The sequence below is a fragment of the Crinia signifera genome, chromosome 8, assembly GCF_055691185.1.
Source record: "Crinia signifera chromosome 8, ASM5569118v1, whole genome shotgun sequence".
Lineage (NCBI taxonomy): Eukaryota > Metazoa > Chordata > Amphibia > Anura > Myobatrachidae > Crinia > Crinia signifera.
Genome location: NC_139224.1, coordinates 132,097,459 through 132,241,637, shown reverse-complemented (window position 1 = coordinate 132,241,637; position 144,179 = coordinate 132,097,459). Strand labels below are relative to the sequence as shown.

General features: G+C 44.8%; 2 protein-coding genes across 2 annotated transcripts in view; one reads left to right on the top strand and one right to left on the bottom strand.

The window, feature by feature from the left end:
• The first annotated feature begins 25,990 nt into the window (after positions 1 to 25,990).
• Positions 25,991 to 122,759, top strand: ACBD6 (acyl-CoA binding domain containing 6). Its single transcript, XM_083157176.1, has 8 exons — positions 25,991 to 26,441; positions 29,283 to 29,347; positions 47,634 to 47,730; positions 85,464 to 85,549; positions 90,072 to 90,177; positions 93,118 to 93,207; positions 120,528 to 120,558; positions 122,550 to 122,759. The coding sequence occupies exons 1-8, from the start codon at positions 26,238 to 26,240 to the stop codon at positions 122,738 to 122,740; spliced, it is 870 nt and encodes a 289-aa protein (XP_083013302.1). The 5' UTR covers positions 25,991 to 26,237; the 3' UTR covers positions 122,741 to 122,759.
• Positions 122,760 to 134,404: 11,645 nt separating this feature from the next.
• Positions 134,405 to 144,179, bottom strand: part of LHX4 (LIM homeobox 4) — a 68,960-nt gene continuing 59,185 nt past the window's right edge. The window contains exons 4-6 of the mRNA XM_083157175.1: positions 143,856 to 144,010; positions 141,689 to 141,857; positions 134,405 to 136,640 (exon numbers count right to left, since the gene is read on the bottom strand). Coding sequence (XP_083013301.1) covers positions 136,279 to 136,640; positions 141,689 to 141,857; positions 143,856 to 144,010 — 686 coding nt within the window. The 3' untranslated portion in view covers positions 134,405 to 136,278. The remainder of the gene's footprint in view (positions 136,641 to 141,688; positions 141,858 to 143,855; positions 144,011 to 144,179) is intronic.

Sequence of the window (144,179 nt, the reverse complement as noted above, 5' to 3'; positions counted from 1 at the left end):
CTAAAGATAGTTGACCGTGTCTAGAACATCAGTAAAGGAAGTTTGACGCCAGCGTTAGAGCTCGGGCGTGTGGGCGATGGTCACAGTAGTCTAAACATGAGTTTTTCACATTTTTTGGGTGCAGAATGTCACAGGTCAACTTGGTCCATACTTTACTACCCAAGTGGACATAGAGTGAGATTATAATAGTACCTGAAGCATGGCGAGTGCAGCGAGCCATGCGAGGGGACACGGTCACATATACCGTGTCCCTTACCACAAAATGCAACCCAGAAATGATGTATAAACACAAATTATGTTATTTATTTATTTGTTTCTAATGTGTCAATAAGAAACGTTTGGCTTAGGGTGCCTTGAAAAAAATTCTGATTCTCTAGGGTGCCGTGATTCACAAAAGTTTGGGAACCACTGGTTTAGAGTATTCTAGACCAAATTAGCCAGTTTTAGAATTTTAGTCTACTCGTCGGTTTCAGGTTAACTCAGTAAGGGCCAGATGCACTAAGCTTCAAAAGTGATAAAATGGAGAGTGATAAACAGCTGGCCAATCAGCTCCTACCTGCCATGTTACAGTATGGGTTTGAAAAATGTCAGACAGGAGCTGACAGGTTCTCTATCACTCTCCATTATATCACTTTTGAAGCTTATTACATATGACCCAAACTGGTTTTATAAAAAGTAATCCATTAGGGAAAAGGATAGGTTGTATATCATCATGCTAGCGGCGCTCATGCGAGGCCACGCCCCATTTTCTGACGCTGTGGGGACATGGCCAGCCGCTCTGTGAGCTGGCCAAGGGCCTAGCCCTCTGTCTCCGGGAATAGACGCTGTGCGCATGCATGGTCTTCACTCTATTAGGGAAATCCATTAGGGAAAAGGATAGGTTGTATATCATCATGCCCTTATTACGGGAGGAAACCAGTAAACAAAACCTAATTGTGCACAGGGCCACGTGGCATATTTGCCTAATCTCCCATCTCCTGGGGTGGACACACGATTTTCGGGTAGTTAAGACACTGGGAAAAGTGATCACCGCTCCTGCTTCCTAGTGAGCGGTAAGAGGCATGGGTCAGTGTGGTGAGGGTGGGGCCCGGTGATGTTATTCTATTGTAATTGCAACATTTTAGTCACACCCCTATACAATTATGCACAATTTGAAACATTATTATTATTTGTAATGATTATTATTACATTATTTATAAGACGCCGCACACGTGTCACAGGGCCGGACAGCATGCATACAATAGAACAGCACAGGGAGGCAGAACTTAACATCACAGTAAATGAATAGTAAATACTGAGTACAGGTAACAAAGAGTATCACAATACAATAATACACACTACAGCCTAGATGTAAGTAGCGAGGCAGTAATCAGCCTACTACTAGGGGCTGGTGGGCATAGATAGAGATGAGCCTTTACCAGCGGTAGAGTGTGTGGGCAGAGATGGTCCCTGAGGAGGAGAGAGCTGTAAGTGAAATGTGAGGAGAAGGCTATGATGACAAAAGGGAGGAGGGCCCTGCTCTGAGAGCTAGCAACCTAGCAGGAAGCTAGTGGGTGCCCAGTGCTACATGACTAGGGTGGCCAATCCCGGGATCGGGATCGGCGGGATCCCGGGATTTGGCCCCCAAAACGCCGGGATTTCAATCCCGGGATTGTAATTTCCAATCCCGGGATTTCGGGATTAAACTGCGCATGCGCAGTTTAATGCCGGGCAGCGTCTGAGCACTCAGACGCTGCCCGGCTTCCCCATACCCCGCAGTGCGCAGCGTGACGAGGTCATGCTGCGAGGTCACGCTGCGCAGGGCACACGGCACAGCCGCACATCCACGGCTGCCCGCCCGCCCAGCGCTGACGGCCACTCTCCCGCCCACCCAGCCGGCCACCCACCCAGCGCTGACGGCCGGCCACCCGCCCTCCCACCCAGCACTCACGGCCGGCCACCCGCCCGCCCACCCAGCGCTCACGGGCACCCAGCGCTCCCTACCAACCACCCACCCAGCGGTCCCTGACAACCACCCACCCCCCCCACCCACCCAGCGGTCCCTGACAACCACCCACCCACCCAGCGGTCCCTGACAACCACCCGCCCACCCACCCAGCGGTCCCTGACACCCGCCCACCCACCCAGCGCTCGGGTGGCCAGGGTGTTTTTTATTATTAGGGAAGCCAATCCCGGGATCCCGGGAATCCCGGGATTGAGCATTTTTCAATCCCGAATCCCGGGATTGAAAAAATGCCCCGGGATTGGCATCCCTATACATGACCTCAAGGAAAGGGCTGATCGAAGGTGCAGCAGCCCCTACCAATTTCATTTTGTTATTTGATTGGGCCCCTATAATAGTCACTTACAAACATCTTGAAAACATAATTGCAGCAGAAGCGACTTCAACGCGGACGAAGCTGTGGGCAACAGTAACTTATAGAATATAGTTGTAATATTTTAATTTCTCCAGCTGTCAGGATTTGCTAGAACTTGGACAATCAGCTGATCTATTGCATTGGCTGTCAGCGGTACCGTTAGATTGAAATGATATCCGATGAATAGGTAACACATCTATATAGTTTGAGGTATCACAGAGGGGACACAGAGATGCTCCCACAGATGTGCCTAGATCAGAAAAGCACTAGGCTGCCCCCTGTACCCTACCCCCACCCCATATGCTGTAGAAAATAGGTGATACCTTCCCAACTGCTAGGCAGACACACCCGTTGGCCCAGGAGGCTCCTGAAAATCATGTAGTATTACCGGATGTCTGAAGCAGAAGGCAAATCTCCCAGTGCCACCCTTCCAATGTGGAGTGGGATGTCCATGTTCCCGATGACACAATTTACGCTGATTCATGTCATTGTGGCCTAACCACCACTTCACAGTAACACAATCACACCACAGCAGGGCCGTAACTATATGTGGGTGAGTAGTGCGCCATAAGGAGCATGGAGGCTCCTTGGCTACACCGGCGCCCGCCACACTACCTGTATCCTGGCTTGCAGGGCGCATAGAACAGCACTCTACAAGCCGGTAGCACGGCAGTAGTGCCCCCCACAGCAGCCCAGACTTGATTTATTATTATTTATTTATTTACAGTTTCTCATATAGTGCAGCAGATTCCGTTGCTCTTTACAATTGTACTTTGGAGACTGCTGTGGTTTCTGGTGTGCCGGTGACCCCGCCCCTGTGCATTATGTGACATGCAAAGGGGACCAGCAAACTGAGCACAGGGTGCAAGTTTCAGTGCTGCAGCCCAGCACCTCAGCTACCCACTTATGGAGCACAAGTGGACCGAGGGGAACCTGACGACGCAATTTGCATTGGCACTCTTTTCAATACTTCAAGAATAGACCCTGAACGCAGAATGGTGCGATAGACAGATGACTGGTTATGGTTTTCCTTATAAACTTTAGGCAATTGTTCTGCGTGCAGCACTATGGGAAACCTTCTGAGGGGGTGACTGGTCACCTCAGGGCAGGGCTCAGTGTATGATAGCTGGAACTAGCTCTACAATCAGACAGAGCCGCTGCTTGCACCCTGGAATGTATTTCCTTCTCTGTCTGGCTACTTGCAATGCAAAATCTGCAGCTGACTGTATGTGGACCCTTAATTGAGCTAAAAAGGGAACACCTGTAGTTCCTAATTACCGCTAAAATCTTTACATCCCAGGATCCATTTATATGCAGCTATTACTGTGATTTCTGATTCTGACTCTGTGAGTGAGGGATGTCTGCTGCTCTCTTTCTTTGTCTGACAAAAGACACAATTGTATATAAATTACATGCAGAAGAGGGAATGGAGCGGAATAAAATGACAGGAATCGGAATGAATTTCTTCAGTGCAGTTAAGAGAATACAAGAGCTCCCTCTGGTGGTCATTTATGATGAATGCACAAAAGACCATTTACGAATAACAAAGGGGTAAATTTACTAAAATTAGAGTTCTTTTGTAATTAGGATCATAGCAACCAATCAGATTTCACTTATTATTTTTTAAGCACCTCTAAAAGATAACAGATAGAATCTGATTGGTTGCTATGGGCAACATCCATCTTCAATAGATCTGTAAACAATGGGAGTGACCGAATAGGTTTGCCCAATAGAAGCAGCTGCTTGTAAATATGAGGGTAGGCAATCCTCATGAAGAAACAGAAAAATAAATCATATGCAAAAGTGTAATTACAATTACATATAAAGCAGCGCTTAGTCAGAATTAGTAAATTGCACCAATTTATTCATTAAAAAAAAAAACATACCATTAATTAAGAACATATATAAAACATGAATGGCAAATTGATAAAGTTGTTAGATATGCTGCCTAGGATGATGTTAAAACACTTGTTCCTATTATGCCTGGAAACAGATGGTATTTTTGCATACAGTTGTTGGATAGATATGGAGGAGAAAGAAAGGAAATGGGTGGTCTCCGGAGGTTTAATAATTACCTACTGGTCGCCATATTGTAAAGAGAAGCAGTGTATCCCTCGCGTTTCCCTGCCTAAGTGGCAGCTTTATCACTCACTATGACTAAGCGCTGCTTTAAATGTAATAGTGTTACACTTTTGCATATGATTTATTTTTCCATCTTCAATAGAACTACCATCTGAAGGCCCCCATACACTATGCGGGCCGGATTTTCCAGATTCTGACGGATAGGGCCAAAAAATCTAGTGAAATCAGCCCAAATCGCATGTGTCTGACATCAGATCTGATCGGATGCGCGGTCCTGTGAGCATCGGGTCACATTTGGAGGTCGGACATGCAAGATGTAAGATGAGTCACTGGCACACACCTTGCTGCATGTCCAACCTCTGGGCAGCGGGTGCTAAACGGCAGCGGGCGGTGATCAGCAGGACGGGGATGCCGGGTGGGTATTAGAATGTGTCAAATGACTAGCCGGCCTCTGATTGGCTGAGAGAGTGGGCGGCCAAGTGTGCCTGTCCTGCTGATCACCGTCAACTGTCGCTCAGCACCCGCCGCTCGCCCCACTGCTCCTCATCGCCTGCTGCAGCTCCCCGGGTACATGTGATAAATCGCATGCGATGTAAAAAATGGCACATCAAGTGCCAAATCGTGTGTGAGCCTCCTGGGGAGTTGCCGGACGGCTCACATAAAATCAAGTAGATTGAGTTTATATATTCAGTTATGTGTTAAAGGGCAGGATTTGCTTCATATTTTATGATTGGCAGCCACCAGCACTGGTTTTGTCCATAAATAATAGATCATAAATAATTCAAATTGATCCTGGACCAGCAACCCATGGCACCCCTGCAAGTGTCCCGAGGCACCCCAGGCGCCTAATGTATGGAGGCTTTTTGTAAATTTACCCCAAAATGTCAGCTGTACAGTAAGTGGCATAACCAGAAATGTTGCGCCCCCCCCCCCCCCACCCCAGCCAAAAAAAAAGTCTCTGGTGCAGACTTTGTTTGTAGTTACGCCACTGGTGCAAATAAATGTGTACGGCTAGCGAAGACTTTGCAGCCTAGATGCCAAAATCTATTTGTTAGATGCTCACACCTTGGCCCTTATTCTGATCTCGGCGGTACGGCCCGCGTGCGGCCGTACCGCCGATGTTTTCACTCTGCACATGCGCAGAGGTCACTCTGCGCATGTGCAGGCGAAATCGCCGCACAAAAATTTTATACGCCGCAAAGGGGGCGTATAGGGGCGTGAGGGGCTTAATAGCCTCATTTCCCTATGCATACGCCCCGCGTTTCATGGGCGTTCCCATGCAAACGCGGGGCGTATGCATGGTAATGAGGCTATGACGCCAGTGATGGGGGCGGAAAGCTGACATCGCCGGATGTCAGCTCTCCGCCCCCATACAAGCTTTCACACGGACGATTGTCCGTGTGGTCTAAGCTTGCGGGAGCTGGTGGAGCGTGCGGCCCTGCCTTCGATGGTCGTCGACCATCGAATGCAGGGGGCAGCTCCCACCATGGTGGAGGCGTACGCCCCACCATTTTCATGCGGATCGCCAGCCGTCCGCGTACGGACGGCCGTGGCGATCCGTCTTGTAGGCGGGGATTGGTTTGTGCGGCCGGAGCAACGTATGCGGCTCCGGCCGCACAGATCAGAATAAGGGCCCTAATGATTTTCCACTTCTAGCTCGGACTAGCCAGGGACTTGCTCAGAAGCTGTGATGAATACAGGCTTATTCGGGCTTGGGCTGACGTCACACACCCTCCTCTAAAATTCTTGGTCACGCCTGTATTTTCCTAGGCCTAGCATTTTGTATGGCACCTAGCATTTTTCTTAGCACTCCCACTAAACGGCCTGTTACTGTTTGTACACATATTTTATGATTGGCAGCCACCAGCACTGTTTTTTTTTCCATAAATAATTTAAATTTATCCTGGACCAGCAACCCGTGGCACCCCTGCAAGTGTCCTGAGGCACCCCAGAGAGCCACGGCACACAGTTTGGGAACCACTGGCCTAATGTATGGGGGCCTTTAGGAAATTTTCCCCAAAATGTCAGCAGTACAGTCAGTGGCGTAATTAGAAATTTTGCGCCCCCCCCAGCCAAAAAAAAGCCTCTGGTACGCTGCCCCCCTTCCCCCCCACCCCTCAGTTTGTTATCTATTTGGACTCCTAGGTCCTTTTCAAGTTCTGAATAACAGAATGCCTTCCCGCTTAGGTTATAACTAGCACATTGGTTATGTTTACCAAGATGCATAACCTTACATTTATCTACATTGAACCTCATTTTCCACTTTTTAGCCCACTCATCTAATTTATTAAGATCACTCTGAAGCACGGAGACATCCTCAGTTGATCTAATTACTCTGCTCAGTTTTGTGTCATCAGCAAAGATGGAAACATTGCTGAGTATACCCACCCCAATATCATTAATAAATATATAGCACCGACCCCTATGGCACTACTCTTAGTACTGGTATCATATTTGATACTGCTTCATTTACAACCACTCTCTGTTCTCTATTTCGCAGCCAGTTCCTTACCCATCTACAAATTCTTACCCCTAGTCCCAGATCTTCCATTTTATTTATCAACCTCTTGTGTGGAACCGTGTCAAAAGACTTATCAAAATCTAGGAAGACCACGTCTACAGCGTTTCCATTATCAAGGTTGTTGCTGACATCCTCATAAAAGCCTAGTAAATTTGTTTGGCATGATCGATTCTTCAGAAACCTATGTTGGTTAATACGGATTAGACTGTGAAGCTCTAAATATTTTTGGATACCATCCCTTAAAAATCCCTCAAATAATTTACCCACTATTGATGTTAAGCTCACAGGTCTGTAATTAGCTGGGTCATCTCTTTTTCCTTTTTTGAATATTGGTACTACCTCCGCTATTCTCCATTCTTTTGGTACCTTACCAGATGAAAAAGAATTCTTGAAAATGTAATACAGAGGGGTTGCTAATTCCTCCCTTAATTCCATTAGTACCCTAGGATGAATTCCATCAGGTCCTGGGGATTTGTTTGTTTTGATTTTGCTGAGCTGCAATTTTATCTCGTCTGTCGTGAAAGTGATTTTAAGATCTGGCTTAATTGTCCCATTTGTGGTACCTGTATGCTCCACTGTCTGTTCTTCCCGAGTAAACACTGATGAGAAAAACCCATTTAACAATTCTGCTTTTCCCTTATCCTCTGTGAAGCTATTACCGTTTATATTGGTTAATGGGCCTATGTTCTCTTTAATTATTCATTTACTATTGATGTATTTTAAAAATTTATTGGGATTGTTTTTTCTCTCAGTGGCTATGCGCTCTGCATTTTCCCTTTTAGCTATTTTGATTACCCCTTTCCAAATTTTGTTTGATTCTTTGTACTTAATGAACTCCTCCTCATTCCCATTAACCTTGTAAAATTGAAATGCTCTTAACCTATTTGTTAATCGCTCTCCTTACTTTTTTGTCCAACCATGATGGCTTTTTCTTATTGAATTTGCCCTTATTGCCTTTAGGAATATATTTAATAGTTAATGATTCCAGCAAATTTTTCAGTGTTTCCCACATTTCCTCTGCATTCTTCCCCTCAGATAACACTTCCCACTCTATTTCTTTTAAAAAAGTCCCTGAATAAATCGATTGTATTTCACAAGTCTTGCTCCAGACTATCTCAGCAACTCCAATGTTATTCATACAGGCAATGAGGACAAGCTACCCCTCAATGCCATACGACTGTCCGAGTGACTTGTTAGCCAGCGCACAAATACCGGTCAGATGAATATATGCTCTTGTATGTCTATTCAACTTTCTACCTCCTTACAGGAGTCTATATTTTATGTGGGCCAAAAATATGTTTCCCTACAATTTTCCTTTGCTATAAAGCAATAAGTTCTAACATGTCCACATTTATATGACTATGACTGTCGACATTAGATCATGCCCCAAACTTACAACTAGATGTGGGCATATTTAATGCCTAGTAATACCGTGTAGCCTTTGTAGCGCTTAGGCCAACTTCCAACATTTCATGTTTACTGAGTACCTGGAAATTTATGGTTAGCTATTTAGGTGGCATCAGGAACTATTCCAGTGAGTTAAGGTGCGTACACACAGGGGCGATTTTGTGCAAAATCGCGGGAAATATGGTCGCTGAGCGACCTGCCCGCAATGGGAGTGTGCACCGGCGATATATCGCCGGGTGCGCGCTCCCGTTTTTGCCCCTGTGGTGATCGCTGGTCGCAGGAACATGCTCCTGCGACCAGCTGATTACCACTGCCGGGCTCCCCTCGGCAGTTTCTTTTTCATCAGCGACCATCTCTGGTCGCTGATGAAAAAGAAACTGCCGGGGGGAGCCCGGCAGTGGTAATCAGCTGGTCGCAGGAGCATGTTCCTGCGACCAGCGATCACCACAGGGGCAAAAATGGGAGCCATATATGGCTGAGCAATATATCTCCCCCGTGTGTACACAGCATTACAGACACACAGCACTAATTGTTTTAGCAAACATTTGTCAACATCATCTGTATGCCACGTTAGAAGAATGATAATCCCAGGTAATAGGTACCCAGAACAATCTAATTAACCCTGAAAAGCCATCCGTGCTGTGGCTTATCAGGATATTGTTGTGCCTGCTTCAGGCAGGTAAAGCAAAATCCCTGAAAACAGCCCTATTTTCTAGTTTTCAATTTTAAACCTGTGTTCTGAACTCATGCTATTTATCGTGCGTTCTAATAATATCAACCGATAAAAAACATTGGTAAAACATTGGTAAAACATCTGGAAAAAGTTATAGGGCATAATAAGATATCCCTGGTAAAGTCTGGCCTAATGGTTCCTAAACTGTGGGGTAGATGTATGATGCAGTGATAAGGGAGAAATGGCCCATGGCAACCAATCAGCAGTTCTGTATAATTTTATATTAAACAAATTACAGATGTTAGTTCAGTGCTGATTGGTTGTCATGGGCCACTTCTATTCTGGCTCAATTCTCATCCCTTATCACGGCTTCATACATCTGCCCGTGTGCTTAGGCACCCTAGGGTGGCTCAGGGCACTTGCAGTTGTGCTTTGGATTGGTGGTCAAGCACCAAATCAGATTATTTATGGTTAAAGTGATAGACAAAGCCAGTGCTAGTGGCTGCCAGTTCTAAACCATGTGGAAAATCAAAAATACAGTATCTGCCCACTACCGCATAACTGACCCTAAGGGGGGTATTCAATCCTGGGTTCAGAATGTTGGGATGTCCCAACAGTCGTAATCCGGGACATTTTTCATTCTTTCTGACAGGAACTTCACAATAGGTATTCAATGTACTGACTGTCGAGTGTCGGAAAGTCTGCAAATTAGCGAAAACTGTTGAAAAACAGCTGTGAATTCCACAATCTGTGGCTGCTTCCAACAAACCAGATCCAATTTGTATTAAAGACAGATCTGTTTTGTCAGAAACTGCCTTCAATGCTGTCAGTAATAGCAGTATGGAATATTTGACGGCTGCTATTTCCACCAGCAGAAATAGTGGGCAGGTTTTAATACTGGTGTGACATGAAGGTACAATTTACTTCATTTCCTAGTTTTCATCGTGAGTCAAGAAAGTTTGGGAACTACTGGTCTTCAATTCAAATGGATCCATCCCAGGCCATAGAAAAGTGGTTGGAGCCAAGGTTGTAATGAGGGGTCTGCAAGTGGTGCCTCACGGCCCTTGATTCTAGCTAGTAGAAGCCAGAGCCGCTGCTATAGTGCAGGTTCCAGGAAGGACACTCCAGGCAGGCACTGCGCACATTCTGAGTAATGTAAGGTGACAGGGTAGATATTTTGGTACTATGGAGTAATGCAGGATGCTGAGATAGAGACCTTTCTCTGGTAGGCTCAGCCTATTGCTGCCATGGATCACCTGTCATGTTTTCCTTTGACAGCTAGTCCCTCCGTGACCATCCACCAATGTCCTGCAGCCAGAATGCGCCAATTACCTTCCCTCGCTGGGACCACGCCCCTTCTGTATCTCTGTCCATCTATTCTTCTCTTCCTCTAACCTTTCTCTGTACTTCTCCTCCCACAGTCCCTGCCACCTTCCTCTCCTGTGGAACTTGGCTCAGCAGTTAAAGGAGGTGATTCTGGTTGATTTGTAAAAGCAAACTCCGGTACTTGTGTATTATCACGGCGCCCATCGCATTGCATCGCATACCACTAAATAGGGTATGCGATGGTATGCGATGCGATTTTCGCGTGAAAAATCCAGAATGTACAATTAAATATTGCATCGCATGCCAGCAAATGGCATGCGATGCAATGCGATGCTTTGCGATTTTTAATTGTTCAAGTACCCTGATGGGTGCTTACAATGTTCAATGCCCCCCCCCCATTGTCAACGCGACCCCCACTATCAACGGCAACCAGAAGCGTGGTGAGTGCAGCGAGCCCGCGAGGGGCTGCGGTACGTGTCCTCCGACCTTTTTATACCCCCACTATCCACATTGGTGTGGAGTTGACTTTAGATAGAGTGGCGAGCCCGAAGCGTGGCGAGCGGATGCGGAATACATGTAAGGTAATTCGCGGCCCCTCGCGGGGCTCGCTGCGCTCACCACGCTTTAGACTCGGTGGCTCGCTGCTCTCGCCACACTATCTAAAATCAACTCCACGCGGACGTGGATAGTGGGGGAATGAAAAGTTCGGAGGACGCATACCGCTGCGCTCGTCACGCTTGGGTTGCCGTTGATACTGGGGGTGGCGTTGACAATGGGGGTGCATTTAACATTGTAACAATTGTAACAATTTAATTGTAACAATTAAAAATCGCATCTGATCACATCCCATGCATCGTATGCCGCTATATTGCATGCGATGTGATCAGATGCAGTAAGATCCACATTGTGCGTTATAATACACAAGTACCCAAACTCCTGCATTAATGGACAAAACCATGTGCACTGCAGGTGCAGAGAGAGTTACATTAGTACAAATATAACTCTCTCTGCACATGTTACATCTGCCCCACCTGCAGTGCACTTGGTGTTAGCCATTAAAGAAGGAGTTTGCTTTTACAAACCAACCAGAATCACCCCAAAGTATGCAGAGAACGTCTGATATTCATTTGTGGGCTAAAATCATTTGATGTGTTATCCAATTTGGACAGCCAAGCATTTTCAACTGAAAACACACAGTTTCAGTGAAACCTGTGGGTTTACATTTTAAAAATACCTGTTTTCCAATGAATAAATTGGTTATAAGCCAAAGAGAAAGAATGAAAGACTTCATTTAGAGAACAGGGGGGGGAGGGGGGGCGTAACCAGTGGCGGCTCGTACTTTTTGGCAGGAGGGGGCTGCTTCTGGCCACGATGCATGCACACACACACACCCCGCCGCAGCCGCGGCTCCTCCTGGTCCATGCCTCAGGCACTGCGTTCCCGGCACCTGTACTATGATGACAGGTGCTGGAATTGGTGCCTCTGTAACAGCCCATAGAATGGCAATCACGGTCCCGGCACCTATAAAATACAGATGACAGGCACAGGGACTGGTGCGTGCGCAGTACCGATGTAGGTACTGCGCATGCGCAATCCCCAGGTTTTAGGGGTTTACACTCGGCAGCCCGTAGAGAGGCGTCCCGGACCAATGCCAAGCACATTGAAGCCAGTGCAGTCTCACTACAGTGGCGGATTTTACCTGGGGAGCTGCAGCCATTGCACCGTCCATGCTGCCCAGTGCCCGAGTTCTTTTTCTGAACCATAACAGTTAATTAATCATCATTCTTCTCTATATTACATTGTATTTCCACTGGTCGGCTGTCTGTACACATTGGGCCTGATTCTGGTTGACTCTGTAAGCTGCAAGGATCACAGAGTGCTCGCCCCGCTTAAATCCCGCCCCCCTGCCATTGCATACCCCCACAATCACGCGAGGGATGTGAAATCGCATACCCTCGCATTTGCCTGAAGCAGGCGAAATCCTTTGATAGTCTGCAACCATCAAATGATTTCCCCTGGGGTCGCAAATATAAGTCAGTGGAGAATGACTTAGGATTGTGGATGCCGGGACGAAGACAGGGCGGCAGCTGACATCATATGACATATGAACCAGAATCTTCCCCATTATGCCATACAATGTCCCCAGTTCCTATTATGCCACAGTTGGGTAAATGTATGAAGCTTGGAGAAGTGCTGGTATCTATCCCCCTACAGAACATTGGGGCAGATGTATTAAGCCTGGAGAAGAGATAAACTGGAGATAAAGTGAAAGGAGATAAAGTACCAGCCAATGAAATGACAGTTAGGAGTTGGCTGTTGCTTTATCTCCTTTCATTTTATCTCCAGTTTATCTGTTCTCCAAGCGTAATACATCTTCCCCATTATGTGCAAGGTTATAATGCACCAGCCAATCAGCCCCAATATGCAAATTGACAGTTAGGAGCTGAAAACCTTATCTGCCAATCTCCAGGGAGGGGGTGGGGCTAAAAGTGTCATAATCGCGACATTTAGCTCCGCCCCCTCTACGGAGATCGGCAAATTTGGTCACTTTCCTTAATGCGGGTGGGGTTTAATGACGTCACACTTAAGCCCCGCCCCAAACTCCTGCTGCAAGTCTCCTCTCCGGGCTTCTCCTGGAGAGGAGCTTTCAAAAGTCGGCAACCCTGTATTAATAGTGTCCTCCACATTACAATGAGCACATGAGATCATGTCTATAGATTGTAAGCTTGCGAGCAGGGCCCTCCTACATTTTGACTGTCTGTAAATACCATGTTTGTTGTATCACTGTCTCCTTTGTAAAGCGCAACGGAATATGCTGCGCTATATAAGGAACTGTTAATAAATAAATAAATAAATGACATATTAAAGCACCCTCTAGTGAACATTACGCCACATTACAGTTCCCCCTTACCATTATAGAATCCACAACACACTCCTTTACACTGAAAATGTAATGTCACATAATTCAGACTAAGGAATGAATCAGGCCCAATTGCCTATCAGGCAAATTGGGGAAATTGGAATGCAACATTGTTACCTGGGTCCAGGCCCTAAACTTCTGGGTCCCATAGATCTACAGCAAGTATTCATCCTCTGACTGAGACTTTGGGTGGCATGTAAAAAATGGCAGAATCTGCACATTTAAAAAAAATTGCATTGTAATAGTGTGTGAATTGATATTTAATTTGCACATTTAGCAGTAAAAATATCACATTTTGTTATGTGCAAAATAAAAGCACATTACAACTTTGCATCCAGATGTTTTCTCATTATAAATACAACTCGCAAATGTAATTGGGTGCGATTTTTGGTAAACGTTACCAAAAAACGCAAAACAAATACACCAGGTTCAGGCTCGCGAATTTGACAAAACCATGCACAGATCAATGAGGTAAAAAAAATTATTTTTAAAAAACCACATTGGGCCTTATTCTAGTTCACTCTTAGAGGCAAATTCCTTCTCAAATGGACAAAACCATGTGCACTGCAGGTGGGGCAGATATAACAGGTGCAGATAGAATTAGATTTGGGTGGGGTTTTTCCAGTGAGATTTATATTGCAGTGTAAAAATAAAGCAGTCAGTATTTTCCCTGCACAGAAACAAAATAACTCACCAAAATCTAATTCTATCTGCACCTGTTACATCTGCCCCCCTGCAGTGCACATGGTTTTGTCCATCTGAGAAGGAATTTGCCTCTAAGAGTGAACTAGAATAAGGCCCATTGTTTGTTTTATACAGGAGAACTACAAGAACCAGCATGGGGGCCTTCATGTACCTGCTGGGTCTCGTATATTACCTGTGAAATGAATGTGTAAATAAGGAGACACACATCCAGAAATGTATACGTTTATTAAACACTCCATTTACACTTTAAATTCATTCACCCATACTTACCTGGTCCAGCTCTGTCTTCTCTCTCCCACTGCTCACTCAGCAGTGACAGCCGCCGAGTGAGCAGGCTGTTCTATAGCGGAGACATTGACCCTGTGACCCCTCAGACGGTTACCACCCCCAAACATCGGCTTCATCTCAATCACCTTGCGAACAGCCAGCGATGAAAAGAAGTAATAGGAGTTGATTGCACAGAGGCCCGTACTCATGCACAGTCTATAGATCATAGCCATGCGATCAGGTCCGAATCAGGCCCTCTGTGCGAGGTACTGCTGTGGACTCTTGCTCTAAGGAAGAGCCAGGGTGCATGAGTTGTTAGGGCATAGTTGCCTACCCTTCCGCTTTTAGCTGGAGTTTCCAGCTTTTTAAATCTTTCTCCCAGTCCCACGGAAAGTCCCGGCATCCTCCCGGTTTTTCAGCATTGTTGATGAAAAATTTGACTGCACACACGCGAGTCCCAAAGTGCCGGGGGCAGGTGGTAGCGACCAGCGCGGTCATGACACACCCGGCGTCATGGCATCGCTGTCCTGTTAAATGGGCCGCCGCGACACAGGTAGAGAAGATCATGAGTGACAGTGGTGGGAGCAGTTGCAGTGGATTCAGTATGAAATCCCGGCGGTCGGGATCCCGGCGTTAAAAATCCCGACGCCGGAATCCCGACCGCAGAAATCCCGACAAGGGGGGGACGTGGATCGCTGCCCCTTGCGGGCTCGCTGCGCTCGCCACGCAGCGGGCCCAGTGCCTCGCTACGCTCGGCACACTCATTTATTCTCCCTCCAGGGGTGTCGTGGACACCCACGGAGGGAGAAAGTGTCGGGATTTCGGCGGTCGGGATTTCGGCGGTCGGGATTCCAGCGTCGGGATTCTGAACGCCGGCATCCCGTTGCAGTGAGTGACGTGCCACCGCAGGGGGACTGTCAGCACAGAGAGGAGAGTGGGGGCGGCTGGAGCGACAGCGGTGAGCATTATTTGGTTAGTCCCACCCATACATCCACCCCCTTTTTGTGCCATGCCCGCCGGCCCCGCCACCCCTACTTGATGGAGCTGGCTGCCCTCTCCTGGAGAGGGCAGCTGAAAAGTCGGCAACCCTGTGTTAGGGTCCAGCATTCTAGGCCTGTAGTAGTATCTTCTTTTCCTGTGCCACCATCTTGCCAATTCTGAGCATCTAACCAGTGTATCCTGTGTAGCTGGTACTGCTCCGCAATTCAGCATCTAACCTGTGTATCCTGTGTAGGTGGTACTGCTCTGAAATTCAGCATTTAACCTGTGTATCCTGTGTAGGTGGTACTGCTCTGAAATTCAGCATCTAACCTGTGTATCCTGTGTAGGTGGTACTGCTCTGAAATTCAGCATTTAATCTGTGTATCCTGTGTAGGTGGTACTGCTCTGAAATTCAGCATCTAACCTGTGTATCCTGTGTAGGTGGTACTGCTCTGAAATTCAGCATTTAACCTGTGTATCCTGTGTAGGTGGTACGGCTCTGAAATTCAGCATCTAACCTGTGTATCCTGTGTAGGTGGTACTGCTCTGCAACCCAGCATCTAACCTATGTAGCCTGTGTAGCTGGTACTGCTCTGCAATTCAGCATCTAACCTGTGTATCCTGTATTGGTGGTACTGCTCTGCATCCTAGCATCTAACCTGTGTATCCTGTGCAGGGCCGGCGCTACCCGCTCAGCAGGTCCTGCAAAGCAGGGAGGCGCCGTGCTTACAATAGGCGCACTCCCTGCTCTGCCAAAGCTGCTGTGCCACCGCCAAAGCAGCGGGCAGCATGAAGAGCTGGTCCGTGCTGCACTGTGCACCGAGTCCAGCCCTCTCTTCCTCAGTGGAAGGACCCTTATGTCACGTGCCTCGCTGTCAGCTGTCATATGACAGGCAGCGGCACTGTAAACAAAAAAGAGTGGTGCCCGTTTCCCAAAGTCCTCCATGCACCCTGCGCCGTGCGCTTCATATTTTTTTCTTTTGTGGCTCCCGGCTTCCGCAGCCTGTCAGACATATGACAGGCAGCGAGTGGCACTAACAGCATTAAGGTCCTGAGAATGTGCCTGGCCGTCAGGGACCGCCCCCTACCCATTCCTCCCTTCTCCAGTCCTATCTTCTGCGCCTGTCAATCTTCTCTGTCTATGAGGACAGTGCTGTCCTCAACACTCCGCCCACCTCTATCTCCTCCCCTCTTCTTTCATCTCCTCCTTAGTTCACTCCCCTCCTGTCCTTTCCCCGGGCCAGCCTTCAGACAGGAGTGTAATGGTGTCCTATCAAAGAGGAGCCTACATAGATAGAGGAGGGACATCAAGAGAAGGCCTGGAGAGTATTAGGTGCAGAAGAACTGTAAGTGTATTTTTATAAATGTTTATCATATATCTTTTTAATCATCATCATTTTTTTAAATATTAATTGAGATACTTTTCACAAATAATGGGGTGGTGTGAGATGGGGTAGGTTTATGCATAGATACTGGGCCAGATTCAGCTTGTAACCCTGAAGTGTGGAAATCACAAAAGTATTTGGCAACTTCCACATTTCTGCACATACTGGTGTGGGCATATGTATAGGCAGCTCTACTACTGTCAGCAACTGGTGTGGGCATATGTGTAGGCAGCACTACTACTGTCGGCAACTGGTGTGGGCGTTATGTATAGCCAGCGTTACTACTGTCAGCAACTGGTGTGGGCGTTACGTATAAGCAGCGCTACTGCTGTCAGCCACTGGTGTGGGCGTTACTTCTGCCGGCAACTGGTGTTGGCATTGCGTATAAATAGATCTACTACTGTCAGTTACTGTTGGCATTATGTATTAACAGCAAGCACTACTACTACTGTCGGTAAGTATAAGCAGCGTTAATACTGTGGGCATATGCAGGAGTACTCAGGGCATTACATTTAGCATAATGTGTGTCATAATGTCTTACGGGCATCAGGGTGTGTGGCATATGGTGTAAGGGGCATCATGATGTGTGGTATAATGTATAATGGTTATTACTGTGTGTGGTATAATGTGTCATGGGCATTAGTGTGTAGCATAATGTGTAATGGGCATTACATTGTGCTGCATATTGTGTAAGGGGCATCAAGATGTCTCACATAATGTATAATGGGCATTACTGAGTGTGGTATTATATATATATTGGGCATTACTGTGTGTGGTATAATGTGCTATGAGCAGTATGATGTTATTGGTACTTTTATGTGGCCACACCCCTTCCTCATGAAGCCACACTCTTAAATTTTTGCAGCGCGCCTTCGGCGCGCACTCTCTCTGTTTTTCCAATTCCCTTTTTGGCACAGAATATATATAGTGTTCTAATGTAGCCAAAGGGAAGCGGGCATGTAGGAAGGGGGAGTGCTCTCTGGCTGTCTGTGTCCTCACACAGACAGTCAGCGAGCGCGACCCCTTCCACCATGCCCGCTGCCCTTGGGCTACATTAGAACACTATGAACCTGCGCCCCAGTGGTGCCTGCTCCTCCCCGCCACCGCCGGGGCTGCGGAGCCCAAGTTACGCCACTGATCTAATCTGTGTAGCTGGCAGGGCCGTTTTTACAGGGGGACGAGCCGTGCATCTGCCCGGGGCGCCACACGGCTCGTCCCCGCTTTTTAAATGCTGCCAGGACAGTCTGCTGTCCTGTAGTAGGCGCCTGTATGCTGCCTCTGGCTGTAGCTGTAGTTGTAGAGCAGGGCGCCAGGCAGCGGCTACAAGCCTGCCTGCGAACAGTGTGTTATTACGTGCGGTGCCCCGCTCGGCGCTCACACAGCCACAGCCGCCTGTCACTCAATGACAATGTGTAGACTGACAGGCGGCTGTGACTGTCTGTGAGCGCCGAGCGGCGACTGGTCTGGGCGGCTGAAGGAGCGGAGGCGGGCATAGAGGGAGCCTCAGCCGGGGAGACCACTCAGAGCAGAGTGGACCCGGCGGTGGAGGCGGAGCCTTGTCACTGTGTCACCGAGTGGTGACTGCCGGCAATGGCGTAACAATCCCCTGCACCCTGTCAATTCTTTAAATTAGCGCTGTTGTCCCGTGCCCCCAGTGACTGTCCTTTCCGCACAGAAATAGAATGAAGGCAGCGTAACTGAGATGCAGCGCAGCGCTGGGGGAGGCGGTCCAGCTACTCCTGCCTCTCTCCTGTGGCTCAACGTCACTCTCACAAGCCAGACAGCGCGAAATACAAGAGTGTGCTGCTGTCTGACCTGTCCTGCTTCCGGGGCTGATGACAGGAGACCCGGCGCGGCAGTGTGTGTGTGTGTGCGCAATGGAAATCCGGAGCAGCGGTGTGAAAAACCAGAAGTGTGTTGCGGGGACCTGGCCATGCGGTGCAGAGATCCAGTGGTAACCTGGCACTGGTGAGTGGAACCCAGTACTGCCGAGGTACAGTGCCACTTTTCCTCTTGGAGGGGGAGGGGAGTGGGGGAAATGGGGAGGTACACGGATGCACACCGCGCCATCTATACTGGGGGGGGGGCTCTCCTGCTCTCTTTCCCCCTGCCACTGCTCCTTCTCTCGACCCAATCTCCCACTCCACTCTCACCTCTTTATCTCCCTCTCTTTATCTCTCTCTCTGCCCATAGACTTTATCCTCTCTTCTCCCCACTTCTTTTCCCATGCTCCCCCTCTCTCTCTCTTTCCTCCCTCTCTCTGACAGACTCCATCCCCTCTCTTTACCTGTACTCTCAAACCCCCACCACACACCCTCTCTATAGCCCCATCTCTCCCCGATACCCTCTCCGATGGTCTCACCCCCACCCCTCTACCTGGCACAGTCTCATACTCTCTCCTTGACGCCCATTCTATCTTTAGCCCCGTTTGACATTCTCTTCCTCTCCCTCTGTCTCTTGCTGACCCCCTCTCTTTCTCTCACTGATATTCTCTCTCCCCCCATCTCCCGCTAACACTCTCACTCCTACTTGCCTCCTCCCTTTCCCTCTTGCTCTTCTCTCTTTCCCTCTCATTCTCTCTCTCTCCCCCTCATTTTCCATAAAGCCCTCTCCCCCTTTCTCTCTCCCCTACACCCGCTGTCTCTTAGTCTATCACTCTTCCCCCCCCCCCCCCCACACCCCCACAATGGGCAAAGTAGTGACAATTGGGGGAGGGGGCCCTTCCAAGATTTTGCTATGGGGCCCATATCCTTCTTGTTACGCCCCTGACTGCCGGGTAGTGCCTCCCCCTTCCTCTGTCCAGATTAGCCAAGCAGGGGACAGAGGAGGGAGGTACTCGCGCGCTTATGCGCAGGCAGGCTGTCACTGCAGTGCGGAGGGACACAGTCAGCAGCCAGCAGACACACTCCACACGCTGACTAAATGTATGTAAGTAACTAATTATGATGAATATGTGCTTCTGCTTCTGCTGTGGCCTTGGGGAGAGGGGGTAGGGGTAGGGGAGGGAGAGGGGGTAGGGGAGGGGGAGGGATTTTGTCTTTTCGCCGGCGCCTCAAAGGGCTTTTTTTTGTCTTTTCTTTGTTTTCTGTTTGTAGTGCCCTAATAAAATGATTATTATTGTGCACTGTGTAAGTGAATGCTCTTGACTTTTTTCTTTTAATTTCAATTGCTTTATTTCAAATATATTTATTAACCCAAAAAGATGCTACAGGAATTCCTTAGAACCTAGCACTGGACCTCTATAATTATCTTAGACCCAGAACTCCCAAACTAGGTCAATTGATGTATGGACACATTGGCCCTTATTCAGATCTGATCGCAGTACAAATTTGTTCTCAAAATGGGTAAAACCATGTGCACTGCAGGTGGGGCAGATGTAACATGTGCAGAGAGAGTTAGATTTGGGTGGGGTGTTGAAACTGAAATCTAACGTGCAGTTAAAAAATAATGCAGCCAGTATTTACCCTGCACAGAAACAAAATAAATAACACAAATCTAACTTTCTCTATACATGTTACATCTGCCCCACCTGCAGTGCACATGGTTTTGCACATTTCCCCCCAAAAATTGTACTGCGATCAGATCAGAATAGGGGCCATTGGGTGAAAATTAATAGGATGAGAGATTCAGAAAGTGAGAGATTTGGTAAGAAATCTCCATTGTTTTTAACGCGGCAATCATTTATACTGCAAAACCAGTTTGATTTTGTAGTGTAAATGATTGCCGCTATAAAAAAAACTAGAGATTTCTTACCAAATCTCTCACTTTCTGAATCTCTCATTTTCACCCATAGTATATGATGGCATCGATATCATACTGTGAAGCATAATGTATCATGGGCATAATGGTATGTGCCTTAAGGTATTAGTGGTATTTTTGAGGAAACATAAATAATTTAAGGGGCATGAATCAGAACATATTTTTTCATTTGGTGACCAATGTCTGTGCGAAACTGGGGTGTAAAGTAGTTTTTTTCCGCAAAGCCACACCACCTTCCAAAGTTCACGCCCCTTTCTAAGAGGCCACACCCCCTTTTTTTTGGGGGGGGGGGGGGGGGGGGCGCAATTTTGAACTTCGCCCTGGGCACCAAATAGTCTAGAAACGGCCCTGGTAGCTGGTACTGCTTTACAATCCAGCATCTAACTAGTGTATCCTGCATAGCGGTACTGCTTCGCAACCAGTGGCGTAACTAGAAATTTTGCGCCCCCCTGCCAAAAAAATTCTAGCGCCCCCCCCCCCCCCCCCCCCCCTGCCAAAAAAAATTCTAGCGCCCCCCTCCCCCCCATACATGATGCTGACACATAGACATATAGCCACTGGTGCACACATGAAAGCTGACACAAATGCTGGCACTAGCACACGGACGTTGATAAGCAAACAGATGTTGACACAGACACAGATGCTGACACTTGGACATTGCTACATGGACAGATGCTGATGACACACGTACAGACAGATACTAACACACTGGCAGACGCTGGTACAGAGTGAAACACGGTTTCTGACACACAGAATGACACAGACACATGGAAGCTGACACAAATGCTGACGCAGACAGATACTGATGTAGACAGATGGGTGCTGACACAAATGTGGACACAGACACAAAGACAGATGCTGACCCATAGACACTGACAGATGCTGATACATACAAACACACAGACAGTTGATGACACATGGAAAGATGTTGACACACTGATGCAGACATTCAGTGACACACAGACACATGCTGACACATGGACAAACACTGCCACTTACCATTTTGCATGTACACAGGCTGGCCAAAGCTGACAGAAATATCATTGACAGATGAGAAGAATGCAGGGCCCAGGGGGTCCCTGCGCTTGTGGGAAGACAGTCGCCGGGTGCCTCAGCAAGGGGGGGGGGGGAATCACCACCGTCAGGTGCCAGAGCGGTGGGTGTTGGGCAGGGAGCGCAGGCACTGGATGTATGTGCGCGCGGGGGGCTGCCTGCAGTTTGGTATAAAAACAGCAGCCGGCAAACGGAGCAGGACGGACTCAGGGGAGGGTAATGACAGGCGGCAGCCTGAATGAGGCTGGAGGAGCACAGCCACGAAGGGGTGGGAGTCGGGAGTTGAGGGAGCGGCATCTCAAGACTGCAGGTACACTAAGTGCAAAACAGCAGTACCTACAGGAGTAGTAGTTATTAGCACGTGGCGCGTGGGAAGCAGCAGAGGTCCAGGACAGCACTAGGGACAGGCAAGCGGCCGGGCCCCTCCCACACTCCCAGTAATGCACTGCAGGCGGGCGGGCATCGGCATGTGGCATCAGGGGGTATGTGCAGGGGAACAATGCGGCAGCTTAAGAGCGGCCGGAGAGCAGGCACAGCCCCCACAGGTCACAGCACAAGGACCCTGCGCCCCCGTGGCACCGGCTCCCCCCCGCCACCGCTGGGGCTGCGGAGCGGTAGCTACGCCACTGTTCGCAACCCAGCATCTAACCAGTTGTTCTTAAGGATTCCCACCACTGCTGAGGATTCCCGCCACTGCCTTTTCACCAATACACTGACATGTATAAAAAAGGAACTAATGGGCCCGTTTAAGACCTGATCGCTGGGCTGCGATTGAATTTAATGCCTAGGCGGCTGTTAATATATCGCCCCGGTCGCTAAATACTGGGGTGCATTGCAGGGGACAGCCCTGGCGAGCGTTACGCGGCGGGCTGTCTCTAGCGCACGTTAGGTGAGCTGTTCATACATTTTAAAAAACATAATCCCCACCACTTAACCAGCGTTAAATGCAGAAATGCTGGTTAATACTGGAAAAAAGGGAGAAGAAAGTACTCTCTGTTTTTTGGGGGCACTACTTTTGAAAAATTGTTTAAAACTTAGCTTTTAATTTTAATCTAAATATTTCAAAGCATAAAATGGACATACTGGGGGAAATTTACTAATATAAATTTGTAAAAAATAGGTGTATTCGTAGGCAGAAATACACCTATTTTTTACACATTTGTATTTTCGGGATTTACAATCCCAAAAATACAGCAATTCGTATTCCTAAAGATGGCACATTCATATTTGTATTTACAAATACGAATGTCTACACCATCGATAGAATACGACAGGAATCACCATTCAAAAGAATGGTGGTTCCTGATGTACTAAGCAGCCGTATTGATAATACGGCTGCTAATTGGTGTAAAACAGGCACGAAAATACGAAAGGAAAATACACCTTGATTGTCCTGTCGTATTTGCTTTAAGCCTGCACGGATCAGTCAGATCCGTGCAGGCTTTAGTGTAAAAAAAATAGATAATTAAATAATAAAAAACATTGTGGGCCCCCCACAGCTGTAACCAGCACCAGGCTGAAAGAGCCGGGGCCGGTAATTAAAAATCAGGGAACCCGACAAATAGGGGTTCCCCGATTTTTAACAACCAGCCCCAGGCTCCAGGTCTGGTTCCCAAAATACGGGGGACAAAATGACTAGGGGTCCCCCGTATTTTAAGAACCAGCCCCAAGCCAAACCAGCCAGCAGGGTAATGCCACAGCCGGGGGGAGACTTTTTATACAAGTCCCCCCCGGCCAAAGCATTAACCCTCTGACCAGTCAGCCTGGCCAGGGGCCCTGGGGGAGTGGGGACCCCCCCAATAAAGGGGTCCCCCCCCTCCAGGACTTACCTGACCAGGCTGAAGCCTGGTGATGTCCCCGATTGCCCTGTGTGGTGGCCACCGGGCTGATACTGGTGTAAAAATAGATGAATAAACTATTGTTTTAAACTTTGGAACTATGAGTCCCAGCAAGCCTCCCCCGCAAGCTGGGACTTGGAGAACCACAAGTCCCAGCCTGCGGGGCATTAAAGGGCCCGCTGGGTCTTGTAGTTCCACAGTAAAAAAAATAGATCAATAAATACACACTGACACATGAAAAATAAAAGTTTAATACATACATTACACACACACTGATACTTACCTATCTTGATCCCGTAGATAGGTCCCAGAGTCTTGATCCGGTGCCTTGTCCTGGTTCCGGATCCATGTCGCCATTCTTCAGCATGTCGATTTCCATGTCGGCGTCTGGTCCGGGGTCCGAAGAAATCCATGGTGGACCTGTGGAAGGAAATCCTACTCACCCAGGTCCTCCATGGAAGTCCTTCAGTCTTCATCCGATGTAGTCCAGGTTTTCTTTCAGGTTCTTCAAGCTGCCGGCGACTCCGGCAAGCTCCCCGCTGCGGACTGTCAGTGGCGCAGAGATCCTTCCTCATCTGCGCCTCTACTCAGAATGAATTCTGGCCAATCAAGAGCCGACTTTCTTGGCTCCTGATTGCCCACTAGACGGCCTTCTATTGGCCACCTAGCGGCCAATCAGGAGCCGAGAAAGTCTGACTGATCCATGCAGGCTTAAAGCAAATACGACAGGAAAATGTTTGCCATATGTTTTTCCACTTTCCAGAGACAGGCTTGTCCTCTGAATATAAAGTAACAACGCTGAACTTTTGGTTGTTTTTGAGATTACCAATGGCAACAGATGCAAGATATTTCTTTTACAAGTATTCTGAAGTTTAGGCAATTGGCTGTTATTATTTACAAAAAGAACACAGTCAATGGGATAATCCCTCAGTAATCTTATAATTCACAATCAAGCAGCTCTTATAGTACACCACCTCAATTTATTAAGAATTGTATATACAGCAATGTTCAGTTTTTGGATATAACAATCAAGATCATTTGTTGCACAAAGAATAGAAATTTCTTGCTGAATGATGTGGAGTCGTATAAAGTTAAATGTTTACAATAAATAGTTACTTTTTGTGTCTTTTACTAGATGTTGCAAAACATTGTAACAGTGTAGTGATTGTGAAGAGAGTACTTTCTTCTCCCTTTTTTCCAGTACTGTATTTACTCTCAGGGGAGCACCTCCACCAGCTATTGTGTTTACACCTCCACCAGCTATTGTGTTTATATCGAATAAACAGCACCCAATTGTCAATATTGTGGAACCATACATCTGTTATACCTATTTCTGTCTCTAATTATGTAAGTTACCTGTGCACCGGTACCCTCCCAGAACCCCCCTCCCCCACAAAATAAAAATAAAAAAAATGCTGGTTAATATATCTGCCCCTAAGTTTCTTATTGTGTACTTTAGAAAAAATATATTAAAGTGCTGTAACTAAAATGTGTTTATATGTCATCCTTACGTTCAGTTATGTGAACGACCAGATTTGCTTCTGTTTGTACACAAAAATTATGATTGGAAGCCACAAGCACTGGTTTTGCCTATTACATTGACCATAAATAAAGCACAGAGTTTGGGATCCACTGATATAGCTAGAAATGTCTGCCAACAATGGTGGAGGACCACATCGATGGTGCAGTGTGCTCCCCTGGGTTTTTTTCTTTTGTACATAATGCCTGGACACAGTTACCCCACTGTGGGTCATTCTTGCTGTCATATTGTATACATGGGCCAGGTATCGCTTCACCGCATGCGCAGTAGGGAAGGCCATCGACCATCGATGAATTATATTAATTAATGGTTTATGGTTGATGTATAATAGTTTTTCCATCGACCAGGGGAGAACCAGACGGTTCATTGATGGCACGGCATAACCAAAAAAATTTTTTCCCCCCAAAGGTGCAGTGACACGGAGCATAGCTCTGCCCCTGACAACTGTGAAGCAAAGCATCCATGTTCTGATTGGCTCATGGGCCAGTCAGTCAAAGAAAATAGATGACCACTCACAGTCAAAAACATTGATGGTCATCCATTAGATAGTATGCTGCCATCAATGAGTTTGTACTATCACTATTGATTGCAACCATTGATGGTGACCACTGACCACAACAATGACCATCCCTTGTACGCAGTGTCTCTGGAGTAGGGATGGCCATCAACCATCATTGATTCAGAATCTCATTGATGGTTTCTGACCGATGTAGAATAGTTGTGCTATCAATGGTGGAGAACCAGATGGTTCCCCACCATCGATAGCAAAGCATAACTGAATAGTTTTTTTTCCCCTTACCCAAGAAGCTGAGAGACACAGAGCATACGTCCGTAAAGTGCCGCCACCATGTTCTGATTGGCCCATGATCCAGTCTGTCAAATAAAAGGGATGGCAATTGCTAGCTAAAACGATCGATGGTCATATATCATATAACCATCGATGATCATTTACTATCGATGTTAACCATCGATGGCAATAGCGTCGATGGCCAGCCCTCTCTGGAGAGCCGGTCGGTTGGACAGAGGATGACGCATGCGCAATGTCTTTGCTGGAAGCCGGTAGGAGATGGTGACGCATGCGTAGTATCTGCTGGAAGCCCATTGGAGTGATGGAAGCGCATGCGCAAAGTCTCTGGAGAGGTGGTTGGGGGGATCGCGGCACATGCGCTGTGTTTTCCTATAGGCAGATGAAGAGATGGCGGCGCATGTGCGGTGTCTCTGCTGGAAGCCTGTTGGAGAGATGGCGGCGCATGCGCACTGCTCATTGACTGTTTAGGCATCAGGACGTCATCTACCAGCATCTGAAGTACTGTTGTGTGTGTGAGGATAAATCACCCCGCTCTCACACAGCGGCGGCGACCGCCTGTCAGATTCCCGGGTCTCGGTGCTGAGTATGCCGAGCGTGTCTCCGTGATTCTAAGGCATGGCGACCCCTGGGGTGCTGGAGGAGTCCAGCTCAGGAGAGGCCTGCTCGGGGGGCTGCGGAGACCTCGGGGACTTCCTGCTGGAGGACCGGGCTGAGGAGCAGCTATGCTGTCACTTTGAGCAGGCGGCTCAGCACGCCCAGAAACTGGCCCATGTGGCGAGCACCGAGCAGCTTCTTTACCTGTACGCCAGGTACAAGCAGGTAATTAGCCTGGGGGTCCGGCCTGCCCCTCTAACCCCCTCTCCTTACTAATCACCGGCCCTGCGTGGGGAACAACCTGCTACTGGTGCCCCATGCATGCTGAAAAGGGGTGTAGAGCTTAGCTGCTGTGGAACTACAAGTCACAGATTGGCATTTGTTAAATCATTGCTGCATGAGATATTGCCTACATTTACCAGTAATAGGAAAAGTCTTCTGTAATGGGATATCGTCACAGGTCGACACCTGAAATAGGTTGAGTCAAAAGGTTGACATGTGCCATGTTAACTATGTCCTAATTCAGGACAACTTTTTTGGGTTGCGAAACTCATGTTGACCTTTTGACTGTCAACCTTGCCATTATTGACCTTCCAACCCTGTGGACCTTCAGTGGTCGACCCAATGACCTATACCCTCTGTAATACAGGGGCAGACTTCTTAAACCCAGTAAAGTTGATAATCTGGCTGGTATTTAATCACCCTCCAATCAGCTCCGAACTGTCAAGTTACAGGCTGGATGTAAAAAATTACAGTTAAGAGCTGATTAGCCAGTGATAAAGTACCAGCCACATTTTCACTTCTCCGGGCTTAATAAATTTGCAGCACAGTTACATATGTCTGTGGGACACCGTTACTGGAAGGACATACTACTGTGAATAAGCCCTGTTACGTGAGGTTTGAATATGGGTGTGAATCATTAGGTCACTATAATGTTGGTCGACATGGGTTAGGTTGACAGGGTCAGGTCAACAGGCAAAAAGTCGACATGGGGTTTTTCACAATTTTTTTGTCCTGAATGTCAACACAGTCGACATGGACACTGAAACTTAGCAGCGTGTCCCCTCGCATACACTACGCTCGCACACTATTTTATTTTCCCACCACGCCCTAGTGAATGAAATACCCCCTGTCGGATCAAAAAACTGTAAAAATAAATTAAAAAAAAACACACGGTCGACCTTTCTGATTGTTGACCAACAAGTTGGTGACCCAATGACCCACTGGCACAGGGGAATCCTGGAAACACACTTGGATAGAATGGAGATTGGCATTGTATTGTGGGGCTATAATACCATTGTGCCACCCGGTTTGCCCTGCTTCTTGTCCACTGTGCTGCTTCTCACAGAAGCATATATACTAACGACCTCTTGGCTCCTAGCTGTCATTTTTCTAACATTGCCGGTAAAGGTGGCCATACACCTGAAGGCTCAATACTCCTGCACTTCCGTTTCACCGACTGGATACCCCAATCAGCAGCCAGTGAAGATCGGCAATCTGTCGGGGGGATCAGGGATATTAGGCTTGTTAAAAAGTAAAGATCCTGCGATCGCCAGTACACCGCTAGTGTATGGGCACTGTTATATGGTAGAGGACCAGGGGCGATGAAAAGTTGTCACCACATCCATAGGAATATGTAAAAAAAATGTTAACAATGTGTTAAGTTGGGCCTTAAGAGTCTGAGGGTGTTTATACACAAAAACAGGGAGAAGGGTCTCCAGAGGGGTACCCGTACTCACGCTCAGAAACGAGGATGGTGCTCATAAAGGTTTCTTTAGCATCTATAAGGGATTTCACCACAAGTGAATCCTTCGGATGTGGTGACAACTTTTCATCGCCCCTGGTCCTCTTCTCTACAAACTGTACCAATACGGGGTTGAGTGGTGACCCCTCTTTTCGGAATTGGCAGAAGAAAAGCAACTGCGCCTTGGGACTGATACATTTGTTTGTTTTTGCACTGTTAAATGGTAGATAGGAGCTGATTGAACACTGAACAATCCACAGGGTGATGTCACGGGGACCTCTGCTGAACATGCAGCCACTGACAATATCATCAGATTTGACTGCATATTCAGACAATGGGGGTTATTGTTAATGATCCGTGGGAGTGGGTACACATGGAACGATAATGCCTGATGATATCGGTAATGCAAATTGTATAGTGTGTATCCATTGTTATTTTCCTCTCTATACTATCAGCTGCCACATACAATGTATACTCCCATACTATACTAGTTTAGTCAAAGTGTATTTCTAGGTGAAGACCGATAATAGTAGATGTGTCTCATTCCCAACCTATATCTAAGGGTCAACATTGAAGGTTCCTGTTCTAATAGTAGTGCTTGTCCAAAAATAGACACCCATAATGACTATTTTTAGATTTAGTCTGAACATATATTTGTAAGTAATAGTCCTCTGAAAAGCCAGTATAAAGCATTGACACAAAGGTCTACACCAGGCATGTCCAAACTATGGCCCGCCAGCTGTTGTGAAACTACAAGTCCCATCATGCCTTGCCACAGTTTTGCTAATAGGGAATGCTAAAACTATGGCAAGGCATGCTGGGTTGTGTAGTTTCGCAACAGCTGGCGCGCAACAGTTTGGACATGCCTGGTCTACAACATCTGTTTCCAAGAAGTTCTAGGGCTCACACATCGGGAAGCTTTAGGACAATTCCACATTCTTCCAATGCCTTGCCATGTTGGAAATCCTCGATTTCGCTGGTTCTGACCCGATAAAACGATTAGAATTTATTAGTTGGGCAGTTTTAACATGCAATGTTTTACTGATTCCCGTACGGATCATCGATATCCACGGTTTGGGCGTTTTTGATCAGCATTGGCAGAACAGGGAAAGAGGTCATTTACCTGCATAGTGTCACAAGGACAGTTGACCCATTTCCTCATGGTTTGGTAGATGTACTGGTGATGTACAGCTGCACAGGCAAAGGGACTGCTACTGGGAAGTTTTTGTAGCCTGTGAGCATATTAGCAGCTAACAGCTTATTTTCATCAGTTCCATTATTGTATGCTGTTCACCAGCTAAATGTACGTTATTTCTTGACAGGTGAAGGTTGGAAAATGCACCACTTCCAAACCAGGGTTCTTTGATTATGAAGGCAAACAAAAATGGTAAGATGAAAGACCTCATCAGTGCATGCTGCCCGGTGAAGAATGATTTATGCCTGCATCACATATAGTTGCTAGAAAAACAGGGCTGTAGAAGGCAAAACCTCTGACTCCTCCCTGTTATTGCTGTCTGTCTCCGATGTCTTCATAGATGGCAAATGTATATTTTTAGCCCCCATACACTCTAGTATTGGCAGTGCTGCTGGTGAATCGATATTAAACACCCTGAACTATATTGTTAAATGGTGACATAACCAGTACCTGCCTAACATGCTGGTCGTTGGCTATCTAGCCCAAGAAGACCTGCATGCTCAGCAGACTGGGGTGGGGGTTGTTAATGATGTGCCAGAGCGAGTTTCGTTAATGCTACTGAGCATACACACTAGACTTTTTTTTTTTTTCTTTTTTATTATTATTATTTTTTTTAAATATTGCTGAGAAGGGCCATTCTGAGTGATCTCTTAGGGGGGTATTCAATCCCGGGTCCCGACTGTCGGGACCCTGGCCCATTTTCCTGCCACTCGCCAGTTTAGCAGCAGGCGGATTAAGTGCCCCGCCTGCTGATCGGCGAAAAGGGGATGTGTCTTTGAAAACGGCCGTGATCTTGACAATCCATGGCCGTTTTCGGCAAAACAAGTCCGACGTATTCGGTATGAAATCCCGAATGGGACAAAATCCCGACATTTAAAATCCCGACAGGGTCAAAATCCCGACATATAGAATGTACAGGTGAAACAGTCTACATGACTTTCGGTCGACAGGTGCGAGGTCGACGTGTTTTTTCACAGTTTTTTGAGCCGAGTGTCGACACAATCGACATGGACATAGTTGCAAGTGAACCGCAGCCCCTCGCTTCGCTCGCAATGCTTCGAGCACGGTGCCTCGCTGCGCTTGGCACACTATTTTATTCTCCCACCACGCCGTAGTGGATGGTAGGGCATGAATACCGCCTGTCGGCACATGTCGGTGAAAAAACCCATTTCGACCTCTCACCTGTCGACCAAAAGTCATGTAGACTGTTTCACCTGTACATTCTATATGTCGGGATTTTGACCGTCGGGATTTGCATCCCAGTCCGACTGCTTTTAATTTCTCATCTAGTGCGTATGGGGCTTTTAAAGCATTCTACCTAGACTACAATTTTTAAAACTTAGTGTAAGTAAATGTGCGCAATACATGATTTCATTAAGGTCCCGATACTGGTTTAGAACATAAGAAAGTAGAAGAATCCATGTAATGACAATGTGATTGGTTACTTACATCATCAGTGTAATGTGCGAATGCTGCATGTGGTAACTGGGAATTATTGCAGCAGTGGTTGGCGGCATCATTTACTATATTACCATACTTTTCTTTAACTTAAATTGTCCTTTATTAGACCATTTAGTTCTTCCAAAACAAATATAGATGGGCGTTTTCTGCAGGAAAGTACAGAATATCACATTATGGTCATTTAAATAAATTCACTATATGATGTCACGGCCATGTATGTCCAGTAACGAATGCACAGGGCTGCTAATCTACACCCCTACTGAAGGGCATTTGCAGAGATGAAGTGACCCTCCACTTACCTGTACTGATGGGAACCTTGGCTGGTTGTGCCTGTGTGGCTGCTCTCCCCTCTATTATACCTTACAGTGGCATGCATTTTGTAAAGGGACTGATGTGTAAGAGAGTAAGAGGTGGTGCCAACTTGCCAAATACATCGCCAGAAAGAAGCCTGTGTTACTGTGAGCTTGAAACAGGCAGGGGTCAACTGCACGGACATCATCAAACTTCTCATGGACCCATGGACCCCTTATAGATATGTCAGTGCTGTGTCATCATTACTCCCCCTTCAATATTGTTGGTTTTTTATGAGTGTCTCTTGGCTTACGCTGACATAGATCAGTCTGGTCACAGGGCAATCTTCACAGTGCTGCTTTTTTTTTTATGATTTTAACAAAACTTTATTGCTTTCGAAACAGAGAACAACAATGAAACTTTTTGTATAATATATATAAAACAAGGTTTTTGTTCTGAAACTTGAGTCTGCCCAGCCCTGCATGAAACCTGATTTTCATGTTTTCCACAGGATCATTTATTTGCATGCATATGGGATACTTAAAATGGACTTTGATCCGTTTTCAATTGATCTTAAACCACGTTTACTTGGAAACATGCTTTTCGATTACAGTTGGCTTTATGTATTTTAAATCTAAATTGGTAAAGATGTGTCCTCCTGAAGGTGCCCATACATGTTGCGATAAACAGCGTACAATGCGACAGGTTATCGGGCGGATCGCATCGATGCAATGCTATGTGCAGCACATACTTTTTGTACTAAGCGATGCCCGCGGGAGCGCACATCGCAACGCACGCAGATAACACGCTGCATTGTATGCTGTTTATAGCAACGTGTATGGGCACCTTTAGTGCTACTATAGTGTACTGGGTATTGGGATTAATATGGTTTATTCACAAAGGGGTCAATTCAATTCCAAGCGGTGTCAGTAGCGACATGAAAGAGGTTCTGGTGCTTTTCACTTGTCCACATCGCAGCTCAGGGAATGCTAGTTCTCTCTCCTTTAAACCTGGTGTTTTAGTCCCGAGAACCAGCAGCTTTCTCCTACTTTAGTTTGTGTTGCGCTAAAGGCAGAAAACAGCATCACAGCACTGATTTAGGGCCTGATTCTGGTTTACTCGCAAAAGCAAATTTTCTCTATTGGACAAAACCATGTGCACTACAGGGGGGCAGATGTAACATGTGCAGAGAGAGTGAGATTTGGGTGGTGTCCGTACTCAAACTGATATCTGTATTGCAGTGTAAAAATAAAGTAGCCAGTATTTACCCTGCACAGAAACAAAATAACACCCAAATCTAACTCTCTCTGCACATGTTACATCTGCCCCCCTGCAGTGCACATGGTTTTGTCCATTAGAGAGAGCATTTGCTTTTGAGAGTGAACCAGAATCAGGCCCTTAGAGGTCTGCAGGCACCTGATAATGGTAAAAGAAAAAAAGATTCTTAGGGGGGTATTTAATCCAGGATCACGGGTGTCGCTCCCGACAGCCGTGATCCTGGCCTGTTAGCATTTTGATCGACAGCCGAACGACTGGTGAGATTCAATGTCCCGCCTGCCGATCATCGAAAGGGCGCGAAAACTGCCGTGGATTGTCGATCTGCGTCTGGGATCGCGACAATCAGGCAGACCGGGTCCGACAGCTTCTAAAGTCAGGCCCCTTCTGCCATGATCTCGCTTCAATGCTGTTGCTAAAGACCGCATTGAATAGGGAGCCGCCGCTATTTCCCCCGTCGGGAATAGCAGAGGTACATTGAATACCCCCCTAAATAATGTAATTTTGACCATAAGCGAATAGTTAACAACTTTAATTAAAGTCACCATAATATTAGAATAATAATGATGGTTTGCCTAGAGCAGTGGTGTCAAACTCATGGCCCTCCATCTGTTGTGGTACTACACATCCCAGCATGCCCTGCCACATATTTTATATAATGGATTGCTAAAACAGGGCATGCTGGGATGTGTAGTTCCACAACAGATGTTTGACACTACTGGTCTAGAGAAACAACATAAAACATCATCTATACACAGAAAATAGTAAAAAAAAATATTCTAAAATGAAGATGTACTAGAGAATTTCCAGGAATGTTCCTTCCAATGTACTGTCCCTAAAGGATCCCCGCAGCCAATTACAGAGAGCTGAATAGCCCCCTTAAACTGTACTGGGATGATCAATGATCTTGTTAACCTCCATAAATTGCACATTCCACAAATCACAATGTAACTGTTGGCAAAAAAACAACCCTTTTGCCTGTTATTTACTCTGTATCTGTAGAGGATGGATACCTGAGAGTATCTGTAGAAGATGGTTACTTGAGAGTATCTGTAGAGGATGGGTACTTGTGTGTAGATGGTGAAGATTTGTATCTAATTTACTCCCAGTCACAATTATTTCTTAGGGGTAACACCAGATGGCCCTGTTAACACAGCGGTACTCTTTACCTAGCACGGCACCCACGATTTTGATCGTGGGCATCGCAGGTAAAAAAATCGCGGGCATTGAATGCACTAAAAATCAGGTGCGACGCGATGCCCACGATTTCCCATAGGGAACAATGTTAAATTTCTCAATTGACCCGATTTTACTGTTCAATGCCTCAATTGACCCGATTTTTCCATAGGAAACAATGTTAAATGGCCCACAGAGGCCAAATAGCCACCCTGAAGTGTGAAATGGCCCCCACAATTGTTAACGCCACCCCACGATCAACGTGAACCCGAAGCGTGGCGAGCGCAGCGGTACGCGTCCTACGACCTTTTCATACCCCCACTATCCACGTCGGCGTGGAGTTGAGAACAGAATAGTGTGGCGAGCGCAGCGAGCCACCGAGCCCGAAGCGTGGCGAGCGGACGCGGATACCTTCACAGGTAAACGCGTCCCTTCGCGGGCTTTACAGGTATCCGCGTCCCCTCGCGGGGCTCGCTGCACTCGCCACCCTATTCTATTCTCAACTCCATGCCGACGTGGATAGTGGGGATATGAAAAGGTCGCTGCGCTCGCCACGCTTTGGGTTCACGTTGATCGTGGGGTGGCGTTAACAATTGTGGGGGCCATTTCACACTTTAGGGTGCCTATTTGGCCTCTGTGGGCCATTTAACATTGTTTCCTATGGAAAAATCGGGTCAATTGAGGCATTGAACAGAAAAATCGGGTCAATTGAGACATTTAACATTGTTCCCTATGGGGCATCGCGTCGGTTGCGTCGCACCCGATTTTTTTTTTTAGTGCATTCAATGCCCGCGATGGGCGCCATGCTAGGTAAAGAGTACCAACACAGCATTCTGTATCGGTTTCAGTTGACTCAACAACTCCAGAAAAAAACAGTAGTGCTTTCCTTTGTAACATATATAATAGGTGATTACGCTGTGTCTAAAGCTGAGTACACAATAGATGATCTTTTCTACTGTTTACCTTCTGTCGCTGACCAGGCACACTCTGTAGTCAGCGACATCTTCCATTGTTGGCGAGTGCCATGCTGCCGAATGCAGCTTGGGCCTCAGATGCTGCCCACGTTGCAGGTGGGTGTGCACCTGCTGGTGCTGGGCCCCGTCACTGCCAATGTTGGGATGGGTACACATGGTAACGTAGCATTGTAGTGCCATCTGATCCCCCGTGAGCCACGCGGGTCCTTCACATACGATGCTTTCACATGTGATGTATTGCATGCGACCCCTGTTCCCTGCCGCAGGGAGGGGGGGTCAGAGTAGGAGGTCGGACCTGCATGCAGATGGCACATCAAAGGCATCTGGTTTTGGCCAATTTCTCATCCTGATCCATCAAAAACAGGTGAAATCTGCCCAAATTGCTGTAGTGTATGGGGGCCTAAAGAGTGGGAACAGATAAAATAACGGCTGCATAATCATTTGACATTAGATGTAAGGGAAATGTGGGTGTCCACATAGAGTGTCCAGGATGCTGAAATACTGATGGTACACCACTATTGGTCACACCACTGGCATTTGCATCTGCCCTACAGATGGAGCGCCTCACAACCAGAATGCCCCCACTGGCGATCACTGGCAGAGAGGCGCGCAAGCGCTTTACACGCACGAGCGTCCCAGTTTCTGCTTCAGGGAGACATGGGGGGGGGGGTGCGGGTAGGCAGGGGGGACCGACGCGGAGCACTGTCTGAAAGGGAGCGCACAAGCACATCCCCTTCCGGTGGCTGGCGATCTGCTCACCAGACCCCCGCTGAATGACATTGGCTCCATCTGTATATTCAGTGCAGATTTCCAACTGTCGCATGATGTCACGTATGTATTGAAAATGTGCTGGGCGGTGATTGGGAGGTTTCTATACTGATGATGGCAATGGAATGTCTTATGTGTGAATTATAGGAGTTTTGTATGAAGTAATGGCTCTGCAAGAGTCCCTATGATGCTTTCTCACTTGGCGGTGCTCCGCTGTCCCTAGTCAGCCACTGGTTCTCCTCACGTGTCTAGATCAGGGTTGGGATCATTGGTCGACATGCGTTAAGGTCGACATGACTGAAGATCAATATGGGTTAGGTCAAGACAAGCATTAGGTCGGCATGGTTGCTCACATTTTCTTTGTCCTGAATTTTGTCACAGTTGACATGGACACTGAAACGTAGCACTGCGTCCCCTTGCATGGCTTGCTGCATTCGCCAAGCTTCGGGCACAGTGCTTCACTACGATCGGCACAGGATTTTATTCTCCCACCCTGCCCTGTTGGATGATAGGGCGTGAAATACCATATGTAGGCTAATTTTTATTTATTTTTTTTTTTAACTCCATGTCGACCTAATGCTTGTGTCGACCTAATGCTTGTAGACCTAGAGACCGTATCCCCTAGTATAGCGGATCACCACTGATGTGACCTTCACTGTACGTTAATGGGATTGTGATTTTACGTAATTGTTTCAACAGAGTCTGTTTAGCAGAGGATACATCTCAGATGGGGGGGGGGGGGTGTATATTAGAGCCCAGGCTTTCCAGCGATATGTACACGTGATCGGCATTATATAGATCCCGGTAACCAGTAGTTTAAACAGTCACCCAATATCACAGATCTAGTGGTGACATTCGACATAATATTGTGGAATATGGAGATAATATCTCATATTATACTGTGCGTGTTTGATATAATCCAGACATCACTCACATCATTTGTTTTCATGTATCTGTCTGTTGTCATATATGTGTTGTAAGTGTTTGTTATTCTTCATTATCGAAAAATTAAAAGTTATGTTTTAAATAAGACATAAACAAAACTAAACAAGTTGTGCCCCCAAAACCAGAGAGTACTTTCTCTTTCTTGTTTTGCATTGTTCCATTTTACTCTCAGGGGAGCAGTCTATTCTTAGTTGTATTTCAGCAGATTATCATTCTATCAATACCGATATAAATATAACCTGATGGACAATAAGTGAAGTGCGCAGTTTACGTACTATGTCCGTAAACTAATACCTTTTACTCCTAGCTACGTGCGAACAAAGCTAGACTGATACCTATAATTTGGTATCCCTTCGCAGTACTTAGTACCCAAACTGTGTACACCTTTTAAGGACAGTGTCCGTATTACACCTTTGTCGCTATATGCGAATAAGAGTCAAGGCAAGGGATTAACTCAAAGTAAGGAGATAGTCTCCAAATAATGTATTTAGGGGGTTATTCTGGTTCACTCCTTCAGGCAAATTCCTTCTCAAGTGGACAAACCCATGTGCACTGAAGGTGGGGTAGATGTTACTTGTGCAGAAATAATTAAATTTGGGTGGGGTTTTACTTTAAAGTGAGATCTATATTGCAGTGTAAAAATAAAGCAGTCAGTATTTTCCCTGCACAGAAACAAAAAAACTCACCAAAATCTAATTCTCTCTGCACCTGTTACATCTGCCCCACCTGCAGTGCACATGTTTTTGTGCATTTGAGAAGGAATTTGCCAGAAGGAGTGGACCAGAATAATCCCCTTAGTCCCTAGCAGACAGCAGTGGGGTACAGAAAGAAGAACACAGTATAACAAACGATAACAGTTGAATTAACAATACTAAATATGCTTTACACTACTAGTGGAAAAGAAACCGATACATAATATAATCAGCCATAACTACATACAGGAATACAAATGTTACCGTCATATCAATAGCGCAGCGCGGTCCGGTCAAGCTCACTAGGTTCAAATAGAACTTAGTCCGGTCAGGATGGAGGGGGGGAAAAAGCAGTGATGAAGTGACCGAGCCAGCCAGGGATCGCTACTTTTATAGTGTCCACACAAAGAGAGGTCAAAGGTAGTTTTCATTGGTCCAAGAGTTCAAATGTCAGGTCCTCGTGGATTGGAGCAAAGGGGATGTGCTCCTGTGTCCTTTGTTAGCTGGCATCGTCATAGGGGGGTCGTAAATCAACCACAAGAACTGGGTACAACCTGATCCTTTGTCTTCCTCAGTTCACATGGAAAAATTACATAGATTATGGATTTTGTCCGTAATTATCAGACATTAGGACTTGCGAACTTTTCGCTACGACCGAAGTGCTGTGCATAAGACACGGAACATAAAGATACTAAACATGTACAGAGACAATCATGTATTATTGTTTAAACTATGTGCTGTGAACTAAACCTTCATTTAACTATATTTTATTTTGTGTAAGTGTGGGATATGAATTTATGTGTATTAGTATGGCTGCGCTCTAGGCTCGCTTCGCTACACAGAACTTGGGTATTATACTTTATTTGCGCAACTCTGCGAACCAAAATGGCGGCCATACCAATCTAAAATGTCGTGTATGTAATTCGACTTAAACAATTCGTATTGTGGATATATATTTTGTGTTCATACAAAATTGCATATATTAAAGTGTCATTAGCTTGTGCATCGGTACCCGCCGCCCACCTCCCCACCCCTTTGTTCAGACAATTTTATATAGGTCACATCTGAAAAAGGCATTCATATTGTTCCTGTATATAAAACTGCACACAATAAAATATTGCAAATAAAATAAAAAATAAAAAGTGGCGCCTCACACAGTGAAAGGCAATAAAGGGTCCAATCCGTTCCTATGTATGCCTCAGGTAGTATAGTCAATGGAAAATGTAATTACCATCCACCTTAATGGGCCAGGGGATCCATGAATCTCCCAAGGATCCATGAATCTCCCAAAGGTTTTAAAAGCGGAGCATAAACTGCTTGGGATGTCATCCAAAGTGAGGGAGTTTTGGTCCACAACTGGAGTTAGGCAGGGTGGCGGAATGTCCAAAGTTCAAGTGGATGCAGATGAGACGGTGAAACGTGTCAGAGGTAGCTGCCCACACTTTTATTGGACCTAGCCGAACCAGCCTCAGATGCCATTGCCTTGCTCCATCTGCATCAACTTGAACTTTGGACATTCCGCCACCCTGCCTAACTCCAGTTGTGGACCAAAACTCCCTCACTTTGGATGACATCCCAGCACTTTATGCTCCACTTTTAAAAACTTTGGGAGATTCATGGATCCTTGGGAGATTCATGGATCCCCTAGCGGCCTAGCCCATTAAGGTGGATGGTAATTACATTTTCCATTGACTATACTACCTAAAGCATGCATAGGAACGGATGGTCCCTTTATTGCCTTTCACTGTGTGAGGCGCCACTTTTTTTATTTTTCATTTTATTTGCAATATTTTATTGTGTGCACTTTTATATACCAGGAACGATACGAATACCTTTTTCGAATGTGACATATATAATGCCCCTTTCAGACCGCACTTTAAAAACGGTATATTGCCGTTTTTTTACCGTTTTAAAACGGTAATGTGTGCGGTCTGAAAGGTGCAGGACCACTTAACCGGTTAGAAAAAAACGTTTTTTCTAACCGGTTAAAATGCAGGGTCCTACCCGTTTCAGAACCGGTATTTTAGGCTCAAAATCGGTTCTGAAACGGTATTTAGGACCCAGCCAATGAGCTGGGTCCTAAATTCAGCACAGCGCTCATTAAGTATTCACAGCACTGGAGCCCCACCCCCGCGCGTGTCGACACCCCCCGCGCGCGTGTCGACACCCCCCGCGCGCGTGTCGACGCCCCCCCCGCGTGTCGGCGCCCCCCCGTGTCGACTTACCCCGTGCCGGTATCTCCGTTGTGGTTCCCGGCACTGCAGCTCAGTATGCTCGGAAAGCACTTATGAAAAAAGTGTCTTTCAGAAAATGGCTGCCCCCATACGAAAACAGGGTTTCCTATGGGGCAGCCATTTTCTGGAAGACACTTTTTTCATAAGTGCTTTCCGAGCATACTGAGCTGCAGTGCCGAGATCCACAACGGAGGTACCGGCACGGGGTAAGTCGACACGGGGGGGGCGCCGACACGCGGGGGTGGGTGGGGTGGGGGCGTCGACATGCGCGGGGGGCGTCGACATGCGCGGGGGGCATCGACATGCGCGGGGGGCATCGACATGCTCTCGGTCAACACGCGCGAGGGGGGGGGAGCTGCACGGAGGGGAGGGCTGAAGGCTGCACTGGCTTTGACCCTGTATTTGGAAAGTTTCCAAAAACGGGTCTGCCAGTGTCAAAAAATCGGCACTTAAACGGTAATATACCGTTTAAGTGCTGCGGTGTGAAAGGGGTTTTATCTGGCAGACCCGTTTTTGGAAACGTTTCCAAATACAGGGTCAAAGCCAGTTATGCGGTCTGAAAGCAGCATTATTGGATTTTATTGTAAAATCAATCCAATCTTCCATTTTTAATTTCATTGACCAATTTTCAAATAAGTTAAGGAATTTCCTTTTCCCTGATTTAAAGAGACAGTGCTGCTATCGCTACCATTTCTTCTGTGCATCCATTTCAGGTCTAACCAACCTGACCCCAGCAGCTGCTAAGCGAAACACCCCAGGTCAAGCGCCACCTTTTTCCAAGGGGAATACTCATTTTTGTCAGCTCTGGCTTTCCAATATACCCCTGTTTAGACTATCATTGTCTCTGCTGCCTGCCTCATTTTTCTCCTACCACAGTGTTCTGATCCTACACACTGCCAGATGTTCCCAATTCTAACCTCTCTTTTTGTGGGGCCGATTCAGACCCATTCGTACGGCTTCAAATTTGCCCTTGTTTTCGATGGTGAGGGGGTCTGCATCTGTGCATATATTTGCATGTGCAGAGACCCTCCCTGAGAACTCCTTTGGCGACTATCGCTGCTGCACAGGGCGGGCAGCTGACATCACATGACATTAGAGCCCGCCCCCTTTTCAGCCATCTCAGTCTGGGGCACACTTTCCTCTGTATTCTCTGTTTATATACGTAAGGTTTTGTACTTTATATATCCAAATTGTTGTATGTTCCTCTTTAAGGTACAGTGCGACAGAACAATTCTGGGGCTATATACATGAATGAGAGCACTTCTAATCCTGGTAATACGCTGAATGAATTCAGAATAGAATTAGTTGAATTCAAACAGTTTTTTACAATATTTTGGTTTAACTGAATCCGGTTATCTTGAATTAATTATTTCATAGCTGATAAGATTTTTTTATGTCAGTCAAGATATTTGGTTCACATTTTATATTAAAGATTCTATTTAACCTAGTCTTTTGTAAACCCAATTCAGTATTTCAAGAAATTATAACATTTAGTTTTTGAACAACCCTAGGATAAATGATGCCTAGTACCAGTTCACATTGTTACTCAGATTGTGTGTTGCTCATTCAATATAAAAGCCCATTACAGGACCTAGACAAGAAAAAACAAACCAATTCCCCCAGCACTCCATAATTAATTTACCAGAAAAAGACTTGCCAGGGAATTCATTTAGCCACAGTAATTTACAGCGGGCTGATTGATCCCCGGGGAGTGTTCAGTTAGTCCCAAATACAGCCTGCTGCAGTTAAATGGGGATTTCGTTTTAGGTCTGAGCAAATCTGAAAAAAAAATAATCTGTGACATTGCCTGTTATCACATCAGTCATGTTGTGCCGGCATCCTTTAGCTATGCCTGTGAGCAGTGTGCTTAGCAGAAGCCTGCAAAGTGCAGTGTTTTTATCCCTGACCCACTGGCCATAATCTTTACATTTACACACAGGAAAGCACTGCACAGATCACACTGACCTGTGCATGCTTCTCCAAACACGCTCCTTACTAGAGTCCTTAAGTCTATTTGAAAAGTGTAATTTGGTCCGAATGTGCTCAGTGTTTATAAACACACTTTCTCTGACATGCAGCAGGGACCACTGTAATCACATCGGGTATTAGAGCTGGGAATGCTGGGAGCTAGGCACTTCTTAATATTAATTAGGGGATACTGGCTCCTCCCCTCTAAGACCCACAATCCCCCAGTGAGAAAATTGTGCCAGGGAGTTAGGTCACAATTTTTCTGCTCCTGCACTTTTTTCAAGCTTTTTGCTAGATATATTTTTTTACAAGTACTTTTTACTTGGTAGTAGTTGTGAATCCCTTCCCCACCTATTGAAAGGTGTGGGTCCGGGTATTCAGCGCCCCTGGAGATCCAGGTCGTCAGTCAGGACCTCGCTAAAGGTGCCTGCCTGCACGAGTTCCGTGCTCCTGCCGCCCCTCCAGCAAAGGGGACGCCAGTCACGACGTGGAAGCCTCCGGTGGTGAGTAGGCGCTGAGCGCTCTTTCCACACGCCGTCCCCTGCTCCCCGTCTGCCGCGCTGTGCGCGGTTCCCTGCAGCGCTGTGAGGCGCCGCCATCTTGACGGCGCGTCCTCGTGTACAGGTCTCACGCGGCAGATCTAAGTGCCGGTGCCGTTACACGGAGGAGCACTACCAAGCGGGTGGCTCTGGGCGCTGTCAGGTCTGCACACGCTGGCTAGGTAAAAGGGAGAGGGGACACGCTTGAGGCGGGCATGGCGCGGCCATTACGCAGATACACAGTAAGGCTGACTCTTTCCTGTTCACAGGTGACTGCAGCTTAGAAGGCTCTGAAAGAGGTTTATCACTGACACAGCGTGTTGCGCTGTATTGGTCTTGGTGTAACAGGGCTCATTCTCCTCCAGGTCTCACGGAACCCTGAGGTTTTTGGCTTGTGAGAGGTGTATCTGTACTCAGTGTGTGTGTGTAAGATTCTGTATCGCACGCTGTATTGGACCGGGCGAGCAGGGATCATGACGGGCAAGTCCAAAGCCTCTCAGAAGGTTTTCGCTTGTACTGTTTGCACAGCAACGTTTTCTCAATACACAGCTGAGGGTAATGCCACTGTTTGTCAGTCATGTTCAGGTGCTGAATCTGCATCACTGGCGGGGTCTCAGGCGCCCCAGTGGGCCTCAACCTTAGTGGGAACTATGTCAAAACTCACTTCTGAGTTGGCGCTGGCTCGCAGAGCTGAGCCTTCATGGGCTACAGCCCTAGCAAGGTCTGTGGAGGGGTTAGCTAGCTCCATGAACAGACCAGAGAGGCCTTCCAAATCCAGCAATAAGCGACCTTATCAGGCTATTATTGTGGAGGATGATTTAGAGGAGGAACAGGATCCATTTCACGAAATGGAGGATGGTGAATGGGAAGAGGTTCAGGATGTCATTCCTGAGGGAGAACCTACTCCTTTAGGGATAGAGGCTCTTATTATGGCGGTAAAGGAGGTTCTTCGTTTACCGGAGGATCCCAGACCAGAGCCGCAGGAATTTGATCTGTTTGGTGGGGTTCAGAAAGCATCAGTAGTCTTTCCCTGCCCAAATCAGGATCAGCTTGTGGCAGCATGGAGGAACCCGGACAAACGGTTCCAGATTCCCAGACGTTTTATTTCTCTGTATCCCTTTGAGCCAGCCGCCCTAAGCAAGTGGGAGACTCCGCCTCCGGTGGACACCTCAGTTTCCCGGCTGTCCAAGAAGACGACACTGCCAGTCCCGGGGGCTTCGGCCTTGAAGGATCCCTCTGATAGAAAGATGGAGGCTACTCTCAAGGCCATTTATGTAGCAGCAGGGACTCAGCTCAGACCGGCAATAGTTTCGGCCTGGGTAAATAGGGCAAATGTCAAATGGGCGGAGTTAATCATCGAGGGATTGGAGGCAGGTATGCCTATGGATGAGATACGCTGCTTAGCAGAACACATTAGGGAGTCTGCTATGTTTTTAGGAGAGGCGGCTAAGGATGTATCCTTGATCTCTTCTAGAATCTCAGCAAGCGCCATTTCTGCGCGGCGAGCCCTCTGGCTTCGCTCTTGGCAGGCGGACGCGGAATCTAAGAGGGCTGTGGAGGGTCTTCCCTTTTCTGGGGACATCCTCTTCGGCCCTGAATTAGATAAATGGATCTCACAAGCGACGGGGGGGGAAGTCGGCTTTCCTACCGTCTGCAGCTCCTCCCCCTCCTAGACGACAGTTCGCAGGTCCGTCTTTTCAGTCCTTTCGGACTCAGCGCCCCTTCCGGGGCAGAGGTAGAGGCTTCCAGTCATCCAGAGGTTCCAGAGCCAGAGCCCGTCCTCAGGCTGCTCCAAGAGTCCAGGAACCTAAGCCCCAGCAGAAGCCGGTGGCATGACGGTTTACCAGCTTCCGTCAGCAGTTTACCGGTAGGTGCCCGTCTGTTGGCCTTCGGAACCCAATGGTTCTCCCTTTCGGAGGATCCTTGGGTTCGCAGGGTAGTTTCAGAGGGGTACCGTATTCAGTTCGAGGCCACTCCTCCGGTACGGCTCTTCACAACGGCTCTACCAACATCTCAGGAAAAGAGAACGAGCCTGCTAGAGGCCATTCGGATCTTGCTGGAGGCTCAGGTAATCATGCCAGTCCCAGCAGCTCAGAGGAACACAGGGTACTACTCAACCCTCTTTGTAGTTCCCAAGCCGGATGGGTCAGTCAGGCCCATTCTCAACCTAAAGCCTTTGAATCTGTTAGTCTCATATCAACCATTCAAGATATCCTTGGATATCAAGGATGCTTACCTACACATCCCGATTTGGATCTCTCACCAGGCCTTTCTCCGTTTTGCCATAGGTCGGGATCATTTTCAGTTCAGGGCTCTGCCCTTCGGATTATCGTCAGCTCCCAGAGTATTCACAAAGACTCTATCAGTAGCCATTGCATACCTCAGATGTCAGGGGGTGACAATCATCCCCTATTTGGACGATCTCCTAATCAAGGCTCCAACGAGGGAGCTACTGGAGAGGTATGCAAGGTTAACTACTCAGACGCTCACCAGCCTGGGGTGGATAATGAATTTCAAGAAATCCTCTCTAGTCCCATCCAGGAGGATCTTGTTCCTAGGTCTTTGGCTAGACACAGAGGCTCTGAGGGTCTTCCTGCCGGAAGACAAGGTCCAGGCGATTTTGCTCCTAGTTCAGAGGATCTTACTTCCACAGAAGATCAGCCTCCATCTGTGCACGCAACTTCTGGGGAAGATGGTGGCAGCCTTCCCAGCTCTGACGTGGGGACGTTTCCACTCAAGACCGTTTCAGTGGGATCTTCTCAGAAAGGGTGCGAGCTCGCACCTGAATCTTCACAGAAGGATCCACTTGTCGGCCGAGGCGAGACATTCACTACTGTTGTGGCGACACAGAAAGAACTTGATAGAGGGTCGTCGGTTTGCAGTCCAGGACTGGATTGTCTTTACGACGGACGCAAGCCTCCGCGGCTGGGGTGCCGTAGTGCTTCACCTCTGTCTCCAGGGCAGGTGGGACCTGCAGGAGAGTCGCTTGTCCATCAATGTGTTGGAGATCAGAGCCATATACAATGCTCTGCTGGAGGTTTAGGAGTTTCTTCAGGGTCAACACATAAAGATAAGGTCGGACAATGCCACGGCAGTCGCCTATGTGAACAGGCAGGGTGGCACGAGAAGCAGCATGGCCATGAAGGAAGTAAGGAAGATTCTTCAGTGGGCGGAACGGTCAGGAGTAATTCTGCTGGCGGTATTCCTTTCAGGCCGGGAAAATCTAGAGGCCGATTTCCTCAGCAGGGAGGACCTACACCCAGGCGAGTGGTCTCTCAACCCCGGGGTGTTTCGGGAGCTCACCGACAGGTGGGGAGTTCCCGAGGTGAACCTGATGGCGTCTCAGAAGAACCACCAGCTACCAGCATACGTGGCACGTACAAGAGACCCTCAGGCCATAGCGGCAGACGCTCTGTCAGCTCCGTGGGAGTTCAGTTTCGTCTACCTGTTCCCTCCACTTCCACTTCTGGGCCAGGTACTGAAGAGACTCAAGAGGGAACCAGTGCAGGCTATTCTCATAGCGCCCTGGTGGCCTCGCAGAACGTGGTTCTCAGACATCCAGAGGTTACTGGCAGACGAGCCAGTTCGATTGCCCCTCAGACCGGATCTGCTCCTTCAAGGACCCTTCTTTCATCAGAATCTGCCACAGCTACATTTGACGGCGTGGCTGTTGAGACCGAGGTCTTGCGGGAGAGGGGAATTCCAAGAGCGGTAATCCCAACGATGTTAAGGGCCCGAAAGCCGGCCTCAGCAACGCATTATCACAGAATATGGCGCTCATATGCGGGCTGGTGCGAGTCCAAGGGCTGGCCATTCCGAGTCTTCAAGTTGTCCCGCCTTCTATTGTTCTTACAGAGAGGGTTGGACGGGGGTCTGAGACTGGGTTCTCTTAAGGTCCAGGTCTCAGCCTTGTCTGTCCTTTTTCAGAAGAGATTAGCCCTCATGCCTGAGGTACAGACATTTTTTCAGGGGGTTCTTCAAGTCCAGCCTCCCTTCGTACCTCCCACAGCTCCTTGGGATCTGGATTTGGTACTAGCCTTCTTGAGGTCTGAGACCTTTGAGCCACTGAACAGAGTGGAACTGAAGTTCTTGTGCTGGAAAACAGTAGTTTTGCTAGCCCTTGCCTCAGCTCGCCGGGTTTCGGAGCTGAGTGCTCTGTCCTGTAAGCCTCCTTATTTAATTTTCCACGAGGACAGAGCAGAACTGCGTACTCAGGCCGGGTTCCTTCCGAAGGTGGTATCTTCATACCACATTAACCAGCCTATTGTGGTTCCGGCCTTCCAGGGAGATTCTCCGGAACAATCCTCTTTGGATGTGGTCAGGGCTCTTCGGATTTACGTCAAAAGAACCAGGTCTATATGCAAATCAGATTCCTTATTTGTACTCTATGACGCTTTCCGCAGGGGGTGGCCTGCGTCAAAACAGACAATTGCACGATGGATCAAGTGGACGATCCGTAGTGCTTATCTTCATACGGGACAGGTGCCTCCTGTCTCCTTGACGGCGCACTCTACCAGATCAGTGAGTACGTCGTGGGCCGCTGAGAGAGGGGCTTCTATCTCTCAGCTTTGCAGAGCGGCCACTTGGTCGTCTCAGAACACGTTTGTAAGATTTTACCAGTTCGATACCTTTGCAGCTTCGGCTTCAACTTTTGGTCGTCTGGTTCTACAGAATCCTCAGCACTCTCCCTCCCGGGGCTTGGTCTTTGGAACCTCCCCGATGTGATTCCAGTGGTCCCTGCTGCATGTCAGAGAAAAGAGGATTTTGGTACTTACCAGTAAATCCTTTTCTCTGAGATCAGCAGGGACCACTGGACACCCGCCCGGCTGTTGGATTCTGCCTGTTGTGGTTGCTGTTGCGGCCCGGTCCGGTACCCGCGTGTTGTATGTATGGTTATGTTGTTTATGGTTTTCTGTAACCCTTTCCTCTGGTGGGCCAATTTCCTCACTGGGGGATTGTGGGTCTTAGAGGGGAGGAGCCAGTATCCCCTAATTAATATTAAGAAGTGCCTAGCTCCCAGCATTCCCAGCTCTAATACCCGATGTGATTCCAGTGGTCCCTGCTGATCTCAGAGAAATGGATTTACCGGTAAGTACCAAAATCCTCTTTTTTCTTTGCTGTATAATTTGGTACTTGTGTAGTTTCACGGCGGCAGTTACGTAGTCAGCATAGTATCCCTGTCAGAATTAGCGTAGTGTTCCCGCGGCCAGCATAGTCGGCTTGTGTCTGCGACTGTGTACGTTCACGCCTAACCGGAGCTTACACAGTTAGCGTAGTTAGCACTTATTACGTTGTTTGGTAACCATTGACAATTTTTCACCTGCCTGACATGATGGGTGTAATGTGTTCCTGAAACACCCCCACTATCCACATCAGCCCGAAGCGTGGGACGACGTACGCGTACTCCCGACCGGTTCGGAACCCCACTATCCACGTTGGCGTGGAGTTGGTTTTACAAAGTGTGGCGAGTGGAGGCGTAAAACGAGCCCGACGCGTGACGAGCGCAGCGTATTACGACATGTATTCCGCGTCCCCTCGCATTTTGAAATGGAGGCATTTGACAGTATGTAATATGGAGCACTGGTGAATGCATCCTTTATTGTGCATGAGACGCACTTGTGCACTGCACCCGCCTTTGTGCAAGAGACGCACACGCTTCCGAACCCTTAATCCTGGCCCTCTCCCTGAATCAGACACGGCAGGGTTGCCGTACCCTGCCGCACGGATTACTGAGGCGCAAAATCGTATGAGACGCTCATGAGTCTCAGGGAAATGGAGCGCCTCTCTGCCGGCGCCTGCATGATCCCCTACACCGGCATCCACCAGCGCAGGGGATCTGGTGGTTACCGACGCTGTTTGAGAGGCGCTCACTAGGCTTGGCGGGGACAGAGCTGCAGCTCACGGGGACAGTATAGTGTCTGACTGGGACACTACGCTGACTACGCAGGGCTGCCACTAGGACACTCTGCTAACTAAACTAGGCTGCCGTTGGGCTACGCTGACAGCGTAACGTAGCCTGCCACCATGAAACTACACAAGTACTTATTATTATTATTATTATTATCATTATTATTTGGGAGGGGGGTTCTGTTTTAAAATGGAAATTCAATGCATTCATGATATTTTCTAAATGGTGTTTTACTTTATTTCTGCAGGGAGGCCTGGAAGTCTCTGGGTGATTACAGCCGCCAGCAGGCAATGCAAGATTATGTTGATACTGTGAAAAAACTTGACCCAGACTGGAGCCCAAAGGTACAGTATCGTATAAAGTTTTAAATACTGTTCCATGTATACACAAGTCAGAAACAAGGAATTTGGTACTTACCGATAATTCCCTTTCTCCAAGGCAGCAGGGGACACTGCAGTACTGACGTATGAGATAGAGTGGGTGCGTAGGAGGAGTCGGCACTTAAGTGAAATTTTGTCTGTGGCTGGCTCCTCCCCCCTCTATCTCCCTCCAGACCCCAGTCTTAAAAAACGTGACAGAGAGAGGAAGGGGACAGGCAAAGCGGAACCACAGACTGGAAAACAAAGAATAATGAGTAACACCTCAACCAACAGTCATGCATTCTTCAAACCAACCAACAGATAAATAATACAATCTGCAAAAATACAGAATTAGCAGAACCCCCAAACAATCATGGCAGGAGCGGGACTGCTAAACGGAACCAAAGCGCTGGGAGGGCGTGCAGTGTCCCCTGCTGCCTCGGAGAAAGGGAATTATCGGTAAGTACCAAATTCCTTGTTTCTCCTACCGCAGCAGGGGACACTGCAGTACTGACGTATGAGATGATACCAAAGCCACTACACCCGGGAGGGTGAGCGCTGAGGATCCTGTAAGACAGCTCTGCCAAAGGAAGATTCTTCCCTGGCAAACCTATCAAACTTGTAAAACTTAGCGAAGGTGTTGGAGCCTACCCACGTGGCAGCTCTACAAACCTGAGTCAATGACACTCCCCTGGCAGCCGCCCAGGAAGTACTGACCGATCTAGTAGAATGGGCAGAGACATTTGGAGGAACCTGAACGTGGGCTTTTGCATACGCTTCCTTAATAGTAAGGCACAACCACCTGGCCAGAGTCTGCTTTGATGCTGGCCATCCCTTCCTTTCTGCCCCAAACAAAACAAACAAAGATTCTGTCTTCCGAAAAGAAGCAGTCCTATCCACATAGATGCGTAATGCTCTTACGACATCCAAATTCCCTGAAGACCCAGACAGGGCCGGAACCACGATCGGTTGGTTCATGTGGAAGGAAGAGACCACCTTGGGAAGAAATTTAGGATGAGTCCTTAGTTCTGCACGGTCTCTGTGAAAAACCAAGAAAGGAGGGCGACAAAGCAGAGCCCCCAGCTCTGAAACCCTCCTGGCCGAAGCCAACGCCAAGAGCATCAGAGTCTTCCATGTTAACCATTTCAAGCCCACTGAATCCAGTGGTTCAAAAGACTCAGATTTGAGAAACTCCAGCAGGAGTCCCAAATCCCAAGGTTCAGTCGGTGGAACAAACGGAGACTGCAACTGTAACGCTCCTTTAAGAAAAGTTTGCACTTCCGAAATAAATGCCAATTTTCTGTTGAAAAATACAGACAAGGCGTAAATTTGGACCTTAATAGATCCCAACCGAATGCCTTTGTCCAGACCTGCCTGAAGAAATTCCAAAAGGCGGGGCAGCTGAAAAACCGCTCTCTCCACCTTCTTCCTCTGACACCATGCCACATAAGACTTCCAAATACGATGATAATGCTTCGAAGTTACCTCCTTCCTAGCCCTGAGCATGGTGGGGATTACTGCCACTGGAACACCCCGCCTTTTTAACAAATCGGCTTCAACAGCCACGCCGTCAAATAAAAACCTAGTCTCCCTGAGGAGACCTTGCCGAGGAGACCGACTCCTCCGGCACTTTTTTAAGACTGGGGTCTGGAGGGAGATAGAGGGGGGAGGAGCCAGCCACAGACAAAATTTCACTTAAGTGCCGACTCCTCCTACGCACCCACTCTATCTCATACGTCAGTACTGCAGTGTCCCCTGCTGCGGTAGGAGAAATTAAGTTTTCAGAGCCTTTAAAAATATCTGCTCCATTGCTGCCAGGAGTTCCTACTGCTCCTTCACCTGTTACTGTTCTACCTATATGGACTGATCACTTGGCTTTATTTAAGCCTGTTACTCTGTCCTTGTTCCTGGGAGGCTTTCCTCACTTTTAGTGGTGCAACCCAGGAGTCCATCTACAGAAATGTAATGGGCAACTTTCAAGCCAAGTCATCCTATTTGTAGGCCATACTATTTTGTATGCGTAAATGAAGAAATCTAGCAGCACTCATTACCGTATGCAAATAATGAACAATGCAGATTGTACAAAGGCACTGCCTAATTTCCAATTACAATATGATTAGAAATCTGCATCCAGATGTCTGTTGCAAACTCTTTATTCAGCCATTCGTAAAGGCTAAGGCTCAGTCACAAACTCGGTCAGTCCATAATCCTACAGTGTCATGATCATATATTACAAATAATTGGAATTGATGAGTGTACACCTACTACTAAATGAATTCCTGTTACTCATAGTTTGTTTTAAATATTCTATTTAATTGCGTAACATGTTGCTACAGATGTGTCCTCAAACATTATTGCTACAGTCGAGCCCCTCTTGGCGCGCCAGGTCCCACGAGGCTCAGCTAGTGTTGGATGTCTTTTTTTGCTGAAAATGCATGCTATACATAACGCAATGTGGATAATATGTACCCAGAGACTGCTGATTCATTTGTATGCGACTCCTGTGTATCTGTCTGACTGAGTCTTTGAATCTGCACAAGTGTTAGAATGCAGCTGCTGTGGCTTTTTTTCTATACCAAGTTCTGTTGTGCTTCATATATAGGCTCTGTCACTCACAGATATACAAGTGTTCAATATCCTATCAGAACAGTCTCCTGGTGGGTTCTAGCTGCATGCCCGATGCTATTGGAGTTGCACAGACCTGTCAGTTCAACTGACATCCAGCATCTCCTGGTGTGTGGCGTATTGAGGTTAGATGTATAAGGACACATCTGTATATAGGTCTAATATATATATATATATATATATATATATATATATATATATATATATATATATATATATATATATATATATATATATATATATATATATATATACACTACACAGGTCTAGTTTGCATATCAGTGCTGTTATACAGATCACACTGTGCTAGAAACACTACAGCAGACAGCAACACCCCAGACAGGGAAGAGGAAATGGATGGGTTTTCAAATATGGCAGGTGCTAGAATGAACACTAGCTGTATTGGTGGATGTTTAGGGAGAAGTCTAAATAGTTTATAATGAGAGTCCTTATCCCTAGCAGAATGCTTGTGATTGGATGTGTAGATGTACTCTGCTGTCACTTCTTGGTGATCTCTGTCACAATTGTGTACTTGTTTGCTAGTGTTCCCGCTAAGCTGTTTTAGCAGGACGCTGTGCCCTGCCGGATTTTTAAAGGGCAAAATGCGCCCTGCCCCTCTAGCAGCGCCCCACTAAAACAGCCTGGTGCTGGCCCCGACGGTTTGCACAGGGAAGCCCAGCGCCACCATAGACGGTGATGACCGGTGCTTCCCGGCAGCTCAGTAACTTCGGCGGGGCCTGCCCCCTTTAGTGACAGTGGTGGCCGGGACCCTTTTCATGATGTCGTGGCCCGGGCACGACCCTTTTGTGATGTCGGTGGCCCGGGACGCCCACAACTGTGATGTCGGCGGGCCCGGTCCGCCCCCATTGCGCTGCCCCTGTGCAGCGGAGCCCTGCCCCAAAAAATTCCTAGAGGGAACACTATTTTACGATGACCTATTTCTAATTAAGCTTTTAGCAATGGTGCCTAATATTAAATGCATTTGTTTAACTAAATTAAATGTTTGAAAACATAGGTGTGAATGTATGTGACGTGTGCCTTGTATATAACCCTGGCACATTCACCTTGCACCCATATCTGCATGAGTTCCTCAAACTTTAAAACTCTGTTGCGTTAAGAATCATTTAAAGTGTATTTGTAATAAAAATACTGGTCGGCCTTTGTTTATCAGCTGATAATTATGGATAGCCGGCATGCACTTTTAAATCAGGCAGTAAAACATTAGAATCTAAGTGCTGCCAAAAATAAAGGCCCTCTGAGCTCTGGCCTTATTTTATTTTCAAGAAAACCTTGTCTGTCCAAAGCGATTTTGAATTCCCTTATACTGTATTAACCTTTTGCCACCTCCTAGCAGCTTTCCGATTTAATTTAGCACTTAGATCATCTGTAGTGGTTGTATTGTTTCCATAATGGCCGCAGTACCGCCTGTATTCACTAGGTGCTGCTCTAGCCTTAGCCAAAACACTGCAGTGACAAAATAGGCAGAGGAAACATACAAAATACACACATGGCTAAAGTGCTGTGTGGCAACCATGTTACCTACTGTTCCAACAAATCTGTCCCAGGGGTGTCTTGTCTAAGTATTGCTGATCTCTCGCAGCAACGGCACTCAAAGGGGTAAGTAACGTTGGTAAAAGCAGCAATATTATTTTGTGACAATACCAAAATAAAATGCGAAGTTGGTAAAGATGGATAAAGTCCCTATATACAATTTTTTTACACAAGTCATTTCAAGTAAAGTTATTCCTGAATACATCTAAAAAATGAGCAGATAATATATTGAGTTATTTATTACCAGTTATTTATATAAAGCTAACATTTCATAGCGCTTTACAAAGAATATTTGGCCATTCACAGCAGTCCCTGCCCTATTCCAGGGCTGTCTTAACAGAATCGTAGGCCCTTTTCAAAACTACGCACCTATTCATTGGAAGGAAAAAAATAAAAAATATTAACCTATCCCTCCTGCGGCTCTGCACCATCCACTACTTGCTTTCATACAATGAATGGCTGTCAGCACTCTGATTGGTTGATAGCTCCAGCCATACACTGTCTGGAAGTGGCAAGTAGAGACTGTTGCCTGGCCACGCTGAGTAATTTACAATCAGCGGCAGCAATCTCTGCTTTCTTCCCAAGATGCTCTGCACGCAGAAGTGTGGGGAGCAGATCCCCGAGGGCCCCTAGAATTGTGGTACCCTAGAAATCTGCTCAGTGTCCCCATACAGAAAGATGGCCCTGGCTCCACTTGTGGAATAGGCTGCTGTATATACAGTACCATTTGTAAATTGACCAAATAAAACTCAACATTTGAAGACTTTGTTTCATAAATAACATTTGTTTTATTCAGAATATGTAACACTAGCAAATGATATTGCAGAAATATTTTGTTGTATCCCTGTTTTTTTTTATTTATTTTTTTATTTAACTATGATTTATTTAAGCGTTTTATAGATTTGCAGTAACTGGAATCTAAGTTGTATGTTAATAAAATACCCCATTCATTCTGCATGCCATGCTTTGTAGGAAGTCGTAATCATTTCAATTGACTGCAGGGGGCAGTAGAACTTTTTTTTTCTTTTAACATACCATTGTTTATCATAGACTTTTATTGCCTCTTTTGTACTTTGTAAAGATTAATTAAACAGATTCTCAGTTTAGTAGTTTAGGGATGAAAAATCTATAATATCACTATAACATATACAATAAAAGTTGATCACCCTAAAGAAAATGGTCCATTACACAAGATGTCTCTTGGTTTCCAGGTGTATTAGTTGTGTATAGCTGCTCACACGTGCAGTGATTTGACAACTTGCGTAATTCCGGTCAGTCGTCATGCCTACAAACACAGCAGGACAATTATTTTCCCACAACTATTTATAATACAACGTTCAGTTACTTAAGGCGTCACTAGTGCGATTTGGGCCCTTTTCATCCGATTCAGATGGATTGGGCCGTGAAAACGGGTGGAATGTGGCAAAATCGCAAGTGTTTGACATCGGCTCCAATGTGTGGGCCGGTTCGCATCGGATTGGAGCCTGAAGATTGTAAGACTGCACTATGGATCGGTCTGATTGGGCAGCCTCCGTCAGACTTGGCTGGTATCGCTTAACGATATGGTATACGAGTCTATGGGCACCTTTTAGGCTTCATCCCCTCTTCTTATAATGGAATGCAGATGTTTCCTCAGACCCCTAGGGGTACATTTACTAAGATTGGAGTTCTTTTTAAGATAGGATGTTGCCCATAGTAACTAATAAGATTCTATCTATTATCTTCTAGAAGGTGCAAAATAATGAAGAGGTAGAATCTGGTTGCTATGGACAAAATCCCATCTTCAATAGAACTATCTTAGTAAATGTACCCCCTAGTCTCCATGCTAGAGACACTGGGCTATGCCTGTGACTGTTCAGAAAATGACGCAGATGAAGCACCATGGAAGTTTGCATGTAAAAAAGCTGCGGCAGAGTAGCACTTCATATACAGGGTGAGACTCCTTCATATACAGGGTGAGACTCCTTCATATACAGGGTGAGACTCCTTCATATACAGGGTGAGACTCCTTCATATACAGGGTGAGACTCCTTCATATACAGGGTGAGACTCCTTCATATACAGGGTGAGACTCCTTCATATACGGGGTGAGACTCCTTCATATACGGGGTGAGACTCCTTCATATACGGGGTGAGACTCCTTCATATACGGGGTGAGACTCCTTCATATACGGGGTGAGACTCCTTCATATACGGGGTGAGACTCCTTCATATACGGGGTGAGACTCCTTCATATACAGGGTGAGACTCCTTCGCACACAGATGGACAAATGACGCACATCAAATTGATCAGTTCAGACTAGCTACGTAGTTTTGTTGCTTCAAGTTTTATTTCCGCAAACTAGGGTGTAATTCAGGTTGGTTTGCAAATGGACAAAACCATCAGCACTGCAGGTGGGGCAGATGTAACCCGTGCAAATAGAGTTAGATGTGGATTGACCAAGGTGCCTGGGACCTGTTATGAGGGGCTGTGGCATGATTGGTGAAGATCTGTATAATTATACATCTGAGGTCACATTCGTAGACAGTTGAGGATATTTGGAAACACAAGCTTTACATCTGTATTTAGTATACCTGTCTTCTCTTTTCGTTAGCTGAATCACCATCTATCACTTTGCATGGAAGTATGAGAATACTGCCAGTCCATGCTCCAATGTCCATAATTGACTATAGCAGTAGGACACACTTTCAGTGACGGTCTTTGTAATACACTTTAATTTTTGTTTATGCAGGTTTTTAATACAGGAGATGATTTTGACATTCTAGTTTTTAGCTTCCCTAGATTTTCACTCTGCAACGTTGATTCCAGGACTAAGAAAGCGTTCCGATACCTGCGCCCATCAGCGTATTGTTCTCTACACTAAAGTCTAGTATGATCATGTGGATTTCTCTACCCGAACTCTCTCTGGCTTCTGTCTGTTTCCCATCTCCCTGTAGGCAATGCCTTAACGTTTGTCTACAACAAACTAAACCTCTTTTTACCTTCTGCTCGCTTTGATACCACACATGCGATTGTTGCCATCTAATCTCCAGAGACGCACTAGTTCAGTGTTCTAAGATCATCATAAAACAATACAACTCTTCTGTAGATCAGTACACTTTGCTGTGTTTATATTTTTGGGTTTCACATTCCTTTACTAAGCAAACTGTTTGATCAGTCAGTGCTGAAACTGTTCCATCAGTCAGTGCTGCAGCTCTAGAATTTGGTTGGAACTAATGGTCGTTTTGTACAATATATATAATGCAGTCATTTGTTATACAGTATGGGTGGAAATGACCATCTTACGCACCTGATAGTGTTTATGGCAACCTTAAATATTGTTATGGTATAATAGGACGTGGTTCTGGCAGATGAGATACAGGGGTACATTTACTAAGATTGGGAGTTCTATTAAAGTTCGGATGTTGCAACCAATCGGATTCTACTTCTTATTTAGCCCCTTTTAGAAGATAATCTGATTAGTTGCCATGAGCAACGTCCCATCTTCAAATGAACTCCCATTTTAGTAAATAATCTTCAAAATGCCTTTACCTCCGCCTGTTGCTTTGGGCTCACTTGCACCATGTTTCACAATGACACAATTATACAGTCCCAATAATGTGACCTCTCCTAATATCTTTTAGTATAACCTGTACTTACCTGGTACACATGAACTGCGCTCTCCTCCTGTTCTGAATCACCGGATGCGGTTTAAATTACGTTAATTCTGTAGGGCAGTGGTTCCCAAACTGTGTGCCGTGGTGCCTCGGGACCAATGTTCCCTCTAATTTTACGAAGGCTGTGTGCGGCAAAAGATATTGGCTGTGCAACTTTGGAAGGAAATTAAAAATTTTGCGCGTCACATAACGTATAAAGGCCTAGGTTTTGAGTTCTGTTGAGTTAATAAAGCAATTTGAATGTTTACAGACTTCACACACCACACATATAGGCTATAGCAGTGATTTTGATTTTCAACCTTATTAAACTCGTGGCACACTAAACAAGATTTTAACCTTTGTGCGCTCGGTGTGTTGTGTGTACGCGCACAGCTTAGAGGGAACACTGCTCGGGACCCTTGCTGGGGTGCCCAGGTTGGTGGACCAAGACCAAATCCGATTATTTTTTTGTCATTGGAATAGGCAAAACCAGTGCTGGTAACGACAAATCATAAACTATGTGGAAGAACAGAAGTGAATCCTGTCCCTCTGCACATAATTAGACGTAATGATGACCTATAAACATAATTTTCTTAATCTTTATTTCTAAATCAGAAACTTTAATCTTAGGGGTACCGTGAAAAATTTTTTTGATGCTCCAGCTGCTGTGATTCAATAAAGTTTGGGAACCACTGATGTAGGGAATAGGGGAATTACTAGAGCTCTTTATTTGTTCATCTTTTCTATCTTGTACCCTTTTACAGTGATACAAATGTTTGCTAATGACATTAATGATCAGGTGTTTTGGAAATAGTGAAAGTGTGTCCTGCAAACGGCTGGCATTGGCAGCCTGGTCTCGGTGATGGCAGGGCAGTGATATTGCCATTGTCACAAGGACGTACATCTGTAATGCAGCAAAAGGATGGCTTTTATTTATAACGTTTACTTGTGTGCAGATGTGTCCTCCTACATCTCGGCTGCAGTCATGTTAAATAGTCATTTTAGTCGCTCCTAGTCATTAGCATAATGCCAGCCATTTTTTTGTAATTTTTTATTATTATTATTTTCATTGCTATTTGAATAAGATACACAAGCATCCTTTACTGATGAATGATATGATACAGAATGATATGCGACTTGTATATTTTCTGTATACACATACAAACTACAACGTTAAATTTTTTTTTTCCCCAAAGAAAACTTGTAACATATCGGTTCATATGCAGATACAGTCACACATAAAATGTATTTTTGTCCAAAGACACTCTGACGATAGCAAAGTTGCCCGGGAACTGCCCGCTAGCTGCAGCCAAACATCTCCTGCTGCATGGTGTATTGAGGCCAGATACCTAAGGACACATCTGTAGCAACAACATATTCTGTAGTGTTTTACTGTGGTGAGTAAATGCCATTCATTAGAATACTGAGACTATTGTATCAGTTTGTAAAGACAGGAGGCAACCCGCGTCCCCTAACACCTTCCCCTCTCACCTTCTTTATGGGTACCACCATAGAGCAGAAGGTGAGGTCACAAAGGGTTGGCAAGTTGCCCCCTGTGGTATTGGTCACTAGACAGAGATTAGGATGGTTCATTAACTTTATTAGGGTTCTTCTTATGGACACTGTTGGGGAAACAGACAGGTTGACAGTGTGCAAGCATTAAACTATGTAGGGATAGAATAATCCAGTCGGGATGACTGGAGTGTGAACTACTCTCAGGCTGTAACTGGTGCGATGAGAGATAACGGAGGGAAGAGTTGGGCACCAAATATAATCTTAGTATTATTCAGCAGCTATTGGAATATGAAATTCATGTTCTAGAACAGGTGCCATGGCATGTCCTGGTGCCGTACTGGCCAATCGGACCCCGTGCTTGTCCAACCTTTCTGTTATTAGCATTATGCACACTTTGCTGTGTTTGGTAATACCAGGTAGAGGTGACAGGACTTGCTGTGCGCAGTACTGATCACCCGACCTCTTTAATCTGGGAAATGATCTCTGAAGACATGAAGCCATCTGCTGTGCTCTGCCCCCTCCCCTTCCAGCTCCGATACTTCACTCTTGCTTCCCAAGGGAGCAGTTTGTAAATGAATGTGTTATGGTTGCAGTGGGAGTTAGTTGTCTCTCTGTGTTTTGTTAACTGCCCATCTCTGATCTGTACACATCATTTCCCTGCTTCCCTGTGGGACAAGTAAAAACCTGAGTGGGTAAGTGGGTTGTCTCAGTCGTCCATGCTGGCCCTGTCACTGCTTGCTTTCCCTGCATTTGTTTGTTTCTCCCAACCACACACGCCACACACACTCCTGTCATCTGCCAGAGAAATGCAGGGATTTAGGCCAGGAGAACGCTACTCCTGGGGGATCCTTTGCTCTCCAACTAATTGAATTATGGGTTTGGTGTCAGTATGGTAGGAATACAAATCATATTGGAGGGGGGGGGGGGGGGGGGAGTGACAGGGGGTAGGGCTTGGCATCCAATGGCAGCATTGCTGGCTGTGTATTGCTTTATTGAATAAAACATCCTTGCAGGGAGATACAAATACAGATTGATAAATGTGTAACAATCTATAGGTTTATCGGGTCAGTTATTGGGTCTTGGTGGACAGTCTCCTTACTAGATTACACAGTATTGGCAGCGGGTTGGCAGTTGATTTGCTTCATATTTACAGAAATGTTATTGATTTAAAAAAAATCCATTGTTTTTGTCTTTTTTCTGATTTCTCCCCCGCCCTTTGGTTTTGGGATAAAGGCTTTAGTTCAGGTTTTTTTTTAAGTTTGACCGTTACTCTCCAATGCAGGATTTGTAGACAGGGGATTGGGCTGTTTCTGTGCCATACCACCAGTGTGGGCATTGCCAGGATGCAGATGGCTTGGCTTTTTGTACTGCGCTAGACTAGTTTTCAACCCAGTCTCATCCTCTTGAAACAAGCCGTCACAGCAGGACAGTCACCCAGAATCGGGCTCATTCCTGCTCTCTCCCACCTGTCCTTGCAGCATTACCTATCGGAGTAGCACCCTTATTTAATAATTAGCCCTCCCTCCCCCCATAGCCAGCTCTGACATTACATTGACAGCATTGACATTTAATAACTAGGCCTATATTCTCCCCTGAGCATATCAAATCTAAAAGTAAATGCAGTTTTCCCTTAACCAACTTTGACATTGAATTAATAGCATTTGCCTTTGATAAATGTGAATGACTATTCTATGTAAAGTGCTTTGTGATATAGAATTATTCACATTTTACAGGATATCTTCCGCAAGTGCGCTCCAAATACTTTAGAGTCAATTAAAAATGTGAAGTCACTGCAGTGTTGCACATAAACTCTGTAGTTTGAAACATACTTGCAGACTTGCTAGCTGTTCGTCTTGGATCTGATCTGCGAGGGCAGGTCACAGGAAGGTAGGCAGGCTGGTGGGGAGGGCCCTCTATTGCCATTGTACCAGCATTTTGCAGCAGGAGTGGGGCTGCAATGATGCAGTTGTGAGAGGTGTGTCCTTAGCCATCTGGGACCGTCTACTTTTGCTTGGTATGGGGGCAGCGGGCAGGTGGTTACTTGAAAGGGCAAATGTGTCCACTCATCCCCGTGGACTGGGAGCAGCACCTGATTTTCTCAAGCCTCCCTTTATTCTGGAAGACTGGGCAAGTATAGTATGAAAATTGTGTGACTTGCATATACAAAGTGGACCCCAAACAGTTGAAATAAAATAACAGGGCAGTGTAATATTCTTTAGTCTGGAAGAATAGAAGGCCGTTAAATGTCATTCAGAAGTTGATTTTTTTTTTTTTTTTTTATAAAGTTGTGGAAATGACGACTAGTAAGTGTATTTCAGCAAATAAGTGCATAGGACAGTGGTTCCCAAACTGTGTGCCGTGGCACCTTGGGGTGCCTTGGGGGACTTGCAGGGGTGCTCTGGGTTGGTGGTCCAGGACCAATTCAAGTTTTTCATGTCCATTATAATAGACCAATTGTGGACAAACAGAAGGAAATCCTGTCCATTACTACATAACTGATCCTAAGGATATAAACACAATTTATTTAAGTTAATATTTGTTTCTGACTTTCTCAATGAGAAACCTTTAGCCTAAGGCTGCTGCGAAAACATTTCTGATTCTTTGGGGTGCTGTGATTCAAAAACTTTGGGAACCCCTGGCATAGGACATTCTAATCTACATTAACATGTCTCCTTAGTTATTTGTGTGTGTGTTTTATACAACTTGGAACAAACACTTGCAACTCCAATCTGTAAGTTCAGAACCCCTTGCACAACCATGCACTACCTCAACAGCGTGTCCTATATTATTAGCACATTATTCTGCTTTTTAGAGAAAATGACCTCAAAATCCATACGTCTTCATTGGCCATATTTTTCTTATTTAGAAACCTTTAAATGAGTGTGTTACAGGGTAGAGTCTGTCTGCTTTAACATATGGTGCATCCACCTACTCGGGAGGTACGACTTAAGACCAATGTTAGAGTAGATTACTAGTGGAATGGTTTAGTGCCATGGGTTTTAACCTACATTAAGCAACTTGCTACGAATTGAATCTGGCTGCGATAGATCGAACACTCCCAACCTGGCCAAACATGGATTGGTTTTCACAGTTAATAAATAGATCACCTTTTTCCCCCACATTTATTTAATTGCTAAAGGAGAGAAAAAAATCCCAGCAATTAATAGTCCCATCCCCTCATTACACCAGCAATGAACCATTGTCTCCCACTCTTATATGACCATTAAATTAGGAGCTCACGCACCCACCCACGTTATCCAAAATGTCTTGGTTGCTGAAGCATTAAGACTGCCTTTCCCTGAAGATAAGGGGCCGAGCCCAAACCCTGCAAAGCAGTCCCATAACATTATCCCTTCTCACCAAACTGTTACCAAACACCCCCACCCTTTGCTGGTAATGTACCACACGGCACTACGTCAGTCATGCTCACAGAGTACTAGCTCAGCATCCCGCTTATGTATTGCTCATGCCCTTATGAACTTGTCCAAAGCGTCCATTCCAGTAGGTGACAGCTCAGGGCTTGTTCTCCATCCCAATCCTCCAAGGGGAGATGTACGAAGTGTTACAGAGTGATAAAGGGAAGAGATAAAGTACTAGACAATGAGCATGTAATTGTTACACGCTGTGTTTGAAAAATGAGTTACATGCAGGTTAGTAGTTTATCTCTCTCTCCACTTAGTTCATCTGCCCCTCACTACTGTAACATGGAGGAATCTTGGGAGGGGTGGGGGTAGGATCTGACAGGGGGCAGACTGCAGTTTGGCCACCTTTATATTAACCCCTTCCCGACATTTGACGTATATATACGTCATGGTCGGGAAGTACTTCCCGACACATGACGTATATATACGTCATGGCTGAAAACTGTCACTGCGTCTAGAGACGCAGTGACAGAGGGACAATGTCTGCTGTCCCTGACAGCAGACATGTCCCTGCGTGCCCGGGGGGGGCTGCGATGCCGCCCCCCCGTCGCCGATCACTGTGATTGGCTGTTCAGTGTGAACAGCCAATTACAGCGTTTTCTGTGTCACCGGCGAATAACGTTCGCCGGTGACATGGGATCGGAGGTGATTGGTGCTGTAAAGTACAGCACCAATCACCGTGGGGTGTAAGGGTGACACTGGTGTCACCCCACCTCACCCCGCCCGCCCCCAAAGGCCGTGATTGGTTCGTCGGACCGACGGACCAATCACAGCCATGGAGGGGGGTTTAAACTAACGGTGACTGCACTGCAGACGCCATTCCGGTCTGGAATTGCGTGCAGTGTGGTCACCGTGCCTGGCTGCCGCAGTATACTGACCTGATCCGTGCAAACCGTGCAAAATACTTACCTGATCACTGCCTGGATCTTGCTACTTGTGTTGTGCTGTGTTGTGCTGTGTTGTGCTGCTGCAGTTAGCTAGAGAGAGAGAGATAGAGAGAGATAGAGAGAGATAGAGAGAGATAGAGAGAGATAGAGAGGCCTAGTGACAGAGAGTGCTATATTTTGCTGCAGTGTAATAGAGTTATAGATAGAGAGAGAGATAGAGAGAGAGAGATAGAGAGATAGTGACAGATTGTGATATATATTTTTTATATAACTGACTGCTGCCCCCCCTTTTGTGCTGATCACTATATCTGAGGTGATCAGCAACTTTTTTGGGGGTGCAGGGGTTTGCTGCAGTGTCATAGAGTGATAGATAGTGAGAGATAGAGAGAGAGAGTGATAGAGAGTGCTAAATTTTGTGTCTGCTGCCCCCGCCTTTTGTGCTGATCACTATATCTGAGGTGATCAGCAACTTTTTTGGGGGTGCAGGGGTTTGTAAATTCCTGTCAGTGCTGCAGTGTCATAGAGTGATAGATAGTGAGAGATAGAGAGAGAGAGTGATAGAGAGTGCTAAATTTTGTGTCTGCTGCCCCCGCCTTTTGTGCTGATCACTATATCTGAGGTGATCAGCAACTTTTTTGGGGGTGCAGGGGTTTGTTTTTTAAATTCCTGTCAGTGCTGCAGTGTCATAGAGTGATAGATAGTGAGAGATAGAGAGAGAGAGTGACAGAGAGTGATAGAGTGCTATATTTTGTGTCTGCAGGAAATATATACCTGCCAGTTGCACCAAAGGTTGTGCACCTGCTGCCCCTCACCTTTTTTTTTTTTTTTGAGGGTGCTGTGGGTATTTTTACACACACTGTGATTTTGTGGGTGTCCTGTGGCCACTGTGCGCTGATCAGTGACGTACATCACTGATCAGCTTTTTCGGCACAGGGTTGATTTTTTTTTTTTTTTTATAAATTCCTGTTGCCTTTGAGCGCTGTTCAGTGACGGTCGTTACTGACTAACATCTGTGCTCAATTTTTGGTGCAGGACCTTTTTTTTTTTTTTTTTTTTTTAATAAATTCCTGTTGCCTTTGAGCGCTGTTCAGTGACGGTCGTTACTGACTAACATCTGTGCTCAATTTTTGGTGCAGGACCTTTTTTTTTTTTTTTTTTCTGCACTACATACACACTACCTGGTTGAAATAAAGTTTGTACCCCCCCTACACTATACACGTGTTGAAACATTTCACAACCACAAACACAAAAATAAAAATGGCATCCCAAAGGTCATCCCAAATGTCATCCCAGTCATCCAGAAGAATGTACTCAGCGGAGGAGGCATATGCCATGCTTGCCTCTGACAGTGACACAGACAGTGATGCAAGCGGGGAATTTGAAGGATTTGTGTTAACCTCATCTTCCTCCTCTAGTGATGAGGGACCCCCTCAAAGACGCCCCCGTAGAGCAGCTGAGACCCCCCCCCCAATGATTGATCCCGTATGGATCCCACCACCAGCCAATTTTGAGCCCCAGGTTCCTGAGTTTTTGGCCATCCCAGGAATCCAATTTGATTCCACAGGTCTCAGAGAAATTGACTTCTTCAAATTATTTTTCTCTGATGATTTTATAAATTTAATGGTGGACCAAACTAATTTATATGCCCAGCAGTTTATTGCTCAAAACCCCACGTCATCATTTGCTAGGTGGACCCCTGTAGATGCAGTAGAGATGATGGCGTTTTGGGGTCTGGTGTTTCATATGGGCATAGTAAAAAAGCCAGAAATTAGGCAATATTGGAGTACAGATGTTCTGTACAGCACCCCATTTTACCGTATGGCCATGACCCGGACTCGTTTTGAGATGATCCTTAAATTTCTGCATTACAGCGATAATGCACAGTGCCCACCCAGAGATGATCCCACCTTTGACCGGCTATTCAAAGTCAGGCCGGTCATTGATCATTTCAGCGCCAAATTTGAGGAGATGTACATCCCCCAACAATTCATTTGTGTGGACGAGTCCCTTTTACATTTTAAAGGAAGGGTTAAATTCCGCCAGTACCTTCCCAATAAGAGGGCAAGGTATGGCATAAAATTGTATAAACTGTGTGAAAGCACCTCAGGGTACACCCACAGGTTTAGGGTATATGAAGGGAAGGATTCAAGTATTGAACCGCCAGAATGCCCCCCCTCCCTCGTAGGTGTTAGTGGAAAAATTGTCTGGGATTTAGTGCACCCCTTCCTGGATAAAGGTTATCACCTCTATGTGGATAACTTTTACACTAGCATCCCCCTGTTTAAGGCCCTTGGTTCAAGAGGTACAGCAGCTTGCGGTACTGTGCGCAAGAACCAAAGAGGCCTCCCAAAAACGCACATTGCCCAAGTAATGAGAAGGGGTGAAAGCAGGGGAATATGCACTGAAAATATGTTGTTGGTCAAATATAAGGACAAGAGGGATGTCCTTATACTGACAACAATTCACGGAGACAGTACCACCTCCGTCCCTGTACGAGGTACCAGTACCCACACCTCAAAACCTAATTGTATCCTGGATTACAATAGGTACATGGGCGGAGTGGATCTTTCAGATCAGGTACTGAAGCCGTACAGTGCCCTGCGGAAAACAAAAATCTGGTACAAGAAGCTGGCCGTGTATATCATCCAGATGGCACTGTATAACGCTTACGTGCTATTCCGTTCTACCGGCCAGAGGGGGACATTTATGCACTTTCAAGAGGAAGTCATAAAGGGCCTGATATTTGGGAACCAGCAGGCAGAGGGCCCCAGTACTTCTAGTACTGGCCCCCGTATTGTACCAGGGCAGCATTTTCCCAACGAAATCCCCTCCACTGCAAAAAAGGGCAGGACACAAAAAAGGTGCAAAGTTTGTTATAAAAGGGGAATAAGAAAGGAAACTATTTTCCACTGTGAAACTTGCCCTGACAAACCCGGCCTTTGCATAAAGGAGTGTTTTAAAATATACCACACATCTATGGATTATTAGGTCCATCAATTCACCGTGCATCGGGGGTCTTGCTAATGCCACATAGCACCCACCATTCATTCCACCTGAATCTGAGCCGCAAAATCCAAAAATCACTCCTTCCCTTCTGAGTCCTGCCATGCACCCAACTGGTATTTTTTGGTCACATATGAGGCATTGCCATACTCGGGAGAAATTGGGGCATATATTTTGGGGTGCTTTTTCTCCTTCAAACCTTGTGAAAATGAAAAATTTTGAGCCAGAACTGCATTTTTGTGTAAAAAAATGTAATTTTGCCCAGTTGTATCAAAATTGGTGAAACCCCTGGGGGTTTGAAATGTACATTATACCCCTAGATGAATTCCCTGAGGGGTGTAGTTTGCAAAATGGGGTCACTTGTGGGGGGTTCCACTGTATTGGTGCTTGGGGGGTCTTGCTAATGCGACATAGCACCCACCATCATTCCACCAGAATTTGTGCTGCAAAATCCAAATATCACTCCTTCCCTTCTGAGTCCTGCCACTTTTTGGTCACACATGAGGCATTGCCGTACTCGGGAGAAATTGGGGCACAGATTTTGGGGTGCTTTGTCTCCTTCATTCCTTGTGAAAATGAAAAATTTTGAGCCAGAACTGCATTTTTGTGTAAAAAAATGTAATTTTTCATTTTCACTGCCCACTTGTATCAAAATTGGTGAAACCCCTGGGGGTTTGAAATGTACACTATACCCCTAGATGAATTCCCTGAGGGGTGTAGTTTGCAAAATGAGGTGACTTGTGGGGGGGTTCCACTGTATTGGTGCAACATAGCACCCACCATTCATTCCACCAGAATCTGTGCTGCAAAATCCAAAAATCACTCCTTCCCTTCTGAGTCCTGCCATGCACCCAACTGGTATTTTTTGGTCACATGTGAGGCATTGCCATACTCGGGAGAAATTGGGGCACAGATTTTGGGGTGCTTTTTCTCCTTCATACCTTCTGAAAATGAAAAATTTTGAGCCAGAACTGCATTTTTGTGTAAAAAATGTAATTTTTCATGTTCACTGCCCACTTGTATCAAAATTGGTGAAACCCCTGGGGGTTTGAAATGTACACTATACCCCTAGATGAATTCCCTGAGGGGTGTAGTTTGCAAAATGGGGTGACTTGTGGGGGGGTTCCACTGTATTGGTGCTTGGGGGGTCTTGCTAATGCGACATAGCACCCACCAAAATTCCACCAGAATCTGAGCTGCAAAATCCAAAAATCACTCCTTCCCTTCTGAGTCCTGCCATGCACCCAACTGGTATTTTTTGGTCACATGTGAGGCATTGCCGTACTCGGGAGAAATTGGGGCACAGATTTTGGGGTGCTTTGTCTCCTTCATACCTTCTGAAAATGAAAAATTGTGAGCCAGAACTGCATTTTTGTGTAAAAAAATGTAATTTTTCATTTTTACTGCCCACTTGTATCAAAATTGGTGAAACCCCTGGGGGTTTGAAATGTACACTATACCCCTAGATGAATTCCCTGAGGGGTGTACTTTGCAAAATGGGGTGACTTGTGGGGGGGTTCCACTGTATTGGTGCAACATAGCACCCACCATTCATTCCACCAGAATCTGTGCTGCAAAATCCAAAAATCACTCCTTCCCTTCTGAGTCCTGCCATGCACCCAACTGGTATTTTTTGGTCACATGTGAGGCATTGCCGTACTCGGGAGAAATTGGGGCACAGATTTTGGGGTGCTTTTTCTCCTTCATACCTTCTGAAAATGAAAAATTTTGAGCCAGAACTGCATTTTTGTGTAAAAAATGTAATTTTTCATGTTCACTGCCCACTTGTATCAAAATTGGTGAAACCCCTGGGGGTTTGAAATGTACACTATACCCCTAGATGAATTCCCTGAGGGGTGTAGTTTTCAAAATGGGGTGACTTGTGGGGGGGTTCCACTGTATTGGTGCTTGGGGGGTCTTGCTAATGCGACATAGCACCCACCAAAATTCCACCAGAATCTGAGCCGCAAAATCCAAAAATCACTCCTTCCGTTCTGAGTCCTGCCATGCACCCAACTGGTATTTTTTGGTCACATGTGAGGCATTGCCGTACTCGGGAGAAATTGGGGCACATATTTTGGGGTGCTTTTTCTCCTTCATACCTTCTGAAAATGAAAAATTGTGAGCCAGAACTGCATTTTTGTGTAAAAAAATGTAATTTTTCATTTTCACTGCCCACTTGTATCAAAATTGGTGAAACCCCTGGGGGTTTGAAATGTACACTATACCCCTAGATGAATTCCCTGAGGGGTGTACTTTGCAAAATGGGGTGACTTGTGGGGGGGTTCCACTGTATTGGTGCAACATAGCACCCACCATTCATTCCACCAGAATCTGTGCTGCAAAATCCAAAAATCACTCCTTCCCTTCTGAGTCCTGCCATGCACCCAACTGGTATTTTTTGGTCACATGTGAGGCATTGCCGTACTCGGGAGAAATTGGGGCACAGATTTTGGGGTGCTTTTTCTCCTTCATACCTTCTGAAAATGAAAAATTTTGAGCCAGAACTGCATTTTTGTGTAAAAAAATGTAATTTTTCATTTTCACTGCCCACTTGTATCAAAATTGGTGAAACCCCTGGGGGTTTGAAATGTACACTATACCCCTAGATGAATTCCCTGAGGGGTGTAGTTTTCAAAATGGGGTGACTTGTGGGGGGGTTCCACTGTATTGGTGCTTGGGGGGTCTTGCTAATGCGACATAGCACCCACCAAAATTCCACCAGAATCTGAGCTGCAAAATCCAAAAATCACTCCTTCCCTTCTGAGTCCTGCCATGCACCCAACTGGTATTTTTTGGTCACATGTGAGGCATTGCCGTACTCGGGAGAAATTGGGGCACAGATTTTGGGGTGCTTTGTCTCCTTCATACCTTCTGAAAATGACAAATTTGGAGCCAGAACTGCATTTTTGTGTAAAAAAAATAATTTTTCATTTTCACTGCCCAGTTGTACCACAATTGGTGAAACCCCTGGGGGTTTGAAATGTACACTATACCCCTAGATGAATTCCCTGAGGGGTGTAGTTTGCAAAATGGGGTCACTTGTGGGGGGGTTCCTAACTTTTAGCATCTTATGGTGCCTAGAAACCTACATGGTGCCTAAAAAATAATCTCATAAAAAGGAGGCTCCAAAATCAAGTAGGTGCTCCTTCTATTATGAAGCCTGTGGTTTGGTCACCGTGCACACTAGGGCCACATATAGGATATTTATGAAAACAAAAGAATTGGGGGAATCAATTTTTAGTCACATTTCTCTAGTAAAATGTACTGTGTTCCTTAGAAAAATGTATTAAAATTGCAAATCTGCAAAAAAAAAGAAATTTTGAAATTTCACCTACACTTTGTTTTAATTCCTGTGAAACACCTAAAGGGTTAACAAACTTCCAAAATGCTGTTTTGAATACTGTGAGGGGTGCAGTTTTTTGAAATGGCATCATTTATGGGGGTGTCTCACATACAAGTCCCTCAAAGTCACATCAGAACTGAACTGGTCCCTAAAAAAATCAGTGTTTGAAATTTTCTTGAAAATTTGAGAATTTGCTATTCATATTGTAAGCCTCCTAGTGTCCCAAAAAATTAAAAGGAAGTTGAAATAATGATGTCAACATAAAGTAGACATATGGTCTATGTTAGTTATTCACTATTTTGAGTGGTAAGATTATTTGTCTCACAAGCAGAAAATTTAACATTTTGCAAATCGCTAAATTTTCCATTTTTTCACGATATTTTGGTATTTTTCACAAAAAAACACAGACTGTATTGACGAAAATTTACCACTAACTTGAAGTACAATGTGTCACGAGAAAACAATCTCAAAATCACTGGGATAAGTAAAAGCAAAAAAAAGTTATCCCCACTTAAGTGAGACATGTCAGATTTGAAAAAAATGGCTCTGTCAGGAACGCAAAAACTAGCTCTGTCAGGAAGGGGTTAAGGCAGTATAGGACAGTAGAGAGTATCTCGTCTTTTGTGTGAACGTATAGGCTGGACATGGCGGACTAGACCTGTGGAACTGGTTCAGTTTTAACCCTTCAGCAAAAATAATTCTTATAAGAAATTCATCTGCCGTACTTTGTTTTCTTGCCCAGGTTAGAGATGTAAATACACTCGTTATTTATTATTTATTTATTAACAGTTTCTTATATAGCGCACACATATTCCGCAGCGCTTTACAGATAATATTTGAACAGTCACATCAGTCCCTGCCCCAGTGGAGTTTACAATCTATATTCCCTACCACATGTACACGCACACACAAACATTCTAGGGTTAATTTTTGTTGGAAGCCAATTAACCTATCTGTATATTTTTGGATTGTGGGAGGAAACCGGAGTAAACCCACGCAAGCACGGGGAGAATATACAAACTCCGCACAGTTAGAGCCATGATGGGGATCGAACCCATGACTTCAGTGCTGTGAGGCAGTAATGCTAACATTACACCATCCATACTGCCCTGTTATGCTAGAGGATTACTAGAGGATTACTATAACCTCACCCTATGGTTCCGTTCACAGGTTGCTATATGGTCTTTAGTAGCATTGCTTCGAGTTTATAGGGATCATTGTACATGAGTGTACTTGGCACATAAGGAGTTATACACCCCCTCCCATTGCTCATTGCTTACTGCAACCTGTGGCTAGAATTCTGCATGCGATTTTATTGCCAAGCTCTTAGCGGCTAGAATTCAGGTATGTAAATGAGAGACCGGAGCAGACGTACATTTGCATAAAATAACAGCACCATTTAGAAACATCTGTCACTAGGGAAGTCTGTTGAGACAGAACTGCTTTTTGTTTGTTATCAGGGCCACATCCTACTCTTTAATCCATGCACCCCTCCCTCTGCCCACCTGGGAAACGTACCAAGCCAGCAGCAGACAGGCCTTTTATAGGGAAGGGAAAGCTGCCCAGTACAGATCTGTACAATCAGTGCTAGCGCTTCATCTAGTACAATCTAGAACTCTGTACTGATGTGGCAGAACACATACCTGGGCCACACATTCTAAAGGTGCATACACACTGTACAATTTTTTTGACCAATTTCATTGAAAGACCTTTCCCTTGAAGCCAGTGTCCTGAACGAAAGATCTAGCTACAGTTTATATGCTCTTTTTGAAAGATATCCAAATTGAGCTGTATGCACAGTTGACAAACAATCTTGATGAACAACTGGCGGGTATGCGCGTCATCATTTGTCGTTCGTCGCAAACGCACTCAAAGATATTTTGACCAATTTCGCTTAGAATGGCCGAAATAAACGAAATTGGTCAAAAAATTTGTACAGTGTGTACGCACCTTTAAACCAAGCCGCTAATAAGGCAATTCCATAGAGGAGAGTAAGATTCCTGGGACAGGTCTGACCGCCGGCAGTACAGATTGTTGGAAGAGAACATAGATCCATAAATGTTCTATAGAATCAGTACCTCGTGAGTAGGTCAGAGTATACTAGCAGTGATCGGACGTGAACACTACAAAGCAAGCAAGGGGAAATAATGCAATTAGCGTGTTTTGCTTATAGAACATGTAACCGTTTGCAATTATTAATAGTTATAATATACTGTACAGTGCAACCAGAAAGTATTCACAGCGCTTCAATTTTTCCACATTTGTTCTGTTGCAGCCGTATTTCAAAATGGAATAGATTACATTTTTCCCCTCAAAATTCTACAACTCATAATGACAACATGAATAAAGTTTTTGGGCTTATTGTATTAAAAATAAATAAAATACAATTTTTTTTAAAATCACATGTACGAAAGCATTCACAGCATTTGCTCAATACATTGTTGATGCACCTATGGCAGAAATTATTGCCTCAATATGATGCCACAAGCTTGGCACACCAGCCGGTACTTATGTATTATCTGGACTCCCATGTTAAATGCACCCCATTTTTTCATACCCCTACTATCCAACTATGCATGGAGTTGATTTTATATAGTGTGGCGAGCGCAGCGAGCCACCGTGCCCGAAGCGTGGCGAGCGGACACGGTCTCATAAGAAAACCGGGAGTCCAGATATTACATAAGTACCCACCAGCCTTTGGCCACTTTCACCCATTCCTCTTTGCAGCACCTCTCCGGCTCCATCAGGTTGGATGGGAAGCGTCGGTGCAGAGACATTTTCAGATCTCTACAGAGATGTTCAATCAGATTCAAGTCTGGACTCTGGCTGGAACACTCCAGGTTTTCATCCAGGTCGTCTCTGTGCATTGCTGTGTTCATCTTTCCCTCTATCCTGACTAGTCTACCAGTTCCTGCCGCTGAAAAAATTAATTTATTACATTTTGTAATAAGGCTGTAACATAGTTGCCTACCCTCCTGCATTCTGCAGGAGACTCCCTGAAATAGCAATCCCCCTCATTTCACCTAGCCCACATTATGTAGCTGTTACATTTTTTGGGGAAAAAGGACTGAGGGATACCTTTTATATTGAATCATCGGCACCATTTTCCAGCATTGGTGATAAAACACAATGATCCCGCAATGAAGGCTTCATGCATTTCTTATGGCTATTTATATGGAACTATCCCTGACCTGTATCAGTGACTTTTCTTTACCAAGTACAGTATCTCTTACTAACTGCTGTGGGGCTCATCTACATTTGGATATAAGTCATTTTAAAAGAGTCCTCTCAGATGTAGCAGTACACACCCACACTTCTAGGTGCCACGTTCACAATATCTCCATATATGGAACTAGACACGCCCTTTGGGTGGAGCATGACACACCCCCCTCAATGGGGCGCTATGTAAATCTATATTACCAACTATAATCTTCCTGAAACCAGTTTTAAAAAGTAGGCAAGTATGCTGTAACATAATAAAATGTGGAAAAAGTGGAGCGCTGTGAATACTTTCCGGATGCTCTGTATTTAAGCTTAGTATGAGTACCTCAACAGACAAGAGAAGTCTCACGTGCGCTAAAAAGTCCATATGTATGTAATCATTGGAAGGATTAAATTTCTTTTCTTTCTTCTTTCCCGTTTCACACAGTTCCGTATATATGGAGAAACAGAAAAAATATATATACCAATTAGTGATATATAAGCACTGGTTACTTCTTTTCCTTTCCCAGTGGGATCTAGAAGAACAGAGAGCGTGTTCCCAAGATTTCCAAAGTGATCCAAAGCGGTTTATAGGGTCACCCCACTCGTGTGTATAGGGACTATGCTCACATGTATGCTTACACAAGACAGGGTGTGTGAACTCTTATAAAGGTATCTTTTTTTCTCTCCAAATATGACTCCAATAGTCACGACAAATGCAAATTCCTTTTTATTCTTTAAAAATCACAGCAGGGCAGGGATAATATAATGACAGCCTTTCTACCATATAAGATAAAACTACTAACCTGCATGTAACTCATTTTTCAAACACATACATACATGTGGATCTGAGGACACGTTTTGGAGTGTCTCCACAGGACCTCTTTGGATACCCACATATTTCCTGACCTAAAACGTCTGACACTTTATCTTGAAAAAGGCACCGCAGCGTGCTGAAACGCGTAGAAAACTTAGTGTCTGGTCAAATTCATGTGAGCAGCAGAGTTTGTGGAGCAGTATTTGGCAGTATCTGGTACCATATTCTACACCCGGGTTACATCTTATATGGTAGAAAGGCTGTCATTATATTATCCCTGCCCTGCTGTGATTTTTAAAGAATAAAAAGGAATTTGCATTTGTCGTGACTATTGGAGTCATATTTGGAGAGAAAAAAAGATACCTTTATAAGAGTTCACACACCCTGTCTTGTGTAAGCATACATGTGAGCATAGTCCCTATACACACGAGTGGGGTGACCCTATAAACCGCTTTGGATCACTTTGGAAATCTTGGGAACACACTCTCTGTTCTTCTAGATCCCACTGGGAAAGGAAAAGAAGTAACCAGTGCTTATATATCACTAATTGGTATATATATTTTTTCTGTTTCTCCATATATACGGAACTGTGTGAAACGGGAAAGAAGAAAGAAAAGAAATTTAATCCTTCCAAGGATTACATACATATGGACTTTTTAGCGCACGTGAGACTTCTCTTGTCTGTTGTAGTATTGTCTTTCTGAGGTCCGGTGACCTCTTTTTGAAGTATCATATGCAGCTCTAAAGATTGCAGCGCCTGGAGTGAAATTCCCTTTTTCGTAAAATATCCTTAGTATGAGTACCTGGTTTTAGAAGCCTGATAGAGATTAACAGAAACCTTCTGTAGAAACATTTCCCCAACTCACATACACTCCCATGTGGCTAGGCTGCTGATGAGTACATTTATGGAGGGGTGTTCAGACTGGTAAAATACTTTCTTTTTTAGAGGGTCTTTTGGCTGGTGTGTAATGTTGTCTTTGATATTTTTAGGGGCACTGACTGATGTACTACTTACTATTCAGCAGGAGGAGAACAGGTTATATATTAGTTGCAAGCTAATCTGCAGTGTGTTGGTTGCAGCCTTAATGTAATACTGTACCATAACCTTTACTGGGCGTTGTAAGATATGACATTATAGCTGTTTGTCAGTGCCTAGTATAGGGAATGTATAGAAATATATAAATAGATTGATATTTCTTTTAAAAATTGACTTTTATTAGATCCTGCAACAGACTTTGGGACAGATGTACTAAGTCCTGTTGAGAGAGACGTTACCATTCATGTTGCTTCTAACTGTCATTTTTTGAATGAAGTCTGTACTATGGTAGTTAGCTAGTTTGTTGTTTTTTTATCTCTCTCTCTCTCTACTTTATCACTGTACAAGGCTAGGGAGGCCAATCCCGGGCCATTTTTTTCAATCCCGGTATTTGGGATTGAAAAACTCTCACAATCTTGTTGGCAGGCAGCGCAGCGTGATGTTAGAGGTCATGCTGCTCAACCACACAGTGTTCAAACACCGCCGCGTCTTCAAAGTTAACCGCCTCCTCCCCAGCCCGCTCAGCAGTACACATGAGAAGGGGATCAAATGCACATGCGCATTTGGATCCCGTAATTCCGGGAATGGACCCTCCAATCCCGGGATTCAAATCCCGGTCAAAAATGCCCTAAATCCCGTGATCCCACCTATCCCGATCCTGGGATTGGCATCCCTATACAAGGCTTTTTCATCTCCCCCTTTGAGAAATGTGTACGTGGAATCCGTAATATATTCTTCCTCCTGTGCTCTGTCGGTCCTTCTACCTGACTGCTGCCTTTTAATGTCCTGTTCAGTGGGAATTTACAGCTCTGCAGCTTTATTTATTGTCCTGTCATCCTGCTGCAGATGGACACCTGAAATATGGCATTGCCTGTCACTGGAAGAGTGCTGTGTGCTTTTTAAACACAAGACTAGTCAAGTTCTCATTCTAGCATTGCACAGTGATGAATAACATTCTTGGCAACGGGTTTGCTCATAATTGTCAATTAGTTTGGTTGAGGAGCTTTATAAGCTGGAAGTGATAATCTAATTGAAGTAGTTTATCAAGTTACTCAGTCCTCCAATCATCTCTTCCGGTGGCGGTGCAGGAGGGATCACAGCAGGGATCGGAGATTACTGCTGCGGTCCCACCATGATACATTGGCGTGATACTTAATATTTGTGGCTAACCCCCGAAAATGGGTGGTTTCTGGGATTTAGCTGCAAATATTGAATGATAAATGGACCCCTATATCTACATACAGTAAAATGCTATAATGACAGCTCCACATCACACAGTATCACCCTCACCCACTGGCCGTCAGACATGCACCCCATATCAGCCCTGAGCATCCGGCCGCCAACATGGCGGCAGTGATAAACTGCGACAATCCCTGAAAGCAGTCTGCCCAGGCCGCTCTGCCTCCTGCCACTTACCTGTAGCATAGCACAGGCCCCGGCAGCATGGATAGACCTCGCCCTTCTCACTACGGCCTTGTACTGGCGCTGCCCTGGCCAAGCTGCCTCCATTCTCTCTTGGCCTCCCCTCACTGGTCTATGGCTATGGTCATAGAATAAGCTGGCAAAGAATAGCCGATACATTTGCTATTTAGCCTATATATTTACCATATGTGTGACTGTTCAAATATGCTTTTTTTCTCCCTATTTCACCCCTTTCAGACCGCAAATGCTGGGTCGCTCTTGGCATAGGGGCACGGGTCCACTCGGCTTTTGCAGTGACCCAGCCTATTTTTGGGTCACTGACGTCACACGGGAGCAGGGCGGCAACAAAAAAGCCTGAAAGTCGATCATGGTCCCCCGAATCAGCCACCACAGTCTAACTAACGTTACTGCTGATCTAGCTTTACGCGTCTAACTAAGCCGGTCAACTAAGGGTGGTCGGCCATACCATGGTCAGTATACACCCTGTCGACTTGCTATAACACAACTGTAATAAAGCACCCATTTCCAGTAAATTGGCAACTTTTTTGGCATAAATCACATTTAAGGCTTCACACATCTGTGAGCACATGAAGCCATCGGTGTTCTGGATAGCAGTGACAATGTCCTTGTATCACACACCCTCATTCTTCTCTCTAGTCGTTCCTCCATGGTGGTTGGAAATTGATGACGTCACTCCTTCATGCTGTGAAGCGCAGCCTCCGTGATCTTGCTAGACTCTTCTGGGAGATCTCCCTGACACTTGACGGGTCTTAAAGGTGCGTACACACGGCCAAAAACCGCTGGCAATATGGTCTCTGAGCGACCATATTGCCAGCGATTGGAGTGTGTGCCGGCGATAAATCGCCGGGTGCACGCTCCCGTTTTCAGCTCCTTCTTCTGACAGTGTGTTATTTACACAGAGATGGTCACTGATGAAATTGGGACACTGAGAAATATATTGCCAGCGATCATATTGCCCCATGTGTACACCGCATACGAGTCTGAAAGTAAACCTTAAAGGAACTGTTGCCAATGTCAAGGAACTGTTGCCAATACTAGGTGTAAGGTAAACCTTTTTTTACTCTGGTTACTATTTCTGCTGTAAAACTCATGAAAGGAAAGCGCTCTAACACTTTACATAATGCAAAATAAATTTGAAATATATACCAATCAACCGTAACATTTACACACTTACAGGTGAAGTGAATAACCTTGATTATATCATTACAATGGCACCTGTCAAGGGGTAGGAAATATTAGGTAGCAAGTCAACAGTCAGATCATGAAGCCCAAAAAAATGGGCAGGTGTAACGATCTGAGCTGCTTTGACAAGCACCAAAATGTGACGGCTTGATGGTGAGCATCCCCAAAACATTAGAACTTGCTGATGGAAAGAAGGAGAGCAGGTGGAGCATTTGATGATCTGGGCAATGTTCTGCTGGGAAACCTTGGATCCTGGCATTCATGTGGGTGTTCATTTGAATGTTACACCTACCTAAACATTGTTGCAGCCCAAGTACACCCCTTCATGACAACCGTGTTCCGTGGTGGCAGTGGCCTCATTCAGCAGGATGTGTCCTACCATACTGTAAACATTGTTTATGATTTTTTTTAACCCCTTCCCGACATTTGACGTATATATACGTCATGGCCGGGAAGTACTTCCCGACACATGACGTATATATACGTCATGGCTTCTAACTGTCACTGCGTCTAGAGACGCAGTGACAGAGGGACGATGTCTGCTGTCCCTGACAGCAGACATGTCCCTGCATGCCCAGGGGGGGCTGCGATGCCGCCCCCCCGTCGGCGATCGCTGTGATTGGCTGTTCAGTGTGAACAGCCAATTACAGCGTTTTCTGTGTCACCGGCGAATAACGTTCGCCGGTGACACGGGATCGGAGGTGATTGGTGCTGTAAAGTACAGCACCAATCACCGCGGGGTGTAAGGGTGACACTGGTGTCACCCCACCTCACCCCGCCCGCCCCCAAAGGCCGTGATTGGTCCGTCGGACCGACGGACCAATCACAGCCATGGAGGGGGGTTTAAACTAACGGGGACTACACTGCAGACGCCATTCCGGTCTGGAATAGCGTGCAGTGCGGTCACCGTGCCCAGCTGTCGCCATTTACTGACCAGAACCTTGCTCAATACTTACCTGATCACTGCTTGGGATCTTGCTTCATCTTGTGACATCCTGTGCTGTGTTGTGCTGTGTTGTGCTGCTGCAGTGTCATCGAGTTAGAGAGAGAGAGAGATAGAGAGAGAGAGATAGAGAGGCCTAGTGACAGAGAGTGCTATATTTTGTGCTGCTGCAGTGTAATAGAGTTATAGATAGAGAGATAGAGAGAGATAGAGAGAGAGAGATAGAGAGAGATAGAGAGATAGTGACAGATCGTGCTATATATTTTTTTATATAACTGACTGCTGCCCCCCCTTTTGTGCTGATCAGTATAAATTAACTGATCAGCAACTTTTTGGGGGCGCAGGGTATTTTTTATATATATATATATACCTGCTGCAGTGTCATAGAGTGATAGATAGTGAGAGATAGAGAGATAGAGAGAGATAGTGACAGAGAGTGATAGAGACTGCTATATTTTGTCTTCTGCCCCCCTTTTGTGCACCCCCAGCAACTTTTTGGGGGTGCAGGGGTTATTTTTCATATATATAACTGTCAGTGCTGCTGCTGCAGTGTCATAGAGTGATAGATAGTGAGATAGAGAGAGATAGTGACAGAGAGTGATAGAGAGTGCTAAATTTTGTGTCTGCTGCCCCCGCCTTTTGTGCTGATCACTATATCTGAGGTGATCAGCAACTTTTTAGGGGTGCAGAGGTTTTTTTTTTTTTTTATATATATACCTGCCAGTTGCACTGTCAGTTGCACCAAAGGTTGTGCATCTGCTGCCCCTCACTGGTAATCAGTGTCGCATCACTGATCACCTTTTTTTTTTTTGTGTGTGCTGTGGGGTCTTTTTTTAATTTTTTTTTTACACACACTGTGATTTTGGGGGTGTCCTGTGGCCGCTGTGCGCTGATCAGTGACGTACATCACTGATCATCTTTTTCGGCACAGGGTTGATCTATTTTTTTTTTTTTTTTGATCAAATTCCTGTTGCCTTTGAGCGCTGTTCAGTGACGGACGTTACTGACCAACATCTGTGCTCAATTTTTGGCGCAGGACCTTTTTTTTTTTTTTTTTAACCCCTTCAATTTTTTTTTTTTTTTTTAAACCCCTTCATTTTTTTTTTTTTGTATAAAGTATTTTTTTTGCACTATTTTTTCTGCACTACATACACACTACATACCCCCCTGGTTGAAATAAAGTTTGTACCCCCCCCCCCTACACTATACACGTGTTGAAACATTTCACTACCAGTAACACAAAAATAAAAATGGCATCCCAAATGTCATCCCAAATGTCATCCAGAAGAATGTATTCAGTGGAGGAGGCATATGCCATGCTTGCTTCTGACTCTGACACAGCCAGTGATGCAAGCGGGGAATTTGAAGGATTCGCCTTAAGCTCCTCTTCCTCCTCTGGTGATGAGGGACCCCCTCAAAGACGCCTCCGTAGAGCAGCTGAGACCCCCCCCCCAATAATTGATCTCGTATGGACCCCACCACCAGACAATTTTGAGCCCCAGGTTCCTGAGTTTTTGGCCATGCCAGGAATCCAATTTGATTCCACAGGTCTCAGAGAAATCGTTTTTTTCAAATTATTTTTCTCTAATGATTTTAAAAATTTAATGGTGGACCAAACTAATTTATATGCCCAGCAGTTTATTGCTCAAAACCCCACGTCATCATTTGCTAGGTGGACCCCTGTAGATGCAGTAGAGATGATGACGTTTTGGGGTCTGGTGTTTCATATGGGCATAGTAAAAAAGCCAGAAATTAGGCAATATTGGAGTACAGATGTTCTGTACAGCACCCCATTTTACCGTATGGCCATGCCCCGGGCTCGATTTGAGACGATCCTTAAATTTTTGCATTACAACGATAATGCACAGTGCCCACCCAGAGATGATCCCACCTTTGACCGGCTATTCAAAGTCAGGCCGGTCATTGATCATTTCAGTGCCAAATTTGAAGACATGTACATCCCAGATAAATTCATTTGCATAGACGAGTCCCTTATACATTTTAAAGGAAGGGTTAAATTCCGCCAGTACCTTCCCAGTAAGAGGGCAAGGTATGGCATAAAAATGTATAAGCTGTGTGAAAGCACCTCAGGGTACACTCACAGGTTTAGGGTATATGAAGGGAAGGATTCAAGAATTGAACCGCCAGAATGCCCCCCCTCCCTCGTAGGTGTTAGTGGAAAAATTGTCTGGGATTTAGTGCACCCCTTCCTGGATAAAGGTTATCACCTCTATGTGGATAACTTTTACACTAGCATCCCCCTGTTTAAGGCCCTTGGTTCAAGAGGTACAGCAGCTTGCGGTACTGTGCGCAAGAACCAAAGAGGCCTCCCAAAAACGCACATTGCCCAAGTAATGAGAAGGGGTGAAAGCAGGGGAATATGCACCGAAAATATGTTGTTGGTCAAATATAAGGACAAGAGGGATGTCCTTATACTGACAACAATTCACGGAGACAGTACCACCTCCGTCCCTGTACGAGGTACCAGTACCCACACCTCAAAACCTAATTGTATCCTGGATTACAATAGGTACATGGGCGGAGTGGATCTTTCAGATCAGGTACTGAAGCCGTACAGTGCCCTGCGGAAAACAAAAATCTGGTACAAGAAGCTGGCCGTGTATATCATCCAGATGGCACTGTATAACGCTTACGTGCTATTCCGTTCTACCGGCCAGAGGGGGACATTTATGCACTTTCAAGAGGAAGTCATAAAGGGCCTAGTATTTGGGAACCAGCAGGCAGAGGGCCCCAGTACTTCTAGTACTGGCCCCCGTATTGTACCAGGGCAGCATTTTCCGAACGAAATCCCCTCCACTGCAAGAAAGGGCAGGACACAAAAAAGGTGCAAAGTTTGCTATAAAAAGGGAATAAGAAAGGAAACTATTTTCCACTGTGAAACTTGCCCCGACAAACCCGGCCTATGTATAAAGGAGTGTTTTAAAATATACCACACATCTATGGATTATTAGGTTCATCATTTCACCGTGCTTCGGGGGTCTTGCTAATGCCACATAGCACCCACCAACATTCCACCAGAATCTGAGCTGCAAAATCCAAAAATCACTCCTTCCCTTCTGAGTCCTGCCATGCACCCAACTGGTATTTTTTGGTCACATATGAGGCATTGCCATACTCGGGAGAAATTGGGGCACAGATTTTGGGGTGCTTTTTCTCCTTCATACCTTCTGAAAATGAAAAATTTTGAGCCAGAACTGCATTTTTGTGTAAAAAAAATGTAATTTTTCATTTTCACTGCCCAGTTGTATCAAAATTGGTGAAACCCCTGGGGGTTTGAAATGTACACTATACCCCTAGATGAATTCCCTGAGGGGTGTAGTTTGCAAAATGGGGTCACTTGTGGGGGGGTTCCACTGTATTGGTGCTTTGGGGGTCTTGCTAATGCGACATAGCACCCACCATCATTCCACCAGAATTTGTGCTGCAAAATCCAAATATCACTCCTTCCCTTCTGAGTCCTGCCACTTTTTGGTCACACATGAGGCATTGCCGTACTCGGGAGAAATTGGGGCACATTTTGGGGTGCTTTGTCTCCTTCATTCCTTCTGAAAATGAAAAATTTTGAGCCAGAACTGCATTTTTGTGTAAAAAAATGTAATTTTTCATTTTCACTGCCCACTTGTATCAAAATTGGTGAAACCCCTGGGGGTTTGAAATGTACACTATACCCCTAGATCAATTCCCTGAGGGGTGTAGTTTGCAAAATGGGGTGACTTGTGGGGGGGTTCTACTGTATTGGTGCAACATAGCACCCACCATTCATTCCACCAAAATCTGTGCTGCAAAATCCAAAAATCACTCCTTCCCTTCTGAGTCCTGCCATGCACCCAACTGGTATTTTTTGGTCACATGTGAGGCATTGCCGTACTCGGGAGAAATTGGGGCACAGATTTTGGGGTGCTTTTTCTCCTTCATACCTTCTGAAAATGAAAAATTTTGAGCCAGAACTGCATTTTTGTGTAAAAAAATGTAATTTTTCATTTTCACTGCCCAGTTGTATCAAAATTGGTGAAACCCCTGGGGGTTTGAAATGTACACTATACCCCTAGATGAATTCCCTGAGGGGTGTAGTTTGCAAAATGGGGTCACTTGTGGGGGGGTTCCACTGTATTGGTGCTTGGGGGGTCTTGCTAATGCGACATAGCACCCACCAAAATTCCACCAGAATCTGAGCTGCAAAATCCAAAAATCACCCCTTCCCTTCTGAGTCCTGCCATGCACCCAACTGGTATTTTTTGGTCACATGTGAGGCATTGCCGTACTCGGGAGAAATTGGGGCACATATTTTGGGGTGCTTTTTCTCCTTCATACCTTCTGAAAATGAAAAATTTTGAGCCAGAACTGCATTTTTGTGTAAAAAAATGTAATTTTTCATTTTCACTGCCCAGTTGTATCAAAATTGGTGAAACCCCTGGGGGTTTAAAATGTACACTATACCCCTAGATGAATTCCCTGAGGGGTGTAGTTTGCAAAATGGGGTCACTTGTGGGGGGGTTCCACTGTATTGGTGCTTGGGGGGTCTTGCTAATGCGACATAGCACCCACCAAAATTCCACCAGAATCTGAGCTGCAAAATCCAAAAATCACTCCTTCCCTTCTGAGTCCTGCCATGCACCCAACTGGTATTTTTTGGTCACATGTGAGGCATTGCCGTACTCGGGAGAAATTGGGGCACATATTTTGGGGTGCTTTTTCTCCTTCATACCTTCTGAAAATGAAAAATTTTGAGCCAGAACTGCATTTTTGTGTAAAAAAATGTAATTTTTCATTTTCACTGCCCACTTGTATCAAAATTGGTGAAACCCCTGGGGGTTTGAAATGTACACTATACCCCTAGATGAATTCCCTGAGGGGTGTACTTTGCAAAATGGGGTGACTTGTGGGGGGGTTCCACTGTATTGGTGCAACATAGCACCCACCATTCATTCCACCAAAATCTGTGCTGCAAAATCCAAAAATCACTCCTTCCCTTCTGAGTCCTGCCATGCACCCAACTGGTATTTTTTGGTCACATGTGAGGCATTGCCGTACTCGGGAGAAATTGGGGCACAGATTTTGGGGTGCTTTTTCTCCTTCATACCTTCTGAAAATGAAAAATTTTGAGCCAGAACTGCATTTTTGTGTAAAAAAATGTAATTTTTCATTTTCACTGCCCAGTTGTATCAAAATTGGTGAAACCCCTGGGGGTTTGAAATGTACACTATACCCCTAGATGAATTCCCTGAGGGGTGTAGTTTGCAAAATGGGGTCACTTGTGGGGGGGTTCCACTGTATTGGTGCTTGGGGGGTCTTGCTAATGCGACATAGCACCCACCAAAATTCCACCAGAATCTGAGCTGCAAAATCCCAAAATCACTCCTTCCCTTCTAAGTCCTGCCATGCACCCAACTGGTATTTTTTGGTCACATGTGAGGCATTGCCGTACTCGGGAGAAATTGGGGCACATATTTTGGGGTGCTTTTTCTCCTTCATACCTTCTGAAAATGAAAAATTTTGAGCCAGAACTGCATTTTTGTGTAAAAAAATGTAATTTTTCATTTTCACTGCCCACTTGTATCAAAATTGGTGAAACCCCTGGGGGTTTGAAATGTACACTATACCCCTAGATGAATTCCCTGAGGGGTGTACTTTGCAAAATGGGGTGACTTGTGGGGGGTTTCACTGTATTGGTGCTTGGGGGGTCTTGCTAATGCGACATAGCACCCACCAAAATTCCACCAGAATCTGAGCTGCAAAATCCAAAAATCACTCCTTCCCTTCTGAGTCCTGCCATGCACCCAACTGGTATTTTTTCGTCACATGTGAGGCATTGCCGTACTCGGGAGAAATTGGGGCACATATTTTGGGGTGCTTTTTCTCCTTCATACCTTCTGAAAATGAAAAATTTTGAGCCAGAACTGCATTTTTGTGTAAAAAAATGTAATTTTTCATTTTCACTGCCCACTTGTATCAAAATTGGTGAAACCCCTGGGGGTTTGAAATGTACACTATACCCCTAGATGAATTCCCTGAGGGGTGTACTTTGCAAAATGGGGTGACTTGTGGGGGGTTCCACTGTATTGGTGCAACATAGCACCCACCATTCATTCCACCAAAATCTGTGCTGCAAAATCCAAAAATCACTCCTTCCCTTCTGAGTCCTGCCATGCACCCAACTGGTATTTTTTGGTCACATGTGAGGCATTGCCGTACTCGGGAGAAATTGGGGCACAGATTTTGGGGTGCTTTTTCTCCTTCATACCTTCTGAAAATGAAAAATTTTGAGCCAGAACTGCATTTTTGTGTAAAAAAATGTAATTTTTCATTTTTACTGCCCAGTTGTATCAAAATTGGTGAAACCCCTGGGGGTTTGAAATGTACACTATACCCCTAGATGAATTCCCTGAGGGGTGTAGTTTGCAAAATGGGGTCACTTGTGGGGGGGTTCCACTGTATTGGTGCTTGGGGGGTCTTGCTAATGCGACATAGCACCCACCAAAATTCCACCAGAATCTGAGCTGCAAAATCCAAAAATCACTCCTTCCCTTCTGAGTCCTGCCATGCACCCAACTGGTATTTTTTGGTCACATGTGAGGCATTGCCGTACTCGGGAGAAATTGGGGCACATATTTTGGGGTGCTTTTTCTCCTTCATACCTTCTGAAAATGAAAAATTTTGAGCCAGAACTGCATTTTTGTGTAAAAAAATGTAATTTTTCATTTTCACTGCCCACTTGTATCAAAATTGGTGAAACCCCTGGGGGTTTGAAATGTACACTATACCCCTAGATGAATTCCCTGAGGGGTGTAGTTTGCAAAATGGGGTCACTTGTGGGGGGGTTCCTAACTTTTAGCATCTTATGGTGCCTAGAAACCTACATGGTGCCTAAAAAATAATCTCATAAAAAGGAGGCTCCAAAATCAAGTAGGTGCTCCTTCTATTATGAAGCCTGTGGTTTGGTCAACGTGCACACTAGGGCCACATATAGGATATTTATGAAAACAAAAGAATTGGGGGAATCAATTTTTAGTCACATTTCTCTAGTAAAATGTACTGTGTTCCTTAGAAAAATGTATTCAAATTGCAAATCTGCAAAAAAAATGAAATTTTGAAATTTCACCTACACTTTGTTTTAATTCCTGTGAAACACCTAAAGGGTTAACAAACTTCCAAAATGCTGTTTTGAATACTGTGAGGGGTGCAGTTTTTGAAATGGTATTATTTATGGGGGTGTCTCACATACAAGTCCCTCAAAGTCACATCAGAACTGAACTGGTCCCTAAAAAAATCAGTGTTTGAAATTTTCTTGAAAATTTGAGAATTTGCTATTCATATTGTAAGCCTCCTAGTGTCCAAAAAAATTAAAAGGAAGTTGAAATAATGATGTCAACATAAAGTAGACATATGGTCTATGTTAGTTATTAACTATTTTGAGTGGTATGATTATTTGTCTCACAAGCAGAAAATTTAACATTTTGCAAATTGCTAAATTTTCCATTTTTTTACGACATTTTGGTATTTTTCACAAAAAAACACAGACTGTATTGACCCAAATTTACCACTAATTTGAAGTACAATGTGTCACGAAAAAACAATCTCAAAATCACTGGGATAAGTAAAAGCAAAAAAAAGTTATCCCCACTTAAGTGAGACATGTCAGATTTGAAAAAAAGGGCTCTGTCAGGAACGCAAAAACTGGCTCTGTCAGGAAGGGGTTAAGGAACTTGACCAAGTTTAATCCAATCGAACATCTGTGGGATGTGCTGGAAAAGTCTGAGCCATGGAGACCCATAACAAAATCTGCTGCGAATGTCTTTGTGCCAGATAACAAGGGATACCTCTTGTGGAGTCCATACCTCGGCAAGGCAGAGCTGTTTTAGTGCCACAAAGGGAACAGACAAGGCAGGTGGTTGTAATGCCATGCCTGATGGATTAGGAAAGGCGTTGTGTGCATGGGGGAGTTATAGCTACATATACACCCAAGTGTTTTAATGCATTCTCCTCGGCATACTCCATGTTAGGTTGGACAGAAAATGTAAAGTTCATGTTGTGTGTTAAAATATGTAACGTACGCGTGTGATTCAGGTTCGATTTCGACTATCCAATTTTGAAGATTCGATTTTGGCTAACTGCACTTTAGGTGTACTTTCGATTAAGCTGTGGACACATCATTAGATATTCCTTTCAATTTTGACTATATACTCAAAATCTAATTGAAATCAAATGGTTTTCAGCCGTATTCAATCCCGATCCAATGCCAATGCACGTTCCTGTTTAGTGTAAATGTATTAGAAAAATAGACTGTGCAGGCAGGACTATCTTGTAGAAATCTGGACTATATAGTCAAAATCAAATGTGTTTTGCTTGCTGTGTGATTTGATCCCGATTGAATCAGAATTGAAATGAATTTGAATTACACCGTGTCCACACCTTAAATGTCCATACACACTGGATGATTTTGCCCAGCGTGTTTGCAGAGCGATTAAGTGAAAATCGGTGGCCTGAAAATCGCTCAGTGCATCGATTTATCACAAGGGGAGAACGGCTTTCCATAGCAAGACGCCATGGTGGCCACCGGCAATGATGCGGGAGCATCAGGGCTCACCGCCCGGCCATACACACTGGGTGGCTTTTGAAAGCAGCTCAAGCGACAAAACTAAGCTGCTTTCAGCTCAAAATCACCCAGTGTGTATGTGCCTTAAGACTATCTTGCAATTTGGTACTAGGCCAAATACATTTTACAGGCAAGATAATCAAGCTAGTCCTGCCTGCACAGTGTATTTTTCTGTTCAATACTGACTAAACGGATGAGCACATCGGTATGGAAACAGCATTAAATCTGGCTGAACGCTGTTATTCAGACTAACTTTCTATTTGATTTTGACTATAAAGTCAAAATCGACAGCTAGAATCGAACCATGTATCCACAGCTTTAGCTTATGTGATTGGAGATACTTGAGATGGATTTTCTGCTATATCAATACAAGTAGTTTAGCACAATGAGGATGAAACCTCCACCTTTCTTTGCAATAAGTTTGCAGTGTGTGTTAAATGTCATTTATAAGGAAATGTTATTGCTCAGCTAACCTGTCCACTATTTTTTGCTCACAGGCATTCGAGGAACCTGTTGAAGAGCACAAGACAACTTTCGGTGGTCCAGTGGTCAGCTGTCTGTACCATGTGCAGGAGATACTTAGGTAATAAGAAGGCTCCGTTTATCAAGTCCCTTTCCCTTATTGTTCTCTTTATTCGTTTGTGACCCTATTGTCTCATCTCTTCATCTGAACTGTCTCCATTTTTATACTTCCTTTAATTCTCTTCACATAACCGGTCTCCCACATTCCACTGTGCCTCTTGTCCTCCCTCTCCTCTGTCCCGTGAGGCTTTGCAGTAATCTATCAGAATTGAATTAATCCTTCTCACTCGGGCAGCCATCTGTCCTCTTCTCTCTGCTCAGGCCCGACTAGTTCCACCAAGGATGATTGATGGGCTCTGCAATTGATTAGTTGCTCTGCTAGATAAATGGACTGTTTTGGCATGAAGTATCACAGGTCAGTCTGTGTGGTCAGGCAGTTAGGCTTTTGCTTTTAAAGCGAGGAGCACAGACTAGCAGAATTCATACTGGGCACATATAACGACATGTTCGTGTATGTATACCGCAGCCTTAACCCTGTGTTCTCATCCATGCAAGTCAATCAAAATAGGTGTATGGGGGGGGGCTACTTGCAAAAAGATTTCGTATAATAGATATGCGGGTATAGACCTACATCCTAACCTAATATGGACTCCATAGCATTATATGTGCACCTGTGTTCGTTTTGTAATGGTTAGACACCTGTTGCATTTGTAGTTATTTCCAGGACCGAAAAGTGAAGGAGTCGACATCCTGACAGATTCCCTGCCTCCTTATACTGGCGTGTGCTGGCGCAGTGTCTGCTATGCTATCCCCTAAGGCCATATCTCCCCACCTCCTGCAATGTGTTCAGCACTGTGCTCATGCAGCCATGGAGCAGCTCAGCTGGTGTGAATAATTGCATGAGTTCAGGGTGTGTGTGCTCCGCACTCAGGGGACTGCAGTCCCCCTCTGCCCGCATTCCCCCATTCTTATGAAAATGATCACTCGCGCACCATTGCCTAATCACACTAAGCAATTAAAAGCTCACTGCGCTACGGAGAGCTGTGGACGCTGCTCTTAATGAGCTTTTGCTTCTCCTGGCCCCTGAGCGGCGCTGAGCATCGGCTGATTAAAGACTGGAGATAATTACAGGTGATGTGACTCTGTCTCAGGAGTGAAAGCAGGAAGTTATGTGAGGACCATTTCGTGCACCTCTTTTCCTCTTCTCTATTCCTGATAGCTACTTTGGCCTGACTCTTAGGCGTGCATAGGCTTTTCTGTATTCCATTTCCTTTAGTCTTGCGCGTATACATTTTGGACCTCAAATAGATGTGTTGTATACAGTGAGCATTCTACATTCTTGTATCTCCTTGTGTCAGAAGTTGAATAACTGGGTTTTCAGTGCAGCCAGTCCCTAAATGTATGCATGTCCAGAACTGTGTTGGCACCTGAACCTCACACTTGTTGAACATTTAATTTCAAATTCTCAGAAAGGTGGTCTCCGTTCTGCTGCTATATAACAGGCATTGCACTCAGGGATGGCTTTCTGTTAGACCTGGAACAGGGCCGTGAGAATTTTCCTCCATTTGTATACAAAAGCATTAGGGGCAAATGAATGAAGCAGTGATCACCAGTGTTTATGCTGCTCCGCCAAAAGGGCTGGACGGGCGCCTTTGATTTGTCGCCACTGCCATAGTTTTCATGGTTGGCACTGACTGAAGCTGGGCATACACTTACTTATGCCATCGTTCCAACTCCAGATCAGACTTGTTGGTATTCACTCCAGGGTTTTTTTTTAGGGCAGAGGACTGATCAAAGAGGAGGGCACTTCATCATTTATAAGGGTCAATTTTATTTGTACCGTTTTTGTACACCCATAAAGGGTCTCAAGTGGAGGAGTTTGGTCTTAGGGCATACCCTTGTTTCGGTACTTGTTTCCTATCTGGGCGCCCGTCGCGGGCATCGCGGGTACATTTATGCCTGCCCGCGACGCGACCGACGCGATGCCCGCGATTTTCCCATTGAAAACCATGTTAAACCTGAAAAATCGCGTCGGTCGCGTCGCGGCCGGCCATAAATGTACCCGCGATGCCCGCGACGCGATGCTCACGATTTCCCATAGGAATCAATGTTAAAAGCCGCGATGGACCCGATTTTACTGTTAAATGCCTCAATCCACCCGATTTGGCCATAGGAATCAATGTTAAATGGGCCACAGAGCCCATTAACCCTTAAATGTCCCCCCAAATTTTTGACGCCACCCCACGATTGACGCCAACCCGAAGCGTGGCGAGCGCAGCGAGCCCGCGAGGGGCGGCGGTACGCGTCCTCCGACCTTTTCATGCCCTACTATCCACTAGGGCGTGGTGTGAGAATATAATAGTGTGGCGAGCGCAGCGAGCCACCGAGCCCGAAGCGTGGCGAGGGGACGCGGATACCTTCACAATTATGCGCGTCCCCTCGCGGCCTTCACAGTGAAGGTATCTGCGTCCCCTCGCGGGGCTCGCTGCGCTCGCCACGCTTCGGGCTCGGTGGCTCGCTGCGCTCGCCACACTATTATATTCTCACACCACGCCCTAGTGGATAGTAGGGCATGAAAAGGTCGGAGGACGCGTACCGCCGCCCCTCGCGGGCTCGCTGCGCTCGCCACGCTTCGGGTTGCCGTGGATCGTGGGGTGGCGTCAAAAATTGGGGGGGACATTTAAGGGTTAATTGGGCCTAATTCAGGGTTAATATGGCCAAATCGGGTCAATTGAGCCATTTAACAGTGAAATCGCGGTCAATCAGCCTTTTTAACATTGTTCCCTATGGGAAAATCGCGGTGATCGCGGGCATCGCGACCATCCAATTTTACCCGCGATGCCCGCGATGACCGCGATCACCGCGATTTTTACCCCCGATCACCGCGATTTTGATCGTGGGCGCCCAGATAGGAAACAAGTACCCTTGTTTCTATTACTCGGGGGCATGTCCAGTGCACAATGACACGTATATAGAGATGAATGAGTAAGGCACGAGTCACTGTACACATCACTTTCCCCATTGTCCCGTATACTCACACCATACACTGTGTATGGTGGTTGCACATACACAGTGACTTCAAGATAGAGACCGCAAACATGGTGACATCAGTGGGCATGAATCGGGTACATAGCCTGATGATCTGGAGTCAGCGAGGGGAAGTGTGGCATCCAAAAAGCGGTGACATAGCGAGGACAATAGAAAGTTCACCTGTATGTCTTCTAGCTGGTCTTCTCACATAAGGGCATGGTGCATTTTAGAGCTTTCAAATTGGGCAGGACATGGCACCCTGCTGAAACAGCCTTGCGGGAACACTAGTTTTACTGGAGACCTTGTCCATGTTATGCGTATACACCTGTCCACATTTTGTTAAAAATATCCTATACGCATTTTGGTCCCCTTACACTCTTCCAATCTTGGGCAGACCGGATACCATTTACAGCAATGAATTAGGAATAGTAATGGAGGAACCAATCTCAGGCACTTATATTATTCTAAATTGGACTGGTAATCCGTGGTCTTGTCAACCTTCTTTTTTAAATTTTTTTATAAAGAACATTGACAAGACCCGGCGACTAGTATTGGATGAAACCAGAGGTTGAAGGATCACACACACTTGTCCAATTCAACTGCCGGCCAACCAGTTTGGCAGACATTTTTAAAGGGTACACCTAGCTTTAGTGATGAAAATGTGTTCTCACTTCTCGGACCCCGATCTCTGTTTTGGAACATCTCCTGTATATTTGCTCATTGGGAGACTTTCTGTATTGCATCAGAACTAGGCCGGGCTGATGTACACGGGCCAGAGATCTTTTGAGAACACTATCCATGAGGAACATTTCATTCCTGACATGGGCAAATCATGTCCTGCCAGTATTGTATGTTTTTTCTTGCAGCCCGTGAATGTGAGGGGGGAAACCTGTACTGTCATAAATGGCAATATGTGCACAGCTGGGCAATGCTGCGATGCCCAGCAGCATACATTGCTGAATTGAATGCCCCAAATTAAGACTAACTGTGCTTATGCAGGTAGTTTGTAACAAAGTTGCAACCAAGGACAAATGCATCTAATCACAAAGGGTGACCTGAAATCCCTAATTTTACAGTTTTTTTTTTTATTTTTATTTTTTTGTGCCTTTTATTAGCACAATGGCTGCGATACCATGTATCCCCATTCTGCTTTGACAGATAAAAGACCCTATTACATTTAAACCTTCGATTGCAAGTCCTGGAGTAACATTTGTGAACAGTGGTATCTCACAGACCACGTGGGACTAATTTGGGGCCCCTGTTCTACAAGATGGAAGATTGGGGGCTCATAAAGAAAATGTAGTTCTCCCTAAGGGGTAGATTTATTAAACTCGGTAAAGTGATAAAGTGTCTGGTCTTTATCACCGGCCAATCAGCTGTAACTTCACATTTAGCAGCTGATTGGCTGGTGATAAAAATCAGACACTTTATTACTTCACTGAGCTTAATGAATCTGCTCCTCAATCCGTAAAATAAAATCTGAGTACCTTTTAATCTGTTATTATTTCTGTTTTTCACATGTAAGGTTTGTCTCCTATATTGATGTTTTGTAGGGATGAAGATAAAGATATCTTTGACTACTGCCGGGAAAACGATATCTCCCGAATATCTCAGGCTTTGGCTACAGGTGCCATTGATGTGAATGTGGCAGATGAGGAGGTAGATCTTTTTCATTGTGTTCTATTCTGTTCTGTCCTCTTGCTGGTTCTTCTGTACTGTATCTCCTGCATACTTTTATATTTAATATATGTATGTACTGGTCCCATCAAAGTGCTGACTGGCTGTGCTCGCTGCTTTCTCTGCGCCTCCTGAATAGGGATGGAATTATGAATTCATAGCCTGAGACACAGGGAATTAATGGGTATTGTGCTACCATCTTGTATGAAGCTCCCTGAGGTGTATGTGATATGATCCAGACCTCCAACTGTTATGGAACTACACATCCCAGCATGCCCTGCCACAGTCTTTCTGTTGGGGCAAACTAAAACTGTCATAGCATGCTGGTATGTGCAGCCACACAGCTGTGGGGACACATGTTAAATATCCCTGATCTGGACCATTCATAGGCACCCCTTGGCCCAGGTGTCCCCCTTCCAGATGCGAGTCTCTTCCTAAAAGCACTGCAGAGCATGCAGCAGCAGCCCAGCGTGCACCGACTCGCGAGATGACGTCCTCTCGCGAGTTTCTCTCTCCCTCACAAGCAGCCGGGCCCAGAGCTATTACCAGCAGCAGCAGCTACTGCTGCTGCAGACCCGTGAGATGATGATGCTACATCTCGCGGGTCAAAGGTCACGTCGGCGGCGTCCTTCCCTGCCTGGCTTCTCCCTCGGCCAGCCCAGCACTCCCCCGGCCGCTTGTCCTGCTTGTGAGGGGGAGAGAGACTTGCGAGATGATTACGTCATCTCGCGAGTCTCTCTCTCCCTCACAAGCAGGACAAGCGGCCGGGCCCGGGGCTATTACCAGCAGCAGTGGCTACTGCTGCAGCAGACCCGCGAGATGATGACGCTACATCCCGCGGGTCAAAGTGCACATTGGCGGCGTCCTTTCCAGCCTGGCTTCTTCCCGGGACAGCCCAGCACACTGCTCAATGGGGCTCTAATAGCGGACGGGCGGCTCTGGCAATGCTAATATGTTGGCGGTCATGGATGGTGCAGGGGAGTGCTTGCTTGCTGTCTATGGGGCCCGTGCCCCCCCAGCCGCCTGGCCCCATAGCAGCTGCATCCCCTGCACCCACGGTAGTTCTGCCACTGTGCTCTACCTTTTATTACTCACAGTGGGGGGACTTTTTTGGTGCACTAGTCCACTAGTTGGTCCTTGGTGTGTTAAGCACAATGGCTTTGGGTGACCTTTGTTCAATTTCTGGACTTTCAGTTGATACTATACAAGCTTGTCAGAACATAGGGGTAGATTTATTAAGCTCGGTGAAGTGATAAAGTGTCTGGTTTTTATCACCGGAAGCTCCTTCCTGACATTTTTCAAACCAAGCCTGTAACTTCACAGGCAGGAGCTGATTGGCCGGTGATTGAAACCAGACACTTTATCACTTCACTGAGCTTAATAAATCTGCCCCGTAGTCCCATATGTCCCCGGGCTCCCTGCAGCTTCAGATGAGCTGGAAGCAGACAGGTAGTCGCAGACTCTGTAGAATGGGAGGCTAAGAAATGAAGAGGAGCACACTGAGGTCCATATTATTATTATTACAGATTTTTTTTCACATTTTAAAATGTGCCTCATTCATGGATGTCGCAGCATGAAGGAGTTTAGAACTACAGTGCTAGACCTCTTTAAAACAGAGAACCGAAGAGTAGCCTGATATACCCAGTGAGGTCTGTGCTACTGGCTACCAACCATGCTCACCGTAAAATAATAGTGCGCAATTCTGAAGCTTGTGTTCCTCTCCAGAGTAAAAACAATGAACCTATTATGAGCAAATGAGCTTCAATAAAGAAAGGACCAGGGTGCCACTCATTTTATACCCCTTTTTCTCTACCACAAAAACCTGGTTGTTGCTGGTGAAATCCGTGCCTCCGCTTTGTTAAAGAATTAAAAATTAAAAAAAGGAGGTGTCCTGGCATACGGTTTATTGTACTTCTATTGAACTGTCTTGCAGTTTTTTTAAATAAAAAAGGGTACCTGAAAAATAAAACTGGGCTGCCGTTACTTGGTAATCTGACCAGGGTCGGGCCTGTGGTGGAAACAGTGCGACCCTGATTATACTATAAGTATGGAGAGAGCTCGGTGCCAATATGCTGGGTTCAGCCTGTGGTGCAAATGGTGTGACCCTGATTATCCTTTAAGCATGGAGAGAGCTGGATCATCGGTGCTTGGTGCCGTTGTGCTGGGTTCAGTCTAGGGTGAAAACGGTGCGACCCTGATCATGCTAAAAGTATGGAGAGAGCTGGATCATCGGCGCTTGCTAATGTAATCTCCAAGCATCCGCAGAAAAGGTAGAGTGCAACCTGCTGCCAATGTGCTGGGTTCAGCCTGTGGTGCAGTTGGGGTCTGTCACAGGTTGGACTTACCTTTGCAAACCCAGTATTCCAGTGGAAAAGAGGAGAATGTTGTCTACTGCTGTTTTAGACTTTAATGTTAAGCCCCCTAGCTGCATTGTATCCTAAATACATGTGTAGTATTTTGTCATTTCACTTGAACCCATTCAAGGGATATGTTCTGGTTGCTAATCAAGTGGCTGGACTTAAAGTGGAACGTGTCTGGAAAAGTAGCCTGTAATTACCATGAAAACCCCATAGATTACAGCAATCTGACATTGACTCTGTGTCGTCCTGGTAAGTCATGTAGCTCTGGACTTGGAAAATTATGTGTGAGGCCATTTTACAATTCCCTGGAACATTGCTGAATTAAGAACAAATGGGTTCTAGGCAGAAGAACCTTCCTCCTACTGTCAGGTTTTTAAAATAGTGAAAAGTTTGAGTCTTCTTTTTTTTTTTTTAAACCCACGTCACCCTACCCTTTGGCACAGAAAAGAATCCCGATTGACAGTCGACAGTAATTTAAAGAATTTATTTGTATTTATCCCTTAAAGATATAGCTGAATCCTGTATAAATATGACCTTTCTCTTTTGTTTTGTATCTGTTTAGGGTCGTAGCCTCTTACACTGGGCCTGTGACCGAGGTCGCACAGAGCTCGTATCCATTCTTCTGTTTCATAATGCTCACATAAATATGCAGGTAAGGACGTGTCGGTGACTATGTGGATTAAAGTCATTGTGTAACTGAGGGCGAGGAATTCTGCATCATAATTATATTTATTTAGTTACCCCCCCATAAATTCAATGTAAGGCTGCGCACCATGAGCTAGAATGCTCCTGAGAATTTCCTGTGTGTGGTGAGCTGCAACGTCGTCGCCATTACTAATCCTCTATAGAGGGATACTATCACATTTTGTAAATTTTGCGGGAATTAAAGCATAGAAATCGTCACAAATACAATAACTTCTTCCGACTAGATTGTATATCCTTATGCTGGCATTTGGTGTAACTACCAATGACTATATACTTCCCGGCTTGCCTTTCTTACGGTGCTAGATGAACACGATATGCACGACCATCGTTCATGACATTATCGTGCATATCATCTACTAGTGTGTACTTACTGTATTGTTACCGATGTGCTAGAGATGTTCTCTGTCCTATATATTTATGCATGACAACAGAGGATATTAGGAAGCAGCATGGCCACACCTGATGACTGCTGGGTACACATTGTGTAATGTGTAACCAGCATTAGGAGACAACTTCATAGTTCTAATCAAGAAAACTTGATTTTGCATCATCCAAAGTTTATACTTCAGCTCTGTACACACAGAGCAATTCGGTTGCTGCACGATTTTGACTTAATACCGCTCCCGTTTCCATCAGTGACCATATCCCTAGCGATATTGGCTAAAATCGCTCCATGTGTACGGTGCTTTATAGTGGTTGGTTTACAAATTAAGGATGCCTTAAGGACCATACACACTGGGTGACTTTGAGCTGAAAGTCGCTCAAAACAGCAGGCTTGAGCAGCTTTCAGCTCAAAGCCGCCCAGTGTGTATGCCCCAGTGATGAGCGGTGATAGCTGCTGCGCGCTCCCGCAACATCACCGGGAAAGCCGTTCATCTGCTGCTTATACAAGGAGATGAGCGGCTTTCAGGACGGCTTTGCATAGCGCTCCGCTATGCAACGCCATCCTCCCCCCTCCGTCGGGGCAGGGGGAAAGCCGTTCAATGTGTATGCACTGAGCGGCTTTCCCCGCATTGATGAATGCGATCATTGCTGGGCATACACACTGGGCATAGTCGCCCTTAGTCGCTTTAGACAGCTCTGTCATCTACACTGTAAGCTTGACCAGTAGTCCTGAGAATGAAAGCCTATGAACTGTAGTACTGCTAATGCAGTGTCACTGATGCACTGCACAATCACTGGCACCTTCTGAATGGATAGTTTGAATTTGCAGGCTATCCCCACTGTATGAGCCTAAAATACTGGAACGGTTTATCCAAGGGAATGTCAGTGATAGTTCTAGGTTGGTACCCAATGAATTTGTACTTTATGTACACAAGACACTACAGGGTTAATTTACTAAGATTAGAGTTCTATTAATGGGATGTTGCCCATAGCAACCAATCAGATTCTACTTATTTATTTAATACCTTCTAGAAGATCATGAATAGAATCTGATTGATTGGTTGCTATGGGCATTTTCAGTAGAACTCCCATCTTAGTAAATGTACCCCTACACCTGGTGCACACTGCACAAAGACACCTATGGCCCTTTCTTTGTGATAAGAGCACAAATCAGAATAAGAAACTATTACCGACTGTCCAGAAACCTAGCATTGTTTCCAGGCACAGCCTTCATATGCTGCCTGAGTAACTGCTTACTGGAGTGTTGTCTACATAACCGCACTCTGTGCTTCTGTACAGTGGGCAATAGGCACGGAAGGAAGTTCAGCCTCTGCTTGTCCACTGAGTAAAAGAAAAGACATGGGCATGTGCCTTTTGAAAATGGGAGTGTTTGGTTATATTCAGGTATTTTTTATTTTGTTCATATTAGAGAATGCCTTATCCACAATGCGAGACCAGAAGCATTTTGGATAACGGTTTATTCTGTATTTCAGAATATTTTAATATTTCAGTAAGATATCTTGCGGTTTCTTGCATTTATGTTGCACCAACACGTCAAGCACACAAATATTTTTTGTTTGCGCATGAAACAAGGTTTGCGTACCATATCAGGCACTGAATTTGCCTGATTAGTAGCGCCCCCAGTAGCGCCAGTTACATATGGCGCCCCCAGTAGCGCCAGTTACATATGGCGCCCCCAGTAGAGCCAGTTACATATTGTGCCCCCAGTAGAGCCAGTTACATATCGCGCCCCTAGTAGAGCCAGTTACATATCGCGCCCCTAGTTGAGCCAGTTACATATCACGCCCCTAGTAGAGCCAGTTACATATCACGCCCCCAGTAGAGCCAGTTACATATCACGCCCCCAGTAGCGCCAGTTACATATCGCGCCCCCAGTAGAGCCAGTTACATATCGTGCCCCTAGTAGAGCCAGTTACATATCGCGCCCCTAGTAGAGCCAGTTACATATCGCGCCCCTAGTAGAGCCAGTTACATATCGCGCCCCCAGTAGCGCCAGTTACATATCGCGCCCCCAGTAGAGCCAGTTACATATCACGCCCCTAGTAGAGCCAGTTACATATCGCGCCCCCAGTAGAGCCAGTTACATATCGCGCCCCTAGTAGAGCCAGTTACATATCGTGCCCCTAGTAGAGCCAGTTATATATCGCGCCCCTAGTAGAGCCAGTTACATATTGCGCCCCTAGTAGAGCCAGTTACATATCGCGCCCCTAGTAGAGCCAGTTACATATCGCGCCCCTAGTAGAGCCAGTTACATATCGCGCCCCTAGTAGAGCCAGTTACATATCGTGCCCCTAGTAGAGCCAGTTACATATCGCGCCCCTAGTAGAGCCAGTTACATATCGCGCCCCTAGTAGAGCCAGTTACATATCGCGCCCCTAGTAGAGCCAGTTACATATCACGCCCCCAGTAGAGCCAGTTACATATGACGCCCCCAGTAGCGCCAGTTACATATCACGCCCCCAGTAGCGCCACTTGCAGATCGTGCTTTCTGCTAAAAAAAAAGTACATTCCGGAAACTGGTTTTAGGAGTAATTTGGATGACTGATATCTGGATAAAGGATATGCAACCTGTACTACAAATGTGCCCCCAATGTAAATCTGGATTTGGTTTGAGACCGTTTCCATTCATAGCACTACGTGACTTCAAAGGTGATCTGTGTAGTGTTTCCAGATTGTATTTATGGCCTTTATTAGGGATAACTCTTTAAGTCCTATTTGAAATGATTGATGTTCCTGAAACACCTTACATGGAGTCATCATTGAATGCATGGCTCCGTCTAGACAAAGGGGCTTATTTTCTTTGAAGAGCTGCAGCTAACCAGTGTTTTTGCCCACAATACTATTTAAGCTACAACGGAGCAAAGGCCATTTGTTCCAACATCAGATCGTAAGCTCCTTGAGCCAGATTCAGTGTACACACTGGAAAACAAGTTTTTTTTTTAAATGAAGGACAGAATGATCATGTTCCATCTTCCATTCACATTATTATTATAAGTCGCTTATGATATTGCTGGGTGTTGTGTGCATCAGAACTAGTGACCGCGGGAGTTAATTACCCATATACACTCTGAGCGATGTGGGCGATTTGACGGCAAATTGAACCAGCACCACTCCAATGTTTACCCAACCTCTGTGCAAAACATATTTGCAGATGATGTGGGGCTTTGAAAATCAGCCATTTACATAATTAACTACACAAATTATAAAAAAATATAGATGAAATCTCCAGTAAACAGAACTAGATAGGACTTGGGAAGACTCCGAGACCATGTCAGTCGTTATGAGCATTACTGACCCATTCTTTTTAACCTTTTCCTTCATTTTAGAAATGGCTCTAGAGACGTGTGTTGCGTTATTACACTTTACTGAAGCTGGATATTATATACTAAAAATGGTTAAAAGTCCTTCAAAATTACGGCTTAGTCCCTCTCTGCTCCTACCACCAATCTCTGTCTTCACAGCTCCCTCTCTCCCTATCCAGCAGGTTTGAAACTGATCATTTTGCCTTTACTTTCTGTGAAGGAGTAACTTTTTTTCTTTTGAGTGGCATCTAGTGGTCCCTGGTGGTACTACACCTCAGCTGAGGAGTTTTTACCATATATATAAGTAGAAGCCATGCAATCATCTTTGGATCCGTCACTAAACATATATTACCAGCATGGCAGCTCTCACCAACCATGTTTTTATTCTTTTTTCCATTAAACATGTCCACAAACCGAAGGAAAAAAAAAACCCCATGAGAATGCATTGTTTTGGATAATATTCAGCTTTTTGATGCCTTTAAAGTTCATACAAGTAAATTTCCTTTTATGATCTGATTAGTAAGGGCTCTGTGCTGGCTAAGTGATTCTTGTCCTTCTTAGTCCAAGCTCTAAGTGCTTTGCTGTGTTTCACTGCAGGTCTTTGCTGGACATGTTTGCAGTCATAACTATAAAAGTTTATTTTGGGGGGGGGGGGGGGGGAATAAACCCGTAGGCCAGTTTCAGAGGTGACCCAAAACAAGGAGCCAGAGAGGGGAACCCTCCTGACATGAGACAGAAATGGCAAAAGTGCTTATAAATAGATTGCGTTGGGGGATAAAGTAAGTGGCAGGGTGAGGGGCTCTTTGAAGCTTTCAGAGGAAGACAATCCAGAGATAATAAATAGCAGAGTGAGCGTCTCCGCGGGGAGAGATTCTCACAAACAACATTATTATTGAACGCTCAATCCATTGCCAAATCCATCTCATTAGTGACAACAACCTGCAGCCGAGAGAATCCTGAGGTCTGGGAGATTTTCCTGCTCCCAAGTCTGTGCTAGCAGAACGGCAGCCGCTTTCCCGGAACATCCAGTGACCGGATCGCCATTACAGCTCGGCCTTATGTTGAAAAATTACAGCTCCTATTCAAATTGCGGATCGGGTATATTTAAAGAAGGATTGAGTCGTGCTCCCTGGAGGTGGATAACCGGCATCGGGCTATATCACAATGGGCTTGTAATGCAGACACTCACTAGGACCGCCAGTTTGTTCGAATGATGTACAATAAAAATGAGAGAATAGAATATTTATTACTTTTAGGGGGACATTCGGTTAGCCATGGGGTTCAGAAAGAGCTGGGTATAGTTAGAGGGGTAAGCAAAAACAATAAAGGTATTCTTCGCTCAATAAACACACACACCCCCTCACACACACACACACACCCTCTCGCCAGTGTACCCAGTTTAAAAGGAATCTTGCAAATCCACTTTTTGAACTGAGTGAATTTATTTGTTTTTTAAATGTAAAAATGCTGTGCCTATGCTTTATAGGGTTGTATATGTATTTTTCTTTGTGTATTACATTTCCCGCTTACATTTTGCTCGTTCTCCCTCATTCCAGGGAGGTTAGCGTCTGAGTTTTTATAAAACTGATGTCATGGCGGTTTGGTCAATTGATATTGGCAATGAATGAGTGATGCCACAGGCCGTCTATCAGTCAGGATCCCAGTCTGCTCCTTAGATTAAGTCCGGGAGGGGTAAAGAGGTCTTGGTAACTGTAATGAGCACAGGCAGAGTGAGGCACGAGGTCAGAGCGCCGGCTGTATTGGATTCAGATTCATAAGTTAATTGAGGGCAGAGAACCCCCTCCTAACTGCTCTCACCGCAGATCAATAACCATAAATATCTCTCCCAAAGGACACTACTCCACCTCCCATCTGTACCTTCCCAGCACACAGCTAGAGCCTGACCTACAGGTGTAAGACCTAATCACTCCAGCGCAATGCACTGTACTTGCCTGCATGCTGGATACATGGCAGCTGGTTTACATGTTTCACTTCACATGTACATATGTTACAGGTGTATTTATCCGTAAATATTCCATACACAAACTTCTGGTCTGCTGCGTGTTCTTGTCTGAGTTGGGGAACAGTGAATGTCTGTGGGAGTGTTAGAATGTGGATGTGATGATGGATGTCTGTGTTTGGTGGTTCCCGTATGATTTGGATGGGGTGAAGGACACCCTAGGATTAGTGTGCACAGGCATGTTTCTGTCCCTCACTGATTGGCAAGGTTACTGCTGAGAGACTGCAGCTTTCCCAGCTGATTTGATTAGACCTCCAGCTTTATCCCTTCCCCAGCCCCCTCCACCCAGCACCTCCTGATCCTTTTAGCACAGACCCTCACTCCAATAACCATTGCAGCATCTTGTGCTCTCTTTTCAAGCTCAATTCTAACATCTCACAAGGCAGATTAGGAAACTCTCAGAGAGGATTAGCAGGCGATAGCAAAACAAGCACCGTGACACTCCCTTTCAGCCTTTTTAAACACCCATGTCATTCTATTTTATAGCTTTCCAAATCCCAAGGGAGGAAGATACGATTACATATAGTACACAAACACCAAAACAATTACAATCCCATCCTGTATTACAACCGCTGCTTAAATGGACTTTCACAGTAGCAACCCTAAACAAATCGTTTAACATTTGTGTGTTGGGCCAAAGAAGCAAACAAGAAACGATGTCCTGCTTGTTCCTCCATACCAAAGGGTCTCTGCAACTATGGGACCAAGCTTCTGCCTACGTTTAGGGGTAACAGTCCCATGAAGGCACTTAGTGACTAGTGTATTTGCTAGTTTGTTCGCCCACCCAACAGAGATGCACCACAATAGTAGTGATCATAGGTCCTTATTCAGGTTCATTCGCATGGGGCCAATGTTTTCTCTTTGCGCATGTGCTGGGTGTGTGCCACCATGGAGAACAAAATTCGCTGGGTGCACGCATCCATCCTTGTGAGGTTGGGGGGGGAATTAGTATATGGGAATGCCCAGCCTTTCATGGTCCAGATGTCAGCTGCCCGCCCACTACCCTCAGAATTCTCTGGATAACCTTAGATCTGTGTGCACGGTCCACATCATATGATGGTCGCCGACCGTGGCACCCTGGGGGACTTACAGGGGTGCCCTGGGTTGGTGATCCAGGACCAATTCAAGGTTTTTTTATGTCCATTATAATAGTCAAATTGTGGACCAATAGAAGTGAATCCTGTCCATTACCACATAACTGATCCTAAGGATGAGATATAGACACAATTTATTTAAATTAATATTTGTTTTTGACTTTCTCAATAAGAAACCTTTAGCCTAGGGGTGCTGCGAAAACGTTTGATGCTTCGGGGTGCTGTGATTCAAAAACTTTGGGAACCCCTGGGATATGTACTAAACCTCGGGGAATGACCGTGGAGAGATATAAAGGATCAGCCGATCAACTGCTGACTGCACAATTACCGACTGTTAAAAAAATGACAACTGATTGGTTGATGCTGTTTATCTCCACTTAATCACTTGTTAAACGATAATACATCCCACTCCCTGTTTAGTGTCCTTCTCATATCCGCCTTCCCCCAATTCACACATGCATGTGCGGACCGTAACAAAAAAACACATCCAAAAAGAAATGCAGTAAATTAAAAATACAAAAATCTGCTAGGATTGGCCATACTCTTACTGGCTGATAGAAGGTGGGCATGTATGCTGTCTTCCTTGCACAATCCTAGCAATCAAAGCATGCCGCCAGATAGGACACGCCTGCTTCAGGTGGATTTATGGAACCCAGCGTGTGGTGGGTGCTTGTCCAGAAACTATTGATGACAGGCGTGGTGCAGACCTTCGAACCATTAGCGGGATAGACTTCCACATGCAGTCCCATGGATTGTCAATATACCTGGGTGAAGTAGGTAGTCTGCCGCAGCTAAATGGCAAAGCAAATACTGTAGGAGACTATATAATTACCACTTGACTAGAAGTAAAGCTCTAGAAGGCACGTTAAGCAATGAGTCCTGCACATTTGATCTTGGAGCTCCTTCTGTGTGTCTGCAGCTCTGTGTCGTGCTGTTGGACTGAGATGATCATTGACCATCAGAAAATTCCTACCTGGGAGCTCCTGAGAAAGGAGTGATTGTGGTATGAGCCTCCCTTTAACCTGACTCTGATCATAGTACACACTGTATAAACCTGGCCAATAGAGCAAGAGGCTCTTTCTTTCTGATAAATGCTTGTATCTGCAATAGTCAGTTTGTTCCTCCTGCCGAGCTCCCAGGGCCTACAATTACAGGCTGTTTTCATTGAATATGAGAGCAGCACTGCAGGAATATCTACCCTGACCCAGCCCACCTGACCCTAGACAATGTAGTGCTGCTTAATATAGAGGACCATGTCTGTGATGATTTTATTAGTAGGCTTCTCTTCCTACTAGAGTAGTACAATCACAGGCTGTTCAGTGCCCTAGGAGCAAATCACTGAAAGCAGAACAAGAAGTTAGTCTTGCTGATGCCTTCTTTCTTTACTTTCACTAGGATAGCTGTACTGATCTCCCACTGACTGTTCAATGCCCATTTGGCACACGTTGAGTAGCAGAATCTGGAAAGCAACTCTCCGTTCTCCTACTATTCTTATGCTAGAGATGTATCAGTTTAAGGTACTTATGTAGTAGCCGGGCGCCCAATTTACATACGTAAGCTTGCAGAAGGAAATCGCATCGCATGTCCCATTTTAGTGCCATGCGATGGGATGCGATGCGATCCCAGTACTTCATATGCATACAGTACTGATGTATGCATATAAAGTACCGTCGCTTTGCTTTGTGAATAAACTTAAGCTACGTAAATAGCGTAGTCAGTCAGAAGTTGCGTAAGTGCTCCCGGTCCCTCCATTCTGAGGTGATAAGGTGTCAGTGATGGATGCTACTCAGAGCTCTTCCACTGTTTCAGTGACTGGTGCCCACAGCAGCATGGCAGGTGAGCAGATGTTGATGTTTCACCCTGCCGACATCAGAGGAGGAGGCGTTGGTGTTTTTTACAAGAAAAAACATTTGCTGCCAGTTACGCAAATTGGAGGACCTGGACTGGTGGTGTAGGTCAGTGAGACCCTGTTTTCCAAAATAAAGTATGCAGTCGGAAAGATGCTGCCCCAGCAATGGGTGTTCGGTGGCATATGCAGGGAGACAGGAGCCTGCTTCCTCACAGCCGTAGAAAGGAGAGACGCCACCACCTTATGGCTGCCATCACTGCGAATGTTGCCCCCGGCTCCATTATATACAGTGACTGCTGGAGAGCGTATTATACGGAGGAACTACAGGAGGCCGGCTAGGAACACTGCAGGGTCAACCACAGATACATTTTTGTGGACCCTGAATCTGGGGTACACACGCAGAATATTGAAAGGATGTGGGGGGCCGCAAAATGGCGCAATAAGAAACACAGAGACACTGCAAGACAGCACTTAAATTCATATCTGCAGGAGTTTATGTGGAGGAGAAGTGTGGGTGTAGAAAACACTTTTGAAAGTATTTTATATGCACTAACCCTCCTGCCGAAGGGTACTCCAGTGACCTCTGATACCCCTTTTCCACTTGCAGTCCCGGGTCATACCCGGGAATATGTTCCCCGATGCTTCCCGGGACACTACCCAGGAATGTACCCTTTCACACTGCAGTCAGACCTGGGATCAACCCGGGACAGCCCCATTCACACTGATCCCGGGAAATCCCGGGTGACTGCCTGTCACACCCCTTCCGGCACAGCTCCAGGCTCCTCAGCGGCACAGGTTCGGTTTTTACGGTCCGGCGTTCCGGAATTTGCTCCGGTGCCAGTTTTTCCTGGGCTGCCCACAGCCACACGAGCCGCTATCAGCAGCAGAGGACGTATAGCGGTGGCTGCAGCTCGCCATGAGTTGTCTCTCCCCCTGAGGGTGTGCGCTCCATGCTGCTCGGACAACGGGCGCCGCCTGGGTCTCTGGCTGGCCAATGTGCAGAGCTGGTGCACGGAGTAGCAGCTATCAGCAGCAGCAGATTCTGGGGTAGCGTAAAAGTCCCACGGGACCATTCACACTGACCGTATCCCGTGTTGATTCCGGGTCCTACCCAGGTCAGGACCTGGGTAGAGATCCCGGATTGCTGAACACGGGATATTCCTCAAAGACCCTTTCACACTGCACTAAAACCCAGGTTGATGTGCGTTCATGTGCAAAATCCCGGGATATTTTTGCAAGTGGAAAAGGGGTATTAGTGACTGGCTTTTTTTCATAATCTTCATTATTGTTCGTAATATTGTACTTTATTATTATTATATTTACTTTTCTTGATGTATTTGTGATTCTTCTTATATTTAATCATTATCTTTGCTATTGTTACTTATGTCATGAGTACTCGTTATCTTAATCATTATTCACTAAATTTACAGTTTGATGTTAACATGTGTCCACATTACTGTCTCAGATGTGTTGTATGGCTGCTGTGAATGTGTTCCTGAAACCACCCCACTATCCACGCCACCCCGAAGCGTGGCGAGCGGCAGCGGAACGTGTCCTCCCGAATTTTTAATACCCCCACTATCCACGTCAGCGTGGAGATGTTTTTATACAGTGTGGTGAGCCACCGAGCCAGAAGCGTTGCGAGCGGCGGCGGATCGTGTCCTCCCGAATTTTTAATACCCCCACTATCCACGTCGGCATGGAGATGATTTTATATAGTGTGGCGAGCCACCGAGCCCGAAGCATGGCGAGCGGCGGCGGCGGAACGCGTCCTCCCGAATTTTTCATACCCCCACTATTCACGTTGGTGTGGAGTTGATTTTATATAGTGTGGCGAGAGCAGTGAGCCACCGAGCCCGAAGCGTGGCAGGCAGACGCAGATTACTTTTCCTCCCGGGGCTCGCCACGCTGTATAAAATAAACTCCACTCTGACGTGGATAGTGCGGGTATGAAAAAATCGGGAGGACGCGTTCAGAGGCCGATCGCCACGCTTCGGAGTGGGGGAATGCTGCGCTGAAAAGGGCTAGAGGTGCCGTGGATAGTTGTGGGGTGTAAGGGATAGAGGGGGTGTGGATAGTGGGGGGGGGGGGGGTGTAGAAATTATAGTATAGTTAATGCCTCATCGTGTACTAAAAAATTGCATGCAATCACATGCGATTTTACTGAAGGTGCAATGACATGTGATGAGATAATTATGCGGGAAAAGAGCAGTGAATAAATTAGTTAGTAACATCGCATCTCACATAAAGTATAAAAGGCGGGAAAAGAGCATTGCATCGCATGCATCTTATAACACTAAAACGGGTTCTGCGATGCGATAATCTTACGGAGAATAGCTCACGAAGCAAACTGCTTAGTGGGCGCCCGGGTACTACAATAAGTAGCCATTTTTATTATGCAGCAACAATAATAAGAAATACAGTCCTGGTGCATTTTAATAATTGGTGCATGATTATTTTACCCTCTTTTGGGGTTTTACACATTCATTGCTCTTGTTATGATATTCAGTTCCGAGTCCATTCATTTAGCGTGTTTTAACCGTCCTGTTACTACCTGAGGGTGTTCTTTTTTTTTTTTTTCTTGTAGCTTGAGGATCAAAAATATGCACCATTGGGGGTTATCGCAAAGGGAAAATACATTAGGGTTGATCCTATTATATGCAAAGGGTGCAAGGTGCCATTGCAGCAGTGTTTAAAATCCAGCACCCAATTTTGCACCCTTCGGGGGTAGGTATCAACCTGAATTTACACAGGCTTGCTGTCATATGGGGCATCAAGCACTTTTGTGCAAATTCAGGCCACCGTAAAATACAGCCACTAGCGCGATGAATCGTACCCACAAATTCATTGCAGTAGGTGAGTTTTTCCACGTGTTAACCATGCTGCTATTTGAATATAGTAGGTATTGAAGGTAAAGGGGAGGGAGGGTATGGATCCGCACAGACTAGTACATGGTTTTTATTATCATGTGAAAAGCATCGAAAGAACCAATATGCTGGACTACTCCTATAACATCGAGGTAGTCTTGGATTGGTGGTGCGCCCAACACATTCAGTATTTGTAACTGAGTAAAGGGAGGTGTTTGCGAGAAGCAAACCAAAAGACAAATGTGCCTTTTTGGGCGCACTCTTTATTGTATAAATTAGATATGATTTTTACATTAAAACGTAACTTTTAATGGGCTTCTTATGCTAAAATATTGTGAGTATTCATCATTTTATGGTCAGTCGTTTTAATACATAATTAACTGCCAATCAAAAAAATTCACAAAAAAATCACATATAACATTAGGATACCACATAGACAAACAAACATTTAAGAGACATACTATGCTACTAGCTTGTCCTGATGTCCATCATAGTATTTCTGTGATATTTGAAATCATATTGGTATAATACCAATTATTCTAGTTATACAATCAGAAGATATAGTAAATGTTATTATTAATTGCCTTAGCAAAGAATGTCAAAGATATCAACTGATGGCTCAGCCGCTTCAGCCCGGACCATAACTCTTGCTCATTAGATTGAAACACCAAATAACTTGCTGTCCCTTATGGTCAGATGGGGAGGGGAGGTATCACTAGAGGGTGATAAAAATATTACAGATGAAGACGGGAAAAATCCCTAAGTGGTCATAAGAGATCAATAGAGAAATATATACGGAAAATTGTAAGAAAAAAGACCCCCGTGAATAGTACTCCTCCAACCGGTGGCTCCTGTGTATCTGCTGTTCATACACCCGTCTAAATTACCAGCCAGTCAGTTCACCAGGAGTCTCCTCTCTGGTCAATGAACTGGCCCCATCCAGGCACTGCTGGAATATGGCCTATAAAGGGGTATAGGTAACCTGTTGGACTGAGTGTTGAGTGAGATTATCAGGTTGGTTGTTGTAATGGAGTTAGGGTACAGTACACTTCTGCTTTCGATTTCAGCTTCGTGAGTCCCCCTGGTGCTTTTCAGTATTGCAGGGAGACACTACGGGCTGAGTAGATGAGAGAGTGTTTTGAAAAGAGTGAATCCCAGTATTAAGTAGTCAGTTGACCGATTCATTGGGCTTCTGCTTTCAGAGATCTGCAAGCATCGAATCTCCGATGAGAGAGTCCCAAATGAATGGCTGCCTAACTGACATTTAATTGTAAGATATAAAAGTAGGCTAGAGATAAGATTGAAATAGAGAGGATGAAAAGAAAAGAATTTTTTGTTGAAAGGTAAATTAAACAATGATAATCACCTGCAAATAATAAATGCTGTTGTTCTCTAGAAAGTTGAAATCCAGCACATCTACGGATCTCCCCGTGTGTACTGGATGTCAGCCGATCGGTTATTACTCCCTTGTTTAGATAGATTATCCCCTAGGGGGTATAGCAAGTACAATGGTTTATAATCAATGATCTATTATTCTGGTGATAGATCTGTGCTTTATATCAACAATGAATACAGTGTAACCTCTATGCATATGTTCTGACAGAAAGTATCCTTCTCCTGAGAAATGTTACATTTAAACATTTGCTGATACTTGTATGTATTTATATTGAGTAACTGTTTTAGAGGGAGAATCAATGAGTACACAGTTATATATCAAAACGGCATATACATATATTATGATGTCTGGAGTTTTCACTGTAACCACACAAGTTTGAAACCAAAGGAAAACAGTATATACTGCTATTAAAATTAACAAACCAAAGAGACAATCAATGAATCATATTGAACCAATTGCTGCAGAATTATACTGCCGGCCATCTCCCAGATGCTGCAAGGAGGATGATTACATCTGTTGGCACTAATTTTGCCAGATGTAAAGTAATGGGTTAAACCCAAAACTTTAGCTATCAGTGTGTAGAAATTAAATTCCGCTCACATGCACGTGCAAAAACATATGTGAGTTAGATCATTAGTCAAATCGACATAGACACACTGTTAGTACCAATGCTCAACCATAATATCTAAATGCATATAGGGACGCACTCTAAATGCAGACTGTAGCGCAGAGAAAGGGGAGACTAGATGGAACAGTGTAACACACTGAGTGTGACTGTGCGGTGTATCGCGCTCGCAAGCTCAGCTGAGTTGCGGCGCTGGTTACCTCCCGTCTGCGCTTGTAATTCTCAGCCGGGAACAGCGTCTGCAGGGTGCAGCGTCTTGCGGTGTGGGAGGCAGAGGATGGTCCTAGCAGCGTCTGGCGATGTGAGAGGCAGAGGATGGTCCTAGCGTTGGCGGCTGGCGGTGGCGGGGACGCGTTTCGCCTGGGGCTTCCTCAGTCCGCCATCTTGCTTGTGGGCTCCTGCCCACTTCTTATCTCAGGTCTCCACATTAGCCATTGGTGGAGAGCTGTGATTGACATCAACTTAAGCCTGTCCGTTTATGGCTCAGCGCGTATTGGCTTGAACCTTATTGAATGAAGAATACTTTTTAGCAGTGCAGTGACACTGTTGTATTAGTTAAATAACTATATATCCACGAATAGTTCTAATCCTGCTCTAGATATTTAGAGTTATAACCCTTAAATGGATTAACACTTGAAGAAAAAGGGGCTCCAGTGTGGTGGTGAGTGACGTATATTGAGATTAATCTCAATTGTAGTTGAAGCTGTAGTTCTCAGATTTTATCTGTTAACATACCATTGCTCATATATTGTGTTGTCTGCGCAATAGTTTGGTCGATATGATAGATGATATCATCACACCTGTCAGCTTTGCTGAAAAACATAATAGGACATAGAGACTCAGAAATTACTTATTATGATGGTAGATATAATTTCTACCTAGGAATAACTTGATAGGTCAAATCGCATGCTGGGGTCTGATATTAACAGATCATATATATAACTACTTCCGGATGAGATCGAATTCGATCTCATCCGGAAGTAGTTATATATATGATCTGTTAATATCAGACCCCAGCATGCGATTTGACCTATCAAGTTATTCCTAGGTAGAAATTATATCTACCATCATAATAAGTAATTTCTGAGTCTCTATGTCCTATTATGTTTTTCAGCAAAGCTGACAGGTGTGATGATATCATCTATCATATCGACCAAACTATTGCGCAGACAACACAATATATGAGCAATGGTATGTTAACAGATAAAATCTGAGAACTACAGCTTCAACTACAATTGAGATTAATCTCAATATACGTCACTCACCACCACACTGGAGCCCCTTTTTCTTCAAGTGTTAATCCATTTAAGGGTTATAACTCTAAATATCTAGAGCAGGATTAGAACTATTCGTGGATATATAGTTATTTAACTAATACAACAGTGTCACTGCACTGCTAAAAAGTATTCTTCATTCAATAAGGTTCAAGCCAATACGCGCTGAGCCATAAACGGACAGGCTTAAGTTGATGTCAATCACAGCTCTCCACCAATGGCTAATGTGGAGACCTGAGATAAGAAGTGGGCAGGAGCCCACAAGCAAGATGGCGGACTGAGGAAGCCCCAGGCGAAACGCGTCCCCGCCACCGCCAGCCGCCAACGCTAGGACCATCCTCTGCCTCTCACATCGCCAGACGCTGCTAGGACCATCCTCTGCCTCCCACACCGCAAGACGCTGCACCCTGCAGACGCTGTTCCCGGCTGAGAATTACAAGCGCAGACGGGAGGTAACCAGCGCCGCAACTCAGCTGAGCTTGCGAGCGCGATACACCGCACAGTCACACTCAGTGTGTTACACTGTTCCATCTAGTCTCCCCTTTCTCTGCGCTACAGTCTGCATTTAGAGTGCGTCCCTATATGCATTTAGATATTATGGTTGAGCATTGGTACTAACAGTGTGTCTATGTCGATTTGACTAATGATCTAACTCACATATGTTTTTGCACGTGCATGTGAGCGGAATTTAATTTCTACACACTGATAGCTAAAGTTTTGGGTTTAACCCATTACTTTACATCTGGCAAAATTAGTGCCAACAGATGTAATCATCCTCCTTGCAGCATCTGGGAGATGGCCGGCAGTATAATTCTGCAGCAATTGGTTCAATATGATTCATTGATTGTCTCTTTGGTTTGTTAATTTTAATAGCAGTATATACTGTTTTCTTTTGGTTTCAAACTTGTGTGGTTACAGTGAAAACTCCAGACATCATAATATATGTATATGCCGTTTTGATATATAACTGTGTACTCATTGATTCTCCCTCTAAAACAGTTACTCAATATAAATACATACAAGTATCAGCAAATGTTTAAATGTAACATTTCTCAGGAGAAGGATACTTTCTGTCAGAACATATGCATAGAGGTTACACTGTATTCATTGTTGATATAAAGCACAGATCTATCACCAGAATAATAGATCATTGATTATAAACCATTGTACTTGCTATACCCCCTAGGGGATAATCTATCTAAACAAGGGAGTAATAACCGATCGGCTGACATCCAGTACACACGGGGAGATCCGTAGATGTGCTGGATTTCAACTTTCTAGAGAACAACAGCATTTATTATTTGCAGGTGATTATCATTGTTTAATTTACCTTTCAACAAAAAATTCTTTTCTTTTCATCCTCTCTATTTCAATCTTATCTCTAGCCTACTTTTATATCTTACAATTAAATGTCAGTTAGGCAGCCATTCATTTGGGACTCTCTCATCGGAGATTCGATGCTTGCAGATCTCTGAAAGCAGAAGCCCAATGAATCGGTCAACTGACTACTTAATACTGGGATTCACTCTTTTCAAAACACTCTCTCATCTACTCAGCCCGTAGTGTCTCCCTGCAATACTGAAAAGCACCAGGGGGACTCACGAAGCTGAAATCGAAAGCAGAAGTGTACTGTACCCTAACTCCATTACAACAACCAACCTGATAATCTCACTCAACACTCAGTCCAACAGGTTACCTATACCCCTTTATAGGCCATATTCCAGCAGTGCCTGGATGGGGCCAGTTCATTGACCAGAGAGGAGACTCCTGGTGAACTGACTGGCTGGTAATTTAGACGGGTGTATGAACAGCAGATACACAGGAGCCACCGGTTGGAGGAGTACTATTCACGGGGGTCTTTTTTCTTACAATTTTCCGTATATATTTCTCTATTGATCTCTTATGACCACTTAGGGATTTTTCCCGTCTTCATCTGTAATATTTTTATCACCCTCTAGTGATACCTCCCCTCCCCATCTGACCATAAGGGACAGCAAGTTATTTGGTGTTTCAATCTAATGAGCAAGAGTTATGGTCCGGGCTGAAGCGGCTGAGCCATCAGTTGATATCTTTGACATTCTTTGCTAAGGCAATTAATAATAACATTTACTATATCTTCTGATTGTATAACTAGAATAATTGGTATTATACCAATATGATTTCAAATATCACAGAAATACTATGATGGACATCAGGACAAGCTAGTAGCATAGTATGTCTCTTAAATGTTTGTTTGTCTATGTGGTATCCTAATGTTATATGTGATTTTTTTGTGAATTTTTTTGATTGGCAGTTAATTATGTATTAAAACGACTGACCATAAAATGATGAATACTCACAATATTTTAGCATAAGAAGCCCATTAAAAGTTACGTTTTAATGTAAAAATCATATCTAATTTATACAATAAAGAGTGCGCCCAAAAAGGCACATTTGTCTTTTGGTTTGCTTCTCGCAAACACCTCCCTTTACTCAGGTATTGAAGGTAGTCAGTTTGCTAGTCAATGTTTGACATGTGGTCTTTACTTCCCTTTAAAGCACCTACGTCAGGCATGTCCAAACTGTGTCCCTCCAGGTGTTGTGAAACTACACATCCCAGCATGCCTTGCAATAGTTTTAGCATTCCCTAATAGCAAAACTGTGGAAAGGCATGATGGGACTTATATGGGTAGTTTTATAACAGCTGGATTGCCATAGTTTGGACATGCCTGACCTACTTCATTTATTATTTGTTATGTTCCATGTTTTAAGTGATATAATGGGCACTTCATAAGGTGTATCAACAAAAATTTACACCAGAGCTGGACTTGGTATAAACAAACGCACTTTGTAGGTGGGTGACCACTTAGTAAAACATCATAACACAAGGGTACATACTTAGAATAGAATAAAAATCCCTGCTCTACAGTATTTCTTCACTTGTAAGCACATGTTTGTTTAATACTAATAATTAGAAAGGAAATCCTCCAAAGAATTGTAATTTTATGTTTTGTTTGTTTAGTGATTTTATCACCCAAGGATTACTTTACGCTGAAGTAACCTTAAACTTTCATTAACTGTACCACAAATGGCTTTTGGACTCTGTCTCATTGTAATAACCAACGCTGTGGCAGATCAGCGCGTGTTTCTGATACCTGGTCTGTTTTAAGTGCTCCTGTGCTGTGAGGGTTGCTGGGGGCCTAGAACTCAGTCAGTGTGGGGAGGGGAGAGTAATGGAACTGCTCTTGCAATGTCCCTGGTAATAGGATAAATACAGCGCTTTACTTCAGGATGGTAAATGGGTGCAATCCAATTTCCGTGATTCCATCAGCAAAGGCTGAGCACTCTCAGCTGTCACAGGATGAAAGTTATTCTCTGCTGACCCTTCAGCCTGCTACGGAGACTCACAGGAGGTTGGACAGTTGTATAGATGAATGCCTTGCTACCCCATTCATACCTCCACTGTACTTCTTATAGCTCTGCTGTTTTCCTCTGCACCCCCCATTCACCTCGCCTACTGCTCTGTCTGCTTGGTACACTGCAACAGTCATCCCTAATATATAACTAATAGGCCTCCCTGCCTTTCTCCAGGCTTTGTTAATCCTCCCCACACCCTACTTCTCCCTCCCATTGTGCTCCCGCCTCTGATATGGCACAGCCGGTCCTGAGCTGCGATTGTGCTGGCTTTATGCTTCAGATTATACAAAGCAGATTAACCCTTCTAAACCCCTTAGATTTTAATTATTTCTGTATGTATTTATAAAATCTGCAGTCTGCTCTCGGCAGGTCCCACCTGTCCCCTCCTTCCGTCTTCCCAGTGCCCCCATTCTGTGTCCTGAATTCAGAGATGAGTGTGACAGATTATTTGGGGTGATGCGCTGGGTGATTTCACGACTCCATAGCCATCATCTGAGTCACGTCTATACTTGGAAGAGTTAGCGCTGGTGGTGTTATTATGCGAGCAGGTGGTTGGATACTCGTTCATAACACACATTATATTGCAGATTATTATATTATCCCCTCTCCCATGGGTTTTTCCTAATTGTTACAGAAATGTGTTTGCCAAAATTTATTTTAAAGGATGTATCCATGTCGTAATGTAAATCTCCTAATGGCCCAACACAGCGTGATCAGTTTGGGAGATCTGGTCATATTTCAGCTAAATGGTCTTCCCATTGCCCAGCTTGCAGAGCCAAAATGAACAGATGTATTGGTCATAATCCACACTGCGTCAGTCAAAGTTCTGTCTGGGGTGCTGGAAGATTTAGTCATGTCCACCCTCTTCATGATTGTAAGTTGGTGGCGGACCATGGCACTTGGATCATGCAAGATCATTGTGGCCGTCGAGGGGGTTAAATGGCGGGATCAGCGAAAACAAGCTCACCCTAGTCAACGTTCCGGGGGATTCTGACAGCGAGGTTTCCTCCAAATAAGGCTTGCGGCTAATGCAGGGCACCTGCATTTAGCTGCGAGCCTCACTGTTTTACTGTGTTTCCCCAATAATAAGACACTATTTTTTTTTTTTGGGGGGGGGGACAAAACACCATAGGGATTATTTTCGGGATAGGGCTTATTTTAATTAACATTGACAACATGCCCCTCACCTTATACTTTCAGCACAACTGCCGCTTTCCGTTCACGTTTTTCAGCCTTTCCACCGCCTCTCAGTCACTCCACTCCCGCCTGTGTACCGTACACATGCCACTCAGTCTTGTATGGTGCACGGTGATGTCACATGCACAATGCAACCCTGGGACCGCGGGTGCCAGCAGAAGCTTCAGTGGTACCAGGGCTGCTACCATAGCAGCAGCATTCATTTCATGCAGGGCGAAGCTGGAAGCATTGTAGTTTAGTGCAGGGACTGGGGAAAACTGAGATTTAGCTAGGGCTTATTTTTCGGGTAGGGCTTATTTTGGACCAATGTCCAGAGATAAGGGTAGGGCTTATTTTCGGGGTAGGTCTTATTATCGGGGAAACACGGTAGCAGCCGCATATGCTGCTTCCCCCTTGCACCAAAAACCAAGCGAGGGGGAAACGATGTGTGCAGGGGGTCAGTTAAATACTGACCCTGCGAGCTGTGACAGCGAGCAGTCGGCATTGCTCACTGTCACAGTTCGCAGAAAGCATTGAATACACCCCCTAGTCTCTCATCAATTGTCACTCTTTATGGGTCTGTGTAGCTGGATCCACCAGGTCCCTGGTGTGAATGAAGCAGTTTGGCTATTTACCTTTCAGAGTGGGCAGCTAGTACAGTTTGTGCATCTGCATGGCTTAACCAGGTATGGGATATTTGGGCTTTATAGTCCCTGCGCTGCAACTTGTGGTTTTTGATTGACTCGTTGTAGTCCTTTTTTCTAGTGCAGTTTGTACACCTTTCATTTAACTAAAGCTGGTCTTCTTGGGAAGTCCAGCGATCATCCCCTGCATGCTGCTTAGTCCTGCGAAGGTGGTTTCTGGGGGAAAGTCCGAATAACATTACAGAATATTGCTATCATGCTGCGTTGCTTTTGTGCAGAGCATGTGTAGCTATTAGGTCTTTCAGTGTAGCATCTGAACAACAATTTTGTGTTTAATTGTGATTCTTACTGTTTTTTTCTTTACGCTGTCTCCTTGTTGCTTTTTCACCAGAACAACCATGTGTGGTTGTAATATTAAAACACCATCAATAATTAGTTTAGTGATATCACTCAGGTGCTCGCAAGGGAGGGATAATTCTGAGTAAGAAGAACACACTTTGTTTCCCCCAGCAGCCTGAATGATACCAGTAATAAGATATAAATCCTATATGGTAACAGAATTCACAGATCTTGCTTACATATATAGGCTCAATTGGTCTTCAAGATCTTTAATGGCAACCCGAGTAGATTTCAGCAGTAATAGGGCTAGCTTCTATAAAGGGGATACGGTCATATTGTCTACAGCATTAGGTCTACACCACTAGGTCGACATGACTGAAGCTCCACATGACTTAGGTCAACAGGGTCATTAGGTCGTCTTTTATAAGGTCAACATGGTCATTAGGTCGACACGGGGAAGGTCGACACGCAAAAGGTCGACATGGGGTAATTTTACTGTTTTACGAGTTGACATGTGCCGACAGGCGGTATTTCATGCCCTACCATCCACTAGGACCTGGTGGGAGAATAAAATAGTGTGCCGAGCGTAGCGAGGCACCATGCCTGAAGCATGGTGAGCGCAGCGAGCCATGTGAGGGGACGCGGTGCTATGTTGACTGTCGACGCTTGAAAAACTGAAAATAAAAATAAATAAAAACCATGTCGACTTTTTCACTGTCAACCTAATGACCCTGTCGACCTTCAGTCAGGTCGACCTAAATGCAAGTCGACCTAATGGTGTAGACCTAATGCTTGTAGATCTAAATGCAGTGTGACGAATGATCCCATTCCCTATAAAGGCCCTCATACTATAGTGTGAGGTATTGCATATACATACCTTGCATTTAATACTCCGCCAAAGGTTGTGGTATGCACCTCCGACAGAGGGGATCCCGACGGGGGAAGGGGGGGGGGGGCGCAAAAAAGACCCTTGGGAACGAGCGCAAAGAAGACCCTTGTGGGCTCGCTGAGGTTCCCGGTGGCTCGCGCAGGTTCTATCCTGCCTCTATGGGGGTTGTGGACCTCCACAAGGGAGAATAGTCCCTGCGTGTCAGTATCCCACCTGTCGGAGCGTCATCCGGCACCCAGCCAACTACCTGTCGGGCAGCAGGATCGCATACGATACACCATATGCGCTGCTTTATCATTTGAGATGCAATTGACTGCCACAGGATCAGATAAATTCTTGTGGCTGCCGAAATCTCGTGAGAAAGGCCCATATTGCAGAATTGTCTGGGCACCATAAGTAGTGGTAGAACTTGTATCCAACAGCAGAATTACAGGTTGTTCAAAAGCTTTAACAGCTATATGGTAAAACGCATATAATTGTTTTCTTTCTTTGGTGTGCCGCATCACATAGCTTCTTCCTAAGTTTCATCTAATGGTGCCCATGCACTTACGCAATCTGACAACATTGCATCCGATTGCATCTTATTGTGCAACATGTGCCCTCTTCCAGCACCCGATGTCGCGTGCCATCGGCACATCGGGTGCTGGAGGAGGGCAGTGTAGGGTAGCACTGTGAAGGAGCTCTGGCGGGCGGTGGAGGGTCATCGCGGTGGCAGATTTTTAAGAAAAAAATTAACTCTGGGTGGCCCTCTGATTGGCTGAGAGAGCACAGCCAATCAGAGGGCTGCCCAGTGTTTTCAACTGTCTTGCCTGGCAAGTTTATTTCTGATTCGATCTTCCTGATCAAAGACCGTTACATGCTGCTCTATGCAGCATTCTCCCCTCCCTCCTGTTCGATGCCGGCCCTGCTGGATCCTGGCGACCGTCGAAATCGAATCGGTATCGAAGGCTGCTGCATCAAACCATCTGTACGCCCCTTTTAATTTACTAATGTATACTTTAAAAATGACTAAACTCTGATCACTGACCTAAAACCAAGGTGACATCAAAACAGAAACAAAAAATGTGACCCAAAAAGGTGGAATAAGGACAATTAGAAAACCATAGTGAACATTGTAAGGGGAATTAAAATCACACTGCTCAGTTGACCAACATTAAGGGATTTATTTACGAAGATGGTGGGCGTGCCCAGGCCGCCGCCGTCGTGCAAGGAGGGCAGACCTGGCCCCACCGAAGTCCCTGAGCTGCCGCGAAAGCCTAGCGCCGCCGAGATTGCGATGCCTGGAGCTTCCCTGGGCACACCTGCAAGATAGGCAGCAGGCTCTTTTAGCGGGGCACTGCTGGAGGGGCAGGGAGCATTTTGCCCTTTAAAAATCGGGCAGGGCGCAGCGCCCCACTAAAACAGCCTAGCAGGAACACTATATTATCGCGCTGAAGTGCTAACAAAAGGAACGGGATTAACCCAGAAGCAGGAATCCAGTGAATAAATTGTTTAGGAGGGGAATCCGGTTGGCTGATAGACAATATCTAGGTCGACATGCATGTTGTTGACATGGTCAAAAGGTCGCCACAAGCAAATATTCCACATGGCTATGGTTCACACGTTAGAAGCTGTGACAAGCCTCCTAAAGGCTGAATTTGCCCATAGCAACCAATAAGCTACCTAGAATTTTACAGAATGTGCTTAATAAATACTACCTACAAGCTGATCAATCGCTATGGGCCGCAGTCTCTGGTTTAAATGCAGATCAGTTGTGACGGTGTCCCACTTGTCTGGATTATGCCGTTCCGGTCTGGTTTGTTATTGTTTCATGCATCTGAATCGTTTAAACAAATAACATTTTTGCTTACTGATCTCTTTAGCAGAACAGTCGCTATAAGGTTTGGGCGCATATAGAGATAATGTGCGGAGTATTTATTTGATACATTGGGGCAGATGTATTAAGCTTTGCGAAGAGATAAACTTGAGATAAAGTGGAGATAAATTGGAAAGAGATAACGCACCAGCCAATCAACTTCCAACTGTCATGTTTCAAACACAGCTGATTGGCTGGTGCGTTATCTCCTTTCAATTTATCTCCACTTTATCTCAAGTTTATCTCTTCGCCAGGCTTAATACATCTGCCCCTCTGTCTACATTTATGGACCATTTTGAGACGTTTAGCTGCCATTCTCAGGCCATATGTGCAGTAGCTGATGGGACAAGACCTTTGTTACCTCCTGTGATCCCATCAGACACACTACTCATCTGTTGGACGCTAAGATGTTAATCCAATCAGGAACGCGTGGCAGGCCTCAGATGCCTGGCTGTTTAAGGGCTGGCACGAGTCTCCCATCCCAGCCTCCCACCCACATCATCTGTCCCCTATTCTCTCTATCGCAGCTTGGGTCAGGTGGAATTCTCAAACACAGTGGAGCTTTGTGTATCTTTGTATTCATTAACCTCTGTATTCGTTCTCCTGGGACAGCCCATTAAGAGCATTGTCAGTTTAATTTAACCACTGCACTACTGGGTGGTCTGAAGCCCATTAGTATTGTCAATCGTCGCATTCCTACTAGCACAGATCACTTGAAGAGTACAATAGAAATGTTTTCCTCTTGTATTTTATTTGTGTTAATGCACTGGTATGGGGACCCTGTTATGAGAGCAGAGATGTCCTTTGAACAGTGAATCTCGTCTTGTTTATAGAAAAGATGCTGCAAAAGGACCAAAGACTGCTATGTTGGAGAAGACATTCACTGCTTTGTAGCAAATGCAAAAATGCATATAAGAATGAGTCAATAGTGTATTCAAAATATTGGCATAGCATTTGTGCGGGATGCAGTTAAGATCCCGGCGGTCGGGATCCCGGCGTTCAGAATCCCGACCGCCGAAATGCCGACACTTTCTCCCTCCTGGGGTGTCCACGACACCCTGGAGGGAGAATAAATTAGCGTGCTGAGCGTAGCGAGGCACCGGGCCCGCTGCGTGGCGAGCGCAGCGAGCCCGCAAGGGGGGGCGATCCACGTCCCCCCCTTGTCGGCATTTCGGCTGTCGGGATTCTGAACGCCGGGATCCCGACCGCCGGGATTCAATACTGAATCCCATTTGTGCATGTAGTATTGTAAAAGAAAAGCAAATTAATACTTTTGATACAAGGAAATGCCGGACAAATAGGATTTCTTCTTTTTTTTTTTCTTTTTTTTTTCTTTTTTTTTACCGATTTAAAAATAGACGCAGTTTTTAGAGAATGGTACTTAACCCTTTGAGTGCCAACATCTCTGAGAGCTGTGCAAATTATCTGCTAAAAATGCCAGCGTCGCTCACATTTGTTATGTAAATTCAGATAAAATGTGGGGTTTTTTTTTTATTTAATTTTTTTAATGTATTTCCTATATAAGTTATACATTACAGGTTATTATGATGGATAAAAATGTTTGCTTGCCAATTTTCACACCTATTTTGACAAATTCACTTGGCACGCAAAGGGTTAATAGAAATCCATCCTGTCCAATTACCTTTGCATGTTCTAAGCACATCGTTTTATTAATGGCCTCTCAGAACTTCTTTGTGGAATTGGACACCAGATTGACTGTCTGTGTGCAGTTATGTGCCGTTTTGTCCTGTCCTACCCAACCCACCGGCTCACTGTCAGGTTCAGCGGATGTGCTGCTATGGGTGTTAGTGGAGAATATAGTCCAGCTTTACATACGATTGGCATACAGAGCAATAAAAGCATAACCAATACATTCCGCATAAGCATGAACAGACTGTTATATCTGCATCTTTGTATTTAACAATGTATGGCACTAACCGTAGTATACATTAACGTTAAACACTATAATGATATTGTTAACAATATCCTTGTACATATCGTTCAGTGCGTACCCACTATATCATTAATGCCTGCTCCAGTGGATCAGTACAATTATCTCTGATGTCATCAGTGACTTCGTGTTCAATCGGGATCCCGGTGACATCACTGAACGATATTGTTCTGTGTTTACCCGGCAGGTCGATTGTTTCATGACGTAACAGTCCAGGTTTTAGTGATATCAATGTTTGAGCACAGGTGACTTCATTAGTACGTCCGCTATTTTGATTTAACCATCTGTGCTGAAGCCTGGATATTGTTAAAACCTGCACTGTTAGTGTGCCTGGAGGATGGAGGTGTGGAATGGATGTAAACATGACAACCAAGGACTCCTAACTGAGGGGTAGATGTACAGTATGAAGCAGTGATAATGGAGGAGAAGTGATAAAGTGCCTGGTACTTTCTCACTGGCTCCTGACTTACAGGCTGGGTTTAAAAAAGGAAAGTCAGGAGCTGATTGGCCGGTGATAAAGTAACAGGCACTGTATCACTTCTCCGTTATCACTGCTTCATACATCTACCCCTGAGTTTTAAAATAAATAGCCAAATAATTGTCAGCATTTTCAGGTCATACCATTTGCTGGAATGACGGGACTGTGTCCCCCAGATTGGTACAAAAGGAGAGTGCTGTACTGTGTTGCTTATCCTATGTGCAATGTGATCTATACCATATAATTTGTATTATAGAGGTGGACAGATAAAGATCACGTGTGTGTATATATATATATATATATATATATATATATATATATTAGCAGGGCAAATACCCTTTTCATGACAAATATTGTGTTCCAAACCTTTGCCTGTGCCCAGTAACCTGCAGCAGATGCCTGTTTTACAAACCGTGTAGTGGTTCTGAACATACCAAGTAAACAAAGATGAAAGTTCCGCTTTGACACCATGGGGAAGCTGTATCAGAACTTCCAAAGAGGAAAAGTTTCAGCTGTTGCCCATATTAATCAAACTCGCCGCTGTGGCCAATTTTTTCTTTATTTTTCCGCCAAAGATTTGATACAACTCCCCCCATGTTACCCAAGTATTAAAGCAATATGCACAACTATAGAATCCACCCTCATATTCAAGAAACTCTTCTGATCACATCTAATTAGCTAGCATGCTCATATGTGGAAAAAGGGGTTATGGTCGGGGGCAATGTCCTGTATCTACCAAATAGGATGGAACTTGGTATGCTGGCCATCATTGGTATCTCGATTTGCAGAATCCCAACACCTGGGTGGTCATTCGAAACCCCCCACCCCAACCTTTCATTCTTGCAGCCTAACCATTACTGTACCCGCTTAGTGTCCAACCCGAATCCTCTCTTAGTGCTTAACCTGCCGACCTGCACTATTCCTGTGGCCTAACCCTAAACATCCCCTATAATGCCCCCCTCCACTGGTGACCTATCCGTAACCTGCCCCGGCATACTTGCATTTCAGATGCCCACAGTCCGGCATTGTGAGTTCCGGTGCAGGCCTTCCGAACAGTGCTGCGATTCTGGCATTGAGTTTCTGACTGCTGGGATCCCTTCCCAAACATATGTCCGTAATCTACATGCGCATCATGACTACCGTTTCGCCATCTCTGATCATAGAGGGTAGAGATAACTCTGAGTAGTTATCTAGTCCTCTATCCTTTAGTCCTCTGCTAAGCTATTGCCCCAGATATAAGTTATTGTATATATCAGGAGAAGGGTTAGAAGCACGGTCACTCACTGCCAGGAACTACTTCAGAAGGATGACCAAAGTGCAGTCCTCGCTGCTGTACACATTTTACAATTTAGTGGACATCTACTGTGATGATTCTTTCTAATGCTGTATTATTGTACTTGACTATTGATAAAAATATCTGAAAAAAATTCCGTATAGAAACAAAGAAAAAATATAATGCCTTCAGCTTTTTAGGAACAGACGTCTGTTCCTCTGTATACCGGCCTTATGTATAGTTCTGCTAGCTGATGATCCAGAATACATTAACGGTTTTCCAGCCCATGATGTGACGTTTTATCAATACGCATTGAAGCTAGTGTACTCTTATAGGGATCTTTAGGAGTTTTGCCAATCCATTTAGTACAGCTTTACGTAGATTTGTATAAACCATTGATCCTTATGTGTTTTTATTTTTTTCTTTCCTCCCAGGACGATGAAGGACAGACACCCTTGCATTACGGTAAGTAGCCACCTTTGCTGCGGAATTTTTTTTTTTTATTATTCCGTCATTTGATAGGTGAACAATAATGTTGCTGATTAAAGTTTAATGTATGGAGTGTCTCGATACACGATGCTCAGAATTTATGGACCGTATCAAATACCCATGTCAAGTAATCACAGAAGCTAGTGCAGGGGAACAAGTGAAAACATGTCTGGGGTTAGCGATGATGTGAACCATTGTTACTTGGTACTTAGGATATTGTCGCGTGTGAACATTTTCTTAAGGGGGTTTTATATTCTTTAATATGGCCCTTTTGCTCTGGATCTGCAGTTCTATCCGCAGCAGAACCTAAAAGTAACATCTGCCTGTCCCTAAACTCTTTATGTGCCAGGCAGCTCCATTGTCATGAGTTATCCATAACCTGACAGCAAGTGGTAATAGCAAAGGTCAAGCACCCCATAAAATGGTTATAAATCTGTCTTTCTTTCTTCTGACTATCCAAGGTCAGTATTCCGTTCCCCCCTCCTCTAGGTTCCGCCTCTATTCTCGAGAAGCCCTGAAAAAGGGGTATAAAATACTACGCTGAGGATCTCCCAGTGGAAATCATTCTTTTGCAGGCGGTGAGAGAGGCTGAAATCAGACCAGTCCCCATCTGGCTCAGGGGAGGGGGCAATATACATCTCTCCTGTCATCACTGTGAAAAGAAGTTCAATCAGGATTTTAAAGTGCCTGTGTTGCTTAGAGGAAACCAAATTACTTTCCAAAAAATTGTTGCAATAATATTTGAGGAGCCTTTTAAAGATGTCATCTAGAGAGCATTATGTTCCAGGCGGCACCACTATATCTATATATAGCTCCTCCAGGACCACTGCAACTTTCATAGGTAGTCTATAGTGCGTGCTGCGTAATAATACTGGTCACACCACAGACCAATACACCGCAAGCAAACAGGGGACATGTGCTGGTGATGGCACCTCTTCTACATTAGAAACAAAGGGCCTGATTCGGACCTGTTTGCTAGGCAGCCTATATTCACTGCCTAGCTAGCAGGTAAATGCTGATCGCGCGCCCAATGTGTTTTCACTCACCATCGAATGAAATTGTTTCTCCGTTCGTGGAAAAAAGTAAGTATATACCTTTTATCCTCGATGGAGATGGCCGAAAATGGGGCAGCGCTAACGTCATGTGATCCCCAAGCAGGTATCGACACACCTGCGTCTGCAGGGGTATGCCCAGTTATGGGCGCGCCCATAAAACGCTAATGCTGGAAGTTACCCTGCATTTCATGCCAGCCCACCATTGAGCCATTGGGGATGGATACGAATTTGGCCCATTAGCCATTCTGAGTTGGCCCCAAAAGTTTGAAAACCTACCTCAGGGGTAGCCAACTTCAGTCCTCAAGAGTTACCAACAGTTAACATTTTCCAGGTCTCCTCACAGAATCACAAGTTACATAATTATCTCTACCTGTGGATCTTTTGTAATTGGTCAGTGAGTAAAGAGTGCACCTGCTGGGTGGTCTGGAAAACAAGAACTGTTAGTAGCTCCCTAGGACTGGATTTGGCTACCCCTGACCTACCACATTGCCCCATGTAATAGTGCAAACCATTTTTGTGGCAGTATTAGTTTTGTTACAACGCTTTGTGAAAATGGCTATAACACTGGCAGGTGCGGAATTTTAATGGGGTGGTACAGCTGTTAAACTCTATATGCAGGTGTCCTAAGACAAGCTCTGGGACAGATCGCAACCTCCCATTAAGTCTAAACTAAGTTAAGGCTCAATTTACGTATTAAAAAGTTCGCAACTGATTTTAAATATGCAATAATTGTTCTCTGCATGTTTTGGCTAAAACACCCTCCTGTCTGATAGAGGGGCCCTAATGGTTCTAAAGATGCCGGCTATTGAGGTAGTTTGCACCTCAGAGTTCTCCCTTTCAGTTTGGAATGTTCTAACATCATTTTGCCCACGTTGTATTGCTTTGTAAAGTACTTTTTTTTTCCTCACGCAGCCTCTGCTTGCGAGTTCACGGACATAGTGGACATTCTCTTGGACCATGGTGCCGACCCTTCTCTTGTGGACAACGATGGATTTCAGCCACATGAGGCCACAGACAACAAAGAAATTTCAGATATGTTAAAGCATCATGCCACATTCGGGGAACATGACAAGCCACCAAGCCTTTTAGAAATCCCAAAATAAAGCTCACGATGCAAGTTTTTTTTTGGGCCTTTTCAAGTGTTTTTGTTTAAATTGATGAGCAATAGGTTGTCAGTGATCTCCATACACCTTGTGTCCATCACTTTTAGAAGTTTAAGCTCCAAATAATGGATGTTGTATTTAAAAAAAAAAAAAAAAAGATGAAATCACAATGTTCTGTAGCCCCAGTGCTCACAACCATCCCGTATACACTATGCCGAAGTTACTGAGCACAACATGAATTATGAAGTCAACAAACATATTACATTACAATACAATTGGCAGTCCAGATGGGAATAATGCAAGTCTACTAATATGCATGGTTTGACAGTATGTATTGGGGTTACACTCTGTGGGGTCGATCTTATTGCCAAGAGTGCAAGGTGCTGTTCCAACGGTGTTAACACCGGCAGCGGCACCCAATCTCACCCTTCATAGGCTGGTTTCATCAAGAATTCTCTGAAAATGTCTTGCTATCCTATGGGGCACTGAGCACTTTTCTGCTAATTCGGTCCACCGTACAGTGCTGCCACTGCTGTGGTGATTCGCACCTGCAAATTCATTCCATCTAATAGTATCGACCCCTATATTCCCACACACACTTTTTTATAATTTATTTAACGTGTTTGATACAGATTTTTATGAGCACAAGCGTTCCTGAAATAATGGTTGGCAGCAGTGCTGGGCATATAACTGGAGCCAGATTGCCAGGGAGCTTCAAGAAAATAGATTCTTGGTGCCCAACTTTTGGGAGTATTGAGGCAAATTGATGCACATCTTCCTGGACTCCACAAGGTTCTTCTGGCTGAAAATTTCACTGGCCGTTGAATTTGATTTACTTTTACCCCTCCCCCCTCCTCCCGTCACCTCCTTCCTCCTCTCCGTGTTTTTTTTTGAAGGACCGCTGACCCACAAACCCAGAATAAAGTACAATGTTCAGCATTAACCTGGCATGTCTCGGAGGTTCTCTCTGAAAGTAGAGTTTCCTGCATACTCCATTATAAGCCGCTGCAGGTGATCACATGTATTAGAGAGCTGATGCAGGTAATGTCTGGTTCACTGACCGGTAGGCAAGCGCTACCTCTTATATGGTGATCTGCTGGGAGTGTGAAGGACATGATTACGTAAAAGCTCTTCAGTTTTTTCATGTATGTTATACGACTCCTTTAATAAATTCCATTTTGATATAAACGTCCAATTACTCGTTCATTGCGTACCAATGTTTGAATACAATTTGATTTGTGTTTCAGGACCTTTTCAGGTGCTCATTACCTACAGTATATAAGGGATGGGGAACCTTTGACCCTCCAGCTTTTGTAGCATGGCCACATAGCAAAATTGGGTACTTGTGAGTTATCCGGGCTGCCGATTTCTAAATCGGGTCGGATCGGGCACATCGCATCGCATCGCATGCGACCATCGGATGCGATGACCCGATTTTTCCATAGGAATCAATGTTAAAATTGACTGAGTCCATTTTAACATGGAATTCAATGGGAAAAAGGGGTCCTTTTCATACCCCTACTATCCAAGTGGGCATGGAGTTGGATATAAACCTGTGGCGAGCGTAGCGAGCCACCGAGCCCGAAGCGTGGCGAGCGTAGCGAGCCCCGCGAGGGGACACAGAATACCGTCCCCTCGCGGGGCTCGCTTCGCTCGCCACGCTTCGGGCTCGGTGGCTCGCTACGCTCGCCACAGGTTTATATCCAACTCCATGCCCACTTGGATAGTAGGGGTATGAAAAGGACCCCTTTTTCCCATTGAATTCCATGTTAAAATGGACTCAGTCAATTTTAACATTGATTCCTATGGAAAAATCGGGTCATCGCATCCGATGGTCGCATGCGATGCGATGCGATATCGCATCGCATCTGATTGTATGCCTTAACTTAAAAATCGGCAGCCCGGATAACTCACAAGTACCCAAAATTGTAACAAGGCATGCTGGGATGTATAGTTCTACAAGATGGTTCCCCATCTCTGACCTATATACTGGATGTTACAGATCCGTTTAGATGGGAACATTGTGAATATCCATACATACAAACCTTAAAGCAAACCAGCCTAGTAACGTTGGGGTAAATGTATGTAGCGCTGCTTTCGTCTGCTGGACTTAACGGGGTGATGGTATTAAATGTAAAACCTGCCTTTATATGTATTTAAAATGATTGTCCTTCAAATCAAACAACCTAACTGCTGATTTCCCGGTGGCTTAGCATAGCGATGCTTAGTAAATGTTCCCCTTTGTGTCAGTACCTCAATGAGTAGATGTTCTACATATTTAATGCTGTATATACCTCAGAGAAGCTGAGCTCTGTATTCAGCAGATTATTATTTATTACCTGTCTGTACAGCAGTAGAAAACCAGCTCAGTCTCCTTAAGTGTGTAAGGTGATTAATGCTAATCTGTCATAACTGATGCCTGGTGGTTTCTGGGGGGAATATGGAAGAAGTGACATTTCCAAGTTTCACATATCAGATTTAGATTGCAAGCTATCATTGTTTCTTGTTGCCTCAAAGCTTGAGATATAAATCTGGTGAAACAAATTGGGGCACTGGGAGCTGGGAGAGGGCACAGAGTGGTGGGAAGGGGAAGCCAGGCAGCGAGTGAATGTAAAAAAAAAATAAACCATACAAATGAATGAGCAGCCAGTGATTGGGAAGCCAGTCAGTGGCTTCCTATTCATCTGTATGGGAGTTTTTTTTTCTTTGCAGCTTGGCTCTCCACAAAACCTGCCCTGGCTCCCTCCACCTGCAGCTCCCCGGGAGTTGCATGTGATAAATCGCATGCAATTTATCACATGCAAAACTTGGCACATCAAGTGCCAAATAGTGTGTCACCTTTCCGGGATCTGCTGAGGAAATTAGGTATGTGGGCCTTAACACTGTACTTTCACCTCGCTGTGTGCTATTCCTGTAAGGTGTTCCACCACTGATTGCACACGATGCCAGCGGAGACCTGTGCAGTTCACTGCAGATGGTTGCCTCGGATAGTTCCCTTGCATGTAGGATGTTCTTCACGTGGTACCATGCTGGGTATATCATACTACTACACAAGTGCCCGTTTTCCCATATATGCATTGGGCTCTTGTATGGCTTACCTCCCACAGTGTAGCCTTGTAGTGCTCCCAACATGGTTGCCTCATCTGGTGCACTTGTGGAAGGTTTGGATCATTGATCAAATTAAGGTCCACATACATTGGGTTGACCACTAAAGGTCGACATGCCTAAGTTCAAAAGGCTTAAACGGTCGAAATGGGTTTTAAAAAATTTTTTTGTCCCAAATGTCTACAGTCGACATGGGCACCAACGTGCATTGCGTCTAATTGCCATTCTTTGAGCTCGGTGCCTCGATACGCTTGGCAAACAATTATATTCTCCCTCCACACCCTGGTGGATGGTAGGGCATGAAATCCCGCCTGTCGGCTCAAAAAAGTGCAAAACACATGTCGACCTTTTGACCCTGTCGATCTAAGGCCTGTTGACCTTCAGTGGTCTACACAATGTATGTTAACCTTAATGACCGTATACACTTGTTGATGAGGTGAAAAATACATGGACCTGACTGTTTTGATGGGACCCTACTCCGGCCATTAGGAAGCTGTAATCACCCCATATTGTGTCATCTCTTCTAGAGATGGACTATTCCACTCAGGGTAATCCTACACCCTTGATGGCTAACCTTGACACTCCAGCTGTTGAACTACACATCCCAGCATGCTCTGCTTCAATTTTTCTATTTGGTCATGCTAAATCTGATGCAGAGCATGCTGGGATGTGTAGTTCAACAACAGCTGCAGTATCAAGGTCCTACACAGTGCACCCAAGATGGCTGCCTCACCTGGTACCTTGCGAGGATGGAATACACAATTGGTTAAAGTTATTACCCTTTCACTAATCCTGCATTATGCTTACTGTGCTGTCGAAGTTGTTGTTTTTGTTTGTTGTCTGTGTGGCTTGTTTATTGCTGTATTTATGTAGCTTTCACATCACACTTTTAAAACGGTATATTGCCGTTTTTTTGCCTTTTAAAACGTTTAAGGCTGCAGTGTGAAAGTGTCATAGTTGAAATACCATTTAAAGTTAACTGGTATTTCAACACGTTTAAAAAGCAGAGTCCTACCCGTTTTAAAGCCAATTCAGAGCCGTTTTTTGTGCTGTCTGAATGGCACTGAAATGGTATTTAGTAAAAAATAAAGGTTAGAGCACTGTGATAGGCTGTCCCTTGTCTTGTGTCCCTTCCCTGAACCAGGAAATAAGCTGTGGGTAGAAACGTGTTCAGAGGTTAAACGGCTTGACTGGTGATGTGAATTGTACTTAAACGGTATTTTTAAATGGTAATCTGCTGCAATATGAACACTAGACCCGTTTAAAATACCATTTAAAATTACAGTTTTTCAAAACGTTTCAAAATGTTTTATGTGATGTGAAAGCTACATAACTGTTTCTGTATTATGTACATTGGTTTTGATGTCTGTAAAGCATCCTGAGTCCTGTTGGAGAAAGAGCTCTATATAAATAAAATACTTCATATTCTCATCTCATCATGAAGCATAGACCTGTATTTTAAAAACAAATTTCAATCATTGTTTAGATCCCTTGTTCAAACTTAGTACCCAGGAATACGAAAGTCTCCTGACAAAATCACTAGAGAAATATTATTCTATTCTAGTTCACTCTTAGAGGCAAATTCCTTCTTAGCTGGACAAAACCATGTGCACTGCAGGTAGGGCAGAGGTAACATGTGCAGAGAGAATTAGATGTGGGTGGGGTTTTTCTTCAAAGTGAGATCTATATTGCAGTGTAAAAATAAAGCAGTCAGTATTTTCCCTGCACAGAAACAAAATAACTCGCCCAAAGTTAAATCTCACATGTTACATCTGCCCCCTGCAGCGCACATGGTTTTGTCCAGCTAAGAAGGAATTTGCCGCTAAGAGTGAACTAGAAGAAGGCCCCTAGTCACTGGTATGGTTAGGCTCTATTCTACAGACCTGTCTGAACCACTTTAAAGACTGTGTTTAAATGGGAAATGGTCATCTGTCAGACCAGACTTAGGTAGACAGTCATTAGGTCGACTGTCCCCAAGGTCGACAGGGTTAAAGGTCGACAGGGTTTTTGGTCGGCAGTCATTAGGTCGACATGAGTTTTTCACTGTTTTTTGTAGCCGACATGTGCCGACAGGCGGTATTTCATGCCCTACCATCCACTAGGGCGTGGTGGGAGAATAAAATAGTGTGCCCGAAGCGAGCGATGTGAGGGGCTGCGGTTCAACTCCAACTGTGTCCATGTCGACTGTGTCAACATTCGGGTAAAAAATCAGTGAAAAACTCATGTCGACCTAATGACGGGCGACCTAAAACCATGTCGACCTTAAACCATGTCGACCTTGGCCCATGTCAACCTTAAGTCATGTCGACCTTGAGCCATGTCGACCTTTAACCCTGTCGACCTTGGGGACAGTCAACCTTCCAGGGTCAACCTAATGACTGTAGACCTAAGTCTGTTCTGACAGATGTACCGCTTCCGTTTAAAGTCGGTCAGACATGTCTGCAGAATGGGAGCCTAAATAATCCAGGCTGAAATGGTGTGATAATAGCACGTGATGCTCCAAAGAAAACATGGCTAAAGCAGATTGCAATAGACCAACCATTGCACTTCCATATGATGCCAAGCAATCTGCCCTAACCTGATCCCATTGGCATGTGATTATTAGAGATCCATGCCTTTGGTTGTAACAGTGATATCAAGCTTCAGGCTCCCCATATACTATGCAATTTGTGCCAGATTTCACCAGATTCTGAGAAATAGGGTAAAATCGTCTCAAATCGCATGTGTATGACATGCCATCCAATGCTCAGTCCTGTGAGCATCGGACCAGTGTCAAAGCTCGTACAGGCTGAACATAAGATAGATGTAAGCTTGCAGCAGGGCCCTCTTACCTCCATGTCTGTCGGCTGTTACCAGTTTGTTGTATCACTGTCTACAATTGTAAAGCGCAACGGAATCTGCTGCGCTATATAAGACACTGTAGAAGTCGTACGTGTGGCACATTGAGGGTGCTTTATAGCACCATGATGTATCGCATCATATCTGCAGAGCAGGGAGCGCTGGGCAGGAGTGGCGCTTTCCCTGCTCTCAGCGGGCAGAGGTATTTATAAAAAAGCATACAAAAGAATGAGTGGCTGCTGTGAGCCTGCAACTCCCCGTGAGTTTTATCGCATGTAAAAATGGCACATCAAGCTACAGGGCGGCTCACGGGGGGAATCTCCCCATGGAGAAGTCGCATAGTGTTTGTATAGGGGCCTTTACACTAGTGGTGCTAGCACAGTTTAGTCTAAGTAAGTCTAGGCCACTTTGTAAACCTGAACTGTTTGGCGTCCGGAACTGTTGCTATTTATCTGACAGGTGTAAGTTACTTTGATACACTACCCGCTGTATAAGGTAATTTTAGCAATGCCCATGATGCTGGAAGTAATTACCCCTGTTGTAGAGGCCATCATGATTTAGGCATGCATCACTGCTGCGTCTCAGGAAAGGGTTAATGTTTCTCTCCCATGCCATATGCATGCGAGTTGTGAGCTGCCCGAACCATTGCAAATGCTGCAGCCTAATCTGCTTTACAGCAGAGCGCTCTGCACATATATACACTGACACGCACACATGCTCAACTCTAATCCCTCTCCTTACTCTTAACTACCGCTAACCAAAGTGCTTAATGCACAATTTAAGCTGGATCCACTCTAAAAACACTTTAATTGAGGAGCATTAAATGTTAAAATGATTAAAAAATATGATATAAATAAAACCCAGAGAGAGAGGCTGTGAGCAGCATCTGCAGTGATAGGGGAGGGAGGGGGAGTGCTGGAACTGCCTAGCGGCTCATAAGGTTCCAAACACTGAAAGAGTCCTGCACTGTGGTCCTGACGTGCAAACACCCCTTCCCCCCAATTATATGTCTCTCTGAGACATATTGCAAATTACTATAGTTAATGTTACTACAGTATATAGTCACACAAAGTTGGTGTTTTAGGAAAATGTTCTACTTGGTGGCGTTTTTTTTCCATTTTATAGAACAAACTTGGATGGTTAGAATTGACTGTACAACATCATACATATTGGCCATTATTCTGGTTCCCTCACAAAGGCAAATTCCTTGTCAAATGGACAAAACCATGTGCACTGCAGGTGGGGCAGATGTGACTTGTGCAGAAAGAGTTAGATTTGGGTGGGGTTTTCCTTCAAACGGATATCTATATTGCAGTGTAAAAATTAAGCAGCCAGTATTTACCCTGCACAGAAACAAAATAACACCCAAATCTAGTTCTCTCTGCACAAGACACATCTGCCCCCCCCCCCCCCCCCCCCCTGCAGTGCACATGGTTTTGGCCATTGGAGAAGGAATTTGCCTTTGAGAGTAAATCAGAATAAGGGCCATTGTCTTGTTTATAGGTGATCATTCAGCATCACTTCCCTTCTCAGTGCTATTTGCTGGCACAGTCCCTGAGCTATGTATACTGGGCTCCTATTGCTGAGCCTTTCCTCCACACGCAGGTTATCACAAGCTGCTGAATCTTGCCGTATCAGACTTCTCTATCCCCAGTTTGCTCCAGGATAACATTTTGTACCCGAAGTCAAAACCATTCCATACTGCGCCATCAGGACCAAGTTTTACCCGCGTTCAACAATAACCACTGCCTGCTCCCTTGTGCTTAAATATGGACTCTTGGAAAACAGATTTAGTACTATACATGCAGCTAGCCTATGTCATACAGTAGCACCATGTGGATTCTATCCGGCTTTCTTCCACAGTCTTTGACCATTTAATAGTTCGCACAGGCCTACCTTCCCTTATTAATCATTACATTCACTGCTGTTCTAGTAGCGCCCATGTAGTGTTGCCCTGAGGGTAAATGTGTGTGGTATGGCCGCTGTCCCGACTGCGGACTCGCTGCGCTCCCCACAGGTTCTATTTTCCTTTTAAGGGAGTCGTGAGCCCCCACGAGGGAGAATAGCCCCTGTAAAACGGGATCCCAACTGTCAGGCATTTAACAGTCGGGATTACGATGCCAGTATACTGACCATCAGAATCCTGACTGTCGGAGGTCATCCGTAACCCATGTGGATGCCCATTGTTTGTTCTACTTGTAATCTGATAAGACCTCTGTGGTCAGGTAAGGGAAGCCAGACACTTGGTGCTGCTTGGCATTGGAGAGCATGTTGCTTTACTGTTTTCCCCTGCTTGCTTTAACCTACCTGCTCACCTATGAGGTGATGTACCACCACTGACCACTAGAGACCACTTGACAGATGAAATTACTCCTTTGTGTGCTAAAAGATGTAACTGACACTGATCGGTTTCAAACTTGCTGGATATAGGGGGTGATTCTGGTTGATCCGCAAAACGGCGAAATTCACGGCTTTAAGGGTCCTCTAAATGATGAAACCCCCCCCCCCCCCTTACAGCTGCCCTCCCCCATCAATTGTCATGGGAACGCTCAAGAAATGCGGGCCGTTCCCATGGGCACGAATGACGGACCACCACCCCACGCCTCCCTGCTGTTTGTTGTGAACATGCATTTAAGTGAATCTCTCCCATTGTTTGAGCTCTTCTATACAAGCAACAGCACAACTGGTTAAAAAGGCAGAGTTTTATTTACATGGAATAGACACACATGGGGCTTTCTCAGACACATGACAATAAATACATCACAAGACTTTCACTGCATGGACTGTACAATATATACACTTTCAGGAAAGCCAACACTTTTGTGCAAACTCATCAATGTCTGAACGTGACAACACCTTGGAGAAGGCAATGGCCGCTGAATGTGCCTTAGTGCGTACTTTATGGATGGAGAGCATCCGTTCCCACTGCTCAAAATGGGATCATTTGGACTTGTTTTTTACTTGCGTTCTAAAACCACATTTTTATTAAACATAGTTTATATAATGCAAGTAAAATCCCAGCCTTTGAGATTAATGGACAACTTTAGTTCATGTAATCTGTGGAAGCATTTTAGGTCACTGGAAGTGGTGTGACATTTTATGAATCCTGTTTGGATGACAGTTTAGTGTATTACATTCAGGTTTCCTCTATTCGCTGCAATATAAAATAAAGGTAGAAGTAACAGTGGCTTATGTCTTCTACACATCCGTGCTCAAGGCTCCTTCAGTGGAGTAGAATTTGCTCAGGTAGAGTCCCAGATGCCAAACTGCGCGATATCTCGGGCATTTTTTAATCCATCCTGCAGTCTGCAAATCTAATGTGTGGTCATTACTCACAGCTGGTATATACAGCAGAGGTTCCCAAACGCGGTCCTCAAGGCACCCCAACGGTCCAAGTATTAAGTATATCCATGATTTGCCACAGGTGACTTAATTAGTAACTGAGTCAGTCTGATTTGACCATCTGTGCTGAGCCATGGATATTCTTAAAACCTGGACCGTTGGGGTGCCTTGAGGACCGCGTTTGGGAACCTCTGATATACAGTGTTCTTCGTAATTTTGCAATCAATACTGACCATCGTTTTCCAACACTGTTCTTATTAACGGTAGAGGCACTAGGAGCCTAAGGCCTGCATGATAGAGCGGTTCTCTGATGACGCATTCCACCACAGGAGTAGATTGCTACTAAACTCTCATTAACTGCTCATCTGACTGATGCATAGAAGTTAATTTTTGTCTTGTTTTTCGGTGTTTTGTTTAAACAAAAAAAAATCCTTACATTTGTGATGTATGTCGTTCAAGATATGGGTAGTACTGTGCAGGAGAAGCTCTGTGAGTAGTTGTGCGAATAGGTAAGATTGTGCTATGTCAGGATTGGGATAGGACATTGAGATGTTAAAATGGTTATGTGCTGTTTAAAACTAATGTACGGAATCCAGTGGCGGAAATAATTGTTACTACAAGATCATGGAGATCATTGAAGAGCAGTAATCAAAGAGACCATTAAGTCTTCAACCATCCTTGCTGTTCAAATGCAGTGTTGGTGCATTCGCCCAGGTGTCAAACAATGAGGAAATGTGAATTTTATGGGGGCGTTGAAAATATTTATTTTACAGCAATTAAATAAACTTGGGTTAATAAGTGACAATTAAGCTGGGTCACTCGAAGACCAAATATTGTACAATTTGTAGTTTTCAGCTGAATTCAATCACAAATTGGCCACATAGTCTAGTGCAGGCATGTTCAAACTATGGCCCTCCAGCTGTTGTGAAACTACAAGTCCCATCATGCCATGCCACAGTTTTGCTATTAGGGAATGCTAAAACTATGGCAAGGCATTCTGGGATGTGTAGTTTCACAACAGCTGTAGGGCCACAGTTTAGACATGCCTGGTCTAGTGTGTATTCACTGTTTTGCACACCTGTGTGTTCCTAGCATGTTCTCATCTGCTTGCAGGCAGCAACAGCTTACTTCTGGATGTTCCCATTCAACAATAGCACAATTTACCATTTAGTGCATACAGCGAACCTACATAGTTCTATCGGCTATGATCCAGGATCGTTTAGAATGTAACCAGCTTTATAGTAGTGAGTTTGACAGACAAAGCTCTATCAGAAGCGGTTGAATTCTGTATTTCAAATTTTTGAAATACTTGAAAAAAGGGATTACCAGAATCCCTTTTCGGCATTCTATGAAACAGGACGACAAAAGCAGTATGAGGCGAGAAAGTCTGGTTAATAATGGGGGCTAAGAGCGTTTAGGTGTATACACACGTACAGATTTTCTGTCTGATCTATCTGGTGGGAACAAAAACCTGGAAATGTATGGGACCATATGACAATCAAAAATTTTCACCCAAATGCAGGAAAACAGAAAAAAAATATATGCTTTGATAAATTTGTTATATCAGAACGATTAAACTTGTCTGATGGATCACTGTCTGTTTTCAAGTGTTTGGGAACAATTTTTTGATTGTCAGTTGCTCCCATACATTTCCAGGTTTTTGTTCCCACCAGATAGATCAGACAGAACATCTGTACGTGTGTACGCACCTTTTGATTTATTTATGAGGGCTTTATGACCATGTTTGAGAAAATACTGGACGTGTGATTTAGGTTGGACCTTCAAAACTGCAGTAATAGTCTACAGATTCTATGTACCTGTGTAAGAATATTCAGTTACACCAAGTATATTATATTATGTCAGTCATTCTTTGCTCACACCGTGTCCCATTCAAAGTTAGATGTTGGGACATTTTGAAAGTCAACTAATTGTACCAAGAAGTATGAAGCAGGGCTATATGGCAGTAGGACCATAGTATTGTTGTAAGAGGACATACATATAACATGGTCAATAAGTGATATGCGGTCGGCCTAGACACTGCAACCTTTTGATTCTTGACCCTTTTTAATGGTCATCCTTAAGTCATCACTCACCCCAAAATGTAGCTTCTCGTGATACATAAAGGTAAAATACAGCTTCATAACTGTGAATCAATTGGGGAACGATCTTAGATTGCTATCCACTAGCAGATCTATACACATCACCTGAACCCTAACTTTCTGTTGCTAATCCCCCTTACGATACATATGGAATACTTGTGCATTCAATATATTCTCTAGTTAGTGATCCATGTTGAATTAGGCCCATAATACATTGCAAACCATAAATACTATAGTTAAAGGGGCAGATAAAGGAGATTTACACTGATGGAAGATTTTTGGGTGGAGAGTTTCATTTTAAGTTATGGAGAATTTTAGACAAATAAGCCCCTCCACATGGAGTGTAGACCGTGGACTTCTCCCAGGATGTTCGCATATAATCCTGGCTTCTACTCACACTGACTGAACATCATTTTGGCTGATTCTCCAGACGACCGTTCTATTTTTGGAGAGGCTTATTTGAATATTGCTTCCAGGGAACAATGCCTGAAAGTCTCCCGATCATTAATCAGTTTATTTAATGAGTTTAAGCATGTTACTGATTTAGCATTGAGTAACATTATGATTTATTTTATATACTGTACTTCTTTAAGTTTATGCAGAGACCACAAACTGATGATGGCTACTGAGGTTTGATGAGATACTCTAGAACAGTGGTTCCCATTCTCGATCCTCAAGTACCCCTAAAAGTTCAGGTTTTCCAAGTCACCCAGCCAGTGCACCGTGTATCACCAAGTCACATTTTTTTAAAATCCACAGGTGACCTGGAAAACATGAACTGTTGGGGGTACTTGAGGGCAGGTGTTAGAAACCACTGCTAGAGTAAATTGGACTAACCACCAAGGTTTAAAGTATATCTATGCTTGGTCATATGTGACTTAATTAGTGACTTAGGGGTAGATGTATGAAGCAGTGATAAGGGAGGAGAAGTTATAAAGTGCCTGGTACTTTATCACAGGCCAATCAGCTCCTGACTGTCCCTTTATTAAACCCAACCTGCAACTTAACAGTCAGGAGCTGATTGGCCAGGAGCTGATTGGCCTCCCTTATCACTGCTTCATGCATCTACCCTTTAGTCAACATTGGTTTATCCATCTGTGCTGAGCCATGGATATATATACTTAAAACCTGTACCTCTTTAGGGTGTTCTAATGGGTTAAGTCACAAGAGGACTTTACAAGGCCATAAAGTTAGCGCTATGAAAAAAAATATGCTTTAAATGCAGAATTTGTTTTGACCCTTCAAATCTCGTAACAGTCTCATCTGAATCGTGTCACACCCCACAAATCTTAGTCTTCTATATTTGTCCCTTAGTGCTTCTGTAGTGATTTCTTGATTCATTACTAGTATTGAATGGTTTTAGTACCTGGATAATGGGATTTAATTTATCTAATCAGAATCCGCTATAACCTGACTTTTCCTATACTGTCTGATTGATAACTAGTGTCCTGTCTGCCCTACAAATAAGCATTTCTGATCCATGTAATAAAATCATTGCAGTCTGTCAATTGTCCGCATTGTTGTTCCACTCTGTGGTGGTCCGCAAGGCTCAGTAGCAGCTATACTGAAGCTATACAAGAATGCATTACAGGTTTTCATAGTGGGGAATGAGATAATACACAGATGTTTTCAGCTCACTGTTTAATTTATTCATAAACCTAAGAATCTGCCCCACAACAAATGCTGCATCATAATGGGTATAGATTGTCGGTTGCATGTCGGACTAATGGTCTATGCATTATACATAGGCCAATAGTATCATCGGGGGTGGGGGAGGATCCATCCTTGCGTGGCAAGATGACACAATTACTCATGAGCATGGACTTTTAAGAGTTGAGGATTGTGGGAAGACATGTCTGTTGATCCCCAGGATTAGGTAGGGAGATTCAAGACCCACAAAGTGCAAACATTCTGTTTTATATCAAGACATTGATTTTCCAACCATTGTCTGTGAAGGCTCCTCTATCTTGCATCACCAACACCAATTTCATCATGATGTGGTTGGTGTGCAATTTGCGTCAGTTTTACAGGGCTCCTGAATGAGGGAGCATGTGAATTAAAGAGAATTCCAAAGGCTGAGTGTGGTGTCTGCAGAGTTTGGCAAACTCAGTGATCGTCTACAAGGTCTAATCTCAAACCTTTTTTGTTTTCCTTTTAAAATGGAGGATGGTCCATCTCATCTAACCAGGAACCCGGGCTAGTGGGGAAATCTGGATAGCCCATGCTGCTTTCTGTTGAGATGTCAGAGGAGGGAGCGGCTGGTAGTGCTCGTAGAGGAGGGTGGATCAGAAGCCCCCCTGCATTGTCCATGTTGTATGGCAAGCCATGGGATGGGAGGGATGAGATAGAAGACGGTGACTGTGGTATATCATAGGGGCTGCCATCATGAAGATCCTGATAGGATTGTCCCGTTGCGTCTATTGTGAAACCTCCATTGACCAGAGGCACATTTACAAGGTCCCCTCCTGCACCGTAAATTCCGGCTGTGGATCCCAACTCAGACAAAATCTGTTCATCTGATTGAAAAAGAATAATATGACATTTACTGAAAAAGGACAACTAGTTTATGCACATTGCTTTCATAAACATATATATATATATATATATATATATATATATATATATATACTGTGTATATATAACTGAAGGATAGAGAGAGAAAACCAAATGTTATTTAGATGGCTTATGTATGAATGAATAGGTAGGGGAAAATAATAGACAACATAGTGAGATATGCAGGAACATGTTATTGTGGGCCCATTTAAAGTTTGTTAAAATTCCACTACTATCATCTATTTATCAACCCTTCTAAAGATTACAAGTGGAAAGCTACAATCTGATTGGTTACCCATTTCAACCAACCAGATACTAGGTATCATTTTATAGACTGATTAGAGTAGAGGAGCAGTGCTAGAAATATCTTAGTTAACATCCGTTGGTGAAATATATCTGCTGCAACTTACATGGTCTGATATTCACTACCAATTAAAGATGCCTTACCCATCTTTGACAGTCTATATGTTCATTAGTTCAACGTATGACAATTGTTATGTTTATTAAAACCACGTCTGGCAGTACCTGTATCTATTGGCCTGAACCAGTCTCGCTATTAAAGTCGGGAATTGACGTTGCATTAATAAAATCAGTACAGAACTTAAGGTACCCCTGATGAAGCCTGATTAAAGATGAAACGCGTTGGGTAACTTGAGGTCTTGAGCTAATACTGAAACGTTTCACTCATTAACCGGAAGGGGAGACGTAACATCAAAAGTGAACAAAAGCATTTGTATTTATGACTTATTAAGCAGAATTAATGTAATTATTATGTGCAATATTGAATTGTTTTAATAAATTATTGTAAAAAAAAAATGGAAGGTATTTTGGTGTACGCTACAATATTGGTTTTAGAAAGTAGACTTATGATCCATCAATAGCTCAATAACCGCTAACTTATAACTTCATGTGCTTCTTCCTAATACCCTTTTTTTGTTAGATATAGATATACTGTATATATACATGATACGGCAAAAACTTGTTTTCCAGGTACTGTAGTTAGTATTCGCTGTCTTCTAAAATCCAGTGCAGGCTTAGTGTGTCATTAAACATGTCAAGTCACACTATAAAGATCGTCTTTATAGTACACTAAAGCATAGATATAATGAAGAAATTAGTCTGATATAAAATAATAGGCAGCGGGTTTGAATTATAAACTGTTTAATATTCCAAACACACGAAAATCATCATAAACCGGTTGATGGCTGAACTAGAGGTATGATTAATGCTCCTTCCGCGTCCTTATTTATTTGATCAATTGCCTAGTTCACGGCCGTGTTTGACAAATGGACTGCAGGGAATACTACTCAGGTATTTACTGGAGATGGAGAGGATGTTGTAACTACCGATGGCTGTCATCTCTGTCGTGGCTACAACTTTCCTGCAGCTCTGGAAACCCGCTGACAAATACAAAGTTCATTACAATGCACTATATTTCATAACAACAGAGCATGAACTTCCATAATTCACAGTAACTTTTAGGCTCTGAATTGCTTTGCACTTTTTAAAATGAAGGGCAGGTTTCAGCTGTTGCTGGACTTGATTTTTCGTGAGCCGCAAACGTGGAAGATTGAAGTGCAATTTTTTTTATGGTGTTTTTTTTATGGGGGGGGGGGGGGGGGTGAGGGTCAGTTCATATGCGTAACTGCTCACATCACATGCCGAGTGCCTGCCAATCAGTAATAACTAAGCATAAGCTGCACACAATGTTATCACTACATATACGTTTTGCGGGTGCCGGATGGGATCCCGACAGTCATTTACCCTACGTCGGGATCCCCACTATCAAAACATTGTCAGCCGGGTGCCCGAAGGCCACCGGCTATTCTCCCTAGTGGGGGTCCAGTGCCTGCAGCATGGCGAGCGCAGCGAGCCCGCAAGGGGCTTTGTTGCACTCACCATGCTGTCTGAGTCCGGCCAGTCGGGATCCCGACGTCGGGCTAATGACTGTCGGACCCCTATACCACACCCACGTTTTGCCACCTAAAAATTACTCCGTATACATAAAACACATATTTCTCTTTCATTTAATCTGGGGGACACAGGACCATGAGTTGCTCCGGGGGACCATTGTAGCTGACACTTATAAGTGCCCAAGAAAGCTGTTCTATCTTTGTTCCGCTGCAGCCCGGGACCTTTAATGTACAGTATTTGTTCCAAAGTTTTTTTATTTGTAATTTCCATTTCCCGTTAGGCAGTGATGTGTGCAGCACACAACAGGTGATCCGGTGGTTTTCAAAGCCAGTTCTGCTGGAGAAGTGAATTGTGTCCAAACCACAGTATCTGCTGCCATCTGGGGCCCTTGCCCTTTCAGAGAGTAGCAGTTGCTGTACCAGTTTAGCATGCCAGCTGCGATCTTGGTTGGTTTTTCTCTGTGGCACACCTTTTCCAAGCAGGAGTATGCACTGGTTGGCTGCCTGGGAATAGGCTGCACAATTTGTTTCTCCTGAAGTGGAAGTATATTTGATTGCAGGTAGAATTTTCAATGAAGGCAGTTGAGAGTCTGTCTTGGATTGCTCCTTTACTATGTGACTAGAGTCACCATCCTGTGTCCAGAAGAAGACTATTCCTCAGCATTACAGATGCTGCTAGTCTCCAGGACAGTGTTCCTGACCCTAGTAACTCCTCGGTAACTAAGAATTTTAGTGAGGGCCAAAAAAAAAAAATCAAAGTACACATACTTACCTACTCTCTTGGAAGTTGTGGGAGACTCCGAATTTCCCAGTTAGTCCCCTACACTCCTGGACTTCCTAGTTAATTTGGCAGGATTGGGAGATAATGATAAACATTGTGGGTTTATAGGGCCCCGTCACTGCAGACGCAGTTTGATACAGGTAGAGTTCAATGTCAGTGATGGCTATCTCTGGCAGACGTGCTCTGTAAATGCATTCATGAGAGGTGAACTCTAAACATTCCCTTGTAGCACTTTCCTTCATGTGCGGCCTTTGGTATAGATTGTGTTGTGTAAGGGTTGTAAAAATACTTCCTTACCAGTTTCCACACTGAAGCCCAAAGGTCCTTATTTTAAGAGACAGGGCAGTGGCTAGACAGCAAGCATCCCATATGCAGTCATTAGATACAAATGCAAAACTCATGTGGACCTTTTCCCATGTTGATCTTTTTCATGTCTTTTTCATGTCGCCATTTTGCTTGTGTCAACCTTTGAACATGTCAACCTTTTCATGTGTCAACCTATTGGCTGTCAAACAATAGTGGTTGACCTTCTGACTGTTGATAGAAACTGTTGTCCTAACAATCCACACCCTAAGCATCCAGTGGTAGGCCATTTCCTGGATGCAGTGAGATCCAGCTAGCCTGTTAACTCTTATGAGTAGGGTCCTCCTTCCTCACGTACTCACCCTACCTCTTTACCTCACCAGTGCTTCTGCCCGGTTTTTCCCTTCCTCTACTTCATCTTCAATCTCCTCGACAATTTCCACACCTACTTCAGAACTGATGCTGATTTTAGTTCTACCAGCTATACCCCTATTTATGCTGTATTTTATCAACACACCCTGTACGTTACCTTGTAATTTGTTTTTTTGTTTGCTATGTACGGCACTGCGGACACTTTGTGGCGCCTTATAAATAAACGTACTACTACTACTACTAGCCAAGTAGGGGCTCAGGACCCAAGGAGCATGGGAAACTTAATAGTTGACAGGCTGGTTCCCCCTTGTATTAGACCAAGGTGGTAAGTTGCCTATTCCACTTCTGGGATAGGTGGGAGAGGTCCTCACAGATCGCTGGCTTTTTAGGGGTCATTCAATGTGGCCGGAACCTGAAGGTCCCCCCACACAGGAGATTTTTCTACATAGCTCATCCAAAGGACAATTTAATATAGGCAGTCCTGGGATCTGCCCAGTGCTTCTTTTCTGCCAGGCAAAGTGATTTATACAGTTCAGGCGGAACAAGGGTTTTACTCAATTGTGTTATTGGCCAGTAGCTGTACAGGTCTTATGGAGCCATTCCCAACCTCAAGGCACTCAACACCAGTTTGTGGGTAGATCAGTTTTGGAAGGAATCATTGAAGTTACTTATGTCTGTTATGGAGGCCAATTATTTTTTTGGGAGGGTTGTTCCATGGTCCAATGTTCTCCTGAAGTCACAAATGTTCAGCCTTTCACTGTGCAGGTACCAGTCCCTGCAGTTTAGTATGATTCCAGAGAATCTTTGGCAGGGTCTTGTCTTAGGACACTGTCTGGGGTCAATGTCCCAGGGCTGCCCACCTTCTGGGTTGGGTGGCATCTTCACCTGCAGTGCCTTTGGTTTCTGCCAGATTCAGGCCATCCCATCACCAACTCAGAGCCATTTACCTTGCATTGACCAGATCTCCGTCCAATAGCAGGAACATCTTGAATATTGACTCTTGCAGAATTCTTGATGGTTTGCAAGTAATACTATGTTGCTCAACCTAATTTTAGGGCTACTTTTTAAATATTTAATGTTGCCACTTAGAAATGGTTGGTCTCTTAAAACATTTGCTTATTTTGCCTGATCTACATTGTGTCCTCATACATCTAACCTCCTTATGCCACACAGAGGGCATCTTTATACGCACATAGGAATTTGACATGGAAAAAAAAACACAGCTGCTGTATTGTAGCACTCAGTCCCATATCAAATTAATCTGCACAATCTTCTGGTGCGTCCAAGTCGCATTTTGATTAAGACACATTTTCTGTTAAAAAAAAAAAAGGGCCTAAGCTGAGTCTCATGAGTCCTGATGTCTTGGATGAACTCCTTGCTGCTACTGTAGGATATATCTGTACTTCTGTCATTGTTTCCACTTACATCTGTACTATTAAAATCACCCATGACAAGGACAATACTTTTCTAAGTTCTCCTAATTTTTCTACATGTGATTCTGTGAGGAGATCTGGAAAACATGCAACCCTAATGGGCTATTGAGCACTGGTGTAGAATAATGGGACGCAATATCTGATGGGAAGCACAGTGTAAGGAAATTATATATTCATAGCAGATTCTTAATGAAAGTTAGGATATTTACCTCTGTAGCTTAATTCACTGTCGCTTATCCCACAGTCCTCTGTAGAACTTTCTTTCCCATGCTTTCCTACCCGTGTTTTTCTCACACTCTTGTAGAAGTGACCCCAACGTTGTCGGCCAGCGTCTTTTTTCAGCCGTTTCTCTTTAGCGCGTCTGTTCTGGAACCAGACCTGAGGAGGGGAGAAGAATTTGAGTTCACTGACCCTGATGTGTAAAATGAAATGGGTAACTGCCCAAAAGAGGTGTTGCCTAATGTAATAACCAGTGGAACAAACCTCTGACTGCCAGAGCTTTCCCCTAAATTTCTGCACCAGTTTTTAAAACGCACCGATGGGGCTTCATTACAATGTGCAGGTAGTAGAAATACTGTAGCAGCCATGAAAGATCATACAACATACCCCCCTCAATACCAGTGAGAAAAAAGGCATTGACTTGGATATTTCCTTGAAAACTATGATCTAAGACTTTTCCCAGTATATATATAGGCCGAGTTATGTCACTAAAAGACAGATATCAATCAGGCGCTATATAAGATTTGATAATTGTATAATACCAATGACACACAGCCTTAGGTCAGACAAGACAAGACCTGGTTGCAGCTGCTCCCATATAGTAATAAACTACAAAACACAAGTCAATGAAAAGACCGATAAAGGGAATGCTGGAATCGTTAAAACATTAAAAAATCAAACTTATATACATAAATATAATATATATTTATTATGATATCAAATATGCAAATGATTAAAAGGCACAACAAATGTATAAATACTCTATACATTGACCATTTGTATAGATAAAGGGGGGGGGGGTAGTTCCCCTTAGTTTCAGAGTATAAAAGTCTATCTGTGCACATAGAATATGTAATATAAGGCACTTATATTAATTTTCTTGTGAACTAGAGTCCAGTGTTGGCTGCTCTGATATGACCCCTAACTGATGGGGCCATTTGTATTTTTACTCCCACCATTAAGGGGGATAATAAACCAGAGGCACTATAGTGAGGAGATTTCCACAATGGCGGATCTCCGGAAGCTGTGTCGCCAGTATATCACCCTTCCTTCATTGGCTTGGTCCCAGAATCAGCCGCTACCTTGCTCGGTGATGGCCAGGACTTTCTGGAGAAACCGCGGACATCTGCTGGTGAGAGCCCCCATTGTTGAAATCTACTCACTAAAGTGCTGCTGGTTTATTATCCACCCTATTGCCAATGATCAATGTATTGTAATACATTTGTCGTGCAAAATGTGATACATTGCTTATTTTATATCATATTAAATATATTATATTGAATTATTCATTTTTAAACAATTCTAGCACTCACTTTATTTGTCTTCTCATTGAGTTATGTCACTGACGTCTACAATGTGTATTCCACTACTAGTGAAGTGTATTCACAGTGTATTCACTACTAGTGAAGCCATCACTAAGAGTAAGACCAAAATTAACCATATACAGGTATAAGGCAATTTTTGGTGCTGCCTCCTTCACTTTTACACCCCTATCATATTATACTATATCCACGACTACACATTTTCCCTTGAGAGTCTATTACCAGCCAGATTTCAAATACAGTCCAACTGCTTTACACATGTTGCAAGCAAGAAACCCTTCTTAAACCATATAAGAAATTTGTAACACATTAGACTATGCCCCAATCCTTATAAACCACACTCTGATCCATAGAACCACACCCATGTTAGACTGTCATTACATCATATATAAGTTGCCAATATGTCAGTCACACCCCTGACCGAAAATCCTGATTGGCCCTAGAAATTGAGTGCCAGATAACCACATTGATCAGACTTTATTGCCAATGAGTCACATTGCACTTGCCCAAATGCTACTTAGCTTCATTACACTGTTTGAAGGCCATCTGAAAAACTGTTAAGACGACACAGGTCAAAAGTATTTGACACAGGGGACGACTTTGATACAGGACAAAGGTATTCAAGGTTGTTTAGCAGGCAATCTGATGTCAAACACCAGTGAATTTGCTAAAGCCAACAAGCACAATCCAACATTTTACAGTTAGGGCCTTCATTTTTCAGGACTCTAAAGATGTTTTTAAATATTTTCATAGTGGTGCCAACAGGTATGTAAAAGTGTGTTAGTCGGCTATTTTAAAGCTTTATTCATCCTAGTTACTGCCCAAACTGTATTACCTGCACAACACGCATGTCTAGCCCAGTCTCTGAGGACAGCTGTTCCCTCACGTGGCGGGCCGGTTTCGGCGAGTTCTTGTAAGCATTCTTTAATGTCTCCAGTTGTTTAGCTGTTATTGTGGTTCGAGGCCTTTTAGCTCCTCCCTCAGAGTCATCTGGATAAAGAGTGACAGATGTTTATAAGGTTTCATTCTTATCAAAGACTAAAAACATTTAAAATAGACTAAGATAGTTAAAAGCATTATGTATTGCAATAATTAAAAAAAAGCAATAAAATAAAAGCAAGCGCTTTTTAGCGGTTTGCTATTTCAGTGCTCAAAAGTG

Excerpts from the sequence above, each read along its gene's own strand:
- ACBD6 (XM_083157176.1), top strand. The coding sequence starts at position 26,238 with ATGGCGACCCCTGGGGTGCTGGAGGAGTCCAGCTCAGGAGAGGCCTGC. Across the intron at positions 26,442-29,282 it reads TGTACGCCAGGTACAAGCAG|GTGAAGGTTGGAAAATGCAC; the intron begins GTAATTAGCCTG and ends ATTTCTTGACAG. Across the intron at positions 93,208-120,527 it reads ATGCTCACATAAATATGCAG|GACGATGAAGGACAGACACC; the intron begins GTAAGGACGTGT and ends CTTTCCTCCCAG.